The following is a 144179-nucleotide window of genomic DNA, read 5'->3' as shown; positions in this document are numbered from 1 at the left end:
CTTCTATCTCAAGGCCATCAGACTGTTAAACAGCCACCACTAACATTGAGTGGCTACTGCCAACACACTGTCATTGACACTGACTCTACTCCAGCCACTTTAATAATGGGAATTGATGGGAAATGATGTAAATATATCACTAGCCACTTTAAACAATGCTACCTTATATAATGTTACTTACCCTACATTATTCATCTCATATGCATACGTAGATACTGTACTCTATATCATCGACTGCATCCTTATGTAATACATGTATCACTAGCCACTTTAACTATGCCACTTGGTTTACATACTCATCTCATATGTATATACTGTACTCGATATCATCTACTGTATGTATCTTGCCTATGCTGCTCTGTACCATCACTCATTCATATATCCTTATGTACATATTCTTTATCCCCTTACACTGTGTATAAGACAGTAGTTTTTTGGAATTGTTAGTTAGATTACTTGTTGGTTATTACTGCATTGTCGGAACTAGAAGCACAAGCATTTCGCTACACTCGCATTAACATCTGCTAACCATGTGTATGTGACAAATACAATTTGATTTGGATAATGTCCCTCAGTACTTTGTCTATATACCCTGTAATTATATCATGTACTTTATATGGATATTTCATTCCAAACTGTTTAGAAGTTTACATTTCAAGATCATTCAGTTGTGTGAGGCTCCCCTTTAATCAGTCACGTTGTATAGCCTAGTATTGTCTTGTAGAGCATTACAGCCATGCTATTGAGGTCACGTTGTAGAGCCTAGTGTTGTATTGTCTTGTAGAGCATTACAGCCATGCTATTGAAGTCACGTTGTATAGCCTAGTGTTGTATTGTCTTGTAGAGCATTACAGCCATGCTATTGAAGCCACGTTGTATAGCCTAGTGTTGTATTGTCTTGTAGAGCAATACAGCCATGCTATTGAAGCCATGTTGTATAGCCTAGTGTTGTATTGTCTTGTAGAGCAATACAGCCATGTTATTGAGGTCACGTTGTAGAGCCTAGTGTTGTATTGTCTTGTAGAGCATTACAGCCATGCTATTGAGGTCACGTTGTATAGCCTAGTGTTGTATTGTCTTGTAGAGCATTACAGCCATGCTATTGAAGTCACGTTGTATAGCCTAGTGTTGTATTGTCTTGTAGAGCATTACAGCCATGCTATTGAAGTCACGTTGTATAGCCTAGTGTTGTATTGTCTTGTAGAGCATTACAGCCATGCTATTGAGGTCACGTTGTATAGCCTAGTGTTGTATTGTCTTGTAGAGCATTACAGCCATGCTATTGAAGTCACGTTGTATAGCCTAGTGTTGTATTGTCTTGTAGAGCATTACAGCCATGCTATTGAAGCCACGTTGTATAGCCTAGTGTTGTATTGTCTTGTAGAGCATTACAGCCATGCTATTGAGGTCACGTTGTAGAGCATTAAGCTACTACAGCCATGCTATTGAAGTCGAATAGCCCCCGCGATATTCAACTTTTCAGGGAAGTTAGGAACCAATATTAACAGGCAATTAGGAAAGCAAAGGCTAGCTTTTTCAAACAGAAATTTGCATCCTGTAGCACAAACTCTAAAAAGTTCTGGGACACTATAAAGTCCATGGAGAATAAGAGCACCTCCTCCCAGCTGCCCACTGCACTGAGGCTAGGAAACACTGTCACCACCGATAAGTCCACAATAATTGAGAATTTCAATAAGCATTTTTCTACGGCTGGTCATGCTTTCCACTTGGCTACCCCAACCCCGGTCAACAGACCTTCACCCCCCACAGCAACTTACCCAAACCTCCCCCATTTCTCCTTCGCCCAAATCCAGATCGCTGATGTTCTGAAAGAGCTGCAAAATCTGGACCCCTACAAATCAGCTGGGCTAGACAATCTGGACCCCTACAAATCAGCTGGGCTAGACAATCTGGACCCCTACATATCAGCTGGGCTAGACAATCTGGACCCTCTCTTTCTAAAATGATCTGCCGCAATTATTGCAACCCCTATTACTAGCCTGTTCAACCTCTTTCGTATCGTCTGAGATCCCCAAAGATTGGAAAGCTGCTGCTTTCAAACAAACAAGCAAACAATAAGCTGCACAAGAACTCACTACTGTAATGGTCCAGGTTACAAAGTGGCTTAGTGACTCGTGTTTGCATGTTCTTCACAAAGAGGGCAACAGATGCTACTGAGCCAGATGTCTGTGTCAGGGGAGAAGCTCCAGGTGGTTTCTGATTTTAAGTACCTTGGCATCATACTTGATTCCAACCTCTTTTAAAAAGCATGTGGAAAAGGTCATTCAAATAACCAAATTCAACCTAGATCATTTCCAATTTATATGAAATTGTTTGACTACAGAGGAAGCAAAACTGTACTTCACATCTATGATTCTTCCCCACTTAACATACTGCTTGACTAGTTGGGCCCAAGTTTGCTGTATTAAAACCTATTCAGTCTGTCTACAAACAGGCTCTCAAAGTGCTTGATAGGAAGCCCAATAGCCATCATCACTGTTACATCCTGAGTTGGGAAAATCTTGTGCAATACACCGACGCATGTCTTGTATTGAAGATCCTAAATGGCCTGGCTCCTCCCCCTCCACTCAGTATTTTTGTTTAACAGAAAACCCAGACATATGGCAGCAGATCCACAAGGTCTACAATGAGGTGACTGTATAGGTCCCTTAAGGAAAAGCACCTTTAGTAAATCCGTTTTGTCTGTGAGAGCTTCCCATGTCTGCAATACACTGCCTTCAGACACACAACTGCACCACATATCACACTTTCACAAAATGCATGAAGACATGGCTAAAGGTCAATCAGATTTGTGAACATGGTCCCTAGCTGTGTGTTGCCGCTTTCCATGTTGTCTGTAGCTTGTGATGTGTGGAAACACTTAGTTGCTTTTATGAATTTTGTCTTGCTGGTTTGTGTTCTATCTGTATGCTACGTCTTGCTTGTCCTATGTTGCTCTGTTTGTATGCTACGTCTTGCTTGCCCTATGTTGCTCTGTTTGTATGCTACGTCTTGCTTGCCCTATGTTGCTCTGTTTGTATGCTACGTCTTGCTTGCCCTATGTTGCTCTGTTTGTATGCTACGTCTTGCTTGTCCTATGTTGCTCTGTTTGTATGCTACGTCTTGCTTGTCCTATGTTGCTCTGTTTGTATGCTACGTCTTGCTTGTCCTATGTTGCTCTGTTTGTATGCTACGTCTTGCTTGTCCTATGTTGCTCTGTTTGTATGCTACGTCTTGCTTGCCCTATGTTGCTCTGTTTGTATGCTACGTCTTGCTTGCCCTATGTTGCTCTGTTTGTATGCTACGTCTTGCTTGTCCTATGTTGCTCTGTCTGTATGCTACGTCTTGCTTGCCCTATGTTGCTCTGTTTGTATGCTACGTCTTGCTTGCCCTATGTTGCTCTGTTTGTATGCTACGTCTTGCTTGCCCTATGTTGCTCTGTTTGTATGCTACGTCTTGCTTGTCCTATGTTGCTCTGTTTGTATGCTACGTCTTGCTTGTCCTATGTTGCTCTGTTTGTATGCTACGTCTTGCTTGTCCTATGTTGCTCTGTTTGTATGCTACGTCTTGCTTGTCCTATGTTGCTCTGTTTGTATGCTACGTCTTGCTTGCCCTATGTTGCTCTGTTTGTATGCTACGTCTTGCTTGCCCTATGTTGCTCTGTTTGTATGCTACGTCTTGCTTGTCCTATGTTGCTCTGTCTGTATGCTACGTCTTGCTTGCCCTATGTTGCTCTGTTTGTATGCTACATCTTGCTTGTCCTATGTTGCTCTGTTTGTATGCTACGTCTTGCTTGCCCTATGTTGCTCTGTTTGTATGCTACGTCTTGCTTGTCCTATGTTGCTCTGTTTGTATGCTACGTCTTGCTTGTCCTATGTTGCTCTGTTTGTATGCTACGTCTTGCTTGTCCTATGTTGCTCTGTTTGTATGCTACGTCTTGCTTGTCCTATGTTGCTCTGTTTGTATGCTACGTCTTGCTTGCCCTATGTTGCTCTGTTTGTATGCTACGTCTTGCTTGCCCTATGTTGCTCTGTTTGTATGCTACGTCTTGCTTGCCCTATGTTGCTCTGTTTGTATGCTACGTCTTGCTTGCCCTATGTTGCTCTGTTTGTATGCTACGTCTTGCTTGCCCTATGTTGCTCTGTTTGTATGCTACGTCTTGCTTGCCCTATGTTGCTCTGTTTGTATGCTACGTCTTGCTTGCCCTATGTTGCTCTGTTTGTATGCTACGTCTTGCTTGCCCTATGTTGCTCTGTTTGTATGCTACGTCTTGCTTGCCCTATGTTGCTCTGTTTGTATGCTACGTCTTGCTTGCCCTATGTTGCTCTGTTTGTATGCTACGTCTTGCTTGTCCTATGTTGCTCTGTTTGTATGCTACGTCTTGCTTGTCCTATGTTGCTCTGTTTGTATGCTACGTCTTGCTTGCCCTATGTTGCTCTGTTTGTATGCTACGTCTTGCTTGCCCTATGTTGCTCTGTTTGTATGCTACGTCTTGCTTGTCCTATGTTGCTCTGTTTGTATGCTACGTCTTGCTTGCCCTATGTTGCTCTGTTTGTATGCTACGTCTTGCTTGCCCTATGTTGCTCTGCGTGTGCTCAATGCTCAATGATTGTCTTTATTGTAATTGTTTTTAATAACCTGCCCAGGGACTGCGGTTGAAAATTAGCCAGCTGGCTAAAACTGTCACTTTTACTGAAACGTTGATTAATGTGCACGATCTCTGCAAAAAATAAAATTAACTCAAACATTAAGCATCTCCAATCCAAAATGAAATCTAGAATCGGCTTCCTATTTCGCAACAAAGCATCCTTCACTCATGCTGCTGAACATACCCTCGTAAAACTGACCATCCTACCGATCCTCGACCTCGGCGATGTCATTTATAAAATAGCCTCCAACGCTCTACTCAGCAAATTGGATGCAGTCTATCACAGTGCCATCCGTTTTGTCACCAAAGCCCCATATACTACCCACCACTGCTCTCGTTGGCTGGCCCTCGCTTCATATTTGTCGCCAAACCCACTGGCTCCAGTTCATCTATAAGTCTTTGCTAGGTTAAGCCCCGCCTTATCTCAACTCACTCATCACCATAGCAGCACCCACCTGTAGCAGACGCTCCAGCAGGTATATTTCACTGGTCACCCCCAAAGCCAATTCCTCCTTTGGCTGCCTTCCAGTTCTCTGCTGCCAATGACTGGAACGAATTGAAAAAAGTCACTGAAGCTGGAGACTCATATCTCCCTCAATAGCATTAAGCACCAGCTGTCAGAGCAGATCACCTGTACAGAGACCATCTGTAAATAGCCCACCCAACTACCTCATCCCCATATTGTTATTTTCTTTGCTCCTTTGCACCCCAGTATCTCTACTTGCACATCACTCCAGTGTTAATGCTAAATTGTTATGACTTCACCGCTATGGCCAATTTATTGCCTTCCCTCTCTAATCTTACCTCAGTTGCACACACTGTATGTATATAGATTCTTTTTCTATTGTGTTATTGACTGTACTTTTTGTTTACTCCATGTGTAACATTGTGTTGTTGTTTGTGTGGCACTGCTTTGCTTTATCTTGGCCAGGTCGCAGTTGTAAATGAGAAGTTGTTCTCAACTGGCCTACCTTGGCATGGGCCAACACAGGGCCTGAGGAAAGTATTCAGACCCCTTCACTTTTCCCACATTTTGTTACATGTATCTAATCCATTTTAGAATAATGTTTCCTCTCATTAATCGATACACAATAATTACAAAGCCAAAAGTTTTGTTAATTTTAGCAAATGTATTAAAAGTAAACAAATAACTTATTTACGTAAGTATTCAGACCCTTTGCTCTGAGACTCAAAATACTGTAGAGCTCAGGTGCATCCTGTTTTTATTGATCATCCTTGATGTTTCTACAACTTGATTGGAATCCACCTGTGGTAAATTCAGTTGATAGACAGGTGTGTGCCTTTCCGAATCATGTCCGATGTAAGGTTCCACAGTTGATAGGTAGAGCAAAACCCAAGAGGTTGAAGGAATCCTCCGTAGAGCTTCGAGACAGGATTGTGTCGAGGCACAGATCTGGGGAAAGGTACCAAAAAATATCTGCAGTATTGAAGGTCCCCAAGAACACCGTGGTCTCCATCATTCTTAAATTAAAGAAGTTTGGAACCCACCAAGACTCTTCCTAGAGCTGGCCACCCAGTCAGGGAGGTGACCAAGAACCCGATGGTCGCTCTGACAGAGCTCCAGAGTTCCTCTGTGGAGATGGGTTAACCTTCCAGAAGGACAACCATCTCTGCAGCACTTCACCAATCAGGCCTTTATGGTAGAGTGGACAGATGGAAGCCACTCCTTAGTAAAAGGCACATGACAGTCCGCTTGGAATTTGCCAAAAGGCACCTAAAGGATTCTCAGACCATGAGAAACAAGATTGAACTCTTTGGCCTGAATGCCAAGTGTCACGTCTGGAGAACCAGGTGCCGCTCATCACCTGGCCAATACACTCAGGACCTTAGACTGGGGCGAAGGTTCACCTTCTAACAGACCAACGAACCTAAGCACACAGCCAAAACAACCCAGGAGTGGCTTCGGGACAAGTCTCTGGATGTCGAGTGGCCCAGGCAGAGCCTGGGAATTTAACCCAATCGAACATCTCTGGAGAGACCTGAAAATAGCTGTGCAGCAATGCTCCCCATTCAACCTGACCGAGCTGGAGAGGATCTGCAGAGAAGAATGGGAGAAACTCCCCCAAATACAGGTGTGTCAAGCTTGTAGCATCATACCCAAGAAGACACTAGGCTGTAATCTGACAGAGGTGCTTCAACAAAAGTACTGAGTAAAGGGTCTGAATACTTATGTAAACATATTTTAAAAAATAAAAGTTTTTCCTTTGTCATTATGGGGTATTGTGATGTCATTATGGGGTATTGTGATGTCATTATGGGGTATTGTGATGTCATTATGGGGTATTGTGATGTCATTATGGGGTATTGTGTAGATTGATGAGGGGAAAAACAACTTCCTCAATTTTAGAATAAGGCTGTAACATAACAAAATGTCAAAGTCAAGAGGTCTGAATACTTTGAATGCACTGTATGAGCCCAAACCCGGAAAAAAATAAATGATTGTGCTGTTATACAATACATGACACAAAAAAAGATTTAAGGTGTATTTGGTACATAACTGGTATAGCCTAAATTAAACAAATTCAGAGTTAGCCTACAATTATAGTGAATTTTTTATTTGAATAGTTTAGTGTTTTATGGTCGAGATGGTTTAATGATGCTGAAGATTCACAATATGTGCCCATATTGGGCTGTGGCGGTCATGACAGCGTCTCATGGTAATTGACCGTTAATTAACAAACATGTTTAGCATCTCCAGGCCTCCACACATACAAGCTGCTGATTGGAACATCTACATTTAGAAAAGTTGACCATAATCCACTGATGTTCATGCCCATATTGTAAATCAGCGTCATTAAACCTCCTCGACCCTAAAACTGTCATCCGAGCCCTAACCAGCACACAGGAGAGAACACACCAAGTAAAACCTAGGCAATATACAGTGGTCCTCAGTTCCAATGCCAGACAGTGTGCTGTGTTGTTTCAGGGTGAAAGACATCAAGAGTGTGTATCTGGACTCCACCTTTTACGACCCTCGCTTCTACCAGATCCCCAGCAGGGTGAGTGTGGGATTCTGAGAGCGCTACAGAGAGAGAGAGAGAGAGAGAGAGAGAGCTACACACAGAGAGAGAGAGAGCTACACACAGAGAGAGAGAGCTACACACAGAGAGAGAGAGAGAGCTACACACAGAGAGAGAGAGAGCGCTACACACAGAGAGAGAGAGAGCTACACACAGAGAGTGAGAGAGAGAGAGAGAGAGAGCACTACACACAGAGAGGGAGCACTACACAGAGAGAGAGCTACACAGAGAGAGAGAGAGCACTATACACAGAGAGAGCTACACAGAGAGAGAGCTACAGGGAGAGATCTATAGAGCGAGGGAGAGAGCTACACAGAGAGCTAGAGAGAGAGAGAGCTGCAGAGTGTGTGTGTAGGAGACGTGTCTACATGCTATCCGGGGGCTGGTACAGGACTGTGTGTGTGTGTGTGTGTGTGTAGGAGACGTGTCTACATGCTATCCGGGGGCTGGTACAGGACTGTGTGTGTGTGTAGGAGACGTGTCTACATGCTATCCGGGGGCTGGTACAGGACTGTGTGTGTGTGTGTAGGAGACGTGACATGCTATCCGGGGGCTGGTACAGGTGTGTGTGTGTGTGTGTGTGTGTGTGTGTGTGTGTGTGTGTGTGTGTAGGAGACGTGACATGCTATCCGGGGGCTGGTACAGGTGTGTGTGTGTGTGTGTGTGTGTGTGTGTGTGTGTGTAGGAGACGTGTCTACATGCTATCCGGGGGCTGGTACAGGACTGTGTGTGTGTGTGTAGGAGACGTGTCTACATGCTATCCGGGGGCTGGTACAGGACTGTGTGTGTGTGTGTGTGTGTGTGTGTGTAGGAGACGTGTCTACATGCTATCCGGGGGCTGGTACAGGACTGGGTCAGTAGGAGTGCGTACCATACAGTGTGGCTGAATTGTAAAGCTGCATATGGATATGAATACCTCTTCACTAACCTGGGGGACGAGTTTCACACACAGGTAGGTGACCAACACTTAAAACCTCTTAAGGATCCGCCCCCTTTTTCAATTTCCACCTAAAATGACATACCCAAATCTAACTGCCTGTAGCTCAGGAAGCAAGGATATGCATATCCTGAAGCAAGGATATGCATATTCTTGGTACCATTTGAAAGGAAACACTTTGAAGTTTGTGGAAATGTGAAATGAATGTAGGAGAATAACAATACAAAGAAGAAGAAGAAAAATTGTGCCATTATCTTTAAAATGCAAGAGAAAGGCCATAATGTATTATTCCAGCCCAGGTGACATTTAGATTTTGGCCACTAGATGGCAGCAGTATGTGCACAGTTTTAGACTGATCCAATGAACCATTGCATGTCTTAAAAATGTTGTATCAAGACTGCCCAAATGTGCCTAATTTGTTTATTAATAACTAAGTTCTCAAACAATAGCATGATATTCTTTCACTGTAATAGCTACTGTACATTGGACAGTACAGTTAGATTAACAAGAATTTAAGCTTTCTGACAATATCAGATATGACTGTTCTTGTTACTTACAACCTCATACTAATCGCATTGGCCTACGATAGCTCAACTGTCCCATGGATGGGACACCGATACCTAATAATATTTATTTTAAACACACACTTTGTTAAGCATGACAAATAATGACACATGGTGTGTTGTAGATTCATGTCAAAAGCCTGGACATGTTTAAGAAGATGCCAGAGATTCTGAGTCATGTGACCACAGATCGAGCCACTCAGATCCATGCCTGCCGTCACCCCAAGGTAACGCTGTTACATGCCCCCTTTCTCTTAGAAACCCCTAACCAATGGAAACATGTTGTGGTGTGTAGGATGAGGAGTCCTAACCAATGGAAACATGTTGTGGTGTGTAGGATGAGGAGTCCTAACCAATAGAAACATGTTGTTGTGTAGGATGAGGAGTCCTAACCAATAGAAACATGTTGTGGTGTAGGATGAGGAGTCTTAACCAATAGAAACATGTTGTGGTGTGTAGGATGAGGAGTCCTAACCAATAGAAACATGTTGTTGTGTAGGATGAGGAGTCCTAACCAATAGAAACATGTTGTGGTGTAGGATGAGGAGTCTTAACCAATAGAAACATGTTGTGTGTAGGATGAGGAGTCCTAACCAATAGAAACATGTCGTTGTGCAGGATGAGGAGTTTGTTCCTGCCAGCAGGCTGCCGTGTGGCTCCTCGGCATCAGATGGAACTCCTCTAAACATCATCAGTATCAAACCCTCCACTATGTGGTTTGGAGAGAGAACACAGAGGACTAAGGTTATCGTCAGGTACACACACTCAGAGAAACACACACACACAGAAAAACACATACACATTATCTTACACAGATGTGTAATGTTTTCAGGACAGGTGCCAGTTCCTACCGAGCCTGCTTTTCCTTCCACTCATCCTACTCTGAGGTGAGACACCTGCCTGCCTGCCTATCTGTCTGTCTGTCTGCCTCGGTCTGTGCCTGTCTGCCTCTGTGTGATACTCTTCTCTTCTTCCTGTTTTCAGATAAAAGACTTCCTGTCTTATCTCCAGCCAATCAACATCTACCCCAGTGTCATTCCTATTGGCCGAACTCACGCTGATGTCACAGAGCTGTGAGCCAGTCATCCTCTATACACTGAATGTCTTCTCTACACCCCAACTCCCTAATACGCATTATGCCCCAAACCCCTAATATCCCAACCCCCTAATACCCATACCCCAACCCCGTAATACCCCAATTCCATTATTCCCCAACACCCTAATACCCATACCCCAACTCCCTAATAACCCAACCCCCCTAATACTCCAACCCCAAATACCCATACCCCCTAATACCCATACCCCAACCCCCCTAATACTCCAACCCCCCTAAAATACATTTTTGGGATAAAAAGCCAACTCTGCTCCTTCATTCATTGAAACAGATGGCTCATTCATCGCAACCTACTTGAATTACTTTTCATTGGCAAGATAAGCAAACGTAGGGATGACATGCCAGCAACATACACTGACACTACACATCCAAGTATATCTGACCATATTATGAAAGACAAGAATTGTACTTTTGAAGTCAGTGTCTAGGAGGTGATTATTGTTGTCTATCAACAACGACAAACCACCAGGGTCTGACAATCTCGATGGAAAGTTACTGAGGATGATAGCAGACGATATTGCCACTCTTATTTGCCACATCTTCAATCCAAGCCTACTAGAGTGTGTGTGCCCTCAGGCCTGGAGGGAAGCTAAAGTCATTCTGCCACCTAAGAATAGTAAAGCCCCCTTTACTGGCTCAAATAGCCGACCAATCAGCCTGTTACCACCAACCCTTAGTGAATAAATGGTGTTTGACCAGATACAATGCTATTTCACCCTAAACAAATTGACAACAGACTTTAAGCATGCTTATGGAGAAGGACATTCAACAAGCACAGCACTTACACAAATGCCTGAAGATTGGCTGAGAGAAATTGATGATAAAATGATTGTGGGGGCTGTCTTGTTAGACTTCAGTGCAGATTTTGACAAGATTGATCATAGTCTGCTGCTGGAAAGACATGTGTTATGGTTTTACACCCCCCGCCGCTATAATGTGGATCAAATCAAATCAAATCAAATTTATTTATATAGCCCTTCGTACATCAGCTGATATCTCAAAGTGCTGTACAGAAACCCAGCCTAAAACCCCAAACAGCAAGCAATGCAGGTGGAGAAGCACGGTGGCTAGGAAAAACTCCCTAGAAAGGTCAATACCTAGGAAGAAACCTAGAGAGGAACCAGGCTATGTGGATGAAGAGTTACCTGTCTAACTGAACACAGAGGGTATTCTTTATGGAAGCCTCTCCAACATAATCCAGGTAGAATCAGGCATTCTCCAGGGCAGCTGTTTAGGACCCTTGCTGTTTTCAATTTTTACTAACGACATGCCACTGACTGAGTAAAGCCTGAGTTTATGTATGCGGATGACTCATTATACACATCAGCTACTACAGCGACTGAAATGACTGCAACACTCAACAAAGAGCTGCAGTTAGTTTCAGAGTGGGTGGCAAGGAATAAGTTAGCCCTAAATATGTCTAAAACTAAAAGCATTGTATTTGGAACAAAACACTCACTAAACCCCAACTAAATCTTGTAATAAATCACGTGGAAATTGAGCAAGTTGAGATGGCTAAACTTCTTGGAGTAACACTAGATTGTAAACTGTCATGGTCAACACATGTTGATACAACAGTAGCTAAGATGGGTAGAAGTCTGTCCATAAGAAAGCTCTGCTCTACCTTCTTAACAACACTATCAACAAGGCAGGTCCTACAGGCCCTAGTTTCTACCTTCTTAACAACACTATCAACAAGGCAGGTCCTACAGGCCCTAGTTTCTACCTTCTTAACAACACTATCAACAAGGCAGGTTCTACAGGCCCTAGTTTCTACCTTCTTAACAACACTATCAACAAGGCAGGTCCTACAGGCCCTAGTTTCTACCTTCTTAACAACACTATCAACAAGGCAGGTTCTACAGGCCATGGTTTCTACCTTCTTAACAACACTATCAACAAGGCAGGTCCTACAGGCCCTAGTTTCTACCTTCTTAACAACACTATCAACAAGGCAGGTCCTACAGGCCCTAGTTTCTACCTTCTTAACAACACTATCAACAAGGCAGGTTCTACAGGCCCTAGTTTCTACCTTTTTAACAACACTATCAACAAGGCAGGTCCTACAGACCCTAGTTTCTACCTTCTTAACACTATCAAAAAGACCGGTCCTACAGGCCCTAGTTTCTACCTTAACAACACTATCAACAAGGCAGGTCCTACAGGCCCTAGTTTCTACCTTCTTAACAACACTATCAACAAGGCAGGTCCTACAGGCCCTAGTTTCTACCTTCTTAACACTATCAAAAAGACCGGTCCTACAGGCCCTAGTTTCTACCTTCTTAACAACACTATCAACAAGGCAGGTCCTACAGGCCCTAGTTTCTACCTTCTTAACAACACTATCAACAAGGCAGGTCCTACAGGCCCTAGTTTCTACCTTCTTAACAACACTATCAACAAGGCAGGTTCTACAGGCCCTAGTTTCTACCTTCTTAACAACACTATCAACAAGGCAGGTCCTACAGGCCCTAGTTTCTACCTTCGTAACAACACTATCAACAAGGCAGGTCCTACAGACCCTAGTTTCTACCTTCTTAACACTATCAACAAGGCAGGTCCTACAGGCCCTTGTTTTGTCGCACCTGGACTACTGTTCAGTCGTGTGGTCAGGTACCACAAAAAAGGACTTAGGAAAATTGCAATTGTCTCAGAACAGGGAAGCATGGCTGGCCCTTGGATGTTCATAGCTGTCTGTCTAAACTACTAGCACACAGCTAGGACACCCATGCATACCCCACAAGACCACCAGAGGTCTCTTCACAGTCCAAGTCCAGAACAGACTATGGGAGATGCACAGTACTACATAGAGCCATGACTACATGGAACTCTATTCCACAGTACTACATAGAGCCATGACTACATGGAACTCTATTCCGCAGTACTACATAGAGCCATGACTACATGGAACTCTATTCCACAGTACTACATAGAGCCATGACTACATGGAACTCTATTCCACAGTACTACATAGAGCCATGACTACATGGAACTCTATTCCACAGTACTACATAGAGCCATGACTACATGGAACTCTATTCCACAGTACTACATAGAGCCATGACTACATGGAACTCTATTCCACATCAGGTAACTGCACAGTAGTACATAGAGCCATGACTACATGGAACTCTATTCCACATCAGGTAACTGTACAGTACTACATAGAACCATGACTACATGGAACTCTATTCCACAGTACTATATAGAGCCATGACTACATGGAACTCTATTCCACAGTACTACATAGAGCCATGACTACATGGAACTCTATTCCACATCAGGTAACTGCACAGTAGTACATAGAGCCATGACTACATGGAACTCTATTCCACATCAGGTAACTGTACAGTACTACATAGAACCATGACTACATGGAACTCTATTCCACAGTACTATATAGAGCCATGACTACATGGAACTCTATTCCACAGTACTACATAGAGCCATGACTACATGGAACTCTATTCCACAGTACTACATAGAGCCATGACTACATGGAACTCTATTCCACAGTACTACATAGAGCCATGACTACATGGAACTCTATTCCGCAGTACTACATAGAGCCATGACTACATGGAACTCTATTCCACATCAGGTAACTGTACAGTACTACATGTAGCCATGACTACATGGAACTCTATTCCACAGTACTACATAGAGCCATGACTACATGGAACTCTATTCCACATCAGGTAACTGTACAGTACTACATAGAGCCATGACTACATGGAACTCTATTCCACATCAGGTAACTGTACAGTACTACATAGAGCCATGACTACATGGAACTCTATTCCACATCAGGTAACTGCACAGTACTACATAGAGCCATGACTCCATGGAACTCTATTCCACATCAGGTAACTGTACAGTACTACATAGAGCCATGACTACATGGAACTCTATTCCACATCAGGTAACTGATGCAAGCAGTAGATTTAGATTTTATTTAAACCTTATGGAACAGCGAGGACTGTGAAGCATTACAAACATGGGCACAGACACATGTATACACACTAACACACGCACTATACATACACATGAATGTAGTGGTGGTGGAGTAGGGGCATGAGGGCACACAGTAGGCTGTGAAAATGGTATAAACTGCCTTCAATTTGCTGGACCCCAGGAAGAGTAGCTGCTGCCTTGGCAGGAACTAATGGGGATCCATAATAAACCCCAGGAAGAGTAGCTGCTGCCTTGGCAGGAACTAATGGGGATCCATAATAAACCCCAGGAAGAGTAGCTGCTGTCTTGACAGGAACTAATGGGGATCCATAATAAACCCCAGGAAGAGTAGCTGCTGCTTTGGCAGAAACTAATGGGGATCCATAATAAACCCCAGGAAGAGTAGCTGCTGCCATAATAAATACAAATACTTTAGCCGGCCAACCCCCTTACACCCCAGCCCATACTCCCAACACCCTAAAGGCGTCAGCATGCTTCAGTTCGTTGGGTTCAACTAGCTGGGTGACCACGCTAGTTGAACACAGCTAGCTGTACCCGGCTAGCTGAATTCAACACGTGTGCTCCATAAATCCCTTAAAAGACCTTCGCTTGAAAAATGAGAAAAAACATCAATAGTACGGTTTGTCCATTGAGACGCCGTAGCCATTATACACTTCCTCAAAATAATCAGAATTAATTTTGGACAACTCAAGTTGTCAAAATTAGTCGCACAAATTCACATCTAACTAAGATATTTGGTGCAGAAAAAATGTATGAAAACGAGTTCTCTCGTTGAATGACAATGACTTTATTGAAGAATCCCTACTGTTGACGTAGGGGTCAGGACTACCTGACATGATGACTCCTTGCTGTCCCCAGTCCACCTGGCCGTGCTGCTGCTCCAGTTTCAACTGTTCTGCCTTATTATTATTGGACTATGCTGGTCATTTATGAACATTTGAACATCTTGGCCATGTTCTGTTATAATCTCCACCCGGCACAGCCAGAAGAGGACTGGCCACCCCACATAGCCTGGTTCCTCTAGGTTTTGGCCTTTTCTAGGGAGTTTTTCCTAGCCACCGTGCTTCTACTCCTGCATTGCTTGCTGTTTGGGGTTTTAGGCTGGGTTTCTGTACAGCACTTTGAGATATCAGCTGATGTACGAAGGGCTATATAAATACATTTGATTTGGTTGACGTAGGGGTGTAGACTTCGGCTCCGAACTTCAGCTTGCCTTCAGAGAAACATTGTGCCTGAGCAGTCAAAAAACTCTGATGTCCAAAACAAACAAAAACGCCCCAAAATGTTATCATACACTGAACAACAATATAAACACAACCATGTCAAAGGTCTGACTGAGTCACAGTTCATATGAGGAAACCAGTCAATGGAAATGCATTCATTAGACCCTAATCTATGGAGTTCACATGACTGGGAATACAGATATGCATATGTTGGTCATAGGTGCCTTCAAAAAAAAAAAGTAGGTGTGGGTCAGAGAACCAGTCAGTATCTGGCGTGGGTCAGAGAACCAGTCAGTATCTGGCGTGGGTCAGAGAACCAGGCAGTATCTGGCGTGGGTCAGAGAACCAGGCAGTATCTGGCGTGGGTCAAAGAACCAGGCAGTATCTGGCGTGGGTCAGAGAACCAGGCAGTATCTGGCGTGGGTCAGAGAACCAGGCAGTATCTGGCGTGGGTCAGAGAACCAGGCAGTATCTGGCGTGGGTCAGAGAACCAGGCAGTATCTGGCGTGGGTCAGATAACCAGGCAGTATCTGGCGTGGGTCAGAGAACCAGGCAGTGACCACCATTTGCCTAAAGCAGCGTGACACATCTCCTTCAGAGTTGATCAGGCTGTTGATTGTGGAATGTTGTCCCACTCCTCTTCAATGGCTGCGCTAAGTTGCTGGATATTGGGCAGGAACTGGAACACACTGTCGTACAGGTCGATCCCAGACATGCTCAATGGGTGACATGTCTGGTGAGGATGCAGGCCATGGAAGAACTGGGACATTTTCAGCTTCCAGTAATTGTGTACAGATCCTTGCAACATGGGACCGTGCATTATCATGCTGAAACATGAGGTGATGACGGTGGATGAATGGCACGACAATGGGCCTCAGGATCTGTGCACTCATTGTCATTGATAAAACGTAATTGTGTTCGTTGTCTGTAGTTTATGCCTGCCCATATCATAGCGCCCCATAGTGACAGTGGGGTTATGTTCACAACGTTAACATCAGCAAACCACTCGCCCACACAACACTATAAAAGCTATCTGCCAAGTACAGTTGAAATCACGATTCCTCCGTGAAAGCACATTTCTCCAGCGTGCCAAACTGCAGTCAGGTCAAGACCCTGCTGAGGACGACGAGCACGCAGATGAGCTTCCCCAAGGCGGTTTCTTATAGTTTGTGCAGAAATTCTACTGTTTCATCAGCTGCCCGGGTGGCTGGTCTCAGATGGTCCCGCAGGTGAAGAAGTCAGATGTGGAGGTCCTTGGCTGGTGTGGTTACACGTGGTCTGCGGTTGTGAGGCTGGTTGGACGTACTGCCAAGTTCTCTAAAATGACATTGGAGGCGGCTTATGGTAGAGAAATTAACAAATGATCTGGCAATAGCTCTGGTGGATATTCCTGCAGTCAGCATGCCAATTGCATGCTCCCTCAACATGAGAGCTGTGTTGTGTGACAAAACGGCACATTTTAGGCACATAATTCTGTTTAAATCAGCTTCTTGATATGCCACACCTGTCAGGTGGATGGATTATCTTGGCAAATGAGAAATACTCACTAACAGGAATGTAAAATCTATTCACAACATTTGAGAAATATGCTTTTTTTGATGCATTTGGAACTTTTCTGGGATCTTTTATTTCAGCTCCTGAAACATGGGACCAACACTTTACATGTTGTGTTAATATTTTTGTTCAGTGTATGAACTCTACCGTACTGTTTCAGCTGGGAAGCATGCGGATGTCTTAACCCTTAGACCCAATGCTGTTGAATCCATGACAGGACTGGAGAATTTGTGTGTGCACAGTACATTGGGAAAGTATTCAGACCCCTTCACCTTTTCCACAGCCTTATTCTAAAATTGATTAAATGTTTTTTTTCCTCATAACCTGTTTTTGCTTTGTTATTATGGGGGTAAGACATTTTTGCAAATGTATCAAATATTTAAAAAATATCACATTATATAAGTATTCAGACCCTTTACTCAATACTTTGAAGCACCTTTGGCAGAGATTATAGCCTCAAGTCTTCTTGGGTATGATGCTACAAGTTTGGCACACCTGTATTTGTGGAGTTTCTCCCATTCTTCTCTGCAGATCCTCTCAAGCTCTGTCGGGTTGGACGGGGAACGTCGCTGCGCAGCTATTTTCAGGTCTTTCCAGAGCTGTTCGATCAGGTTCAAGTCCGGGCTCTGGCTGGGCCACTCAAGGACATTCAGAGACTTGTCCCAAAGCCACTCCTGTGTTGGCTTGGCTGTGTGCTTAGGGCCGTTGGCTTGTTGGAAGGTGAACCTTCGCCCCCAGTCTGATGTCCCTGCCGCTGAAAAACATCACCATAGCATGACGCTGCCACCACCATGCTTCACCGTAGGGATGGTATTGTCCAGGTGATGAGCGGCGCCTGGTTTTCTCCAGACGTGACACTTGGCATTCAGGCCAAAGAGTTCAATCTTGTTTCTCATGGTCTGAGAATCCTTTAGCTGCCTTTTGGCAAACTTCAAGCGTGCTGTCGTGCCTTTAACAGAGGAGTGGCTTCCGTCTGGCCACTCTACCATAAAGGCCTGATTGGTGAAGTGCTGCAGAGATGGTTGTCCTTCTGGAAGGTTAACCCATCTCCACAGAGGAACTCTGGAGCTCTGTCAGAGGGACCATCGGGTTCTTGGTCACCTCCCTGACTGGGCGGCCAGCTCTAGGAAGTGTCTTGGTGGTTCCAAACTTCTTCCATTGAAGAATGATGGAGACCACTGTGTTCTTGGACCTTCAATACTGCAGATATATTTTGGTACCTTTCCCCAGATCTGTGCCTCGACACAATCCTGTCTCGGAGCTCTACGGAGGATTCCTTCAACCTCGTGGCTTGGGTTTTGCTCTACCTGTCAAGTGCGAGCCTTTCCAAATCATTTACCACAGGTGGACTCCAAGTTGTAGAAACATCGATGATGAATGGAAACAGGATGCACCTGAGCTCAATTGAGTCTCAGGGCAAAGGGTCTGAATACTAATCAGGTCTGACCCTGATGTGAATCATCTTTCTGTGTAGATGGATTGAATAATTGTTTTCCTCCATTGTAGAATAAGACTGTAACCTAACAATATGTGGAACAAGGAAGGGGTCTGAATACTTTCCAAATGCACTGCATTTGTTACCGTATGTGTGTGAATGTGTAACCGTATGTCTCCAGGTTGAAGTCTATGTGTAGGGACGTGTCCTCTTCAGCTGTGATCTACAGACCTCTGGGAACACTGAAACGCACCAGACCAGAGCAGCACACCCACGGTGAGACTCTCTCCTGACCACAGCCAGCTATCCCTTCCAACCATCCTTTCTACATTATTTCACTGCTTTGTGATTGGCTCTGTTGTTTATACCAGATGTGGATTGTGCCGATTGGCTGTTTGAGGGGGCGGACCTGGCCCCTGTCAGGAAGAGGGTGATGATGCAGGAGGCCACACCCACAACGCTCCCTAACCCCCCCGACGAACCTCTACCCCTAACACACATACCTCTCATCACAGGAGACTACATGGACTGTACCGAATCTAATGATGATGAGGAGGAAAGATACCTGGAGGAAGAAGAGAGAGGTGGGGAGAGAGACGAGGGGTCTGTGTCTAATTCTGGCACCCCTCCTCACTGGGAGGAGTTTTTCACCACGGAGATACTGACGGACAGCCAGACCAGCCAACCACACTCCTGCTCGCACACAAGCCCCTCTCACTCCACACTCACAGGCTCCCAGACCCCAGAGCTGTTTGTTGATGACTCCGTCAAACTCCCCTCGCCGTCAATTCCTCTCTCGGCTGGGCGAGGCCTGAGTCAGGCTGAAAGCATGCTCATCCAATCAGAAGACCGGTGTCAGGGAGATGCATTGACCAATCTGGATGCTGGGGGGGAGGAGAGTGGCAGCCACACTCACCAATCAGAGCCAACGGAGTCTCAGGTGTCATCGGACTTTGACATCCCGTCTACGCCGGATTCACACACACCTGGACCAGACGACCTCAGCGATCTGTACAGGAGACTGGCCGCTGGAGAGGAAGTGGTCACCAGGACAGGAAGTCAGTCCCTCTGACCCCATCTACCTCTGTATATAGACAGAGGGAAGAGGAAGCGAGACATTCCACCCACTAGTTTCTTCTGATTCATATACAGTCAATGAGCTGAACAGACCAAACCCAGCTGCTAATGCATTGGTGCCTATGGGAGAGCAATCACAGCAGACCGGAACTTTGTGGCCATGATATACAGTAGCTTAGTAATGTCCGAACCTTAACTCTGATCATTCCATCCAGGTGACCACTTTAAAATGGTGGAAGTCCTCAATGTCCAGGTTATATGTAAGTGGAGTCCATCTCTGTTATAGAGTTAATGGTTTTTCAATGGATGATTGTGGGTTCTTGACAATGTCTTCCTCACCCGAAAATAATTGACTTGAAGTTGAACAAAAACAGACAATTGATTAATGCATATATACGATTTCATGTGTGGGGCCATAGCATTATCTACACAGACCATACCCATGCCCTACTTTGTTATAGAGACACCATAGTCATGCCCTATATACACATGTGCCTGCTGCACACCTGGCCTATCAGGGCCAAGAGAAACCCCAGCTACTCCTCGACCACCCTGTGAAATGTTCAGTAGGGAACACAGTCTTTCTGTGGTCTCTCAACTGGAGTCTGCTCCTGCCAGGCTAACGCAGTTCTGAACTGTAGAGAAAAAAGTCTGTTGTAGCTGTTCTGAACTGTAGAGAATAAAAGGAACTGAGTTAAACCATAATGTCTTTATTTAAACTTTAAAAGGAACTTCAACAACAAGTATAGTGACATTAACTTGGAGCTCGTGGTGAAATCAGGATGCTGCTGATATACTGATGGCTTCAGTCTTCCCACTGTTCTGCTCCACACAGCTCACATGGAGAGACCCGTCCCTGAAACACACACACACACACACAACGGTCCAAATACAAGGTCCAGTCCACAGCTGAAACACACACACACACACACACAACGGTCCAAATACAAGTTCCAGTCCACAGCTGAAACACACACACACACAACGGTCCAAATACAAGGTCCAGTCCACAGCTGAAACACACACACACACAACGGTCCAAATACAAGGTCCAGTCAACAGCTGAAACACACACAACGGTCCAAATACAAGGTCCAGTCCACAGCTGAAACACACACACACACACACAACGGTCCAAATACAAGTTCCAGTCCACAGCTGAAACACACACACACACAACGGTCCAAATACAAGGTCCAGTCCACAGCTGAAACACACACACACAACGGTCCAAATACAAGGTCCAGTCAACAGCTGAAACACACACAACGGTCCAAATACAAGGTCCAGTCCACAGCTGCTGCTGGGTGTTACCTCTTCATGGTCACCACGGCATCAATGTCATGGTTGTCCTCTTTGGTCTCCAGGTCTCTCAGAACAATCTGCAGATAAGAGAGATCTGTTGGTTCTCTGGTGAAGGGGTTGTGTGTGTGTGTTTACGTACCTTGGCCAGTCTCGGTGGTTCTTTGGTGGAGGGGTTGTGTGTGTGTTTACGTACCTTGGCCAGTCTCTCTGGCTGCTCTGTGGTTTTCTGGTAAAGCTCCAGACAGAGGGATGCCAGGCGGCCAGGACCAGACAGGATGTGATGTCGCCGAGCAGGAAGGGGCGTGCCCGAGGGGAGGAGCACAGAGAACACCTCAGCCCCTGTTTCATCCACCTCCTGTCAATCACACAGATTAGCCAATCAGAAGCTACTCTATTAGTCACTGATCTGTGTGTGTGTGTGTGTGCCTGTGTACCTTGAGCAGAATGTCTGAGACACAGGCTTCCACGGTAACAGACTCTGGGGAGGAGCCAATCTCCCGCCCGACTAGAAGGCCCGCTTCCATCGCTGCGCCGACCGCTATGACCTCATCAGGAGGGGCGGAGCTGAGCAGCTCCACGTCAGCGAACAGATCTTTGATCATCTGCTGCAGCCGAGGAATCCTCGCAGAGCCCCCGCAGAGAACCACCTGGAACATACAATGTTAAACCCCCTGCAGAGAACCACCTGGAACACAGTGTTAAACCCCCCGCAGAGAACCATCTGGAACACAATGTTAAACCCCCTGCAGAGAACCATCTGGAACACAGTGTTAAACCCCCCGCAGAGAACCACCTGGAACACAATGTTAAACCCCTGCAGAGAACCACCTGGAATAGTGTTAAACCCCCGCAGAGAACCACCTGGAATAGTGTTAAACCCCCGCAGAGAACCACCTGGAACACAGTGTTAAACCCCCCGCAGAGAACCACCTGGAACACACAGTGTTAAACCCCTGCAGAGAACCACCTGGAACACAGTGTTAAACCCCCCGCACAGAACCACCTGGAACACACAGTTAAAATGGAGAGGGGGGAGTTCTATGCAGGGTGGGCCTGGGAGGGCATATGAGAATATGGTCATCCCTACTCCATGCCCTAGGCTGTGTTGGAGCGTTCCCCTAGCTATATATCTGTAAAGATGTCTGAGTGTTGGAGTGTGTCCCAGGCTATCTGTAATGATGTCTCAGTGTTGGAGTGTGTCCCAGTCTATCTATCTGTAATGATGTCTCAGTGTTGGAGCGTGCCCCTTGCTATCTATCTGTAATGATGTCTGAGTGTTGGAGCGTGTCCCTGGCTATCTGTAATGATGTCTGAGTGTTGGAGCGTTCCCCTAGCTATATATCTGTAAAGATGTCTGAGTGTTGGAGTGTGTCCCAGGCTATCTGTAATGATGTCTCAGTGTTGGAGTGTGTCCCAGTCTATCTATCTGTAATGATGTCTGAGTGTTGGAGCGTGCCCCTTGCTATCTATCTGTAATGATGTCTGAGTGTTGGAGCGTGTCCCCGGCTATCTGTAAAGATATGAGTGTTGGAGCGTGTCCCTGGCTATCTATCTGTAATGATGTCTGAGTGATGGAGCGCGTCCCTGGCTATCTATCTGTAATGATGTCTGAGTGATGGAGCGTGTCCCAGTCTATCTGTAATGATGTCTGAGTGATGGAGCGCGTCCCTGGCTATCTGTAATGATGTCTGAGTGATGGAGCGCGTCCCTGGCTATCTATCTGTAATGATGTCTGAGTGTTGGAGCGTTCCCCTGGCTATCTGTAATGATGTCTGAGTGTTGGAGCGTGTCCCTGGCTATCTATAATGATGTCTGAGTGTTGGAGCGTGTCCCTGGCTATCTGTAATGATGTCTGAGTGTTGGAGCGTGTCCCTGGCTATCTATAATGATGTCTGAGTGATGAGGTGTGTCCCTGGCTATCTGTAATGATGTCTGAGTGATGGAGCGTTCCCCTGGCTATCTGTAATGATGTCTGAGTGTTGGAGCGTGTCCCTGGCTATCTATAATGATGTCTGAGTGTTGGAGCGCGTCCCTGGCTATCTGTAATGATGTCTGAGTGTTGGAGTGTGTCCCAGTCTATCTATCTGTAATGATGTCTGAGTGTTGGAGCGTGTCCCTGGCTATCTATCTATAATGATGTCTGAGTGTTGGAGCGTGCCCCTGGCTATCTGTAATGATGTCTGAGTGTTGGAGCGTGTCCCTGGCTATCTGTAATGATGTCTGAGTGTTGGAGCGTGTCCCTGGCTATCTGTAATGATGTCTGAGTGTTGGAGCGTGTCCCTGGCTATCTGTAATGATGTCTGAGTGTTGGAGTGTGTCCCTGGCTATCTGTAATGATGTCTGAGTGTTGGAGCGTGTCCCTGGCTATCTATAATGATGTCTGAGTGTTGGAGCGTTCCCCTGGCTATCTGTAATGATGTCTGAGTGTTGGAGCGTTCCCCTGGCTATCTGTAATGATGTCTGAGTGTTGGAGCGTGCCCCTTGCTATCTATCTATAATGATGTCTGAGTGTTGGAGCGTGCCCCTGGCTATCTGTAATGATGTCTGAGTGTTGGAGCGTGTCCCTGGCTATCTATCTGTAATGATGTCTGAGTGTTGGAGCGTTCCCCTGGCTATCTGTAATGATGTCTGAGTGTTGGAGCGTGTCCCTGGCTATCTATCTGTAATGATGTCTGAGTGTTGGAGCGTGTCCCTGGCTATCTATAATGATGTCTGAGTGTTGGAGCGTGTCCCTGGCTATCTGTAATGATGTCTGAGTGTTGGAGCGTGCCCTGGCTATCTGTAATGATGTCTGAGTGTTGGAGCGTGTCCCTGGCTATCTATAATGATGTCTGAGTGTTGGAGCGTGTCCCTGGCTATCTGTAATGATGTCTGAGTGTTGGAGCGTGTCCCTGGCTATCTATAATGATGTCTGAGTGATGGAGCGTGTCCCTGGCTATCTGTAATGATGTCTGAGTGTTGGAGCGTGTCCCTGGCTATCTATAATGATGTCTGAGTGATGGAGCGTGTCCCTGGCTATCTGTAATGATGTCTGAGTGTTGGAGCGTGTCCCTGGCTATCTATCTGTAATGATGTCTGAGTGTTGGAGCGTTCCCCTGGCTATCTGTAATGATGTCTGAGTGTTGGAGCGTGTCCCTGGCTATCTATAATGATGTCTGAGTGTTGGAGCGTGTCCCTGGCTATCTGTAATGATGTCTGAGTGTTGGAGTGTGTCCCAGTCTATCTATCTGTAATGATGTCTGAGTGTTGGAGCGTGTCCCTGGCTATCTATAATGATGTCTGAGTGTTGGAGCGTGCCCCTGGCTATCTATCTGTAATGATGTCTGAGTGATGGAGCGTGTCCCTGGCTATCTGTAATGATGTCTGAGTGTTGGAGCGTGTCCCTGGCTATCTATCTGTAATGATGTCTGAGTGTTGGAGCGTGTCCCTGGCTATCTGTAATGATGTCTGAGTGTTGGAGCGTGTCCCTGGCTATCTATAATGATGTCTGAGTGTTGGAGCGTGTCCCTGGCTATCTGTAATGATGTCTGAGTGTTGGAGCGTGTCCCTGGCTATCTATAATGATGTCTGAGTGTTGGAGCGTGTCCCTGGCTATCTGTAATGATGTCTGAGTGTTGGAGCGTGTCCCTGGCTATCTATCTGTAATGATGTCTGAGTGTTGGAGCGTGTCCCTGGCTATCTATCTGTAATGATGTCTGAGTGTTGGAGCGTTCCCCTGGCTATCTATCTGTAATGATGTCTGAGTGTTGGAGCGTTCCCCAGTCTATCTATCTATAATGATGTCTGAGTGTTGGAGCGTGTCCCAGTCTATCTGTAATGATGTCTGAGTGTTGGAGCGTGTCCCTGGCTATCTGTAATGATGTCTGAGTGTTGGAGCGTGCCCCTGGCTATCTATAATGATGTCTGAGTGTTGGAGCGTGTCCCTGGCTATCTGTAATGATGTCTGAGTGATGGAGCGTGTCCCTGGCTATCTATAATGATGTCTGAGTGTTGGAGCGTGTCCCTGGCTATCTATCTGTAATGATGTCTGAGTGTTGGAGCGTGTCCCTGGCTATCTATCTGTAATGATGTCTGAGTGTTGGAGCGTTCCCCTGGCTATCTATAATGATGTCTGAGTGTTGGAGCGTGTCCCTGGCTATCTGTAATGATGTCTGAGTGATGGAGCGTGTCCCTGGCTATCTATAATGATGTCTGAGTGTTGGAGCGTGTCCCTGGCTATCTGTAATGATGTCTGAGTGTTGGAGCGTGCCCCTGGCTATCTATAATGATGTCTGAGTGTTGGAGCGTGTCCCTGGCTATCTGTAATGATGTCTGAGTGATGGAGCGTGTCCCTGGCTATCTATAATGATGTCTGAGTGTTGGAGCGTGTCCCTGGCTATCTATCTGTAATGATGTCTGAGTGTTGGAGCGTGTCCCTGGCTATCTATCTGTAATGATGTCTGAGTGTTGGAGCGTGTCCCTGGCTATCTATCTGTAATGATGTCTGAGTGTTGGAGCGTGTCCCTGGCTATCTATAATGATGTCTGAGTGATGGAGCGTGCCCCTGGCTATCTGTAATGATGTCTGAGTGTTGGAGCGTTCCCCTGGCTATCTGTAATGATGTCTGAGTGTTGGAGCGTGTCCCTGGCTATCTATAATGATGTCTGAGTGTTGGAGCGTTCCCCTGGCTATCTGTAATGATGTCTGAGTGTTGGAGCGTGTCCCTGGCTATCTGTAATGATGTCTGAGTGTTGGAGCGTGTCCCTGGCTATCTATAATGATGTCTGAGTGTTGGAGCGTTCCCCTGGCTATCTGTAATGATGTCTGAGTGTTGGAGCGTGCCCCTGGCTATCTGTAATGATGTCTGAGTGTTGGAGCGTGTCCCTGGCTATCTGTAATGATGTCTGAGTGTTGGAGCGTTCCCCTGGCTATCTGTAATGATGTCTGAGTGTTGGAGCGTGTCCCTGGCTATCTATAATGATGTCTGAGTGTTGGAGCGCGTCCCTGGCTATCTGTAATGATGTCTGAGTGTTGGAGTGTGTCCCAGTCTATCTATCTGTAATGATGTCTGAGTGTTGGAGCGTGTCCCTGGCTATCTATCTATAATGATGTCTGAGTGTTGGAGTGTGTCCCAGTCTATCTATCTATAATGATGTCTGAGTGTTGGAGCGTGTCCCTGGCTATCTGTAATGATGTCTGAGTGTTGGAGCGTGTCCCTGGCTATCTATCTGTAATGATGTCTGAGTGTTGGAGCGTGTCCCTGGCTATCTGTAATGATGTCTGAGTGTTGGAGCGTGTCCCTGGCTATCTATCTGTAATGATGTCTGAGTGTTGGAGCGTGTCCCTGGCTATCTATCTGTAATGATGTCTGAGTGTTGGAGCGTGTCCCTGGCTATCTATCTGTAATGATGTCTGAGTGTTGGAGCGTGCCCCTGGCTAGCCATCAATAAAAAAAATAAACATGCCGTCTCCTTAATATAAGGAATTTGAAATAATTTACACTTGATACTTTAGTATATTTAAAACCAAATACTTTGACTTTTACTCTGGTATTTTACTTGTCATTTTCTATTAAAAAGGTATCTTTACTTTTACTCAACTATGACAATTGGGTACTTTTTCTACCACTGAAATCAGTGGACTTATTTCCTTATATGAAATGTAACTCAGTCAAATTGTTGCATTTATATATAGTAATGTTCACTGTACTGCGTATTAGACCTGGACAGTGTCTGAAAAGACAGTCAAGGTAAAGATCTCATTAAAAAGGGGCGGTGTTTGAGACAGGCTTGAATGTGTAAATAAGCCAATAGGCAGAGGGGTAGCCTACATTCTCAAATTCTCTGTATGGTAATAACACAGTGCAAGTTACAGACCCGCGGTGTCCCAGACCAAGTAAAAAAATAATCATGTCAAGCCCTTCATGTTGTTAAAAACGTTAAGTCTCATTAAGTCTAAGTCTCATGCAATGTAGGCCTTCATTGAACACAACATATAGGCTACTGGAGGCCTTCATTGAACACAACATATAGGCTACTGGAGGCCTTCATTGAACACAACATATAGGCTACTGGAGGCCTTCATTGAACACAACATATAGGCTACTGGAGGCCTTCATTGAACACAACATATAGGCTACTGGAGGCCTTCATTGAACACAACATATAGGCTACTGGAGGCCTTCATTGAACACCACATATAGGCTACTGGAGGCCTTCATTGAACACGACATATAGGCTACTGGAGGCCTTCATTGAACACAACATATAGGCTACTGGAGGCCTTCATTGAACACCATATAGGCTACTGGAGGCCTTCATTGAACACCACATATAGGCTACTGGAGGCCTTCATTGAACACCACATATAGGCTACTGGAGGCCTTCATTGAACACCACATATAGGCTACTGGAGGCCTTCATTGAACACCACATATAGGCAGGCTACTGGAGGCCTTCATTGAACATGACATATAGGCAGGCTACTGGAGGCCTTCACTGAACACGACATATAGGCAGGCTACTGGAGGCCTTCATTGAACACGACATATAGGCTACTGGAGGCCTTCTTTGAACACGACATATAGGCTACTGGAGGCCTTCATTGAACACGACATATAGGCAGGCTACTGGGGGCCTTCATTGAACACGACATATAGGCTACTGGAGGCCCTCATTGAACACGACATATAGGCAGGCTACTGGAGGCCTTCATTGAACACGACATATAGGCAGGCTACTGGAGGCCTTCATTGAACACGACATATAGGCAGGCTACTGGAGGCCTTCATTGAACACATGATAAAACATGCCAGTGTTTCTTGACAGCATCTCATATGGTCCCATGATAAAACATGCCAGTGTTTGACAGCATCTCCCACTTTGATAGTTCAGAGTCTGTGGTGGTGAACATTCCAGAGTGTTCTTTACCTCTAGTGGGTATTTTTGGAGCAGTTCATCCGTTTTCCACAATGCCACATTAAGAGCTTCATCCACACATTGTGGAGAATAGCCTCTTCTTAGAAACCTATTGTCCATCTCCGCTGCTGTTTCTAGATAGTCCTCTGTGGAGTGGCATATACGACACAGTCTGAAAAACTGGCCTCTTGGAAGTCCTCTTTTTAATGGCTCAGGATGTCCCCCTGTAATATAGTATTTCTTTGTAAACAGGGTTCCATTTGATTTCTCAATCCACATGTCGGGGTTATTTATTTTATTTAACTAGTCAGTTAAGAACATGTTGTTATTTGTATTTATTTAACCAGGTAGGCCAGTTGATAACAAGTTCTGCGAGCTGGCCAAGATAAAACAAAGCAGTGCTACAACAACAACAACAACAGAGTAACACATGGAATAAACAAACATACAGTCAATAACAATAGAAACATCTAGATACAGTGTGTGCAAATGTAGTAAGGAGGAAAGGCAATAAATAGGCCCTCGAGGTGAAAATAATTACAATTTATCATTAATAGTGGAGTGATAGATGTGCAAGTAGAGATACCCCCTTGCTCTTTTGCACCCCAGTAAGTAATAATACGGGGATGAGGTAGTCGGATGTGCTATTTACAGATTCACTGTACACAGCCATCGGTAAGCTGCTAAGACAGCTGAAGCTTAAAGTTTGATGGGGAGAGACTCCAGCTTTAGTGATTTTTGCAATTCGATCCAGTCATTGGCAACAGAGAACTGGAAGGAAAGGCGGCCAAAGGAGGAATTGGCTTTGGGGGTGACCAGTGAAATATACCTGCTGGAGCGCGTGCTGCTATGGTGACCAGTGAGCTGAGATAAAGTATTTGCTAGGTAAAGCCCTGCCTTATTTACTTATCCGATGACCTGGAGCCAGTGGACGACAACAAATTCAAGGTATTGGAGTGGCCATCACAAAGCCCTGACCTCAATCCTATAGAAAATTTGTGGACAGAACTGAAAAAGTGTGTGCAAGCAAGGAGACCTGCAAACCTGACTCTGGCCAAAATTCACCCAACTTATTGTGGGAAGCTTGTGGAAGGCTACCAGAAACATTTGACTCAAATTAAACAATTTAAAGGCAATGCTACCAAATACTAATTGAGTGAATGTAAACTTTGACCCACTGGGAATATGATGGAAAAGAGAATTCTCTACAATTATTTTGACATTTCACATTCTTAAAATAAAGTGATCTTAACTCACTTAAGATAGGGAAGTTTTACTTGGTCAAGACTTGTGAAAAACTGAGTTTAAATGTATTTGGCTAATGTGTATGTAAACTTCCAACTTCAACTGTATGTAAATGTCATGAGTAATGTAAGATATGTAGACATTATTAAAGTGCCATTATTTAGAGTGGCAATGTTTAATGTGACCAGTGATCCATTTATTAAAGTGGCCAGTGATTGGGCATCAATGTAGGCAGCAGCCTCTCGGAGTTAGTGGTGGCTGTTTAGCAGTCTGATGGCCTTGAGATAGAAGCTGTTTTTCAGTCTCCCAGTTGATGCACCTGTGCTGACCTCGCCTTCTGGATGATAGCGGGGTGAACAGGCAGTGGCTCGGGTGGTTAATGTCCTTGATGATCTTTATGGACTTCCTGTGACATCAGGTGCTGTAGGTATCATGGAGGGCAGGTAGTTTGCCCACGGTGATGAGTTGTGCAGACCTCACAACCCTCTGGAGAGCTTTGCAGTTGAGGGTGGTGCAGTTGCTGTACCAGGCTGTGATACAACCCGACATGATGCTCTCAATTGTGCATCTGTAAAAGTGTGTCAGGGTTTTGGGTGACAAGCCACATTTCTTCAGCCTCCTGAGGTTGAAGAGGTGCTGCCTTCTTCACCAGACGGTCTGTGTGGGTTTGTTTATTTTATTAATTACACCTTTATTTAAATAGGCCATAGTGGTAAAGTAATTACAATTTAGCAATTAAACACTGGAGTGATAGATGTGCAGAAGATGAATGTGCAAGTAGAGATACTGGGGTGCAAGATAAATAAATAAATACAGTATGGGGATGAGGTAGTTGGATGGGCTGTTTACAGATGGGCTATGTACAGGTGCAGTGATCTGCTCTGAAAGCTGGTGCTGAAGGTTCGTGAGGGAGAAAGAAGTCTCCTGCTTTGCTTTATCTTGGCCAGGTCACAGTTGTAAATGAGAACTTGCTTTGTGCAGACTGCACTACCCTCTGGAGAGCCTTGCGGTTGAGGGTGGTGCATAGGACAGGGCTCTAACTCCCCTAGCGCCACAATGAGAGCCAGCCTGCCAGCTTAGTGGAGTCTGCCACTAGCACAGTCAGTGTAGTCAGCTCAGCTATCCCCATTGAGACAGTGCCTGTGCCTCGACCTAGGTTGGGCAAAACTAAACATGGCAGTGTTCGCCTCAGCAATCTCACTAGAATAAAGACCTCCTCCATTCCTGCCATTATTGAAAGAGATCGTGATACCTCACATCTCAAAATAGGGCTACTTAATGTTAGATCCCTCACTTCCAAGGCAGTTATAGTCAATGAACTAATCACTGATCATAATCTTGATGTGATTGGCCTGCCTGAAACATGGCTTAAGCCTGATGAATTTACTGTGTTAAATGATGCCTCACCTCCTGGTTACACTAGTGACCATATCCCCCGTGCATCCCGCAAAGGCGGAGGTGTTTCTAACATTTACGATAGCAAATTTCAATTTACCCAAAAAATATGTTTTCGTCTTTTGAGCTTCTAGTCATGAAATCTATGCAGCCTACTCAATCACTTTTTATAGCTACTGTTTACAGGCCTCCTGGGCCATATACAGCATTCCTCACTGAGTTCCCTGAATTCCTATCGGACCTTGTAGTCATAGCAGATAATATTCTAATTTTTGGTGATTTTAATATTCACATGGAAAAGTCCACAGACCCACTCCAAAAGGCTTTCGAGCCATCATCGACTCAGTGGGTTTTGTCCAACATGTCTCTGGACCTACTCACTGCCACAGTCATACTCTGGACCTAGTTTTGTCCCGTGGAATAAATGTTGTGGATCTTAATGTTTTTCCTCATAATCCTGGACTATCGGACCACCATTTTATTACGTTTGCAATCGCAACAAATAATCTGCTCAGACCCCAACCAAGGAGCATCAAAAGTCGTGCTATAAATTCTCAGACAACACAGATTCCTCAATGCCCTTACAGACTCCCTCTGCCTACCCAAGGACGTCAGAGGACAAAAATCAGTTAACCACCTAACTGAGGAACTCAATTTAACCTTGCGCAATACCCTAGATGCAGTCGCACCCCTAAAAACAAAAAACATTTGTCAGAGAAACTAGCTCCCTGGTACACGGAAAATACCCGAGCTCTGAAGCAAGCTTCCAGAAAATTGGAACGGAAATGGCGCCACACCAAACTGGAAGTCTTCCGACTAGCTTGGAAAGACAGTACCGTGCAGTACCGAAGAGCCCTTACTGCTGCTCCACCAAACTGGAAGTCTTCCGACTAGCTTGGAAGGACGGTACCGTGCAGTATCGAAGAGCCCTTACTGCTGCTCCACCAAACCGGAAGTCTTCCGACTAGCTTGGAAAGACAGTACCGTGCAGTACCGAAGAGCCCTTACTGCTGCTCCACCAAACTGGAAGTCTTCCGACTAGCTTGGAAGGACAGTACCGTGCAGTATCGAAGAGCCCTCACTGCTGCTCGATCATCCTATTTTTCCAACTTAATTGAGGAAAATAAGAACATTCCGAAATTTATTTTTGATATTGTCGCAAAGCTAACTAAAAAGCAGCATTCCCCAAGTGAGGATGGCTTTCACTTCAGCAGTGATAAATTCATCAACTTCTTTAAGGAAAAGATCATGATCATTAGAGAGCAAATTACAGACACCTCTTTAAATCTGCGTATTCCTCCAAAGCTCAGTTGTCCTGAGTCTGCCCAACTCTGCCAGGACCTAGGATCAAGAGAGACACTCACGTTTTTTAATAGTATATCTCTTGACACAATGATGAAAATAATCATGGCCTCTAAACCGTCAAGCTGCATACTGGACCCTATTCCAACTAAACTACTGAAAGAGCTGCTTCCTGTGCTTGGCCCTCCTATGTTGAACATAATAAATGTCTCTCTATCCACCGGATGTGTACCAAACTCACTAAAAGTGGCAGTAATAAGGCCAAACCTTGACCCAGAAAATATTTTTTTAAACTATTGGCCTGTATCGAATCTCCTATTCCTCTCAAAAACAAATTGAAAAAGCTGTTGCGAAGCAATTCACTGCCCTCCTGAAGACAATGTATACAAAACTCTTCAGTCTGGTTTCAGACCCCATAGCACTGAGACTGTACTTGTGAAGGTGGTAAATGACCTTTTAAATGGCGTCAGACTGAGACTCTGCATTTGTCCTCGTGCTCCTAGACCTTAGTGCTGCTTTTGATACCATCGATCACCACATTCTTGGAGAGATTGGAAACCCAAATTGGTTTACACGGACAAGTTCTGGCCTGGTTTAAATCTTATCTGTCTGACATATATACGTTTGTCTGTGGGTGGTTTGTCCTCTGACAAATCAACTGTACATTTCAGTGTTCCTCAAGGCTTTGTTTTAGGACCACTATTGTTTTCATTATATATTTTACCTCTTGGTGATGTCATTCAGAAACCTAATGTTAACTTTCACTGCTATGCGGATGACACACAGCTGAACATTTCAATGAAACATGGTGAAGCCCCAAAATTGCCCTCCCTGGAAGCCTGCGTTTCAGACATAAGGAAGTGGATGGCTGCAAATGTTCTACTTTTAAACTCGGACAAAACAGAGATGCTTGTTCTCGGTCCCAAGAACCAAAGAGATCTTCTGTTGGATCTGACAATTAATCTTGATGGTTGTTCAGTCGTCTCAAATAAAACTGAAGGACCTTGGCGTTACTCTGGACCCTGATCTCTCTTTTGACGAACACATCAAGACTGTTTTAAGGACAGCTTTTTTCCATCTACGTAACATTGCAAAAATCAAACTTTCTGTCCAAAAATGATGCAGAAAAATGTATCCATGCTTTTGTCACTTCTAGGTTAGACTACTGCAATGTTCTACTTTCAGGCTACCCAGATAAAGCCCTAAATAAACTTCAGTTAGTGCTAAATACGGCTGCAAGAATCCTGACTAGAACCCCCAAAATGTATCATATTACTCCAGTGCTAGCCTCTCTACACTGGCTTCCTGTTAAGGCAAGGGCTGATTTCAAGGTTTTACTGCTAACCTACAAAGCATTACATGGGCTTGCTCCTACCTATCTTTCTGATCTGGTCCTGCCGTACATACCTACACTACGGTCACAAGACGCAGGCCTCCTAATTGTCCCTAGAATTGCTTAGCAAACAGTTGGAGGCAGGGCTTTCTCCTTTTGAGCTCCATTTATATGGAATGGTCTGCCTTCTCTCTTTCCTTCTCTCTCTCAGGGGACCTGAGAGATCATGCCTCAGGACTACCTGGCATGATGACTCCTTGCTGTCCCCAGTCCACCTGGCCGTGCTGCCTCTCCAGTTGCAACTGTTCTGCCTGCGGCTATGGAACCCTGACCTGTTCACCAGACGTGCTACCTGTCCCAGACCTGCTGTTTTCAACTCTCTAGAGACAGCAGGAGTGGTAGAGATACTCTTAATGATCGGCTATGAAAAGCCAACTGACATTTACTCCTGAGGTGCTGACCTTTGCACCCTCTACAACCACTGTGATTATTATTATTCGACCATGCTGGTCATTTATGAACATTTGAACATCTTGGCCATGTTCTGTTATAATCTCCGCCCGGCACAGCCAGAAGAGGACTGGCCACCCCACATAGCCTGGTTCCTCTCTAGGTTTCTTCCTCGGTTCCGGCCTTTCCAGGGAGTTTTTCCTAGCCACCGTGCTTCTACTTCTGCTTTATAAATACATTTCATTGATTGATTTCTGGGTTCCTGTAAGGACTCTGGCAACGCTGTTCTGCACAAGCTGCAGCCTGTGGATGCTTTTTGAGGGGAGCCCACCAAGAAGAGCATTGCAGTAATCTAGTCGGAAGGTGACCTCTCAGGTTTAGAGAGAACAGGAGTCAAAAAATACATATTTTTTTATAAATAGTAAAAAGTATGTAACTATATGTCCAGTATTTACAGAGCACTGAGACATGGCAACTTCCAAACCCATGTTAGGTAGGTCAGGGTTACCTTGTTGATGTCGCTAGTAGAGAGCCCAGTCGTCTCCAGCAGGCTTCTGATTGGTTGGACACTCTTGTTGAACAGGGAAGAACACAGCAGCTCAAAACGGGCCCTGAGAAAAAAAAAAAAAACACACAGCGTGACTTTCCTGTGGCATTGTATGAAGAGGGGGATTGTGAGGGATTGCGCAGCGGTCTAAGGCCCTGCATCATTACAGACCCGGGTTCCATTCAGGGCTGTCTCACAACCGGCCGTGATCGGAAGTCCCATAAGGCGGCGCATAATTGGCCCAGAGTTACTCGGGTTAGGCAGTCATTGGAAATAAGAATTTGTTCTTAACCGACTTGGCTAGTTAAATAAATAAATATACACATTGTGGTGGGTAAGAGAGCAGGGGTTTGTGGGTAATGTAGTCACCTGGAGATGTTGCAGTCGAAGTCCATGCCGTCGTGTAGCGAGTCAACGAAGCAATTAGCAGAACCCAGCGTGGAGAGAGAATGTTTGGCCATGTCTGCTCCGTTCATCAGCTTCAACATGGCCCGCGCGTTACTACTAACATCCTGTTTAAACGACCTACAGACAGGCAGACAGACAGAGACACCTTTAAAACCAGGGGATCAGATGTAGGGGAATACGTTCTCCCATGTCACCCCGCTGGCTTCCAGTTGAAGCTCGCATCCACTACAAGACTGTGGCGTAGGGGGGGAGCCGACAGGCCGGGCGTAGGGGGGGAGCCGACAGGCCGGGCGGAGGGGGGGAGCCGATAGGCCGGGCGGAGGGGGGGAGAGCCGACAGGCTGGGCGGAGGGGAGAGCCGACAGGCCGGGCGGAGGGGGGAGCCGACAGGCCGGGCGTCAGCATGCTTCAGTTCAGCTGGCCAAATAGCGAACCAAACGAGTGTGCTAGCATACTGAACTTCACTTGAAAAATGAAGGAGACGCCAATATAGGCTTCCTTAATTAACTTGACATTTTTGCAGAGGAGATCTTAGTCGCGCAATTTGACATCTAACTAATAGTTTTGTGTAGTTTTTAATCAATGAAAACAAGTCATCTGTTGTTGAATGACAACAAAGACTTTAATGAAGAATCCCTACTGTTGACCAATCACCGACAAAGGACTCTGTGGCTCACCTCTAGAAAACCCTCACCGAAGTCCAAAACGTCACCAAATGTGGTCATAATATAATAACCCTATTGAAGTGTTTCAGCTGGGAGGCACGCGGACCTCATCCCTACCTTCTATGAAAGTGTGAAAATGGGAGGCACGCGGACCTCATCCCTACCTTCTATGGAAGTGTTTCAGCTGGAAGGCACGCAGACCTCAGCCCTACCTTCTATGGAAGTGTGAAAATGGGAGTGCCCCCATCCAAGTGGTCACTGGTCAGAATATGTACAAAATAAAAACTCATTCATCCTGGGGTCTCTATGAACAGATTGTTATACCATTTCATGTTGATAAAATGCTGTCAGTTCCACTTGAACTCTGCACCAGGTGTGTGTGTGTTACCGTTTGAACTCTGCAGCCAGGTGCTGTGCCAGGGCGCTTGTGAAGCTCTCTCCTCCGATGCTGTGGTCTGTGTGGGTGTTCAGAACCCGGAACATTCCACCATTCACCTGCAGCACCGTCACACTCAGAGACGTCCCACCTAGTTTATACACCAGGACATGGCTACACACAAACACACACCAGTTTATACACCCGTACACGGCTACACACACACACACACACACGGCTACACACACACGGCTACACACACACGGCTACACACACACGGCTACACACACGGCTACACACACGGCTACACACACACACACACACACGGCTACACACACGGCTACACACACGGCTACACACACGGCTACACACACGGCTACACACACGGCTACACACACGGCTACACACACACACACACACGGCTACACACACGGCTACACACACACACACACACGGCTACACACACACACACACACACACACCACTAGAGGTTGACGGATTAATATCATTAAACTTTTGATATAAAAATCCATCTTAACATGACCGCTAGTTATCTACACATGGTTGATGACATTACAAGGTTAAACAGCTTGTCCTGCGTTGCATATAATCAATACCTTTTCATTGATCATCGAATCACAGCCTACTTCAACTTCACCAAACGGGTGATGATTTAACAAAAGTGCATTGCCGAAAAAAAGCTCTTTGCACAAATGTACCGAACCATAAACATCAATTCCTTCCTTAAAATCAATACATTTTTTAAACCTGCATATTTAGTTAAGAAATTCATGTTAGCAGGCAATATTAACTAGGGACGGTTCCGTATTTCACTGAAAGAATAAACGTTTTGTTTTCGAAATTATAGTTTCCAGATTTTACCATATTAATGACCAAAGGCTCATTTCTGCAGCAGCAGGCTCATATTTCTGTGTGTTTATTATGATTGTCTATGATTTGATAGAGCAGTCTGACTGAGCGGTGGTAGGCAGCAGCAGGCTCATATTTCTGTGTGTTTATTATGATTGTCTATGATTTGATAGAGCAGTCTGACTGAGCGGTGGTAGGCAGCAGCAGGCTCATATTTCTGTGTGTTTATTATGATTGTCTATGATTTGATAGAGCAGTCTGACTGAGCGATGGTAGGCAGCAGCAGGCTCATATTTCTGTGTGTTTATTATGATTGTCTATGATTTGATAGAGCAGTCTGACTGAGCGATGGTAGGCAGCAGCAGGCTCATATTTCTGTGTGTTTATTATGATTGTCTATGATTTGATAGAGCAGTCTGACTGAGCGATGGTAGGCAGCAGCAGGCTCATATTTCTGTGTGTTTATTATGATTGTCTATGATTTGATAGAGCAGTCTGACTGAGCGATGGTAGGCAGCAGCAGGCTCATAAGCATTCATTCAGACAGCAATTTCCTGTGTTTGCCAGCAGCTCTTAGCATGCTTGAAGCACAGCGCTGTTAATGACTTAAAGCCTATCAACTCCCGAGATTAGGCTGGCAAAACTATAGTGCCTATAAGAACATCCAATAGTCAAAAGGTATACGAAATACAAACGGTAGAGAGAGAAATAGTCGACGCGTCATAATTCCTATAATAACTACAACTTCTTATCTGGGAATATTGAACCACCAGCTTTCATATGTTCTCATGTTCTGGGCAAGGAACTTAAACATTAACTTTTTTACATGGCACATATTGCACTTTCTCCCCAAACACTGCATTTGTACATTATTTAAACCAAATTGAACATATAGTTATGAGACTTAAATAGATGTATTAAGTTAAAATAAGTGTTCATTCAGTAGTGTTGTAATTGGCATTACAAACAAGCATATAAAAAGCTTCCGATTAATTCAGTCGGTTCAGTTCGGCCTTTTTTGGTTGTCCAATAAATGGGTGGACCTGTAGTTCATACACGAGGAGTAGTGTGTACCTCTTCCCAGAGGGGCAGTCCTGTCCGATTCCGTAGGCCAGTAGAGCAGCAGCTGGCTCGTGGATCAGCCTCAACACACGGAACCCTGCCGCCTCCGCAGCCGCCCTCAACGCCGCCTTCTGAGCATGTGCGAACTCAAAGGGGACAGTGATGACAGCCTCTGTGACATCAGCGCCCAAGGCCGATTGAGCCGTCTCTATGGAAACAACAATAGATGGGAGGGTGGCCCAGTTCCAAGTGGACCTGTAGTACTACACCCCCACCCCGCTGCAGAGCTGACATGTTTTCACATGTGGAAGTAGTTTGACAATAGTTTTAAGTTGCTCCCTGATAGGCTACCATATTGCCTAGGCCCATTCAATCATCTGGGATCTCCACTAGTGCATAGCGTCAGGGGGGGAAAATCGGGACAGTGTGTTCTAACCTTTCATCTTGTGTAGGATCAGCTTGGCAACATCTTGGGGAGCCACATGTCTGGTCATCTCTCCAGTCATCTCATACACTGGCTTCTCTCCCTTGTTGACAACCTGAAACACATCATCATCAGCTTCTCTATTACACAATATCACTCATAACGTAGTGTTAGGTAGTCTAATAGAGACGGGTATCCCGGGTTAATCACCGAGAGTCTAATAGAGACGGGTATCCCGGGTTAATCACCGAGAGTCTAATAGAGACGGGTATCCCGGGTTAATCAAAGAGAGTCTAATAGAGACGGGGATACCGGGTTAATCAAAGAGAGTCTAATAGAGACGGGTATACCGGGTTAATCACCGAGAGTCTAATAGAGACGGGTATACCGGGTTAATCAAAGAGAGTCTAATAGAGACGGGTATACCGGGTTAATCACCGAGAGTCTAATAGAGACGGGTATACCGGGTTAATCACCGAGAGTCTAATAGAGACGGGTATACCGGGTTAATCACTGAGAGTCTAATAGAGACGGGTATACCGGGTTAATCACTGAGAGTCTATTAGAGACGGGTATACCGGGTTAATCACCGAGAGTCTAATAGGGGGTAGAGGGTTGAAAACTCACAGGACATTTACTCTCAGCTTTATGCGTCTGCACCTCAGGATCCTCAAAACTGCCGACAGGAGGAGAGGAAAAAGGGGAAGAAGCAACAAGGTGAGTTCATTCTCCCTAACCCAACAAGGTGAGTTGAGTTCATTCTCCCTAACCCAACAGCGTGAGGTGAGTTCATTCTCTAGAACATTGGGAACATACAGTTGAAGTCAGAAGCTAACATACACTTTAGCCAAATACATTTAAACTCAGTTTCACTATTCCTGACATTAAATCCAAATAAAAACTCCCTGTCTTAGGTCAGTTAGGATCACCACTTTATTTTAAGAATGTGAAATGTCAGAATAATAGTAGAGAGAATGATTTATTTCAGCTTTAATTTCAGCACATTCCCAGTGGGTCAGAAGTTTACATACACTCAATTAGTATTTGGCAGCATTGCCCTTTCAAATTGTTTAACTTGGGTCAAACGTTCAGGTAGACTTCCATAAGCTTCCCACAATAAGTTGGGTGAATTTTGGCCCATTCCTCCTGACAGAGCTGGTGTAACTAAGTCAGGTTTGTAGGCCTCCTTGCTCACACACGCTTTTTCCAGTTCTGCCCACAAATTTTCCTTAGGATTGAGGTCAGGGCTTTGTGATGGCCACTCTAATACCGTGACTTTGTTGCCCTTAAGCCATTTGCCACAACTTTGGAAGTGTGCTTGGAGTCATTGTCCATTTGCGACCAAGTTTTAACTTCCTGACTGACGTCTTGAGATGTTGCTTCAATATCCACATAATTTTACTACCTCATGATACCTATTTTGTGAAGTGCACCAGTCCCATCTACAGCAAAGCACCCCCACAAGATGATGCTGCCACCCCCGTGCTTCACGTTCGGGATGGTGTTCTTCGGCTTGCAAGCCTCCCCCTTTCTCCTCCAAACATAACGATGGTCATTATGGCCAAACGGTTTTATTTTTGTTTCATCAGACCAGAGGACATTTCTCCAAAAAGTATGATCTTTGTCTCCATGTGCCGTTGCAAACCGTAGTCTGGCTTTTATATGCCGGTATTGGAGCAGTGGCTTCTTCCTTGCTGAGAGGCCTTTCAGGTTATGTCAATATAGGACTTGTTTTACTGTGGATATAGATACTTTTGTACCTCCAGCATCTTCACAAGGTCCTTTCCTGTTGTTCTGGGATTGATTTACACGTTTCGCAGTAAAGTACGTTCATCTCTAGGAGACAGAACGAGTCTCCCTCCTGAGCGGTATGACAGCTGTGTGGTCCCATGGTGTTTATACTTGCATACTATTGTTTGTACAGATGAACGTGGTACCTTCAGGCGTTTGGAAATTGCTCCCAAGGATGAACCAGACTTGTGGAGGTCCACATTTTTTTTTCTGAGGTCTTGGCTGATTTATTTTGATTTTCCCATGATGTCAAGCAAAGAGGCACAGAGTATGAAGGTCAGCCTTGAAATACATCCACAGGTACACCTCCAATTGACTCAAATGATGTCAATTAGCCTATCAGAAGCGTCTATAAAGCCATGACATAATTTTCTGGAATTTTCCAAGCTGTATAAAGGCACAGTCAACTTAGTGAATGTAAACTTCTGACCCACTGGAATTGTGATACAGTGAATTACAAGTGAAATAATCTGTCTGTAAAATGTGTTGGAAAAATGAGTAGATGTAAGTAGATGTCCTAACCGATTTGCCAAAACTATAGTTTGTTAACAAGAAAATTGTGGAGTGGTTGAAAAACTAGTTTTAATGACTCCAACCTAAGTGTTTGTAAACTTCGACTTCAACTGTAATACAGACACTCACCTCCTCCCCAGCACCTGTTTGACTTTAACCACAGTGTTGGCTGCGTTTCGGACACGACCCTGCTTAGCCGCAATCCCTACTATCTGCAGAGAGAGCGAGCGATGAGAGGGAGGCAGATGGAGGATAGGACAGACGGATTGAACAGGGAGGGTTACAGTGTGAGATGACAGAGGGAGGACATCATGACAGATGATCCTACATGCTCTGTACACCACAGTAATAACAGGTTTCTCTATTGTTTGAGGTAAATAATATTAATTATACTTAAAAATATAAAATGTAACATGCAACAATTTTACCGAGATATGGTTCATACAAGGAAATTAGTCAACCACTGGGGAGCCAGGCCCAGCCAATCAGAACGAGTTTTCCCCCACAAAGAGGTTTTATTACAGACTGAAAAAAGCTCACTAACAGGGATGTAAACATCATTTGTGCACAACATTTGAGATAATGTGTGAATGGAACATTTCTGGCATCTTAGTTCAGCTCATGAAACAGGCACAAGTGGTTTTTCCATCCCTCGCAGTCTGAGAGTTGAGAACTGGTCGCGGTTTGCTGATGTCAACATTGTGAACAGTGCCCCACAGTGGCGTTAGGGTATGGGTAGGCATAAGCTACGGACAAACAATTGCCGACCAAGGCGAGACTCAAAAACGTACTCCCAGCAAAACTAGAATAAGCCCAGTAAGCAGAATTACATTGAAAAGATGTGTAAAATAAGTATTTTCCAGACGTTGAAGTTAGATTCAATTAAGGCTCCGAATTAAAAGGTGAAAAGACATTTTCCGTACCTTTAAAATGCATTTTCTAGGTCGTTGAAAAATGTTTCTACATCGGGGGGGAAAAACAGCTCATTTTTGGTTTTGAATGAAAGTTGAAAACATGTCATTTATAGACATCTATGTTTTGGCCAAATCAATGCTGGTCCATACTGGACAAAATCTGAACCAAACAAAGACATCAGTGATTGGTTCAAATTTGGTCCAGACCAAAAATCAACATCCGTGGAGGTTGAAATCAAGACCGGACCACACCGCACCAAATCTCAACCAAACAGACATTATGATTGGTTCAGATTTTGTCCAGACTGGACCAAAAACCAATGTCTGTGGAACTTAAGGCAGGTCCAGACTACACAAAAAAAAAGACATCAATACCTGTCCATGCTTACTGAGGTGTAGCCAATAGTGTTACCACAGATGTGCATTCATAAAATCGCATTTTTGGCAAGCCTACCACCTGTAAAACATCACCAAAAGAGGTGTTTGGAAAGGACTCCCCAAAAAAAGACCTTGTGCTTCCTGGGGTGTAGATCCACCCCCATTACCTTTTTAAAAACAAGGTAACTTAACAGATGCATATCTGTATTCCCAGTTATGTGAAATACATAGATTGGGGCCTAATGAATTGATTTCCTTATATGAACTGTAACTCAGTAAAATCTTTGAAATTGTTGCATTTATATTTTTGAAAAGCTAGTCTGGTAAAGAGCTACTTTTGTCTTAAAAGGGGCATTGTCCTATTTCTAAAACAGGCTTGAAGACGTAAGGTAGAATACATGTTTGTATGGTAATAATAAAATTCATTTGTAAAGTGGTTTCTTGCATTATATAATGCAATTTCAGTTACCTATTTGGCCAATTATGTTAGATAATGTCATGTTAGATAAGTGATTTGAGCTTCCGGACAAGTAAAACACCAGTCTTAAAATGGTGAACGTCAAGCCATGCATGAACCATTTTAATTTAAAACAATCACAGTAAGGTACTTAATTGTTACCCAGAAATGATTTGATATTAGAGCTGAAAACGGCTGCATTGGCCCTTTAAAGCGGGAACAGCGTTCAGTGACTATCGTCTTCGCTAGGAACACCTGAAACCTGCACCCTGGCGAAAGACTGAGGGATTTCACAGGTGTTCTGCGCATGCTCGATAGTTAATTAGCACAGGTCTGTAGTCTTCCATCTGTTTTCTGGAAACACGCACTAACATGGAGATATGTCCGTGTGGGAGCACTAACCTTATCAAGGTGTGTATTAACTTAATCTGGATTATTTATCGCTGATATGAAAGACAAGGTCCTTGTACTTACAAAACCATTACAACATGTTAATGTTCAGACCAGAGCAACAACAACCTACAGAAGACTGATTCCTTCGATGACTCTGACAAAACCGCCTCCGCGAATGTTTTTGTTATCCCGACCAAATTGTATTGGTCCCATACAAATATTTAGCAGATGTAATAGTTGAGGTAACTAAAACGGTATGTTAGAACTAGTTGTGTGATACCTGTTCTGTGTCTCGGTAAGCCACCACGGCAGGAGTGACTCGGTCTCCGGCGTCATTAGCGACCACCTCCGCTCGGCCATCCTGAACAAAACACAATACTGTCAAAATCCTCCCACCCTGGCTTGACTGATAACAACAATCATTTCTAAAGCCAAGCAAGTTATTTTAGCGTTAGTTTACTAGATGGCTAACACCGGTAGCCAACTCATTCACTCCATGCTAACATTGTCTAGCGTTACCGGTAACTAACTCATTGTCAAACATGTTTAACCGGATCTTTCCGGACCTCCTAAATATATCGCTTCATAACTGAAAACAGAGACTAGTCCCACCACCAAAAACGTTACTACAGGCAGCAACAATACCTTAAAAATAGCTACACAGGCACATGTGTAGCCGAAATGTACTCCTATAGCCGCCATGCTTGTTGAAAAATCACTGCGAAGCTGAACCACGAAGGTTAAAGTTCATTTGACTTTAAACCAATCAGAGTAAAACGTTGCAGGAACTGACTCAATATTCAGCCAATCGGAGATGTTTACTGAAACCAATCAGAAGAGGTCTGACGTCAGCTGTAGTAGTTTGCTGCAGGAACCGGAGAGTTGCTGCTGTTTTTTATTTTATTTAACTCGGCAAGTCAGTTAAGAACGTATTCTTCTTTACAATGGCGGCCTCCTGGAGGGATTGGGGCTGGGATTCAAAATAAACATATAGGAGTCTTGTGTAGTAGAGCTCCTCTATAGTTAGTTATAGTTAGACATTCAGTTGGTTCTGTTGTGTAGTAGAGCTCCTCTAGTTAGACATTCAGTTGGTTCTGTTGTGTAGTAGAGCTCCTCTAGTTAGACATTCAGTTGGTTCTGTTGTGTAGTAGAGCTCCTCTAGTTAGACATTCAGTTGGTTCTGTTGTGTAGTAGAGCTCCTCTAGTTAGACATTCAGTTGGTTCTGTTGTGTAGTAGAGCTCCTCTAGTTAGACATTCAGTTGGTTCTGTTGTGTAGTAGAGCTCCTCTAGTTAGACATTCAGTTGGTTCTGTTGTGTAGTAGAGATCCTCTATATTATATACAGGGGGCTCCTAATGAGGTTATATACAAGGGGCACCTAATGAGGTTATATACAGGGGGCTCCTAATGAGGTTATATACAAGGGGCTATTAATGAGGTTATATACAGGGGGCTACTAATGACGTTAAATACAGGGGGCTCCTAATGAGGCTATATACGTGGGGGGGGGGGACCTAATGAGGTTATATACAGGGGGCACCTGATGAGGTTATACACAGGGGGCTCCTAATGAGGTTATATACAGGGGGCACCTGATGAGGTTATATACAGGGGGGGCACCTGATGAGGTTATATACAGGGGGCACCTGATGAGGTTATATACAGGGGGCACCTGATGAGGTTATATACAGGGGACACCTGATGAGGTTATATACAGGGGGCACCTGATGAGGTTATATACAGGGGGCACCTAATGAGGTTATATACAGGGGGGGCACCTAATGAGGTTATATACAGGGGGGGCACCTAATGAGGTTATATACAGGGGGGGCACCTAATGAGGTTATATACAGGGGGGGCACCTAATGAGGTTATATACAGGGGGGGCACCTAATGAGGTTATATACAGGGGGCTCCTAATGAGGTTATATACAGGGTGCTACTAATGAGGTTATATACAGGGGGCACCTGATGAGGTTATATACAGGGGGCACCTGATGAGGTTATATACAGGGGACACCAATGAGGTTATATACAGGGGGCAGCTAATGAGGTTATATACAGGGGGCACCTAATGAGGTTATATACAGGGAGCAATGGTACCGATTCAGTGTGGAGGCTATATACAGGGGGCACCGGTACTGAGTCAGTGTGTGGGGATACAGGTTAGTGGAGGTAATTTGTACATGTAGGTGGGTGTGAAGAGACTATTTATAGATAATAAACAGCGAGTAGCAGCAATGTACGGGGCGGGGGGAGGTCAATGTAAATTGTCCGGTGGCGATTTTATTAATTGTTCAAGAGTCTTATGGCTTGGGGGTAGAAGCTGTTGAGGAGCCTTTTTGTCCTAGACTTGGCACTTCGGTACCACTTGCCGTGCGGAAGCAGAGAAAACAGTCTATAACTTGGAGTCTGGAGTCTCTAACAATTGTATGGGCTTTCCTCTGACACCGCCTATTATATAGGTCCTGGATGGCAGAAAGCTTGGCCACAGCGAATGGCCCAGTACATCACACTACCCTCTGTAGCGCCTTACTGTCAGATGCCGAGCAATTGCCATACCAGGTGGTGATGCAACCGGTCAGGATGCTCTCAATGGTGCTGCTGTAGGACCTTTTGAGGATCTGGGGACCCATGCCAAATCTTTCAGTCTCCTGAGGTGGAAAAGGTTTTGTCGTGTCATCTTCACGACTGTCTTGGTGTGTTTGGACCATGATAGTTTGTTGGTGATGTGGACACCAAGGAACTTGAAACTCTCAACCCGCTTCACTACAGCCTTGTCGATGTTAATGGGGGCCTGTTCAGCCCACCTTTTCCTGTAGTCCACGATCAGCTCCTTAGTCTTGCTCACATTAAGGGAGAGGTTGTTGTTTGATTCCTTGGCTTAGTGATGAGCTTCGTGGGCCCTATGGGGTTGAACTCAGAGCTGTAGTCAATGAACAGCATTCTCACATTGGTGTTCCTTTTTGCCAGGTGGGAAAGGGCAGTGTGGAGTGCAATAGAGATTGCATCATATGTGGATCTGTTGGAGCGGTATGCGAATTGGAGTGGGTCTAGGGTGTCTGGGAGGATGCTGTTGATGTGAGCCATGACCAGCCTTTCAAAGCACTTCATGGCTACCGTCGTGAGTGCAACGGGGCGGAAATCATTTAGGCAGGTTGCATTCGCTTCCTTGAGCACAGGGACTATGGTGGTCTGCTTGAAACATGTAGGTTTTACAGACTCTGTCAGGGAGAGGTTGAAAATGTCAGTGAAGACACTTGCCAGTTGGTCCGTGCATGCTTTGAGTAAACGTCCTGGTAATCCATCTGGCCCAGCGGCTTTGTGAATGCTGACCTGTTTAAAGGTTTTGTTCACATCAGCTACCGATAGCATCATCACACAGTCATCCAGAACAGCTGGTGCTCTCGTGCATGCTTCAGTGTTGCTTGCCTCGAAGCGAGCATAAAAGGCATTTAGCTCATCTGGTAGGCTTCTGTCATTGGGCAGATCACATCTGGGTTTCCCTTTGTAGTCCATAATAGTTTTCAAGCCCTGCTACATCCGACGAGCGTCAGAGCCGGTGTAGTAGGATTCATTCTTAATCCTGTATTGACTCTTTGCCTGTTTGATGGTTCGTCTGATGGCATAGTGGGATTTCTTATAAGCGTCTGGATTAGTCTCTCGCTCCTTGAAAGCGGCAGCTCTAGCCTTTAGCTCGATGCGGATGTTGCCATGGCTTCTGGTTGGGATATGTACGTACGGTCACTGTGGGTGCGACGTCGTTGATGCACTTATTGATGAAGCCGATGACTGAGGTGGTATACTCTTCAATGCCATTGGATGAATCCCGGAACGTATTCCAGTCAAATTTATTTATATAGCCCTTCGTACATCAGCTGATATCTCAAAGTGCTGTACAGAAACCCAGCCTAAAACCCCAAACAGCAAGCAATGCAGCTGTAGAAGCACGGTGGCTAGGAAAAACTCCTTAGAAAGGCCAAAACCTAGGAAGAAACCTAGAGAGGAACCAGGCTATGTGGGGTGGCCAGTCCTCTTCTGGCTGTGCCGGGTGGAGATTATAACAGAACATGGCCAAGATGTTCAAATGTTCATAAATGACCAGCATGGTCGAATAATAATAATAAGGCAGAACAGTTGAAACTGTTAGCAAAGTCTGTGCTAGCAAAACAGTCTTGTAGCTTAGCATCTGCATCATCTGACCACTTCTTATTGACTGAGTCACTGGTGCTTCCTGCTTTAATATTTCAGGAGGGCATCAGTAGAGCATCAGTTTCTCTTCCACTCCCTTGAGAGACTTGGCTTTGGGGATTTTTTCTGTAAGGCTATTAAGACTCTCTATGAAAATGGTAACAGCTCTATCAAATTGAAATATGGCACCTCACCTAGATTTGAGTAAAAAGAGGAATTCGGCAAGGTTGTCCTATCTCTCCGTACCTGTTTTTATTAATCACCCAACTTCTTGCAAATTCTTTAAATAATAGTCCTGTACACAGTATTTCCATAGCTGGTAAAGAAATTATTATAAGCCAGCTGGCTGATGATACTACACTTTTTCTGAAAGACGCTAACCAAATTCCCATATTGATCAATGTGATACAATGCTTTTCCAAAGCGTCTGGTCTATATCTATATACATTAATAAATGTGAACTCATGGCTGTCAAAGATTGTGTGACACCTTCATATTATGGTATTCCAGTAAAAGAAGAACTTACATATTTAGGCATAACCATTACAAAGGATCAGAAGTCTAGAGGCTTACTAAATTTTAACCCTCGTATTAAACCCCCCCAGAAATAGCTAAATCAATGGCTACAGAGGGACTTATCTTTAAAAGGTAGAGTCCTAATAACCAAGGCTGAAGGTTTCTCTAGACTAACATATGGTGCTCTATCTTTATATCGTGACAGTAAAATAAGCAAGGAGATAGACCAGATGCTTTTCAACTTTCTTTGGAGAACCGTACCCATTACATTAGGAAAACTGTTGTAATGAACACTTATGAGAATGGTGGACTGAATTGTCTGGACTTTACTACTTTAAATAATACTTTTAAGATCAGTTGGATAAAACAATTCCTAAGAAGACCCACTTCTATCTGGAATTTTATGCCTCATCATGTCTTCTCTACTTTTGGTGGCCTTAATTTCATGTTGTTTTGCAATGAAGTATTTACAAAGTTCCAGTGAAACGTTCTGCTTTTCATCGGCAGTGTCACGCCCTGGTCTTAGTATTTAACAGGCAGGCTTTCTTGTCATGGTCCTTAATTTATAAACACAATTTTTCTCCACACAGATATTATATATGGAATAATCGGGATATACTGTATTAAAATACTTCTTTGTTTTTAGAATATTGGTTCTGAAATAATATCCTATTGGTACCAACTGGTAAATGCAGAGGGTCTTTTACTCAGTTATAAAGAATTCTTATCACTTTACAAGGTCCCTGTAACACCTAAAGATTTTGCAATTTTTTTAGATGCCATTCCCTCGGGTGTTGCTATGTTATTCAGGAACGTGTCAAGACCTGACCCTCAGAGCCTACCTTCTATTGACTCTGTTGAATCAGTAGGAAAGATTTGTTTCTCTTTTGGTCCATTCAACAACAGAGCAAAATGAGCCTTGTTTGAGCAGGATGTTGTACCTTATGTCATGCCTTATTGGAATGGATTTATTGATAATATCTGTTGGAAAAATGTTTGGATGTTGCCACACACATACCTACTTGTTAACAAAATTAAGGAAGTTTCCTTTAAAATTATTCATAAATATTATCCTGCCAATCACTATATGAAGAAGTTTAAGGAAAACATCAACTCAAATTGCTCCTTTTGTAATGACCACCCAGAAACAGTGTTGCATCTTTTGGGGCATTGTATTCATCTAAGAAAACTGTGGCAAGACATGAGTAGGTTTATATTTGAACACATGTATGCAGATTTTACACTATTGTGGAGAGATGTACTGTTTGGATTCTTTACATACGATATAAATAAGCTGAAACATTTCTATGTCATTAATTTCATTATTCTTTTGGCCAAATTTCATATACACAAATGTAAATGTACAAACAGAAAAACACATTTTCATAACCTACAAAAATAAATTGAACTGTATTTTAAGACGGTTAAATGCTCTACTAACAAAAAAGATCTTAGAACTGTACGTATATGTATGTTCCTTAAGGTCCTTGTGTAATTGTAATGTGATATTGTACCCCCTAGCCCCGCCCCCAGCCCCGCCCCTAGCTCGATTGTCCATTGTTTGTAATCTATGTATGCTTGTGTTCCCTCATGTGCTTTATGTATTGATTTGTTGTTAATAAAAATTTAAAATTAAATTAATCAATTACAACACAAATATCCGTTCAGTACACGTTCAAAAGAATAAGAAAGATTTCTGAAACAAGACCACTATTGAAACACAGTAAATACCTCCGTTCTCTTTGCAGCTAGCTGCTACGGTTGATGTTGTTGATTGGATGCTTAAACAACCGTAAAACAAAAAAGTTATTTTTCTTTTTCCTCTCGCTCCCGTTTCCCATATGCCCTTGGCTGTTAAAAACAGGGGAGGCAAAAAATACACTAAATAAATAAAAGTCACACTAAACTGTCAAATATACAGTGAGGATGGAAAGCTTGTCAAATAAAAGTCCAAATATAGAGCACAGTGTGATTCAAGGGGTTGGTTTACAAGTAGTGCAGAGTAAGGTAGGAGAATGTAGGTGTATGTTTGTATTTCTTCTATATCAATGTCAAGTTAATGTAAACCGTGATCGGCCACACACTCCAGCACAGTAGGGGGCGACGTGCACCTCAAAGCGACAATCAGCAGTAGAAACAATAACACAGTGTCCTCCCCATGATGTGAGGCTGGAGTAATGTAATCACTATCAAATTCATAGGCATAGCGGGTATTAATATTGTCTTGTGTATTTCACCTACATCCTTTCATTAGTTTTAGTTATTTTTTCCATATCCATAGTGTGAGTATCGACTGCTCTGTCATGTATTGCTCTAGCCTGGCTGCAGTACCTTCAAGTCAGCAGCGGGAGTTTCCAGGTATGTGTTCCCCGGTGGGGGAAATGTACATATGGTATAAACGTTTAGAACACGTACAACTTCATGTACTTTTGATAGTGTATTCAAACATCGTGTTGCTAGCGAGCCTTTTTTTGATGGAAATATTATTCAGCTGAAAGTATCTACCGAGTCGTGCAATGTTAGGCTATCTAGCTACAGTACATACTAGCAGGCTGTCTGTAACGTAGCTGCCCTCCTGCAGGCACTTTGCTCATCACTTCCCTTCACGTTAGGTGTGTGTTTTGTGCCACATCGAGAAGTTCACCATTCATTTTATTCACCGCGGCATTTTCTGAGCTTAACTGACCAAGACGCACCTCCAAATGCCCCAAACCAGTGGCAGTTTCTTTCAACCAGTGGCATAGTGGCTTTTTAGGTGAGCGTTGATACCGCTTTGTGATAAGTAATGTCCACTCCCAGCGCTCCTCTCCAGAGTATTGTTGGAGACGTAACGCAGCCGCGCTCCTCTCCAGAGTATTGTTGGAGATATAACGCAGCCGCGCTCCTCCAGAGTATTGTTGGAGATATAACGCAGCCGCGCTCCTCTCCAGAGTATTGTTGGAGACGTAACGCATCCGCGCTCCTCTCCAGAGTATTGTTGGAGAAGTAACGCTAAATAGGCTCAAGATAGCTCCTGATAAAGTTGGGTAGCTGACATTCCGAGCATAAATAGACACGTTGATTAGTCCCTGTTTTACAAATGGTGGCCTACCACATGGATTGGCATTCATAAAATGGCATTGAGGCCGACATGGTAGGCTACACCCCAGGAAGCACGAGGTCTTTTTTTGGTCCTGTCCAGACCTCTATTTTTGTTGCTGGTGTTTTACAGGCGGTAGGCTTACAACAGATATGCATTTATAAAATTACATGTCAGGCAACACTGTAGGCTACACCTCAGTAAGCATGGACATACTCTAATGTCTTTTGGATGTCTTTTTTTGGTATAGTCTGGACCTGCCTTAAGTTCCACATCCACAGACATTGGTTTTTGCTCCAGTCTGGACAAAAATTTGAATGTCTGTTTGGTTCAGATTTGACGCGGTCTGGATAATCCCTGATTTGGCACAAACAAATGTTGAAAAGATGTAATTTATAGACTTACATTCAGAACTGAAAATGAACCTGATTTCAACATCCGGAAAAGACTCCTTTTCAATGTCCTGTAAATGATGTCTTCACCTTTTATTCAGAGCCTAAACTTCAACATCTGGAAAAGACTCCTTTTCAATGTCCTGTAAATGATGTCTTCACCTTTTATTCAGAGCCTAAACTTCAACATCTGGAAAAGACTCCTTTTCAATGTCCTGTAAATGATGTCTTCACCTTTTATTCAGAGCCTAAACTTCAACATCTGGAAAATATGTATTTTCTGTCATGTCAATGTCATTTGGTTCCTGGGACTATTCTAGTTTTGCAGTGAGCACATTTTGTTGCCAGTTTAGTCCCTCCTAGGTCGCCAGAACGGCATAGACCGGCCCTGATTGAATTGCGTGTATTTCACCCACTACAGGTTATGGACACTGAACAACAATATACAGTGGGGCAAAAAAGTATTTAGTCAGCCACCAATTGTGCAAGTTCTACCACTTAAAAAGATGAGAGGCCTGTCATTTTCATCATATATACAAGGGGTACCGGTACAGAGTCAATATGGAGGCTATATACAGGGGGTACCGGTACAGAGTCAATATGGAGGCTATATACAGGGGGTACCGGCACAGAGTCAATGTGGAGGCTATATACAGGGGGTACCAGCACAGAGTCAATATGGAGGCTATATACAGGGGGTACAGGTACACAGTCAATATGGAGGCTATATACAGGGGGTACCGGCACAGAGTCAATATGGAGGCTATATACAGGGGGTACAGGTACAGAGTCAATATGGAGGCTATATACAGGGGGTACCGGCACAGAGTCAATATGGAGGCTATATACAGGGGGTACAGGTACAGAGTCAATATGGAGGCTATATACAGGGGGTACCGGTACAGAGTCAATATGGAGGCTATATACAGGGGGTACCGGCACAGAGTCAATGTGGAGGCTATATACAGGGGGTACCGGCACAGAGTCAATATGGAGGCTATATACAGGGGGTACAGGTACAGAGTCAATATGGAGGCTATATACAGGGGGTACAGGTACAGAGTCAATATGGAGGCTATATACAGGGGGTACCGGCGCAGAGTCAATGTGGAGGCTATATACAGGGTGTTACTGTACAGAGTCAATCCTAGAGTATGAGCTGTGGACTGGAGGAAACAAGTCAACCCTAGAGTATGAGCGGTGAACTGGAGGAAACAAGTCAACCCTAGAGTATGAGCTGTGGACTGGAGGAAACAAGTCAACCCTAGAGTATGAGCTGTGGACTGGAGGAAACAAGTCAACCCTAGAGTATGAGCGGTGAACTGCAGGAAACAAGTCAACCCTAGAGTATGAGCGGTGAACTGCAGGAAACAAGTCAACCCTAGAGTATGAGCTGTGGACTGGAGGAAACAAGTCAACCCTAGAGTATGAGCTGTGGACTGGAGGAAACAAGTCAACCCTAGAGTATGAGCGGTGAACTGCAGGAAACAAGTCAACCCTAGAGTATGAGCTGTGGACTGGAGGAAACAAGTCAACCCTAGAGTATGAGCTGTGGACTGGAGGAAACAAGTCAACCCTAGAGTATGAGCTGTGGACTGGAGGAAACAAGTCAACCCTAGAGTATGAGCTGTGGACTGGAGGAAACAAGTCAACCCTAGAGTATGAGCGGTGAACTGCAGGAAACAAGTCAACCCTAGAGTATGAGCGGTGAACTGCAGGAAACAAGTCAACCCTAGAGTATGAGCTGTGGACTGGAGGAAACAAGTCAACCCTAGAGTTTGAGCTGTGGACTGGAGGAAACAAGTCAACCCTAGAGTATGAGCGGTGAACTGCAGGAAACAAGTCAACCCTAGAGTATGAGCTGTGGACTGGAGGAAACAAGTCTACCCTAGAGTATGAGCTGTGGACTGGAGGAAACAAGTCAACCCTAGAGTATGAGCTGTGGACTGGAGGAAACAAGTCAACCCTAGAGTATGAGCTGTGGACTGGAGGAAACAAGTCAACCCTAGAGTATGAGCTGTGGACTGGAGGAAACAAGTCAACCCTAGAGTATGAGCGGTGAACTGCAGGAAACAAGTCAACCCTAGAGTATGAGCTGTGGACTGGAGGAAACAAGTCAACCCTAGAGTATGAGCTGTGGACTGGAGGAAACAAGTCAACCCTAGAGTATGAGCTGTGGACTGGAGGAAACAAGTCAACCCTAGAGTATGAGCTGTGGACTGGAGGAAACAAGTCAACCCTAGAGTATGAGCTGTGGACTGGAGGAAACAAGTCAACCCTAGAGTATGAGCGGTGAACTGGAGGAAACAAGTCAACCCTAGAGTATGAGCGGTGAACTGGAGGAAACAAGTCAACCCTAGAGTATGAGCTGTGGACTGGAGGAAACAAGTCAACCCTAGAGTATCGACCAGCACAAAAACATCCTGTGGCGGACTGCAATAGCATCGAATAGTCCCCGTGATATGCAACTGTTCAGGGAAGTCCGGAACCAATACACGCAGTCAGTCAGGAAAGCTAAGGCCAGCTTCTTCAGGCAGAAGTTTGCATCCTGTAGCTCCAACTCCAAAAAGTTCTGGGACACCGTGAAGTCCATGGAGAACAAGAGCACCTCCTCCCAGCTGCCCACTGCACTGAGGCTAGGTAACACGGTCACCACTGATAAATCCATGATTATCGAAAACTTCAATAAGCATTTCTCAACGGCTGGCCATTCCTTCCGCCTGGCTACTTCAACCTCGGCCAACAGCTCCGCCCCCCCCCGCAGCTCCTCGCCCAAGCCTCTCCAGGTTCTCCTTTAACCAAATCCAGATAGCAGATGTTCTGAAAGAGCTGCAAAACCTGGACCCGTACAAATCAGCTGGGCTTGACAATCTGGACCCTCTATTTCTGAAACTATCTGCCACCATTGTCGCAACCCCTATTACCAGCCTGTTCAACCTCTCTTTCATATCGTCTGAGATCCCCAAGGATTGGAAAGCTGCCGCAGTCATCCCCCTCTTCAAAGGGGGAGACACCCTGGACCCAAACTGTTACAGACCTATATCCATCCTGCCCTGCCTATCTAAGGTCTTCGAAAGCCAAGTCAACAAACAGGTCACTGACCATCTCGAATCCCACCGCACCTTCTCCGCTGTGCAATCTGGTTTCCGAGCCGGTCATGGGTGCACCTCAGCCACACTCAAGGTACTCAACGATATCATAACCGCCATCGATAAAAGACAGTACTGTGCAGCCGTCTTCATCGACCTTGCCAAGGCTTTCGACTCTGTCAATCACCATATTCTTATCGGCAGACTCAGGAGCCTCGGTTTTTCGGATGACTGCCTTGCCTGGTTCACCAATTACTTTGCAGACAGAGTTCAGTGCGTCAAATCGGAGGGCATGCTGTCTGGTCCTCTGGCAGTCTCTATGGGGGTGCCACAGGGTTCAATTCTCGGGCCGACTCTTTTCTCTGTGTATATCAATGATGTTGCTCTTGCTGCGGGCGATTCCCTGATCCACCTCTACGCAGGCGACACCATTCTATATACCTTCGGCCCGTCTTTGGACACTGTGCTATCTAACCTCCAAACAAGCTTCAATGCCATACAACACTCCTTCCGTGGCCTCCAACTGCTCTTAAACGCTAGTAAAACCAAATGCATGCTTTTCAACCGGTCGCTGCCTGCACCCGCATGCCCGACTAGCATCACCACCCTGGATGGTTCCGACCTAGAATATGTGGACGTCTATAAGTACCTAGGTGTCTGGCTAGACTGCAAACTCTCCTTCCAGACTCATATCAAACATCTCCAATCGAAAATCAAATCAAGAGTCGGCTTTCTATTCCGCAACAAAGCCTCCTTCACTCACGCCGCCAAGCTTACCCTAGTAAAACTGACTATCCTACCGATCCTCGACTTTGGCGATGTCATCTACAAAATGGCTTCCAACACTCTACTCAGCAAACTGGATGCAGTCTATCACAGTGCCATCCGTTTCGTCACTAAAGCACCTTATACCACCCACCACTGCGACTTGTATGCTCTAGTCGGCTGGCCCTCGCTACATATTCGTCGCCAGACCCACTGGCTCCAGGTCATCTACAAGTCCATGCTAGGTAAAGCTCCGCCTTATCTCAGCTCACTGGTCACGATGGCAACACCCATCCGTAGCACGCGCTCCAGCAGGTGTATCTCACTGATCATCCCTAAAGCCAACACCTCATTTGGCCGCCTTTCGTTCCAGTACTCTGCTGCCTGTGACTGGAACGAATTGCAAAAATCGCTGAAGTTGGAGACTTTTATCTCCCTCACCAACTTCAAACATCAGCTATCTGAGCGGCTAACCGATCGCTGCAGCTGTACATAGTCTATTGGTAAATAGCCCACCCTTTCTCACCTACCTCATCCCCATACTGTTTTTATTTATTTACTTTTCTGCTCTTTTGCACACCAATATCTCTACCTGTACATGACCATCTGATCATTCATCACTCCAGTGTTAATCTGCAAAATTGTAATTATTTGCCTACCTCCTCATGCCTTTTGCACACATTGTATATAGACTCCCCCTTTGGTTTCTACTGTGTTATTGACTTGTTAATTGTTTACTCCATGTGTAACTCTTTGTTGTCTGCTCACACTGCTATGCTTTATCTTGGCCAGGTCGCAGTTGCAAATGAGAACTTGTTCTCAACTAGCCTACCTGGTTAAATAAAGGTGAAATAAATAAAATAAAAAATAAAATAGAGGTAGGTTCACCTGGCTGGGACACTAGACACTACATCGATCTAGAGGTAGGTTCACCTGGCTGGGACACTACATGGAGCTAGAGGTAGGTTCACCTGGCTGGGACACTAGACACTACATCGATCTAGAGGTAGGTTCACCTGGCTGGGACACTACATAGATCTAGAGGTAGGTTCACCTGGCTGGGACACTAGACACTACATCGATCTAGAGGTAGGTTCACCTGGCTGGGACACTAGACACTACATCGATCTAGAGGTAGGTTCACCTGGCTGGGACACTACATAGGACTAGAGGTAGGTTCACCTGGCTGGGACACTAGACACTACATCGATCTAGAGGTAGGTTCACCTGGCTGGGACACTACATGGAGCTAGAGGTAGGTTCACCTGGCTGGGACACTAGACACTACATAGATCTAGAGGTAGGTTCACCTGGCTGGGACACTACATAGATCTAGAGGTAGGTTCACCTGGCTGGGACACTAGACACTACATCGATCTAGAGGTAGGTTCACCTGGCTGGGACACTAGACACGACATAGATCTAGAGGTAGGTTCACCTGGCTGGGACACTAGACACAACATAGATCTAGAGGTAGGTTCACCTGGCTGGGACACTAGACACTACATAGGACTAGAGGTAGGTTCACCTGGCTGGGACACTAGACACTACATAGATCTAGAGGTAGGTTCACCTGGCTGGGACACTAGACACTACATCGATCTAGAGGTAGGTTCACCTGGCTGGGACACTAGACACTACATCGATCTAGAGGTAGGTTCACCTGGCTGGGACACTAGACACAACATAGATCTAGAGGTAGGTTCACCTGGCTGGGACACTAGACACTACATAGATCTAGAGGTAGGTTCACCTGGCTGGGACACTAGACACAACATAGATCTAGAGGTAGGTTCACCTGGCTGGGACACTAGACACAACATAGATCTAGAGGTAGGTTCACCTGGCTGGGACACTAGACACAACATAGATCTAGAGGTAGGTTCACCTGGCTGGGACACTAGACACAACATAGATCTAGAGGTAGGTTCACCTGGCTGGGACACTAGACACAACATAGATCTAGAGGTAGGTTCACCTGGCTGGGACACTAGACACAACATAGATCTAGAGGTAGGTTCACCTGGCTGGGACACTAGACACAACATAGATCTAGAGGTAGGTTCACCTGGCTGGGACACTAGACACAACATAGATCTAGAGGTAGGTTCACCTGGCTGGGACACTAGACACTACATCGATCTAGAGGTAGGTTCACCTGGCTGGGACACTAGACACTACATCGATCTAGAGGTAGGTTCACCTGGCTGGGACACTAGACACTACATCGATCTAGAGGTAGGTTCACCTGGCTGGGACACTAGACACTACATCGATCTAGAGGTAGGTTCACCTGGCTGGGACACTAGACACTACATAGATCTAGAGGTAGGTTCACCTGGCTGGGACACTAGACACTACATAGATCTAGAGGTAGGTTCACCTGGCTGGGACACTAGACACTACATCGATCTAGAGGTAGGTTCACCTGGCTGGGACACTAGACACTACATCGATCTAGAGGTAGGTTCACCTGGCTGGGACACTAGACACTACATCGATCTAGAGGTAGGTTCACCTGGCTGGGACACTAGACACAACATAGATCTAGAGGTAGGTTCACCTGGCTGGGACACTAGACACTACATAGATCTAGAGGTAGGTTCACCTGGCTGGGACACTAGACACTACATCGATCTAGAGGTAGGTTCACCTGGCTGGGACACTAGACACTACATCGATCTAGAGGTAGGTTCACCTGGCTGGGACACTAGACACTACATAGATCTAGAGGTAGGTTCACCTGGCTGGGACACTAGACACTACATCGATCTAGAGGTAGGTTCACCTGGCTGGGACACTAGACACTACATAGATCTAGAGGTAGGTTCACCTGGCTGGGACACTAGACACTACATCGATCTAGAGGTAGGTTCACCTGGCTGGGACACTAGACACTACATCGATCTAGAGGTAGGTTCACCTGGCTGGGACACTACATGGCGTAGCAGTAGGTCGTCCTGTCCTGTCGTGTCCCTTTATATATCGTTTATTTTTCGTTTTTTTACATATTTTCTCCACATATCTCTTTGAAAACATTTTGCTAAACCCTAAGCTTCCAAATACTCTCCTGCAACCCGACTCACCCAATGTAGCTATTTTTCCTAAAGTATTTATATTTACTTCGGGACCCCTCAACTGAAGCTAGCCAGCTAACCAGCGGGTATGCTAGCGGTCTCCAGCTAACCGGTCATCAGCTAACCTGTAGTTCGGAAAGCTCTCGCCTGTTCGTACAACGCGACTTTAACCAGAGCACAACGGACCTATTTATTTTTCATCCCCGGATTCCCACCGCAAACGGAACATCTTTCAGCTGGATTTTTCAGCAACTAGCTATCTAGCTAAACCGCAACCTCGGATTACTCCTGGCTAGCGTTTCCACCCACTTAGCTTGAAGCTAGCCCGGCCGTAGCACCTGTGCTACTCCTGAGCTACAATACCCGGGCCCACGACCGGTCTACCGATGTCATCGCATGAAGAGGAATAAACAGACTCACCCCATCGCGACGTCCCCCAAAGGCTAACTCTCTAGCCCTCGCTATCTCCCTGCTTGCTAATTCGGCCTGCTAACTGCTAGCTTGTCCAGCTCCGGCCCGCTAACTGCTACCTTGTCTAGCCCGGGCCTACAAACTGTTAGCTTGTTAGCACAGGCCTGCTAACCGCCTGAATCGCCGCGTCTCAAACGCTCACCGGACCCATATTTACTTTCTATCTCTTTTGACTTTTAATTTGTTTATACCTTCCGGAAACCTGCCTCACCCAATGTGATACGGAATCGCTATTATTTTTTATTTATTTTTAGAACACACTCAAGAACCTCCAGAAGCTAACCAGCTAACTAGCTACAAGCTATTTAGTCATTGTTAGTCTTTTTTTAACCTGGATAACACTCGCCAGGACAGCTTCCCTGCCCCATCCACCGCTGCCCCCTGGACACTGATCTCTTGGCTACATAGCTGATGCACGCTGGACTGTCCATTAATCACGGTACTCCATTCTGCTTGTTTGTTCTATCTGTTGGCCCCGTTGCCTAGTCTACGCCATTTTACCTGCTGTTGTTGTGCTAGCTGATTAGCTGTTGTCTCACCTACTGTTTTAGCTAGCTTTCCCAATTCAACACCTGTGATTACTGTATGCCTCGCTGTATGTCTCTCTCAAATGTCAATATGCCTTGTATACTGTTGTTCAGGTTAGTTATCATTGTTTTAGTTCACAATGGAGCCCCTAGTTCCACTCTTCACGCCCCTGATAACTCCTTTGTCCCACCTCCCACACATGCGGTGACCTCACCCATTACTACCAGCATGTCCAGAGATACAACCTCCCTCATCATCACCCAATGCCTGGGCTTACCTCCGCTGTACCCGCACCCCACCATACCCCTGTCTGCGCATTATGCCCTGAATATATTCTACCATGCCCAGAAACCTGCTCCTCTTATTCTCTGTCCCCAACGCTCTAGGCGACCAGTTTTGATAGCCTTTAGCCGCACCCTCATACTACTCCTTCTCTGTTCCGCGGGTGATGTGGAGGTAAACCCAGGCCCTGCAGGTCCCCAGGCACCCTCATTTGTTGACTTCTGTGATCGAAAAAGCCTTGGTTTCATGCATGTCAACATCAGAAGCCTCCTCCCTAAGTTTGTTTTACTCACTGCTTTAGCACACTCTGCTAACCCTGATGTCCTTGCTGTGTCTGAATCCTGGCTCAGGAAGGCCACCAAAAATTCAGAGATTTCCATACCCAACTATAACATCTTCCGTCAAGATAGAACTGCCAAAGGGGGCGGAGTTGCAGTTTACTGCAGAGATAGCCTGCAAAGTAATGTCATACTTTCCAGGTCCATACCCAAACAGTTCGAACTACTAATTTTGAAAATTACTCTCTCCAGAAATAAGTCTCTCACGGTTGCCGCCTGCTACCGACCCCCCTCAGCTCCCAGCTGTGCCCTGGACACCATTTGTGAATTGATCGCCCCCCATCTAGCTTCAGAGTTTGTTCTGTTAGGTGACCTAAACTGGGATATGCTTAACACCTCGCCAGTCCTACAATCTCTGCTAGATGCCCTCAATCTCACACAAATCATCAAGGAACCCACCAGGTACAACCCTAACTCTGTAAACAAGGGCACCCTCATAGACGTCATCCTGACCAACTGGCCCTCCAAATACACCTCCGCTGTCTTCAACCAGGATCTCAGCGATCACTGCCTCATTGCCTGTATCCGCTACGGAGCCGCAGTCAAACGACCACCCCTCATCACTGTCAAACGCTCCCTAAAACACTTCTGTGAGCAGGCCTTTCTAATAGACCTGGCCCGGGTATCCTGGAAGGACATCGACCTCATCCCGTCAGTTGAGGATGCCTGGTCATTCTTTAAAAGTAACTTCCTCACCATTTTATATAAGCATGCTCCGTTCAAAAAATGCAGAACTAAGAACAGATACAGCCCTTGGTTCACCCCAGACCTGACGGCCCTCGACCAGCACAAAAACATCCTGTGGCGGACTGCAATAGCATCGAATAGTCCCCGTGATATGCAACTGTTCAGGGAAGTCCGGAACCAATACACGCAGTCAGTCAGGAAAGCTAAGGCCAGCTTCTTCAGGCAGAAGTTTGCATCCTGTAGCTCCAACTCCAAAAAGTTCTGGGACACCGTGAAGTCCATGGAGAACAAGAGCACCTCCTCCCAGCTGCCCACTGCACTGAGGCTAGGTAACACGGTCACCACTGATAAATCCATGATTATCGAAAACTTCAATAAGCATTTCTCAACGGCTGGCCATTCCTTCCGCCTGGCTACTTCAACCTCGGCCAACAGCTCCGCCCCCCCCCGCAGCTCCTCGCCCAAGCCTCTCCAGGTTCTCCTTTAACCAAATCCAGATAGCAGATGTTCTGAAAGAGCTGCAAAACCTGGACCCGTACAAATCAGCTGGGCTTGACAATCTGGACCCTCTATTTCTGAAACTATCTGCCACCATTGTCGCAACCCCTATTACCAGCCTGTTCAACCTCTCTTTCATATCGTCTGAGATCCCCAAGGATTGGAAAGCTGCCGCAGTCATCCCCCTCTTCAAAGGGGGAGACACCCTGGACCCAAACTGTTACAGACCTATATCCATCCTGCCCTGCCTATCTAAGGTCTTCGAAAGCCAAGTCAACAAACAGGTCACTGACCATCTCGAATCCCACCGCACCTTCTCCGCTGTGCAATCTGGTTTCCGAGCCGGTCATGGGTGCACCTCAGCCACACTCAAGGTACTCAACGATATCATAACCGCCATCGATAAAAGACAGTACTGTGCAGCCGTCTTCATCGACCTTGCCAAGGCTTTCGACTCTGTCAATCACCATATTCTTATCGGCAGACTCAGGAGCCTCGGTTTTTCGGATGACTGCCTTGCCTGGTTCACCAATTACTTTGCAGACAGAGTTCAGTGCGTCAAATCGGAGGGCATGCTGTCTGGTCCTCTGGCAGTCTCTATGGGGGTGCCACAGGGTTCAATTCTCGGGCCGACTCTTTTCTCTGTGTATATCAATGATGTTGCTCTTGCTGCGGGCGATTCCCTGATCCACCTCTACGCAGGCGACACCATTCTATATACCTTCGGCCCGTCTTTGGACACTGTGCTATCTAACCTCCAAACAAGCTTCAATGCCATACAACACTCCTTCCGTGGCCTCCAACTGCTCTTAAACGCTAGTAAAACCAAATGCATGCTTTTCAACCGGTCGCTGCCTGCACCCGCATGCCCGACTAGCATCACCACCCTGGATGGTTCCGACCTAGAATATGTGGACGTCTATAAGTACCTAGGTGTCTGGCTAGACTGCAAACTCTCCTTCCAGACTCATATCAAACATCTCCAATCGAAAATCAAATCAAGAGTCGGCTTTCTATTCCGCAACAAAGCCTCCTTCACTCACGCCGCCAAGCTTACCCTAGTAAAACTGACTATCCTACCGATCCTCGACTTTGGCGATGTCATCTACAAAATGGCTTCCAACACTCTACTCAGCAAACTGGATGCAGTCTATCACAGTGCCATCCGTTTCGTCACTAAAGCACCTTATACCACCCACCACTGCGACTTGTATGCTCTAGTCGGCTGGCCCTCGCTACATATTCGTCGCCAGACCCACTGGCTCCAGGTCATCTACAAGTCCATGCTAGGTAAAGCTCCGCCTTATCTCAGCTCACTGGTCACGATGGCAACACCCATCCGTAGCACGCGCTCCAGCAGGTGTATCTCACTGATCATCCCTAAAGCCAACACCTCATTTGGCCGCCTTTCGTTCCAGTACTCTGCTGCCTGTGACTGGAACGAATTGCAAAAATCGCTGAAGTTGGAGACTTTTATCTCCCTCACCAACTTCAAACATCAGCTATCTGAGCGGCTAACCGATCGCTGCAGCTGTACATAGTCTATTGGTAAATAGCCCACCCTTTCTCACCTACCTCATCCCCATACTGTTTTTATTTATTTACTTTTCTGCTCTTTTGCACACCAATATCTCTACCTGTACATGACCATCTGATCATTCATCACTCCAGTGTTAATCTGCAAAATTGTAATTATTTGCCTACCTCCTCATGCCTTTTGCACACATTGTATATAGACTCCCCCTTTGGTTTCTACTGTGTTATTGACTTGTTAATTGTTTACTCCATGTGTAACTCTTTGTTGTCTGCTCACACTGCTATGCTTTATCTTGGCCAGGTCGCAGTTGCAAATGAGAACTTGTTCTCAACTAGCCTACCTGGTTAAATAAAGGTGAAATAAATAAAATAAAAAATAAAATAGAGGTAGGTTCACCTGGCTGGGACACTAGACACTACATCGATCTAGAGGTAGGTTCACCTGGCTGGGACACTACATGGAGCTAGAGGTAGGTTCACCTGGCTGGGACACTAGACACTACATCGATCTAGAGGTAGGTTCACCTGGCTGGGACACTACATAGATCTAGAGGTAGGTTCACCTGGCTGGGACACTAGACACTACATCGATCTAGAGGTAGGTTCACCTGGCTGGGACACTAGACACTACATCGATCTAGAGGTAGGTTCACCTGGCTGGGACACTACATAGGACTAGAGGTAGGTTCACCTGGCTGGGACACTAGACACTACATCGATCTAGAGGTAGGTTCACCTGGCTGGGACACTACATGGAGCTAGAGGTAGGTTCACCTGGCTGGGACACTAGACACTACATAGATCTAGAGGTAGGTTCACCTGGCTGGGACACTACATAGATCTAGAGGTAGGTTCACCTGGCTGGGACACTAGACACTACATCGATCTAGAGGTAGGTTCACCTGGCTGGGACACTAGACACGACATAGATCTAGAGGTAGGTTCACCTGGCTGGGACACTAGACACAACATAGATCTAGAGGTAGGTTCACCTGGCTGGGACACTAGACACTACATAGGACTAGAGGTAGGTTCACCTGGCTGGGACACTAGACACTACATAGATCTAGAGGTAGGTTCACCTGGCTGGGACACTAGACACTACATAGGACTAGAGGTAGGTTCACCTGGCTGGGACACTAGACACTACATAGATCTAGAGGTAGGTTCACCTGGCTGGGACACTAGACACTACATAGATCTAGAGGTAGGTTCACCTGGCTGGGACACTACATGGAGCTAGAGGTAGGTTCACCTGGCTGGGACACTAGACACTACATAGATCTAGAGGTAGGTTCACCTGGCTGGGACACTACATAGATCTAGAGGTAGGTTCACCTGGCTGGGACACTAGACACTACATCGATCTAGAGGTAGGTTCACCTGGCTGGGACACTACATAGATCTAGAGGTAGGTTCACCTGGCTGGGACACTAGACACAACATAGGACTAGAGGTAGGTTCACCTGGCTGGGACACTAGACACTACATAGATCTAGAGGTAGATTCACCTGGCTGGGACACTACATAGATCTAGAGGTAGGTTCACCTGGCTGGGACACTAGACACTACATAGATCTAGAGGTAGGTTCACCTGGCTGGGACACTAGACACTACATAGGACTAGAGGTAGATTCACCTGGCTGGGACACTACATCGATCTAGAGGTAGGTTCACCTGGCTGGGACACTAGACACTACATAGATCTAGAGGTAGGTTCACCTGGCTGGGACACTAGACACTACATAGGACTAGTGGTAGGTTCACCTGGCTGGGACACTAGACACTACATAGATCTAGAGGTAGGTTCACCTGGCTGGGACACTACATAGATCTAGAGGTAGGTTCACCTGGCTGGGACACTAGACACGACATAGATCTAGAGGTAGGTTCACCTGGCTGGGACACTAGACACTACATAGGACTAGAGGTAGGTTCACATGGCTGGGACACTAGACACTACATAGATCTAGAGGTAGATTCACCTGGCTGGGACACTACATAGATCTAGAGGTAGGTTCACCTGGCTGGGACACTAGACACTACATAGATCTAGAGGTAGGTTCACCTGGCTGGGACACTAGACACTACATAGGACTAGAGGTAGGTTCACCTGGCTGGGACACTAGACACTACATAGGACTAGAGGTAGATTCACCTGGCTGGGACACTACATAGATCTAGAGGTAGGTTCACCTGGCTGGGACACTAGACACTACATAGGACTAGAGGTAGATTCACCTGGCTGGGACACTACATCGATCTAGAGGTAGGTTCACCTGGCAGGGACACTACATATATCTAGCGGTAGGTTCACCTGGCTGGGACACTAGACACTACTTAGATCTTGAGGTTGGGGTGTGTCTGTGTTTCTAAAAAGCTGTTTTTATGAAACTGTGTGTGTGTGTGTGTGTGTGTGTGTGTGTGTGTGTGTGTGTAGGTGGTGTTGAGGGAGGACCAGAGGCCTGAGGAGGGGGAGGCGATTGCTCGCAGCCTGATGAAGGAGCTCGGTGTCGGGGATGACAGCCTGGTGACTGGGGCCTACGTGGACCTCTTGCTGGAAGACCAGGGATAGCAACACACAGTATATGAACCCTCCAATGCAGGACTAAAACATTCCCATCATGTGAAAGCAACTGGAAAACGCTTTTGGTAATAAAAAATTAAATAGCAAATGTTTGTGTGATGTTTAATATGGTCTAAGGGCCTGGGCCTGAGTTTTTGCTAAGATAATATAGGGAGCTGGGTTTACTAAGATAACGTAGGGAGCTGGGTTTATGAAGATAACGTAGGGAGCTGGGTTTACGAAGATAACGTAGGGAGGTGGGTTTACTAAGATAACATAGGGAGCTGGGTTTCTACTAAGATAACATAGGGAGCTGGGTTTCTACTAAGATAACATAGGGAGCTGGGTTTCTACTAAGATAACATAGGGAGCTGGGTTTCTTAGATAACATAGGGACCTGGGTTTCTACTAAGATAACGTAGGGAGCTGGGTTTGTACTAAGATAACGTACGGAGCTGGGTTTCTACTAAGATAACGTAGGGAGCTGGGTTTCTACTAAGATAACGTAGGGAGCTGGGTTTACTAAGATAACGTAGGGAGCTGGGTTTGTACTAAGATAACGTACGGAGCTGGGTTTCTACTAAGATAACATAGGGAGCTGGGTTTACTAAGATAACGTAGGGAGCTGGGTTTCTACTAAGATAACGTAGGGAGCTGGGTTTACTAAGATAACGTAGGGAGCTGGGTTTACTAAGATAACGTGGGGAGCTGGGTTTCTACTAAGATAACGTAGGGAGCTGGGTTTCTACTAAGATAACGTAGGGAGCTGGGTTTACTAAGATAACGTAGGGAGCTGGGTTTACTAAGATAACGTAGGGAGCTGGGTTTCTGCTAAGATAACGTAGGGAGCTGGGTTTCTGCTAAGATAACGTAGGGAGCTGGGTTTACTAAGATAACGTAGGAAGCTGGGTTTACTAAGATAACGTAGGGAGCTGGGTTTACTAAGATAACGTAGGGAACTGGGTTTCTGCTAAGATAACTTAGGGAGCTGGATTTCTGCTAGATAACGTAGGGAGCTGGGTTTCTTAGATAATGTAGGAAGCTGGGTTTCTGCTAAGATAACTTAGGGAGCTGGATTTCTGCTAGATAACATAGGGAGCTGGGTTTCTGCTAGATAACTTAGGGAAATGGGTTTCTTCTAAGATTACATAGGGAGCTGGGTTTCTGCTAGATAACTTAGGGAATTGTTTTAACCAAGGGTCATTTAGCTGTTTGATTAGAAATTATTGTACCTTTGTAGGTTTAAAAATTAATTTGATGAAACACTGAATTTGGCCTTACTGCTATTAACCATAGAAAACCATTGAATCACAGATTCATGGGAAAACATGAATACAGGAAGTATCTTTGAAGTTTCTGAGAGATACAATAACTTTACTACAACACTACTCCCTCTACCACCTCTCCTTCCTCTCTCTGCCTCCTCTCCTTCATCTCTGCCTCCTCTCCTTCCTCTCTCTGCCTCCTCTCCTTCCTCTCTCTGCCTCCTCTCCTTCCTCCCTCTGCCTCCTCTCCTTCATCTCGGCCTCCTCTCCTTCCTCTCTGCCTCCTCTCCTTCCTCTCTCTGCCTCCTCTCCTTCCTCTCTGCCTCCTCTCCTTCCTCTCTCTGCCTCCTCTCCTTCATCTCTGCCTCCTCTCCTTCCTCTCTCTGCCTCCTCTCCTTCATCTCTGCCTCCTCTCCTTCCTCTCTCTGCCTCCTCTCCTTCCTCTCTCTGCCTCCTCTCCTTCATCTCTGCCTCCTCTCCTTCCTCTCTCTGCCTCCTCTCCTTTGTCTCTCTGCCTTCTCTCCTTCCTCCCTCTGCCTCCTCTCCTTCCTCTCTCTGCCTCCTCTCCTTCCTCTCTCTGCCTCCTCTCCTTCCTCCCTCTGCCTCCTCTCCTTCATCTCTGCCTCCTCTCCTTCCTCTCTCTGCCTCCTCTCCTTTGTCTCTCTGCCTTCTCTCCTTCCTCCCTCTGCCTCCTCTCCTTCCTCTCTCTGCCTCCTCTCCTTCCTTCCTCTGCCTCCTCTCCTTCCTCCCTCTGCCTCCTCTCCTTCCTCTCTCTAGCCAGCGAAGATCTCAATCCCATTATGCTAATTCGATTTCCGTAGGGGCACGGACATCAACTATAGAATCTCTAGTCTAGAGAACGTTAACATATTTCTCTAAGGTTGACCACCAAATGGTGCTAGTTCCACTCTACATTGTGTGTGTGGTGGGGGGGCTTGTTTACCCAGCATGCAGCAGATGACTTGCTGTCTTTGAAGGGTCACCATAGCAACAGGAAACTCTCCCTCCAATGCCCACGCTTGCCTGTAAGCACCTTTTTTCTCTGCCTCACCCCTTCCCTCTCGCTCTTCTCTCTCTCCATCGCTCTCTTCCTTCCCCTATCCCTCTCTTCCCTCTCACTCTTCTCTCTCTCCATTGCTCTCTTCCTTCCCCTATCCCCCTTCCCTCTCTGCTTCTCCCTCTTGCTCTCACTACCTCTCCATCTCTCTGCCTCTCCTACCCCCTCTCTCTTTCTCTGTGACTCTCCACTCTCTCTCTCTCTCTCTCTCTGCCTCCATCCCTCTCTCTTTCTCTCTTTACCTCTACCTGCCCCTCTCACTACATCTTCTCCCCCCTCTCTTTCTCTTTTTACCTCTCCTTGCCCCTCTCTCTCTGCCTCTCCTCTCTCTCTCTTTGAGTCTCCGCTCTCTCTCTGCCTCTCCGTCCCCCCTCTCTCTCTGCCTCTCCCTTGTCTCTCTCTGCTTCTCCTTCCCCCTCTTTTTTCTGCCTCTCTCTGCCTCTCCTCTGCTTCTCCCACTGTCTGCCTCCTCTCTCTGCCTCTCTACCATCTCCCACTGTCTCTGCCTCCTCTCTCCTTCCTCTCTCTCTGCCTCTCTACTCTCTGCAATTGTCTCTGCCTCCTCTCTCCTTCCTCTCTCTTTGACTCTCTACCCTCCCCAACTTTTTCTGCCTCCTCTCTTTCTCTGCCACTACCCTCTCCCACTGTCTCTGCCTCCTCTCTCATTCCTTCTTCTCTCTGCCTCTCTACCCTCTCCCACTGTCTCTGCCGCCTCTTTCCTTCCTCTCTCCTTCCCTCTACCCTCTTCCACTGTTTTCCTTCACCTCTCTCCTTCCCTCTCTCTCTGCCTCTCTACCGTCTCCCACTCTCTGCCTCCTCTCTATGCCTCTCTACCCTCTCCCACTGTCTGTTCCTCCTCTCTTCCTCCTCTCTCTCCCCTCTCCCATTGTCTCTGCCTCCTCTCCCCTCCCTCTCTCTCCCCTCTCCCATTGTCTCCGCCTCCCCTCTCCTCCCTTTCTCTCTCCGCCTCTCTACCCTCTCCCATTGTTTCTGCCTCCTCTCTCCTTCCTTACTCTCTCTGTCTCTCTACCTTCTCCCACTGTCTCTGCCTCCTCTCTCCTTCCCTCTGCCTCTCTACACTCTCCCACTGTCTCTGCCTCCTCTCTCCTTCCTCTCTCTCTCTCTCTGCCTCTCTACCCTCTCCCACTGTCTGCCTCCTCTCTGCCTCCCTACCCTCTCCCACTGTCTCTGCCTCTCTACCCTCTCCCACTCTCTCTGCCTCTCTACCCTCTCCCACTGTCTCTGCCTCTCTACCCTCTCCCTCTGTCTCTGCCTCTCTACCCTCTCCCACTGTCTCTGCCTCTCTACCCTCTCCCACTGTCTCTGCCTCTCTACCCTCTCCCACTGTCTCTACCTCCTCTCTGCCTCTCTACCCTCTCCCACTGTCTCTGCCTCTTCTCTGCCTCTCTACCCTCTCCCACTGTCTGCCTCCTCTCTGCCTCTCTACCCTCTCCCACTGTCTCTGCGTCTCTACCCTCTCCCACTGTCTCTACCTCCTCTCTGCCTCTCTACCCTCTCCCACTGTCTCTGCCTCTTCTCTGCCTCTCTACCCTCTCCCACTGTCTCTGCCTCTTCTCTGCCTCTCTACCCTCTCCCACTGTCTCTGCCTCTCTACCCTCTCCCACTGTCTCTGCGTCTCTACCCTCTCCCACTGTCTCTGCCTCCTCTCTGCCTCTCTACCCTCTCCCACTGTCTCTGCCTCTCTACCCTCTCCCACTGTCTCTACCTCCTCTCTGCCTCTCTACCCTCTCCCACTGTCTCTGCCTCTTCTCTGCCTCTCTACCCTCTCCCACTGTCTCTGCCTCTTCTCTGCCTCTCTACCCTCTCCCACTGTCTCTGCGTCTCTACCCTCTCCCACTCTCTCTGCCTCTCTACCCTCTCCCACTGTCTCTGCCTCCCAACCCTCTCCCTCTGTCTCTGCCTCCTCTCTGCCTCTCTACCCTCTCCCACTCTCTCTGCCTCTCTACCCTCTCCCTCTGTCTCTGCCTCTTCTCTCCTTCCTCTCTCTCTGATTCCTTCACATTTATCACTCTGCCATACATTTTCTTCCTTTCTTTCTCAATTTTCTAGTTTCCTCTCCTCCTTTCTCCTCCTCTTCTGTTATCTGAGAGTGATGTGTTAGTGTCAGAGAGAGGGAGGGAGGGAGGGAGGGAGGGAGGGAGGGAGGGAGGAAAGGGGATAGATTGGTGTAGGTCTGGCCCACGCATCAGTGGGAGACTGAGCCTTTCTATCCACACACACACACACAGTCAGTGTGTCATGCTTGCACTGTGTGGGCTGAACTGAGCATTCTTGCCATACAGTAACGGTACATAGACTGCCTCCTCTTTCCTCTCTCTCTCTCTCCTCTCTTTCCCCTCTCTCTCTCATCCATTTCTCGTTCCCCTCGCTTTCCTTGTTTTCTCTTCTTCTCTCTTTCCTCTCTTTCCTCTCTCTCCATCTCTTTCTTTCTCCCCATCTCTCTGGCTTTCTCACACTCTATATCTCTCTCTTTCTCTCTCACACTCTCCATCTCTCTCTCCACCTCTCTCTCAGTGTGCAGGCAGAGAAGCCTGGTGATGGAGGATCTGTGTCTCTGATGCTGTGGGTGAGTCTCTTCTCTCTCCTGCATGCTTTCTGTTGAGGGTTGCAAGGTGTGTGTGTGTGTGTGTGTGTGTGTGTGTGTGTGTGTGTGTGTGTGTGTGTGTGTGTGTGTGTGTGTGTGTGTGTGTGTGTGTGTGTGTGTGTGTGAGAGAGTGAGAGAGTGAGTGAGTGAATGAGTGAGTGAAGCAGCTAATGACACAGCTTGCCTCTCACCTGCTGTACCTCTACCTGTCTCTACCTGATTACAGTCGTGACTGAAGCTTCTTCACCCACACGTCACTTTCCCTCCTCCCCTCTCTCTCCCTTTTCCCCTTCTCCCTCTCTGTCCTGCCCTCTCGTTTTCTCCCTCTCCATTCCCAAACCAATAAATACTTTTGGTACCTTCAAGATATAAAGCATATCATGAGTAATCCACATGACAAGGTTTCAGTATGATGATGAGACTGGTTGAGTGTCAAGATGTTTCAGTATGATGATGAAGACTGGTTGAGTGTTCCAGTATGATGATGAAGACTTGTTGAGTGTTTCAGTATGATGATGAGACTGATTGAGTGTTTCAGTATAATGATGAGACTGGTTGAGTGTTTCATTATGATGATGAGACTGGTTGAGTGTTTCAGTATGATGATGAGACTGGTTGAGTGTCAAGATGTTTCAGTATGATGATGAAGACTGGTTGAGTGTTTCAGTATGATGTTGAGACTGGTTGAGTGTTTCAGTATGATGATGAGACTGGTTGAGAGTTTCAGTATGATGTTGAGACTGGTTGAGTGTTTCAGTATGATGATGAGACTGGTTGAGTGTTTCAGTATGATGATGAGACTGGTTGAGTGTCAAGATGTTTCAGTATGATGATGAAGACTGGTTGAGTGTTTCATTATGATGAAGAAGACTGGTTGAGTGTTTCAGTATGATGATGAAGACTGGTTGAGTGTTTCAGTATGATGATGAGACTGGTTGAGAGTTTCAGTATGATGATGAGACTGGTTGAGGGTTTCAGTATGATGATGAGACTGGTTGAGTGTTTCAGTATGATGATGAGACTGGTTGAGTGTCAAGATGTTTCAGTGTGATGATGAAGACTGGTTGAGTGTTTCAGTATGATGATGAAGACTGGTTGAGTGTTTCAGTATGATGATGAGACTGATTGAATGTTTCAGTATAATGATGAGACTGGTTGAGTGTTTCATTATGATGATGAGATTGGTTGAGTGTTTCAGTATGATGTTGAGACTGGTTGAGTGTTTTAGTATGATGATGAGACTGGTTGAGAGTTTCAGTATGATGATGAGACTGGTTGAGTGTTTCAGTATGATGATGAGACTGGTTGAGAGTTTCAGTATGATGATGAGACTGGTTGAGGGTTTCAGTATGATGATGAGACTGGTTGAGTGTTTCAGTATGATGAAACTGGTTGAGTGTCAAGATGTTTCAGTATGATGATGAAGACTGGTTGAGTGTTTCATTATGATGATGAAGACTGGTTGAGTGTTTCATTATGATGATGAAGACTGGTTGAGTGTTTCAGTATGATGATGAAGACTGGTTGAGTGTTTCAGTATGATGATGACACTGGTTGAGTGTTTCAGTATGATGATGAGACTGGTTGAGTGTCTCAATGTCTCAGTATGATGATGAAGACTGGCTGAGTGTTTCATTATGAAGATAAAGACAGGTTGAGTGTTTCATTATGATGATAAAGACTGGTTGAGTGTTTTAGTATGATGATGAGACTGGTTGAGTGTTTCAGTATGATGATGAGGACTGGTTGAGTGTTTCATTATGGTGATGAAGACTGGTTGAGTGTTTCACTATGATGATGAAGACTAGTTGAGTGTTTCAGTATGATGATGAAGACTGGTTGAGGGTTTCAGTATGATGATAAAGACTGGTTGAGTGTTTTAGTATGATGATGAGACTGGTTGAGTGTTTCAGTATGATGATGAGGACTGGTTGAGTGTTTCATTATGGTGATGAAGACTGGTTGAGTGTTTCACTATGATGATGAAGACTAGTTGAGTGTTTCAGTATGATGATGAAGACTGGTTGAGGGTTTCAGTATGATGATGAAGACTGGTTGAGTGTTTCAGTATGATGATGAGACTGGTTGAGTGTTTCATTATGGTGATGAGACTGGTTGAGTGTCTCAATGTTTCAGTATGATGATGAAGACTGGTTGAGGGTTTCATTATGGTGATGAAGGCTGGTTGAGTGTTTCAGTATGATGATGAGACTGGTTGAGTGTGAAATACTAGTGTCTAAATGTTTGTTTGTATTTCTGATGTATGTTTGAGGGTTATGTAATGATTATCTCTCTCTCACCTCTTTCTCTCTCAATTAAATTAAATTTAAGGGCTTTATTGTCATGGAAACATATGTTTACATTGCCAAAGTAAGTGACATAGATAATAAACAAAAGGGAAATAAATGAACAGTAAACATCACACTCACAAAAGCACAACATGTTTTAAATAATATAGATATTTAAATGTTATTACTGGCTATGTACAATGTTGTAGGAATGTGGAAATAGTTGAAGTACAAAAGGGAAGATGAATAAACAGAGGAATATGGGTTGTATTTACAATGGTGTTTGTTCTTCACTGGTTGCCATTGTGGCAACAGGTCACAAATCTCGCTGCACACAGGTATTTCACGTATGGAATTTTATCAATGTTGGATTTGTTTTGTAATTCTTTGTGGGTCTCTGTGTAATCTGAGGGAAATATGTCTCTCTAATATGGTCATACATTTGACAGGAGGTTAGGAAGTTCAGTTCGGTTTCCACCTCATTTTGTGGGCAGTGTGCACAGCCTGTCTTCTCTTGAGAGCCAAGTCCGCCGATGGCGGCCTCTCTCAATAGCAAAGCCATGCTCACTGCGTCTGTACATAGTCAAAGCTTTCCATCATTTTGGGTCAGTCACAGTGGTCAGGTATTCTGTTTAGCAAATAACATTCCAGTTTGCTTTTCCAATGTGTCAAGTAATTATTTTTTTGTTTTCTCATGATTTGGTTGGGTCAAATTGTGTTGCTGTCCTGGGGCTTTGAGGGGTCTGGTTGTGAACACAGCTCGCTGAGGGGACTCTTCTCCAGGTTCATCTCTCTGTAGGTGAGGGCTTTGTAATGGAAGGTTTGTAGAATTTAACAGCTAGAATATAATTGTTCTTTTGGGGATTCTGGGTTAAGTCCTAATTCTGCTCTGCATGCATTAGTTGGTGTTCTACATTTTACACGGAATATGCTTTTGCAGTTCTACATGCAGAGTCTCAATTTGGTGTTTGTCCCATTTTGTGAATTCTTGGTTGGTGAGCGGACCCCAGACCTCACAACCATATAGGGCAATGGGTTCTATCGCTGATTCAGAAATGTGTCAAATTTTATGCTCCTTTTGTGTGCATAAAAGCTTTATGGAAGTTACCTGTGGTGCTGATGTTTAGGTTGAGGTAGGTATAGTTGTTGGTGTGCTCTAGGGAAACAGTGTCTAGATGGAATTTGTATTTGTGGTCCTTTGGAACACCATTATTTTTGTTTTACTGAGATTTTCTATCAGGGCCCAGGTCTGGCAGAATCTGTGCATAAGATTTAGGTGCTGCTGTAGGCCCTCCAATGGTTGGGGACAGAAGCACCAGATCATCAGCAAGCAGTATACATTTGACCTCAGATTCTAGCAGGGTGAGGCCGGGTGCTGCAGACTGTTCTAGAGCCCTTGCCAATTGGTTGATATATATGTTGAAGAGGGTGGGGCTCAAGCTGCGTACATGGATTTTATAATGTCGTATGTTTTCCCACAACACCGCTTTCCATCAATGTATATACCAGATCCTCATGCCGAATTGAGTCTAAAGCTTTTTTTGAAATCAGCAAAGCATGAGAAGACTTTGCTTTTGTTTTGTTTGTTTGTCAATTAGGATGTGCAGGGTGAATATGTGGCCTGTCGTACGGTCATTTGGTAAAAAGCCAAATTGAAATATGATCAGTACATTGTTTTCCCTGAGGAAATGTAGAAGTCTGCTGTTAATGATAATGCAGAGGATTTTCCCAAGGTGGCTGTTGACGCATATCCCACGGTAGTTATTGGGGTCACATTTCTCTTCACTTCTGTGGATTGGGGTGATCAGTCCTTGGTTCCATGTATTGGGGAAGATGCCAGAGCTGATTTAATTTTAAAAAAAGATTTTAAGAATAGCCAATTGGAACTTGTGGTCTGTATATTTGATCATTTCATTGAGGATCCCATCAACACCACAGGCCTTCTTGGGTTGGAGGGTTGGCATTTTGTCCTCTAGTTCATTCATTGTAATTGGAGAATCCAGTGGGTTCTGGTCGTCTTTAATAGTTGACTGTTTTATTGATCATGTGTATGTTTTTGCTGGTTGTCCTTTGTTATAGAGCCAATCAGATTGGAGAAGTGATTTATCCATAGATATATACTGTAGTTATAGAGCCAATCAGATTGGAGAAGTGATTTATCCATAGATATATACTGTAGTTATAGAGCCAATCAGATTGGAGAAGTGATTTATCCATAGATTGGTGTTGTGGTTTATCCATAGATAGATACTGTAGTTATAGAGCCAATCAGATTGGAGAAGTGATTTATCCATAGATAGATACTGTAGTTAAAGAGCCAATTAGATTGGAGAAGTGATTTATCCATAGAAAAATACTGTAGTTATAGAGCCAATCAGATTGGAGAAGTGATTTATCCATAGATAGATACTGTAGTTATAGAGCCAATCAGATTGGTGTTGTGGTTTATCCATAGATAGATACTGTAGTTATAGAGCCAATCAGATTGGAGAAGGGGTTTATCCATAGATATATACTGTAGTTATAGAGCCAGTCAGATTGGAGAAGGGGTTTATCTCTCTCTCTCTCTCTCTCTCTCTCTCTCTCCCTCTCTCTCTCTCTCTCTCTCAATACAATTCAAGGGGCTTTATTGGCATGGGAAACATGTGTTAACATTGCCAAAGCAAGTGAGGTAGATAATATACAAAAGTGAAATAAACAATAAAAATGAACAGTAAACATTACACATACAGAAATGTCAAAACAATAAAGACATTACTAATGTCATATTATCTATATATATATAGTGTTGTAACGATGTACAAATGGTTAAAGAACACAAGGGAAAATAAATAAGCATAAATATGGGTTGTATTTACACTGGTTGCCCTTTTCTTGTGGCAACAGGTCACAAATCTTGCTGCTGTGATGGCACACTGTGGAATTTCCCCCAGTAGATATGGGAGTTTATCAAAATTGGATTTGTTTTCGAATTCTTTGTGGATCTGTGTAATCTGAGGGAAATATGTATCTATAATATGGTCATACGTTGAACAGGAGGTTAGGAAGTGCAGCTCAGTTTCCACCTCATTTTGTGGGCAGTGTGCACATAGCCTGTGTTCTCTTGAGAGCCAGGTCTGTCTATGGCGGCCCTTCTCAATAGCAAGGCTATGCTCACTGAGTCTGTACATAGTCAAAGCTTTCCATTCGTTTGGGTCAGTCACAGTGGACAGGTATTCTGCCACTGTGTACTCTCTGTTTAGGGCCAAATAGCATTCTAGTTTGCTCTGTTTTTTTAAAAATTCTTTCCAATATGTCAAGTAATTAACTGAGTTTTCTCATGATTTGGTTGGGTCTAATTGTGCTGCTGTCCTGGGGCTCTGTGGGGTCTGTTTGTGTTTGTGAACAGAGCCCCAGGACCAGCTTGCTTAGGGGACTCTTCTCTAGGTTCATCTCTCTGTAGGTGATGGCTTTGTTATGGAAGGTTTGGGAATCGCTTCCTTCCTCTCTCTCTGTCTCTCTCTGTGTGTGTCTATCTGTGTGTCTCTCTCTCTCTTTCTCTGTGTGGGTGTGTCTCTCTCTCTCTCTCTCTCTCTCTCTCTCTCTCTCTCTCTCTCTCTCTCTCTCTCTCTCTCTCAGTGTTCAGTTTGAGGGAAGTTTATAGCTGAACCTGTTCTTTGGTTGTCATGGTAACGGCAGGGAGGTGCAGTGAGGTACTGGAATATAGCAAAATGGAGCGTAGGAGCTCTCTATCATCTCTCTGTTTCTCTATCTTTGTTTCACTCCCTTTATCAGTGTTGGGAAGACTTGGCCTTTCTGAGGGTAGTGAAGGTTCCTCTAGTCCTGTATGGTAGGGAAGGTTCCTCTAGTCCTGTATGGTAGTGAAGGTTCCTCTAGTCCTGTATGGTAGGGAAGGTTCCTCTAGTCCTGTATGTATGATAGGGAAGATTCCTCTAGTCCTGTATGGTAGGGAAGGTTCCTCTAGTCCTGTATGGTAGGGAAGGTTCCTCTAGTCCTGTATGGTAGGGAAGGTTCCTCTAGTCCTGTATGGTAGTGAAGGTTCCTCTAGTCCTGTATGTATGGTAGGGAAGGTTCCTCTAGTCCTGTATGATAGGGAAGGTTCCTCTAGTCCTGTATGGTAGTGAAGGTTCCTCTAGTCCTGTATGTATGGTAGAGAAGGTTCCTCTAGTCCTGTATGGTAGTGAAGGTTCCTCTAGTCCTGTATGGTAGGGAAGGTTCCTCTAGTCCTGTATGGTAGGGAAGGTTCCTCTAGTCCTGTATGGTAGGGAAGGTTCCTCTAGTCCTGTATGGTAGGGAAGGTTCCTCTAGTCCTGTATGGTAGGGAAGGTTCCTCTAGTCCTGTATGGTAGTGAAGGTTCCTCTAGTCCTGTATGTATGGTAGGGAAGGTTCCTCTAGTCCTGTATGATAGGGAAGGTTCCTCTAGTCCTGTATGTATGGTAGTAAAGGTTCCTCTGGTCCTGTATGATAGGGAAGGTTCCTCTAGTCCTGTATGTATGGTAGTAAAGGTTCCTCTAGTCCTGTATGGTAGTGAAGGTTCCTCTAGTCCTGTATGTATGGTAGAGAAGGTTCCTCTAGTCCTGTATGGTAGGGAAGGTTCCTCTAGTCCTGTATGGTAGTGAAGGTTCCTCTAGTCCTGTATGGTAGGAAGGTTCCTCTAATCCTGTATGGTAGGAAGGTTCCTCTAGTCCTGTATGTATGGTAGAGAAGGTTCCTCTAGTCCTGTATGGTAGGGAAGGTTCCTCTAGTCCTGTATGGTAGTGAAGGTTCCTCTAGTCCTGTATGGTAGGAAGGTTCCTCTAGTCCTGTATGGTAGGGAAGGTTCCTCTAGTCCTGTATGGTAGTGAAGGTTCCTCTAGTCCTGTATGGTAGGGAAGGTTCCTCTAGTCCTGTATGGTAGGGTAGGTTCCTCTAGTCCTGTATGTATGGTAGTAAAGGTTCCTCTAGTCCTGTATGGTAGGAAAGGTTCCTCTAGTCCTGTATGGTAGGGAAGGTTCCTCTAGTCCTGTATGTATGGTAGTAAAGGTTCCTCTAGTCCTATATGTATGATAGGGAAGGTTCCTCTAGTCCTGTATGGTAGGGAAGGTTCCTCTAGTCCTGTATGTATGGTAGTAAAGGTTCCTCTAGTCCTGTATGTATGGTAGGGAAGGTTCCTCTAGTCCTGTATGGTAGGGAAGGTTCCTCTAGTCCTGTACGGTAGGGAAGGTTCCTCTAGTCCTGTATGGTAGGGAAGGTTCCTCTAGTCCTGTATGGTAGTAAAGGTTCCTCTAGTCCTGTATGGTAGGGAAGGATCTTCTAGTCCTGTATGTATGGTAGGGAAGGTTCCCCTAGTCTTGTATGGTAGGGAAGGTTCCTCTAGTCCTGTATGGTAGGGAAGGTTCCTCTAGTCTTGTATGGTAGTGAAGGTTCCTCTAGTCCTGTACGGTAGGGAAGGTTCCTCTAGTCCTGTATGGTAGGGAAGGTTCCTGTAGTCCTGTATGGTAGTAAAGGTTCCTCTAGTCCTGTATGGTAGGGAAGGATCTTCTAGTCTTGTATGTATGGTAGGGAAGGTTCCCCTAGTCTTGTATGGTAGGGAAGGTTCCTCTAGTCCTGTATGATAGGGAAGGTTCCTCTAGTCCTGTATGGTAGGGAAGGTTCTTCTAGTCCTGTATGGTAGGGAAGGTTCCTCTAGTCCTGTATGGTAGGGAAGGTTCCTCTAGTCCTGTATGGTAGGGAAGGTTCTTCTAGTCCTGTATGGTAGGGAAGGTTCCTCTTGTCCTGTATGGTAGGGAAGGTTCCCCTAGTCTTGTATGGTAGGGAAGGTTCCTCTAGTCCTGTATGATAGGTAAGGTTCCTCTAGTCCTGTATGGTAGGGAAGGTTCTTCTAGTCCTGTATGGTAGGGAAGGTTCCTCTAGTCCTGTATGGTAGGGAAGGTTCCTCTAGTCCTGTATGGTAGGGAAGGTTCCTCTAGTCCTGTATGGTAGGGAAGGTTCCTCTAGTTCTGTTTGGTAGGAAGGTTCCTCTAGTCCTGTATGGTAGTGAAGGTTCCTCTAGTCCTGTATGGTAGTGAAGGTTCCTCTAGTCCTGTATGTATGGTAGGGAAGGTTCCTCTAGTCCAGTATGGTAGGGAAGGTTCCTCTAGTCCTGTATGGTAGTGAAGGTTCCTCTAGTCCTGTATGTATGGTAGGGAAGGTTCCTCTAGTCCTGTATGTATGGTAGGGAAGGTTCCTCTAGTCCTGTATGTATGGTAGGGAAGGTTCCTCTAGTCCTGTATGTATGGTAGGGAAGGTTCCTCTAGTCCTGTATGGTAGTGAAGGTTCCTCTAGTCCTGTATGTATGGTAGGGAAGGTTCCTCTAGTCCAGTATGGTAGGGAAGGTTCCTCTAGTCCTGTATGGTAGTGAAGGTTCCTCTAGTCCTGTATGTATGGTAGGGAAGGTTCCTATAGTACTGTATGTATGGTAGAGAAGGATCTGTATATCTAAATGGCCAGACAACTCAGTCAGAGAAATACCTTGAAGCTCTGATGTTAGGCGTTAAGAATAGGTACGTTAGTTCATGTGGGTGGGTTAGTTCAGGGGTTAGGGCTAGGTAGGTGGGTGGGTTAGTTCAGCGGTTAGGGCTAGGTAGGTAGATTAGTTCAGGGGTTAGGGCTAGGTAGGTATGTTAGTTAAGGGGTTAGGGCTAGGTAGGTGGGTTAGTTCAGGGGTTAGGGCTAGGTCGGTTAGTTCAGGGGTTATGGCTAGGTAGGTGGGTTAGTTCAGGGGTTAAGAATAGGTAGGTTAGTTCAGGGGTTAGGGCTAGGTAGGTGGGTTAGTTCAGGGGTTAGGGCTAGGTGTGTGGTTTAGTTCAGGGGTTAGGGCTAGGTGGGTTAGTTCAGGGGTCAGGGCTAGTTAGGTGGGTTAGTTTAGGGCTAGGTAGGTGGGTTAGTTCAGGGGTTAGGGCTAGGTAAGTTAGTTCAGGGGTTAGGGCTAGGTAGGTGGGTTAGTTGAGGGGTTAGTGCTAGGTGGGTTAGTTCAGGGGCTAGGTAGGCGGGTTAGTTCAGGGGTTAAGAATAGGTAGGTTAGTTCAGGGGTTAGCGCTAGGTAGGTGGGTTAGTTCAGGGGTTAGGGCTAGGTCGGTGGGTTAGTTCAGGGGCTAGGTAGGTGGGTTAGTTCAGGGGTTAAGAATAGGTAGGTTAGTTCAGGGGTTAGCGCTAGGTAGGTGGGTTAGTTCAGGGGTTAGGGCTAGGTCAGTGGGTTAGTTCAGGGGTTAGGGCTAGGTAGGTGGGTGGGTTAGTTCAGGGGTTAGGGCTAGGTAGGTTAGTTCAGGGGTTAGGGCGAGGTGGGTTAGTTCAGGGGTTAGGGCTAGGTCGGTGGGTTAGTTCTGGGGTTAGGGCTAGGTAGGTGGGTTAGTTCAGGGGTTAGGGCTAGGTAGGTGGGTTAGTTCAGGGGTTAGGGCTAGGTAGGTGGGTTAGTTCAGGGGTCAGGGCTAGGTAGGTGGGTTAGTTTAGGGGTTAGGGCTAGGTGGGTTAGTTCAGGGGTTAGGGCTAGGTAGGTGGGTTAGTTTAGGGGTTAGGGCTAGGTAGGTAGGTTAGTTCAGGGGTCAGGGCTAGGTAGGTGGGTTAGTTCAGGGGTTAGGGCTAGGTAGGTGGGTTAGTTCAGGGGTTAGGTCTAGGTGGGTGGGTTAGTTCAGGGGTTAGGGCTAGGTAGGTGGGTTAGTTCAGGGGTTAGGGCTAGGTAGGTGGGTTAGTTCAGGGGTTAGGGCTAGGTGGGTTAGTTCGGGGGTTAGGGCTAGGTAGGTGGGTTAGTTCAGGGGTTAGGTCTAGGTGGGTGGGTTAGTTCAGGGGTTAGGGCTAGGTAGGTGGGTTAGTTCAGGGGTTAGGGCTAGGTAGGTGGGTTAGTTCAGGGGTTAGGACTAGGTAGGTTAGTTCAGTGGTCAGGGCTAGGTAGTAGGTGGGTTAGTTCAGGGGTTAGGGCTAGGTAGGTGGGTTAGTTCAGGGGTTAGGGCTAGGTAGGTGGGTTAGTTCAGGGGTCAGGGCTAGGTAGGTGGGTTAGTTTAGGGGTTAGGGCTAGGTGGGTTAGTTCAGGGGTTAGGGCTAGGTAGGTGGGTTAGTTTAGGGGTTAGGGCTAGGTGGGTTAGTTCAGGGGTTAGGGCTAGGTAGGTGGGTTAGTTTAGGGGTTAGGGCTAGGTAGGTAGGTTAGTTCAGGGGTCAGGGCTAGGTAGGTGGGTTAGTTCAGGGGTTAGGGCTAGGTGGGTTAGTTCAGGGGTTAGGGCTAGGTATGTGGGTTAGTTTAGGGGTTAGGGCTAGGTAGGTAGGTTAGTTCAGGGGTCAGGGCTAGGTAGGTGGGTTAGTTCAGGGGTTAGGGCTAGGTAGGTGGGTTAGTTCAGGGGTTAGGTCTAGGTGGGTGGGTTAGTTCAGGGGTTAGGGCTAGGTCGGTGGGTTAGTTCAGGGGTTAGGGCTAGGTAGGTGGGTTAGTTCAGGGGTTAGGGCTAGGTAGGTGGGTTAGTTCAGGGGTTAGGACTAGGTAGGTTAGTTCAGTGGTCAGGGCTAGGTAGTAGGTGGGTTAGTTCAGGGGTTAGGGCTAGGTAGGTGGGTTAGTTCAGGGGTTAGGGCTAGGTAGGTGGGTTAGTTCAGGGGTCAGGGCTAGGTAGGTGGGTTAGTTTAGGGGTTAGGGCTAGGTGGGTTAGTTCAGGGGTTAGGGCTGGGTAGGTGGGTTAGTTTAGGGGTTAGGGCTAGGTAGGCAGGTTAGTTCAGGGGTCAGGGCTAGGTAGGTGGGTTAGTTCAGGGGTTAGGGCTAGGTAGGTGGGTTAGTTCAGGGGCTAGGTTGGTGGGTTAGTTCAGGGGTTAGGTCTAGGTGGGTGGGTTAGTTCAGGGGTTAGGGCGAGGTGGGTTAGTTCAGGGGTTAGGGCTAGGTCGGTGGGTTAGTTCTGGGGTTAGGGCTAGGTAGGTGGGTTAGTTCAGGGGTTAGGGCTAGGTAGGTGGGTTAGTTCAGGGGTTAGGGCTAGGTAGGTGGGTTAGTTCAGGGGTCAGGGCTAGGTAGGTGGGTTAGTTTAGGGGTTAGGGCTAGGTGGGTTAGTTCAGGGGTTAGGGCTAGGTAGGTGGGTTAGTTTAGGGGTTAGGGCTAGGTAGGTAGGTTAGTTCAGGGGTCAGGGCTAGGTAGGTGGGTTAGTTCAGGGGTTAGGGCTAGGTAGGTGGGTTAGTTCAGGGGCTAGGTAGGTGGGTTAGTTCAGGGGTTAGGTCTAGTTGGGTGGGTTAGTTCAGGGGTTAGGGCTAGGTCGGTGGGTTAGTTCAGGGGTTAGGGCTAGGTAGGTGGGTTAGTTCAGGGGTTAGGGCTAGGTAGGTGGGTTAGTTCAGGGGTTAGGACTAGGTAGGTTAGTTCAGTGGTCAGGGCTAGGTAGTAGGTGGGTTAGTTCAGGGGTTAGGGCTAGGTAGGTGGGTTAGTTCAGGGGTTAGGGCTAGGTAGGTGGGTTAGTTCAGGGGTTAGGGCTAGGTAGGTGGGTTAGTTCAGGGGTTAGGGCTAGGTAGGTGGGTTAGTTCAGGGGTCAGGGCTAGGTAGGTGGGTTAGTTCAGGGGTTAGGGCTAGGTGGGTTAGTTCAGGGGTTAGGGCTAGGTAGGTGGGTTAGTTTAGGGGTTAGAGGTAGGTAGGTTAGTTCAGGGGTCAGGGCTAGGTAGGTGGGTTAGTTCAGGGGTTAGGGCTAGGTAGGTGGGTTAGTTCAGGGGTTAGGTCTAGGTGGGTGGGTTAGTTCAGGGGTTAGGGCTAGGTCGGTGGGTTAGTTCAGGGGTTAGGGCTAGGTGGGTTAGTTCGGGGGTTAGGGCTAGGTAGGTAGGTTAGTTCAGGGGTTATGGCTAGGTAGGTGGGTTAGTTCAGGGGTTAGGGCTAGGTAGGTGGGTTAGTTCAGGGGTTAGGGCTAGGTAGGTGGGCTAGTTCAGGGGCTAGGTAGGTGGGTTAGTTCAGAGGTTAGGGTTAGGTGGTTGGGTTAGTTCAGGGGCTAGGTAGGTTTGTTAGTTCAGGGATTAAGGCTAGGTAGGTGGGTTAGGGCTAGGTGGGTAGGTTAGTTCAGGGGTTAGGTAGGTGGGTAAGTTCAGGGGTTAGGGCTAGGTAGGTAGGTTAGTTCAGGGGTTAGGTAGGTGGGTTAGTTCAGGGGTTATGTGGGTAATGTAGTGTGTTTGTGAATCTGGTTGTTCAGCCAGGAACCTAGGAAAGAGATGGAATGTGTCTGTGTTTTTGTGTTTTTGTGTTTTTGTGTAACGTAGTGTGTTTGTGTGTAATGTAGTGTGTTTGTGTGTAACGTAGTGTGTTTGTGTGTAATGTAGTGTGTTTGTGTGTAATGTAGTGTGTTTGTGTGTAATGTAGTGTGTTTGTGTGTAATGTAGTGTGTTTGTGTGTGTTTGTGTGTAATGTAGTGTGTTTTGTGTGTAATGTAGTGTGTTTGTGTGTAATGTAGTGTGTTTGTGTGTAATGTAGTGTGTTTGTGTGTAATGTAGTGTGTTTGTGTGTAATGTAGTGTGTTTGTGTGTGTTTGTGTGTAACGTAGTGTGTTTGTGTGTAATGTAGTGTGTTTGTGTGTAATGTAGTGTGTTTGTGTGTAATGTAGTGTGTTTTGTGTGTAATGTAGTGTGTTTGTGTGTAATGTAGTGTGTTTGTGTGTAATGTAGTGTGTTTGTGTGTGTTTGTGTGTAACAGTGTGTTTGTGTGTAATGTAGTGTGTTTGTGTGTAACAGTGTGTTTGTGTGTGTTTGTGTGTAACAGTGTGTTTGTGTGTAATGTAGTGTGTTTGTGTGTGTTTGTGTGTAACAGTGTGTTTGTGTGTAACGTAGTGTGTTTGTGTGTAACAGTGTGTGTGTGTAACAGTGTGTTTGTGTGTAATGTAGTGTGTTTGTGTGTAACAGTGTGTTTGTGTGTAACAGTGTGTTTGTGTGTAACAGTGTGTTTGTGTGTAACAGTGTGTTTGTGTGTAACGGTGTGTTTGTGTGTAATGTAGTGTGTTTGTGTGTAACAGTGTGTGTGTGTAACAGTGTGTTTGTGTGTAACAGTGTGTTTGTGTGTAACAGTGTGTGTGTGTAACAGTGTGTTTGTGTGTAATGTAGTGTGTTTGTGTGTAATGTAGTGTGTTTGTGTGTAACAGTGTGTTTGTGTGTAACAGTGTGTTTGTGTGTAACAGTGTGTTTGTGTGTAACAGTGTGTGTGTGTAACAGTGTGTTTGTGTGTAACAGTGTGTGTGTGTAACAGTGTGTTTGTGTGTAATGTAGTGTGTTTGTGTGTGTTTGTGTGTAACAGTGTGTTTGTGTGTAACAGTGTGTTTGTGTGTAATGTAGTGTGTTTGTGTGTAACAGTGTGTTTGTGTGTAATGTAGTGTGTTTGTGTGTAACAGTGTGTTTGTGTGTAATGTAGTGTGTTTGTGTGTAACAGTGTGTTTGTGTGTAACAGTGTGTTTGTGTGTAACAGTGTGTTTGTGTGTAACAGTGTGTTTGTGTGTAACAGTGTGTGTGTGTAACAGTGTGTTTTTGTGTAACAGTGTGTTTGTGTGTAATGTAGTGTGTTTGTGTGTAACAGTGTGTTTGTGTGTAATGTAGGGTGTTTGTGTGATGTACTTTGTGTGTGGTTGTCTGGGTTATCTGGGCCTTGCAGCTCCTCCAGTTTTTCCTGCCAAACATCCGTCTCCACGGGAACACAGACAGGAAAGAGGAAGTGTGAGCTAATAGGAAACTTTTAGAACAGGAGGAGAGGGAGGAGGGGAAGACAGTAGGGTACGGTAGGTAGGAGAGGAAAGATTAAAAAGATGTCAAAGGATGTGTTTAGGGGTTAGGGTTGTGGTTAGGGTTTAGGGTTGTGGTTATGGTTTAGGGTCGTGGTTAGGTGTTAGGGTTGAGGTTAGGGTTGTGTTCAGGGTTTAGGGTTGTGGTCAGGGTTTAGGGTTGTGGTTAGGGGTGAGGGTTGTGGTTAGGGGTTAGGGTTGTGGCAGGGTTTAGGGTTGAGGTCAGGGTTTAGGGTTGTGGTTAGGGGTTAGGGTTGTGGTTTAGGGTTGTGGTCAGGGTTTAGGGTTGTGGTCAGGGGTTAGGGTTGTGGTTAGGGGTTAGGGTTGTGGTTAGGGTTCATGGTGGTGGTTAGGGTTGTGGTCAGGGTTTAGTGTTGTGGTTAGGGGTTAGGGTTGTGGTTAGGGTTGTGGTCAGGGTTTAGGGTTGTGGTTAGGGGTTAGGGTTGTGGTCAGGGTTTAGGGTTGTTGTCAGGTTTTAGGGTTGTGGTCAGGGTTTAGGGTTATGGTTAGGGTTTAGGGTTGTGGTTAGGGTTTATGGTGGTGGTTAGGGTTGTGGTCAGGGTTTAGGGTTGTTGTCAGGGTTTAGGGTTGTGGTCAGGGTTTAGGGTTGTGGTCAGGGTTTAGGGTTCTGGTTAGGGTTAGGGTTTATGGTTATGGTTAGGGTTTAGGATTGTGGTCAGGGTTAGGGTTTAGGGTTGGGGTTAGGGTTGTGGTTAGGGTTTAGGGTTGTGGTTAGGGTTAGGGTTGTGGTCAGGGTTTAGGGTTGTGGTTAGGGGTTAGGGTTGTGGTTAGGGGTTAGGGTTGTTGTTGGGTTGTGGTTAGGGTTAGGGTCAGGGTTTAGGGTGGTGGTTAGGGTTTAGGGTTGTGGTTGTGGTTTAGGGTTGTGGTCAGGGCTTATGGTTGTGGTTAGGGTTGTCGTTGGGTTGTGGGTAGGTATGTGGTTAAGGTTGTGGTTAGGGTTCAGGGTTGTATTTAGGGTTTAGGGTTGTGGTTAGGGTTGTGATCAGGGTTTAGGGTTGTGGTTAGGGTTTAGGGTTGTGGTCAGGGTTTAGGGTTGTGGTTAGATTTTAGGGTTGTTTTTAGGGTTTGGGGTTGTGGTTAGGGTTTAGGGTTGTGGTTAGGGGTTAGGGTTATGGGTTGTGGTTAGGGTTATGGGTTGTGGGTTGTGGTCAGGTTTTAGGGTTGTAGTTAGGGTTGTAGTTAGGGTTTAGGGTTGTGGTTAGGGTTTAGGGTTGTGGTTCGGGTTTGGGTTTAGGGTTAGGGTTGTGGTCAGGGTTTAGGGTTGTAGTTAGTGGTTGTGGTCAGGGGTTATGGGTTGCCGTTAGGCGTTGTAGTTATGGGTTGTATTAAGGGTTATGGTCAGGGTTTAGGGTTGTAGAGCTGCCATTAACCAATCAGTGAGCTCTAAAAGGAGTACAGGATGTCACCATGTCACTTGATTTTGTTGTGGTCACTGAGTACCAACCTATCACTGAGGACCAATATTGCTAGCCTTTCTATTAGTCAGATGTGAGGAGCTGGAGCCGTCCTACTGGTGGTTAAGGAGGAAATGAGGGGGAAGTGTGTTCCTTCCCAATCCTCCCTCCTCTGGTTTCCCTTCAGAAAGACAAGAGAGTTATCAAGACACTGTAGAGCCCTAGACACAGAGAAGTACAGACTACAGGACTACTACAGACCAGTACCTTACTACTACAGACCAGTACAGGACTACTACAGACCAGCACAGGAGTACTACAGACTACTACAGACCAGCACAGGAGTACTACAGACAAACACAGGACTACGACAGACCACCACAGGAGTACTACAGACTACTACAGACCAGCACAGGAGTACTACAGACAAGCACAGGACTAGTACAGACCAGCACAGGAGTACTACAGACCAGCACAGGAGTACTACAGACCAGCACAGGAGTACTACAGACCAGCACAGGACTACTACAGACCAACACAGGACTACTACAGACCAGCACAGGAGTACTACAGACCAGCACAGGACTACTACAGACCAACACAGGACTACTACAGACCAGCACAGGACTAGTACAGACCAGAACAGGAGTACTACAGACTACTACAGACCAGCACAGGACTACTACAGACCAGCACAGGACTACTACAGACCAGCACAGGACTACTACAGACAGGCACAGGAGTACTACAGACCAGCACAGGAGTACTACAGACTACTACAGACCAGCACAGGAGTACTACATACCAGCACAGGAGTACTACATACCAGCACAGGACTACTACAGACCAGACTTCTACACCTGCATTGCTTGCTGTTTGGGGTTTTAGGCTGGGTTTCTGTACAGCACTTTGAGATATCAGCTGATGTACGAAGGGCTATATAAATACATTTGATTTGAACACAGGACTACTACATACCAGCACAGGAGTACTACATACCAGCACAGGAGTAATACACACTACTACAGACCAGCACAGGAGTACTACAGACCAGCACAGGAGTACTACATGCCAGCACAGGAGTACTACATGCCAGCACAGTAGAGTACTACACACTACTACATACCAGCACAGAAGTACTACAGACCAGCACATTACTACCACAGACCAGTTTGGTGACAGTGGAACCAGCAGGATCATTTTGATGGGAATCCCAGACCAGAGGTGACTATGATGTCCTGATGGTGTATATTCTCTAACCCTGGTCCACATACTACCTACCCCTACCTAACCCTGGTCCACATACTACCTACCCCTACCTAACCCTGGTCCACATACTACCTACCCCTACCTAACCCTGGTCCACATACTACCTACCCCTACCTAACCCTGGTCCACATACTACCTACCCCTACCTAACCCTGGTCCACATTTTACCTACCCCTACCTAAACCTGGTCCACATACTTACTACCCCTACCTAACCCTGGTCCACATACTACCTACCCCTACCCCTACCTAAACCTGGTCCACATTTTACCTACCCCTACCTAACCCTGGTCCACATACTACCTACCCCTACCTAAGCCTGGTCCACATACTACCTAACCCTACACCTACCTAAACCTGGTCCACATTTTACCTACCCCTACCTAACCCTGGTCCACATACTACCTACCCCTACCTAACCCTGGTCCACATACTACCTAACCCTACTTAACCCTGGTCCACATACTACCTAACCCTACACCTACCTAACCCTGGTCCACAAACTACCTACCCCTACCTAACCCTGGTCCACATACTACCTACCCCTACCTAACCCTGGTCCACATACTACCTAACCCTACCTAACCCTGGTCCACATACTACCTAACCCTACCTAAACCTGGTCCACATTTTACCTACCCCTACCTAACACTGGTCCACATACTACCTACCCCTACCTAACCCTGGTCCACATACTACCTACCCCTACCTAACCCTGGTCCACATACTACCTACCCCTACCTAACCCTGGTCCACATACTACCTACCCCTACCCCTACCTAACCCTGGTCCACATACTACCTACCCCTACCTAACCTAACCCTGGTCCACATACTACCTGTCTGAGTGTTGGAGCGTTCCCCTGGCTATCTATCTGTAATGATGTCTGAGTGTTGGAGCGTGCCCCTTGCTATCTATCTGTAATGATGTCTGAGTGTTGGAGCGTGCCCCTGGCTATCTGTAATGATGTCTGAGTGTTGGAGTGCCCCTGGCTATCTGTAATGATGTCTGAGTGTTGGAGCGTGCCCCTGGCTATCTATCTGTAATGATGTCTGAGTGTTGGAGCGTGTCCCTGGCTATCTATAATGATGTCTGAGTGTTGGAGCGTTCCCCTGGCTATCTATCTGTAATGATGTCTGAGTGTTGGAGCGTGTCCCTGGCTATCTATCTGTAATGATGTCTGAGTGTTGGAGCGTGCCCCTGGCTATCTGTAATGATGTCTGAGTGTTGGAGCGTGCCCCTGGCTATCTGTAATGATGTCTGAGTGTTGGAGCGTGTCCCTGGCTATCTGTAATGATGTCTGAGTGTTGGAGCGTGCCCCTGGCTATCTGTAATGATGTCTGAGTGTTGGAGCGTGCCCCTGGCTATCTGTAATGATGTCTGAGTGTTGGAGCGTGTCCCTGGCTATCTGTAATGATGTCTGAGTGTTGGAGCGTGTCCCTGGCTATCTATAATGATGTCTGAGTGTTGGAGCGTGTCCCTGGCTATCTGTAATGATGTCTGAGTGTTGGAGTGCCCCTGGCTATCTGTAATGATGTCTGAGTGTTGGAGCGTGTCCCTGGCTATCTATAATGATGTCTGAGTGTTGGAGCGTGTCCCTGGCTATCTATCTATAATGATGTCTGAGTGTTGGAGCGTGTCCCTGGCTATCTGTAATGATGTCTGAGTGTTGGAGTGTGTCCCAGTCTATCTATCTGTAATGATGTCTGAGTGTTGGAGCGTGCCCCTGGCTATCTGTAATGATGTCTGAGTGTTGGAGCGTGTCCCTGGCTATCTGTAATGATGTCTGAGTGTTGGAGCGTGTCCCTGGCTATCTATAATGATGTCTGAGTGTTGGAGCGTGTCCCTGGCTATCTATAATGATGTCTGAGTGTTGGAGCGTGTCCCTGGCTATCTGTAATGATGTCTGAGTGTTGGAGCGTGCCCCTGGCTATCTGTAATGATGTCTGAGTGTTGGAGCGTGTCCCTGGCTATCTATCTATAATGATGTCTGAGTGTTGGAGCGTGCCCCTGGCTATCTATAATGATGTCTGAGTGTTGGAGCGTGCCCCTGGCTATCTGTAATGATGTCTGAGTGTTGGAGCGTGTCCCTGGCTATCTGTAATGATGTCTGAGTGTTGGAGCGTGTCCCTGGCTATCTGTAATGATGTCTGAGTGTTGGAGCGTGTCCCTGGCTATCTATAATGATGTCTGAGTGTTGGAGCGTGTCCCTGGCTATCTATCTGTAATGATGTCTGAGTGTTGGAGTGTGTCCCTGGCTATCTATCTATAATGATGTCTGAGTGTTGGAGCGTGTCCCTGGCTATCTATCTGTAATGATGTCTGAGTGTTGGAGTGTGTCCCTGGCTATCTATCTATAATGATGTCTGAGTGTTGGAGTGTGCCCCTGGCTATCTGTAATGATGTCTGAGTGTTGGAGCGTGTCCCTGGCTATCTATCTATAATGATGTCTGAGTGTTGGAGTGTGTCCCTGGCTATCTGTAATGATGTCTGAGTGTTGGAGCGTGTCCCTGGCTATCTATAATGATGTCTGAGTGTTGGAGCGTGTCCCTGGCTATCTATAATGATGTCTGAGTGTTGGAGCGTGTCCCTGGCTATCTGTAATGATGTCTGAGTGTTGGAGCGTGCCCCTGGCTATCTGTAATGATGTCTGAGTGTTGGAGCGTTCCCCTGGCTATCTATAATGATGTCTGAGTGTTGGAGCGTGTCCCTGGCTATCTGTAATGATGTCTGAGTGTTGGAGCGTGTCCCTGGCTATCTATAATGATGTCTGAGTGTTGGAGCGTGTCCCTGGCTATCTGTAATGATGTCTGAGTGTTGGAGCGTGTCCCAGTCTATCTGTAATGATGTCTGAGTGTTGGAGCGTGCCCCTGGCTATCTGTAATGATGTCTGAGTGTTGGAGCGTGTCCCTGGCTATCTATAATGATGTCTGAGTGTTGGAGCGTGCCCCTGGCTATCTGTAATGATGTCTGAGTGTTGGAGCGTGCCCCTGGCTATCTGTAATGATGTCTGAGTGTTGGAGCGTGCCCCTGGCTAGCTACAATGATGTCTGAGTGTTGGAGTGTGTCCCTGGCTAGCTACAATGATGTCTGAGTGTTGGAGCGTTCCCCTGGCTATCTATAATGATGTCTGAGTGTTGGAGCGTGCCCCTGGCTATCTGTAATGATGTCTGAGTGTTGGAGCGTGCCCCTGGCTATCTGTAATGATGTCTGAGTGTTGGAGCGTTCCCCTGGCTATCTATAATGATGTCTGAGTGTTGGAGCGTTCCCCTGGCTATCTGTAATGATGTCTGAGTGTTGGAGCGTGTCCCAGTCTATCTGTAATGATGTCTGAGTGTTGTAGCGTGTCCCTGGCTATCTGTAATGATGTCTGAGTGTTGGAGCGTTCCCCTGGCTATCTGTAATGATGTCTGAGTGTTGGAGCGTGTCCCTGGCTATCTATAATGATGTCTGAGTGTTGGAGTGTGCCCCTGGCTATCTGTAATGATGTCTGAGTGTTGGAGCGTGTCCCTGGCTATCTGTAATGATGTCTGAGTGTTGGAGCGTGTCCCTGGCTATCTGTAATGATGTCTGAGTGTTGGAGCGTGTCCCTGGCTATCTGTTCTGTACGAAAATGGTGCTGTCTGGTTTGCTTAATATAAGGAATTTGAAATTATTTATACTTTTATTTTTAATTCTTAAGTATATTTTAACAATTACATTTAGTTTAGATACTTAACTTTATTTAAAACGAAGTACTTTCGACTTTTACTCAGGTAGTATTTTACTGTATGACTTTCACTTTTACTTGAGTCATTTTCTATTCATGGATCTTTATTCTTACTCCAGTATAACAGGAACTTTCCTCACCGCTGCTGTTCTGGCAGGATCCTTCTCAAATTCAGCACTTTTCTACAGGTTTTGTCATTGTTCTTTTTAATCATGTTCTCAGAACATTAAGAAAAATGTTCCCCAAAAACACACCAGGAAACATTCGTAATATTTTACATTTTTTATTTAAAAACATATATTCCATTCTCAGAATCAACAAAACTGTCTCTTATCCTCTATCTTGTTAAGTGTGTTCTGGTGTGTTGGCTTCGCCACTAATTGGCCACGCCTGAGTGCTTGTTTCCTTTGAAATGGGGTCTGTTTGAATAGACTAAAATGAACAGCTTTGCCAGAACAGGGAACATTTTCACTTCCATTCTCAGAACGTTTAAAACACTTTCCATTTCACCGGTCAGGTTACTTATGGCTTTGTTTCTAGAACCAATGGGAAACCAAACAAGTACGTTCCCACAACTTCCAAGGAACCAAATGTGCTAGCTGGGTGTATCTCTCTCTTGCTCTCTCTCTCTCTATCTCCCTGTATCTTTCTCACTCTGTATTTCTCTCTCTTGCTCTCTCTCTCTCTCTCTCCCTGTATCTTTCTCACTCTGTATTTCTCTCTCTCTCCCTGTATCTCTCTCTTGCTCTCTCTCTCTCTCTCTCTCTCTCTCCCTGTATCTTTCTCACTCTGTATCTCTCTCTCTCTCTGTATCTCTCTCTCTCTCCCTGTATCTCTCTCCCTGTATCTTTCTCGCTCTGTATCTCTCTCTCTCTCCCTGTATCTTTCTCGCTCTGTATCTCTCTCTCTCCCTGTATCTCTCTCTCTGTATCTCTCTCTCTCCCTGTATCTTTCTCGCTCTGTATCTCTCTCTCTCCCTGTATCTCTCTCTCTGTATCTCTCTCTCTCCCCGTATCTTTCTCGCTCTGTATCTCTCTCTCTCTCCCTGTATCTTTCTCACTCTGTATCTCTCTCTCTCCCTGTATCTCTCTCACTCTGTATCTCTCTCTCTCTCTCTCCCTGTATCTCTCTCTTGCTCTCTCTCTCTCGCTCTGTATCTCTCTCTCTCTCCCTGTATCTCTCTCTTGCTCTCTCTCTCTCTCTCCCTGTATCTTTCTCGCTCTGTATCTCTCTCTCTCTCTGTCTCTCTCTCTCTCCCTGTATCTCTCTCCCTGTATCTCTCTCTCTCTCTCTCTGTATCTCTCTCTCTCTCCCTGTATCTCTCTCTTGCTCTCTCTCTCTCTCTCCCTGTATCTTTCTCACTCTGTATTTCTCTCTCTCTCTCTCTCTCTGTATCTTTCTCGCTCTTGCTCTCTCTCTCTCCCTGTATCTTTCTCGCTCTGTATCTCTCTCTCTCTCCCTGTATCTTTCTCACTCTGTCTCTCTCTCTCTCCCTGTATCTCTCTCGCTCTCCTTGTATCTCTCTCGCTCTGTATCTCTCTCTCTCTCTCCCTGTATCTCTCTCCCTGTATCTTTCTCGCTCTGTATCTCTCTCTCTCTCCCTGTATCTTTCTCGCTCTGTATCTCTCTCTCTCCCTGTATCTCTCTCTCTGTATGTCTCTCTCTCCCTGTATCTTTCTCGCTCTGTATCTCTCTCTCTCCCTGTATCTCTCTCTCTGTATCTCTCTCTCTCCCTGTATCTTTCTCACTCTGTATCTCTCTCTCTCTCTCCCTGTATCTCTCTCTCTCTCTCTGTATCTCTCTCTCTCCCTGTATCTCTCTCTTGCTCTCTCTCTCTCTCTCCCTGTATCTTTCTCACTCTGTATTTCTCTCTCTCTCTCTGTATCTCTCTCTCTCTCCCTGTATCTTTCTCACTCTTGCTCTCTCTCTCTCCCTGTATCTCTCTCTCTATATCTCTCTCTCTCTCCCTGTATCTCTCTCCCTGTATCTCTCTCTCTGTATCTCTCTCTCTCCCTGTATCTCTCTCTCTGTATCTCTCTCTCTCTCCCTGTATCTCTCTCTCTGTATCTCTCTCTCTCCCTGTATCTCTCTCTCTGTATCTCTCTCTCTCTCCCTGTATCTTTCTCGCTCTGTCTCTCTCTCTCTCCCTGTATCTCTCTCTCTGTATCTCTCTCTCTCCCTGTATCTTTATCACTCTGTATCTCTCTCTCTCTCTGTATCTTTCTTTGCTCTGTATCTCTCTCTCTCTCCCTGTATCTCTCTCTCTGTATCTCTCTCTCTCCCTGTATCTCTCTCTCTGTATCTCTCTCTCTCTCCCTGTATCTTTCTCGCTCTGTCTCTCTCTCTCTCCCTGTATCTCTCTCTCTGTATCTCTCTCTCTCCCTGTATCTTTATCACTCTGTATCTCTCTCTCTCCCTGTATCTCTCTCTCTGTATCTCTCTCTCCCTGTATCTCTCTCTCTGTATCTCTCTCTCTCCCTGTATCTTTATCACTCTGTATCTCTCTCTCTCTCTGTATCTTTCTTTGCTCTGTATCTCTCTCTCTCTCCCTGTATCTCTCTCTCTGTATCTCTCTCTCTCCCTGTATCTCTCTCTCTGTATCTCTCTCTCTCTCCCTGTATCTTTCTCGCTCTGTCTCTCTCTCTCTGTCTGTGTCTCTCTCTGTATCTCTCTCTCTCTCCCTGTATCTTTCTCACTCTGTATCTCTCTCTCTCCCTGTATCTTTCTCACTCTGTATTTCTCTCTCTCTCTCTCCCTGTATCTTTCTCGCTCTGTCTCTCTCTCTCTGTCTCTCTCGCTCTGTCTCTCTCTCTCTGTCTCTCTCTCTCTGTCTCTCTCTCTCTGTCTCTCTCTCTCTGTCTCTCTCTCTCTGTCTGTGTCTCTCTCTGTCTCTCTCTCTGTATCTCTCTCACTTCACTTTAGTACATTCTGTGTCATTGTTGATCCTTATTATTTTACTATTATGATGAGTACTAATACTATACTGTGTAGCAGTGTTGGTAACAGGTAATAAAATCAAATGTTATCAGTCACATACGCCTAATACAACAGCTGTAGACTCCTGTTGATTCCTTTGTGTGTGTGTGTGTGTGTGTGTGTGTAGGGCTGTGACTGGACAGTGAGTGACCCCATGCCTCTGAGTCCGGCTGCCAACGCTAAGCATGACCCCCCTGATCATCCCCGGCAACCAGCCACTACCAATGGCAACCAGCCAGGTTCCGCCCTTGCCAGGGACGACGGGAGGACTTCCTCCCCAGATCCTCCTGACGACGGCTCTGGAAACAGCATCGTCATCCGTATTGGCATCCCTGACCTGCAGCAGACGGTACACGCAAACACACAAACACACTCACACACACATATGAAAACTCTTACCTAAGAAATTGATTCATAAATTCACAGGTGTGTGAAGAATGTCGCCGGAGGAGATGGCTGCCGTTTTACGGGCTCTTAACCAATTGTGCTGTTGTGTGTGTTTTTTTCGCGTTATTTGTAGCCTACTTTGTTTCTGCCACCGTCTCTTATGACGAAAAGAGCTTCTGGATATCAGGACAGCGATTACTCACCTCGTACTGGACAACAATTTTTTTTTAATGAGTTGGACTTGAAGGCTTTATTTCAGACACCCGACAAGGCCTCATCCTCGTCATTCGCAGGAGAAAGAGACAGAGATATCAGGGACGTAGGTTGGGGTGCCTTGTAAGGATTTGATGGCGAGTGGGTAATCTGCCTCTACCTATTAGCCTGGAAGGACAGATGCTAGGAGACAAGAAGCAAGTACAGGGAGTGAACATTTAATAAATAACGGACATGAAACAAAACACGGACAGCATCTGGACGGGAAACAAAACGACATTGATGCTGACTCGGGAAAGAAACTAAGAGATATAGGGGAGGTAATTAATAACATGATGGAGTCCAGGTGAGTCTGATGACGCGCTGATGCGTGTAACGATGGTGACAGATATATGTAATGATAAGCAACCTGGTGACCTTGAGCTCCAGAGAGGGGGAACAGGAGCAGATGTGACAGTACCTCCCCTCTAAGGGCGCCACTCGGCGTCCCACCTGGGCGAGCCCAATGGGCCGGCCGAGGCATGGAAGCCCGACGAGCCAGCTGAGGCATGGAAGCCCGACGAGCCAGCTGAGGCATGGAAGCCCGACGAGCCAGCTGAGGCATGGAAGCCCGACGAGCCAGCTGAGGCATGGAAGCCCGACGAGCCAGCTGAGGCATGGAAGCCCGACGAGCCAGCTGAGGCATGGGCATGAGCCCGACGAGCCAGCTGAGGCATGGAAGCCCGACGAGACAGCTGAGGCATGGAAGCCCGACGAGCCAGCTGAGGCATGGAAGCCCGACGAGCCAGCTGAGGCATGGAAGCCCGACGAGCCAGCTGAGGCATGGAAGCCCGACGAGCCAGCTGAGGCATGGAAGCCCGACGAGCCAGCTGAGGCATCCATTGTTTCTTCGGCAGCCGTACCCGGACCCGACGTCACCCACTTAAACAAAAAACTTCCTGATGCTTCCACATTGGTGTCAAAACGACATTAATGCTCTACATACTACCTACCCCTACCCCTACCTAACCATGCTCCACAAACTACCTACCCCTACCTAACCCTGGTCCACATACTACCTACCCCTACCTAACCCTGGTCCACATACTACCTACCCCTACCTAACCCTGGTCCACATACTACCTACCCCTACCTAACCCTGGTCCACATACTACCTACCCCTACCTAACCCTGGTCCACATACTACCTACCCCTACCTAACCCTGGTCCACATACTACCTACCCCTACCTAACCCTGGTCCACATACTACCTACCCCTACCTAACCCTGGTCCACATACTACCTACCCCACCTAACCCTGGCCCACATACTACCTACCCCTACCTAACCCTGGTCCACATACTACCTACCCCACCTAACCCTGATCCACATACTACCTACCCTACCTAACCCTGGTCCACATACTACCTACCCCTACCTAACCCTGGTCCACATACTACCTACACCTACCTAACCCTGGTCCACATACTACCTACCCCTACCCCTACCCCTACCTAACCCTGGTCCACATACTACCTACCCCTACCTAACCCTGGTCCACATACTACCTACCCCTACCTAACCTAACCCTGGTCCACATACTACCTACCCCTACCCCTACCTAACCCTGGTCCACATACTACCTACCCTACCTAACCCTGGTCCACATACTACCTACCCCTACCTAACCTAACCCTGGTCCACATACTACCTACCCCTACCTAACCCTGGTCCACATACTACCTACCCCTACCTAACCCTGGTCCACATACTACCTACCCCTACCCCTACCCCTACCTAACCCTGGTCCACATACTACCTACCCCTACCTAACCCTGGTCCACATACTACCTACCCCTACCTAACCTAACCCTGGTCCACATACTACCTACCCCTACACCTACCTAACCCTGGTCTACATACTACCTACCCCTACCCCTACCTAACCCTGGTCCACATACTACCTACCCCTACCTACCCCTGGTCCACATACTACCTACCCCTACCTAACCCTAATTCGGGAAAGAAACTGAGGAAGTGACAGTCAGCCCCCAATTGTGCAAGTTCTCCCACTTAAAAAGATGAGAGAGGCCTGTAATTTTCATCATAGGTAAACTATGACAGACAAAATGAGAAGAAAAAAATCCAGAAAATCACATTGTACAATTTGTTATGAATTTATTTGCAAATTATGGTGAAAAATAAGTTTTTGGTCAATAACAAAAGTTTTTCTCAATACTTTGTTATATACCCTTTGTTGGCAATGACAGAGGTCACTCAAAATAGGTAGGTTTTCACTCAAAATCTCACGATACATGGCCCCATTCATTCTTTCCTTTACACGGATCAGTCGTCCTGGTCCCTTTGCAGAAAAACAGCCCCAAAGCATGATGTTTCCACCCCCATGCTTCACAGAAGGTATGGTGTTCTTTGGATATAACTCAGCATTATTTGTCCTCCAAACACGACGAGTTTAGTTTTTACCAAAAAGTTATATTTTGGTTTCATCTGACCATATGACATTCTCCCAATCTTCTTCTGGATCATCCAAATGCTCTCTAGAAAACTTCAGACGGGCCTGGACATGTACTGGCTTAAGCAGGGGGACACGTCTGGCACTGCAGGATTTGAGTCCCTGGCGGTGTAGTGTGTTACTGATGGTAGGATTTGTTACTTTGGTCCCAGCTCTCTGCAGGTCATTCAATAGGTCCCTCCGTGTGGTTCTGGGATTTTTGCTCATCGTTCTTGTGATCATTTTGACCCCACGGGGTGAGATCTTGCGTTGGAGCCTCAGATCGAGGGAGATTATCAGTGGTCTTGTATGTCTTCCATTTCCTAATAATTGCTCCCACAGTTGATTTCTTCAAACCAAGCTGCTTACCTATTGCAGATTCAGTCTTCCCAGCCTGGTGCAGGTCTACAATTTTGTTTCTGGTGTCTTTGACAGCTCTTTGGTCTTGGCCATAGTGGAGTTTGGAGTGTGACTGTTTGAGGTTGTGGACATGTGTCTTTTATACTGATAACAAGTTCAAACAGGTGCCATTAATACAGGTAACGAGTGGAGGACAGAGGAGCCTCTTAAAGAAGAAGTTACAGGCCTGTGAGAGCCAGAAATCTTGCTTGTTTGTACGTGACCAAATACTTATTTTCCACCATAATTTGCAAATAAATTCATAAAAAATCCTACAATGTGATTTTCTGGATTTTTTTTCTCATTTTGTCTGTCATAGTTGAAGTGTACCTATCTCTATAGGCCTCTCTCATCTTTTTAAGTGGGAGAACTTGCACAATTGGTGGCTTACTAAATACTTTTTGCCCCACTGTATAGGGGGGTTACTTAATAACGTGATGGAGTCCAGTTGAGTCAGATGATGCGTGTAACGATGGTGGCAGGTGTGAGTAATGATAAGTAGCCTGGCGACCTTGAGCGCCAGAGAGGGGTCAGCAGATGTGACATAGCCAACGTACAATCATTGGATAACAAAATAGATGAGCTACGATCACAAGTATCCTACCAACTGGACATTAACTGTAATATCTTATGTTTCACCGAGTCATGGCTGACATGAATAACATACAGCTGGCTGGGTTTTCGGTGCATCGGCAAGAATAAACAGCTGCCTCCGTTAAGCCTAGACGAGGTAAGATCACGAATATCCTACCAACGGGACATAAAAAACTGTAATATCCTATGCTTCATGGAATCATGGCTGAATAACGACATGGATATTAAGCTAGCGGGATACACGCTGCACCAGCAGGATAGAACAGCCCACACCGGTAAGACGAGGGGGGGCGGACTGTGCATATTTGTAAACAACAGCTGGTGCACCAAATCTAAGGAAGTCTCTAGATTTTGCTCACCTGAAGTAGAATATATTGTGATAAACTGCAGGCCACACTACTTGCCTAGAGAGTTCTCAGCTATATTTTTCGTGGCTGTTTATTTACCACCACAGAGAGATGCTGGCACTAAGACCGCACTCAGTCAGCTGTATAAGGGAATAAGCAAACAGGAAACCACTCACCTACAGGTGGCGCTCATAATGGCCGGAGACTTTAATGCAGGGAAACTTAAATTAGTTCTACCAAATCTCTATCAACATGTTAAATGTGCAACCAGAGGGAAAATAATTCTAGATCACCTGTACTCCACACACAGAGACGCGTACAAAGCTCTCCCTCCAAAGCTCTCTACCAGGACGTGTGTTCCGAGCATGCGCTGACCAACTGGCAAGTGTCTTCACTGACATTTTCAACCTCTCCTTGAACGAGTCTGTAACACCAACATGTTTCAAGCTGACCACCATAGTCCCTGTGCCCATGAACACTAAGATAACCTGCCTAAATGACTACTCACGTCTGTAGCCATGAAGTGCTTTGAAAGGCTGGTCATGGCTCACATCAACAGCATCCTCGGAGACACCCTAGACCCACTCCAATTTGTGTAACGCCCAAACAGATCCACAGATGATGCAATCTCTATTGCTCTCCACACTGCCCTTTCACACCTGAACAAAAGGAACACCTATGTGAGAATGCTATACATTGACTACAGCTCAGCATTCAACACCATAGTGCCCTCAAAGCTCATCGTTAAAACAAGAACCCGGGGACTAAACACCTCCCTCTGCAACTGGATCCTGGACTTCCTGACGGGCTAACCCCAGGTGGTAAGGGTAGGTAATAACACATCCGCCACGCTAATGCTCAAAACGGGGGCCCCTCAGGGGTGCGTGTTCAGTCCCCTCCTTTACACTCATGACTGCATGGCCAGGTATGACTCCAACACCATCATTAAGTTTGCCGACGATACAATGGGTAGGGATGATCACCGACAACGACGAGACTGCCTATAGGGAGGAGGTCAGAGATCTGGCCATGTTGTGCCAGGACAACAACCTCTCTCTCAACGTGATCAAGACAAAGGAGATGATTGTGGACAACAGAAAAAGGAGGACTGAGCACGCCCCCATTCTCATCAACGGGGCTGTAGTGGATTAGGTTGAGAGCTTCAAGTTCCTTGATGTCCACATCACCAACAAACGATCATGGTCCAAACACACCAAGACAGTCGTGAAGAGTGCACAACAAAGCCTGTTCCCCCACAGGAGACTGAAAAGGTTTGGCATTGGTCATCAGATCCTCAAAAGGTTCTACAGCTGCACCATCGAGAGCATCCTGACAGTTTTTTATTTTATTTTTACTTATCTATTTTCTACTTAACGCTTAATTTTCTTAAATCTGCATTGTTGGTTAAGGGCTTGTAAGTAAGCATTTCACTGTAAGGTCTACACCTGTTGTATTGGGCGCATGTGGCAAATAACATTTTATTTGTGTGCGTAGAAGTGTCTGCGGTTGGATCCCGAGGCAGCAGTGTGGAGCAGTAAGCAGCGTGTGTTAGTGACTCTAACACAGAGTCTGACTGATGTTCTGAACTACGGTCTGTTTCAACCGGCCTTCAACGGACGAGCTGGGAAGTTCCTAGACGAGGAACGACTGCTGAAAGACTACCCTCTACCCCCCATCACCCCTATTCCCTACCTAGAGGTACCCTCTACCCCCCATCACCCTTATTCCCTATCTAGAGGTACCCTCTACCCCCCATCACCCCTATTCCCTATCTAGAGGTACCCTCTACCCCCCATCACCCCTATTCCCTATCTAGAGGTACCCTCTACCCCATCACTCCTATTCCCTATCTAGAGGTACCCTCTACCCCATCACCCCAATTCCCTATCTAGAGGTACCCTCTACCCCATCACCCCTATTCCCTATCTAGAGGTACCCTCTACCCCATCACCCCTATTCCCTGCCTAGAGGTACCCTCTACCCCATCACCCCTATTCCCTATCTAGAGCTACCCTCTACACACTACGCCCTATACCATACCTACACCCTAAAACCTAGACACCACTACCTACACCACTACCTATACCTACACCCTAGACACCACTACCTACACCACTACCTATACCATACATTCAACCTAAATGCTGAAACTAAAACTGTTTTAACTCATAGGGCTGTGTGTGTGTGTGTGTGTGTGTGATTGTAGTTTCGCTATAAGAGGCGTGTTTACACTCAGAGCTATGTGGACGACAAGCAGCTAGCAAAGCTCCATACCAAGGTAAGACCACACACACACACACACAGATACACACACACACACACACACACACACACACACACACACACACACACACACACACACACACACACACACACACAGACACACACACACAGACACACACACACACACACAGATACAGACATGCATACCCGCACACGCACACACACACACACACACACTAACGTGCCAGCCCTACTCTCGCTGTCCCTTTCTCTGTCTCTCAGGCCAACCTTAAGAAGTTCATGGAGTATGTTTATCAGCTCAGCGTTGACAAAGTCTCCAGGTTCTTGGAGAAAGGCCTTGATCCTAATTTTCATGATGCAGACACAGGAGGTGAGGAAACACACACACACACACACACACACACACACACACACACACACACACTCAGTGTCTGAAAGTGAGTGATATCTATCCCTCACGACTAAGCCTCAGTATTTTTCAATCTGAATGTGTGTGTTTATAGAATGCCCCCTGACCCTGGCGGTTCAGCTAGAGGGCAGTTCAGAGCTGATTAAAGTTCTGAGGAGTGGAGGAGCTCACCTGGACTTCAGGACTAGAGACGGAATCACAGCGCTGCACAGAGCTGTTCTCTCTAGGAACCACACAGCACTCACAGTGAGTACGCACACACACACAAACATGCATACACACCCCTGTGTGTTTCTGTTTTAAGCATAATGTGTGTGTGTTGCAGACTGTGTTGGACCTGGGTGCGTCTCCAGACTATAGGGACAGTCGTGGGTTAACTCCGTTGTACCACTGTGCCATGGTGGGGGGAGACCCGTACTGCTGTGAACTGCTGCTGCATGAACACGCTGTCATAGGCAGCACCGACGAGAATGGCTGGCAGGAGATCCACCAGGTAAAACACACACAGACACACCAAGGTTATTATAGTTGTGTGTTTTTAGATGTCTTTTTTGTTCTAGAAATTCAGATTTTAATTTGAAATTAATTTGGTTTGTTTGTTTTCAGATCCACTTGACCAGTTTGTAATTAGTTTGTTTTTCTGAAAACTTAGTTAACTAAGTAAACATTTTCTATTTACTTTTTCTATTATTTTGTTGAATTAGGAATATTTACCTTTCTCTGGTCATAGGAGTAACAACATGAATTATGAATACTGTCCTTTCTCTGGTCATAGGAGTAACAACATGAATTAGGAATATTTACCTTTCTCTGGTCATAGGAGTAACAACATGAATTAGGAATATTTACCTTTCTCTGGTCATAGGATTAACAACATGAATTAGGAATATTGTCCTTTCTCTGGTCATAGGATTAACAACATCTTACGTGTTTTAAGTCATGTCTCTGCCATTATGACTGCAAGCCGAGACAAGTGTTCTTGAATCAGAAAAGTCTGTTGACCACTGCTCTACACTATACAGTACGTTGCTTTTTTGTCACAGAAACAGAAATGAGGTAAGATGGCGCCGACAGAGAGGGCTGCCTCGCTTCTAGTCCTTAGGAAACTTAGCAGTATTTTGTGTTTTTAATGTATTGGATATCAGAGCGACGTCAAATTACTAGAACTACGACCAGGAATACGACCAGAAATATGACTTTCCCGAAGCGGATCCTTTGTCCGAACCATCCAGGGCATTTGAACTGATTCCGAAGGCCAACCCAAAACAACGCTGCCAGAGAAGAGGTAGACGAAGCGGTCTTCTGAGGCGCGTACACCACCCACCGCTTCAGAGTATATTACTCGCTAATGTCCAGTCTCTAGATAACAAGGTAGACGAAATTAGGGCAAAGGTTGTTTTCCAGAGAGACATCAGGGATTGTAACATACTCTGTTTCACGGACACATGGCTCTCTGGGTATATGCTGTTGGAGTCTTTCCAGGAAGAAGAAGGGCAGGGGTGTATGTTTCATGATTAACAACTCATGGTGTAATTGTAACAACATACAGGAACTCCTTTTGTTCACCTGACCTAGAATTCCTCACATTCAAATGCTGACCGTATTATCTCCCAAGGGAATTCTCCTCGGACGGCATCCCCAGCCGCGTCCTCAGAGCATGCACAGACCAGCTGGTTTCTGTAGCAAATATTAAGTTCTGCTTTTCTGATGTATCAAATACTTATGTCATGCAATAAAATGCAAATTAATGACTTAAAAATCATACAATGTGATTTTCTGGATTATTGTTTTAGATTCCGTCTCTCACAGTTGAAGTGTACCTATGATACAAATTACAGACCTCTACATGCTTTGTAAGTAGGAAAAGCTGCAAAATCGGCAGTGTATCAAATACTTGTTCTCCCCACTGTATATCCCCCTCAAGCCGATACCACGATGGCCCTCAAGGAACTTCACTGGACTTTATGCAAACTGGCAACCATATATCCTGAGCTGCATTTATTGTAGCTGGGGATTTTAAGGCTACCTAAATTCTACCAGCATATTGACTGTAGCACTCAAGCTGGAAAATACACAGATCACTGCTACTCTAACTTCCCAGATGCATACAAGCCCCCCCCCCCCACTCTCCGTTCGGCAAATCTGACCACAACTCCATTTTGCTCCTCCCTTCCTATAGGCAGAAACTCAAACAGGATGTACCCGTGCTAAGGACTATTCAACACTGGTCTGACCAATCAGAAAACCACTCTTCAAGATTGTTTTTATCACACGGACTGGGACATGTTCCGGGTAGCCTCAGAGAATAATATTGCAATCACCATCACACTGCACACTGCCCTATCCCACCTGGACAAGAGGAATACCTATGTAAGAATGCTGTTCATTGACTATAGCTCAGCATTCAACACCATAGTACCCTCCAAGCTCATCATTAAGTTTGAGGCCCTAGGTCTCTGGTTCGCCGCTGTGTGCAATTCGGTCCTGGACTTCCTGACGGGCCGCCCCCAGGTGGTGAAGGTAGGAAACAACATCTCAACTCTGGGGCCCCACAAGGGTGTGTTCTCAGCCCTCTCCTGTACTCCCTGTTCACCCATGACTGCGTGGCCATGCACACCTCCTACTCGATCATCAAGTTTACAGACGACACAACAGTAGTGGGCTTGATTACCAACAGCGACGACACAGCCTACAGGGAGGAGGTGAGGGCACTCCGAATGTGGTGTCAGGAAAACAACCTCTCAGTCAACGTCAACAAAACAAAGGAGATGATCGTGGACTTCAGGAAACAGCAGAAGGAGCACCCCCCTATCCACAGTGCCTTTTCAACCTCAGAAGGCTGAAGATATTTGGCTTGTCACCTAAAATACTCACAAACTTTTACAGATGCACATATGAGAGCATCCTGTCGGGCTGTACATACAGACTTGACATCACTGGCCACTTTAACAAATGGATCATGTTTACATATTTTGCATTACTCATCTCAAATCTAAAAACGGTATTTTATACCATCTATTGGATCTTGCCGCCCTGTCGTTATTTATATACATTTATATGTATATATTCCATTCCTTTACTTAGATTTGTGTGTATTAGGTTGTAGTTGTGGAATTGTTAGATTAGATGTTGCTGCCGGAACTAGAAGCACAAGCATTTCTCTACATTCACATTAACATCTGTTAACCATGTGACCATTAACATCTGTTATCCATGTGACCATTAACATCTGTTATCCATGTGACCATTAACATCTGTTAACCATGTGGTGTATGTGACCATTAACATCTGTTAACCATGTGACCATTAACATCTGTTATCCATGTGACCATTAACATCTGTTATCCATGCGGTGTATGTGACCATTAACATCTGTTATCCATGTGACCATTAACATCTGTTATCCATGTGACCATTAACATCTGTTAACCATGTGGTGTATGTGACCATTAACATCTGTTATCCATGCGGTGTATGTGACCATTAACATCTGTTAACCATGTGACCATTAACATCTGTTATCCATGTGACCATTAACATCTGTTAACCATGTGGTGTATGTGACCATTAACATCTGTTATCCATGCGGTGTATGTGACCATTAACATCTGTTAACCATGTGACCATTAACATCTGTTATCCATGTGACCATTAACATCTGTTATCCATGTGACCATTAACATCTGTTAACCATGTGGTGTATGTGACCATTAACATCTGTTAACCATGTGACCATTAACATCTGTTATCCATGTGACCATTAACATCTGTTATCCATGCGGTGTATGTGACCATTAACATCTGTTATCCATGTGACCATTAACATCTAATTTGTTTTGGAACTATTAGACTTTTATCATTCAGGAAATGTGGAAGTGATTTCTTGGTGACTCCACCTTCTCCTCTCCTGAGCCAGTTAGGGTTAGGGTTAGCCTAAGGGTTAGCCTAAGGGTTAGGGTTAGCCTAAGGGTTAGGGTTAGAGTTAGCCTAAGGGTTAGGGTTAGCCTAAGGGTTAGGGTTAGCCTAAGGGTTAGGGTTAGCCTAAGGGTTAGGGTTAGAGTTAGGGTTAGCCTAACCCTTGGTGACTCGACCTTCTCCTCTCCCGAGCCAGTTGTGGAGTTGCAGCGATGAGACAAGATTGTAATTACCAGAAATTGGGGAGAAACAGTGACAAAATAAATAAATGAATTAAAATTGGCATATAGACTTCTTTGGTCGACCATGGTGAGGCCTGTTCTGAGTGGAACCTGTCCAGTTAAACCGCTGTATGGTCTTGGCCACCGTGCTGCAGCTCAGTTTCAGGGTCTTGGCAATCTTCTTATATCCCAGGCCATCTTTATGTAGAGCAACAATTCTTTTTTTCAGATCCTCAGAGAGTTCTTTGCCATGGGGTGCCATGTTGAACTTCCAGTGAACAGTCAGTATGAGGGAGTGTGAGAGCGATGACACCAAATTTAACACACCTGCGCCCCATTCACACCTGAGACCTTGTAACACTAACGAGTCACATGACACCGGTGAGGGAAAATGGCTAATTGGGCCCAATTTGGACATTTTCACTGTGTACTCACTTTTGTTGCCAGCGGTTTAGACATTAATGGCTGTGTGTTGAGTTATTTTGAGGGGACAGCAAATTTACACTGTTATACAAGCTGTACACTCCCTACTTTACATTGTAGCAAAGTGTCATTTCTTCAGTGTTGTCACATGAAAAGATATACTCAAATATTTACAAAAATGTGAGGGGTGTACTCACTTTTGTGATATACTGTATATGTGATTCTGCACACTGCTACAACGTGGTATCTGTATGTGTATCTACACGGTGCCCTTCACACTGCTACAACATGGTATCTGTATGTGTATCTACACGGTGCCCTTCACACTGCTACAACGTGGTATCTGTATGTGTATCTACACGGTGCCCTTCACACTGCTACAACGTGGTATCTGTATGTGTATCTACACGGTGCCCTTCACACTGCTACAACGTGGTATCTGTATGTGTATCTACACGGTGCCCTTCACACTGCTACAACGTATCTGTATGTGTATCTACACGGTGCCCTTCACACTGCCACAACGTGGTATCTATATGTGAATCTTCACACTGCTACAACGTGGTATCTATATGTGATTCTTCACACTGCTACAACGTGGTATCTATATGTGATTCTTCACACTGCCACAACGTGGTATCTATATGTGATTCTTCACACTGCTACAACGTGGTATCTATATGTGTATCTGCACGGTGCCCTTCACACTGCTACAACGTGGTATCTATATGTGTATCTGCACGATGCCCTTCACACTGCTACAACGTGGTTTCTATATGTGTATCTACACGGTGCCCTTCACACTGCCACAATGTGGTATCTATATGTGTATCTACACGGTGCCCTTCACACTGCCACAACGTGGTGTCTATATGTGTATCTACACGGTGCCCTTCACCCTGCCACAACGTGGTATCTATATGTGATTCTTCACACTGCTACAACGTGGTATCTATATGTGATTCTTCACACTGCCACAACATGGTATCTATATGTGATTCTTCACACTGCCACAACGTGGTATCTATATGTGATTCTTCACACTGCCACAACGTGGTATCTATATGTGATTCTTTACACTGCCACAACGTGGTATCTATATGTGTATCTACACGGTGCCCTTCACACTGCCACAATGTGGTAGCTATGGGACAAGACAGGGGAAAAGTTAAGCCTCATGCTTCAACGCTCCTGGTAATTGCAGAAATTAACCTACTGTTTACTACATGGATCTACGTCAGCGGTCACCTACCTTTTCTGAATAAAGTTCCTGCTCGGAGTCAAAATGCAAGCCGCCATCTACTGATTAAACAGCGTAAGCCTATGCAACATTAACCAATTAAAAACAGTTCTGGAGCAATGAGGTCTGTGCAGTAGACTATAGGCACAGTAAATTATCCCTGCATATTGGCTATGCTCAGTAGGCTATAGGTCCAGTACATTATCCCTGAATATTGGCTATGCTCAGTAGGATATAGGCCCAGTACATTAACCCTGCATATTGGCTATGCTCAGTAGGCTATAGACCCAGTACATTATCCATGCATATTGGCTATGCTCAGTAGGCTATAGACCCAGTACATTATCCCTGCATATTGGCTATGCTCAGTAGGCTATAGACCCAGTACATTATCCATGCATATTGGCTATGCTCAGTAGGCTATAGACCCAATACATTATCCCTGCATATTGGCTATGCTCAGTAGGCTATAGGCTGCCTCTCACCCGACTCAGCGTCCCTCTGCCATCCTTCCCTCCACTGAGAAAAGGGGACACAGTCTTCCAGCTGATGGCGAAACTCATGCCTCATGCCCTCATGCCTCATGCCTCATGCGCTAATTAATGTTGTTACTCCTATGACCAGAGAAAGTTTAATATTCCTTTCTTTATAACAGACAAAAGCCAGGGCCAGCGGTCTAAGGTCTAAGGTCTAAGGTCTAAGGTCTGAGGTCTGAGGTCTAAGGTCTAAGGTCTGAGGTCTAAGTTCTGAGGTCTAAGGCCTGAGGTCTAAGGCCTGAGGCCTGAGGTCTAAGGTCTAAGGTTTGAGGTCTGAGGTCTAAGGTCTGAGGCCTAAGGTCTAAGGTCTAAGGCCTAAGGTCTAAGGTCTAAGGTCTGAGGTCTGAGGTCTGAGGTCTAAGGTCTGAGGTCTAAGGTCTAAGCCCTGAGGTCTGAGGTCTAAGGTCTAAGGCCTAAGGCACTGCATTGCAGTGTTGCGGCGTCACTACAGCCTGGGGTTTGATCCCAGGCAGTGTCTCAACTGGCCGGGACCGGGAGTCCCATAGGGCGGCGCACAATTGGCCCAGCATCGTCCGGGTTAGGGGAGGGTTTGGCAGGGAGGGCTTTACTTGGATCATCGTGCTCTAGCGACTCCTTGTGGCGGGTCGGGCGCCTGCAGGCTGACTTCGGTCGTCATTCGGATGGTGACACATTGGTGCAGCTGGCTCCCGGGTTAAGAGGAGAGCGGCTTGGCGGGTCATGTTTCAGAGGAGGACTCGACCTTCTACTCTCCCGAGCCCGTTGGGGAGTTGCAGCAATGAGACAAGATCGTAATATCTCAAAATTGGAGAGACCACTTTGATATACTCATTCATTACAGCTGCAGTGCTGATTTTAGGATGTGGAAGTTGGCAAAATGTGCATTTTATGGCTTATAAAGGTGTTGAATAAAGTGTTGACAGGCTGAATAACAACTTAAACATGAAAACATTAGCTCGGTGCTGTATTTGTTGAGTCTTTCTAGTCAAGGTTTTAGTTTTTAAATCTCACAGTATCAACTTTGCTGTGAGTTCAAGGCTTCTTTTTACAGTCAATGGCTTGAGGAAACTGTGCAGACAAGGTGTTCTGAGCTATCTGATTGGCCAATTGATTTCTATCTTCTGACTCATTAAATGGTTAAAAATGGAAACACTTTGCCTTACCGGCGCTAGGGCTGCTGAATCAAGTGCACCCACAGCCAACAGCACTGTAGGTGCACTGCTGAATCAAGTGCACCTACCTTCAACAGCACTAGGACTGCTGAATCAAGTGCACCCACAGCTAACAGCACTAGGGCTGCTGAATCAAGTGGACCCACAGGCAACGTCACTAGGGCTGCTGAATCAAGTGCACCCACAGACAACATCACTAGGGATGCTGAATCAAGTGCACCCACAATCAACATCACTAGGGCTGTTGAATCAAGTGCACCCATAGCCAACATCACTAGGGATGCTGAATCAAGTGCACCCACAATCAACATCACTAGGGCTGCTGAATCAAGTGCACCCACAGCCAACATCACTAGGGATGCTGAATCAAGTGCACCCATAGCCAACAGCACTGTAGGTGCACTGCTGAATCAAGTGCACCTACCGCCAACAGCACTAGGACTGCTGAATCAAGTGCACCCACAGCTAACGGCACTAGGGCTGCTGAATCAAGTGCACCCACAGTCAACATCACTAGGACTGCTGAATCAAGTGCACCCACAGTCAACATCACTAGGACTGCTGAATCAAGTGCACCCACAATCAACATCACTAGGGCTGCTGAATCAAGTACACCCACAGCCAACATCACTAGGGCTGCTAAATCAAGTGCACCCACAGCCAACATCACTAGGGATGCTGAATCAAGTGCACCCACAGTCAACATCACTAGGGCTGCTGAATCAAGTGCACCCACAGCCAACAGCACTAGGGCTGCTGAATCAAGTGCACCCACAGCCAACAGCACTAGGACTGCTGAATCAAGTGCACCTACCGCCAACAGCACTAGGACTGCTGAATGAAGTGCACCCACAGCTAATGGCACTAGGGGTGCTGAATCAAGTGCACCCACAGTCAACATCACTAGGGCTGCTGAATCAAGTGCACCCACAGCCAACATCACTAGGGATGCTGAATCAAGTGCACCCACAGTCAACATCACTAGGGCTGCTGAATCAAGTGCACCCACAGCCAACAGTACTAGGGCTGCTGAATCAAGTGCACCCATAGCCAACATCACTTGGGCTGCTGAATCAAGTGCACCCACAGCCAACATCACTAGTGCTGCTGAATCAAGTGCACCCATAGCCAACATCACTAGGGATGTAGAATCAAGTGCACCCACAGCCAACAGTGCCAAACAAATAAAACCAATTTGAATGCAAGGCTTTACAGTTGGGATTTTTACAAAAATGTTTGGTGATCGACTAGGAATGCCTTGGAGAACGGTTGGAGACCACTGGTGTAGAGAATCATTGTACTAAATTAATCTCTAAACTTCTGTGAAATATCTCTTCAATAACCAAAAATATTGTACTTTCACTTGTTTGAAGCTGGTGTACAACCCGAAAGTACAAGACGCAAAAATGAAACTTAAGAATGGGAAGCATAGAAGAAGTGCACATAGAATAGATCTACCGCTTCGTAGATTTGCTTTCAATGAGTCACATATCTATAACTTCTATTTCTATGTGAATTTGGGGTCACCCAGAGACATACAAATGGTATCCGCAAGTTCATCTGACTCTGGGGAATTAGGTAAAGGAAACTCCTGAAGAATCTATTTCATCAAAAGGCATCCCTGTTGTCTACAAAAACATGGGAAGATTAGATCATCTATGTGACAGGTTGTTTCTCTCCAGGCGTTTCGTCATGGTAACGTGCATGTGGTTTCTCTCCAGGCATGTCGTCATGGGAACGTGCAGCACCTGGAACATCTGCTGTTTTACGGAGCCGATATGAGCTCTCAGAATGCCTCAGGAAACACTGCCCTGCACCTGTGTGGTCTATACAACCAGGTAACACTACACCTGTGTGGTCTACACAACCAGGTAACACTACACCTGTGTGGTCTATACAACCAGGTAACACTACACCTGTGTGGTCTACACAACCAGGTAACACTACACCTGTGGTCTATACAACCAGGTAACACTACACCTGTGGTCTATACAACCAGGTAAGCAGGGCTGTTATGTGTGACTGACTGTGATGTTTCCTTTCTCAGGACGGCTGTGCCAGAGTTCTGCTGTTCAGAGGAACAAATAAAGACATTAAGAACTACAACAACCAAACAGCTTTTCAGGTAATGAACTACAACACAGAATGCAGTGTGATTTGGTATAGTTTTAATGCTTGTTTCTGACAATGGTTCACTGTGGATCCAAATAGAAAGATATATGTGTGTGTGTAGGTGGCCATCATTGCTGGGAATTTTGACCTGGCAGAGATCATTAAGATCCATAAGGCCTCAGACGTAGGTGAGTCCATCCTGGACCCTGTGTGTTAATGTCTGTGTTTAACCATGGGGAACCCTAACCCTTCTCTGTGTGTTAATGTCTGTGTTTAACCATGGGGAACCCTAACCCTTCTCTGTGTGTTAATGTCTGTGTTTAACCATGTGGATGTTGGGAACCCTAACTCTTCTGTGTGTGTTAATGTCTGTGTTTAACCATGTGGATGTTGGGAACCCTAACCCTTCTGTGTGTTAATGTCTGTGTTTAACCATGTGGAACCCTAACCCTTCTCTGTGTGTTAATGTCTGTGTTTAACCATGTGGATGTTGGGAACCCTAACCCTTCTCTGTGTGTTAATGTCTGTGTTTAACCATGTGGAACCCTAACCCTTCTCTGTTTCTCAGTGCCTTTCAGAGAGAGCCCTTCCTATTCCTCAAAGCGCCGACGTCTGGGTGGGGCCAATAATGTTGGTGTGTGTGGCTCATCATCTCCCCGTTCTCTGATTCGCTCAGCCAGCGACAACGCTCTGGAAAGCCCCGCCTCTTCTTCCCCCAGCCCCTCCCTCCACAGCCTGGAGAACACAAACACTTCCAACCGGCAGGCAGACACACACAGCCTTCGCAGACAGACACGGCGCCTCAGGTACACACGCAGCTGTCGCAGACAGACACGGCACCTCAGATAGACAGACACGGTGCCTCAGGTGCACAGACAGCCTTCGCAGACAGACTTGGCGCCTCAGGTGCACAGACAGCCTTCGCAGACGTGCACAGACAGCCTTCGCAGACAGACACGGCGCCTCAGGTGCACAGACAGCCTTCGCAGACAGACACGGCAACTCAGGTACACAGACAGCATTCGCAGACAGACACGGCGCCTCAGGTACACACACAGCGGTCGCAGACAGACACGGCGCCTCAGATACACACACAGACTTCGCAGACAGACATGGCGCCTCAGGTACACACACAGCCTTCGTAGGCAGACACGACGCCTCAGGTACACACACAGCCTTCGCAGGCAGACTCGGCGCCTCAGATACACACACAGACACACACAGACCGACCGACAGAGACACACAGACAGACAGGCAGACAGGCAGACAGGCAGACAGGCAGACAGGCACACAAATCAAATCAAATTTATTTATATAGCCCTTCCTACATCAGCTGATATCTCAAAGTGCTGTACAGAAACCCAGCCTAAAACCCCAAACAGCAAGCAATGCAGGTGTAGAAGCACGGTGGCTAGGAAAAACTCCCTAGAAAGGCCAATACCTAGGAAGAAACCTAGAGAGGAACCAGGCTATGTGGGGTGGCCAGTCCTCTTCTGGCTGTGCCGGGTGGAGATTATAACAGAACATGGCCAAGATGTTCAAATGTTCATAAATGACCAGCATGGTCGAATAATAATAAGGCAGAACAGTTGAAACTAGAGCAGCAGCACAGTCAGGTGGAAGTTGAAACTGGAGCAGCAGCATGGCCAGGTGGACTGGGGACAGCAAGGAGTCATCATGTCAGGTAGTCCTGGGGCATGGTCCTAGGGCTCAGGTCAGTTGAAACTGGAACAGCAGCATGGCCAGGTGGACTGGGGACAGCAAGGAGTCATCATGTCAGGTAGTCCTGGGGCATGGTCCTAGGGCTCAGGTCCTCCGAGAGAGAGAAAGAAAGAGAGAAGGAGAGAATTAGAGAACGCACACTTAGATTCACACAGGACACCGAATAGGACAGGAGAAGTACTCCAGATATAACAAACTGACCCCAGCCCCCCGACACATAAACTACTGCAGCATAAATACTGGAGGCTGAGACAGGAGGGGTCAGGAGACACTGTGGCCCCATCCGAGGATGACGTATACACAGACGTATACACACACACACAGGCAGACAGACAGAGATACACACCTGCCTGCGTGCTTGTGTGTGTATGTCTGTGTGTCCGTGCTTGTGTGTGTATGTCTGTGTGTCCGTGCTTGTGTGTGTATGTCTGTGTGTCCATGCTTATGTGTGTGTATGTCTGTGTGTGCGCGTGTGTGTATGTCTGTGTTTTCATGTGTGTTTGTATAGCCCGAGTGGCAGGCTACAGAGGGACCCCAGCCCGCCCCCATCTCCCCCCAGCCCAGTGCAGCATGGGAAACGTAGGCTGTACAGCGCCGTGCCGGGGAGGACGTTCATCGCTACCCGCTCTCACACACCGCAGGGCCCCGGAGAGATCAGCCTGCATCGTGGGGAGAGGGTCAAAGGTCAGACACTCCTCTCTCTCCAATCGGCTGTCTTTCCACACTGTCCAATTTGCTGTCTCCTCCTCACTGTCCAATCAGTTGTTAGAGGAACCAGCAGACAGGGACAGGGTTAGAGGAACTAACAGACAGGGAACTAACAGAAAGGGTTAGAGGAACTAACAGACAGGGAACTAACAGACAGGGTTAGAGGAACCAACAGACAGGGTTAGAGGAACTAACAGACAGGGAACTAACAGACAGGGTTAGATGAACTAACAGACAGGGTTAGAGGAACTAACAGACAGGGTTAGAGGAACTAACAGACAGGGTTAGAGGAACTAACAGACAGGGTTAGAGGAACTAACAGACAGGGTTAGAGGAACTAACAGACAGGGTTAGAGGAACTAACAGACAGGGTTAGAGGAACTAACAGACAGGGAACTAACAGACAGGGTTAGAGGAACTAACAGACAGGGTTAGAGGAACTTGCAGACAGGGAACTAACAGACAGGGAACTAACAGACAGGGTTAGAGGTGCTAACAGACAGGGAACTAACAGGCAGGGTTAGAGGTGCTAACAGACAGGAAACTAACAGACAGGGTTAGAGGAACCAACATACAGGGTTAGAGGAACTAACAGACGGGGTTAGAGGTGCTAACAGACAGGGAACTAACAGACAGGGTTAGAGGTGCTAACAGACAGGGAACCAACAGACAGGGTTAGAGGTGCTAACAGACAGGGAACTAACAGACAGGGTTAGAGGAACCAACAGACAGGGTTAGAGGAACCAACAGACATGGTTAGAGGAACTAACAGACAGGGTTAGAGGAACTAACATACAGGGAACTAACAGACGGGGTTAGAGGAACTAACAGACAGGGTTAGAGGAACTAACAGACAGGGAACTAACAGACAGGGTTAGAGGAACTAACAGACAGGGAACTAACAGACAGGGTTAGAGGAACTAACAGACAGGGAACTAACAGACAGGGTTAGAGGAACTAACAGACAGGGTTAGAGGAACCAACAGACAGGGAACTAACAGACAGGGTTAGAGGAACTAACAGACAGGGAACTAACAGACAGGGTTAGAGGAACTAACAGACAGGGTTAGAGGAACTAACAGACAGGGAAGTAACAGACAGGGTTAGAGGAACCAACAGACAGGGTTAGAGGAACCAACAGACAGGGTTAGAGGAACTAACAGACAGGGTTAGAGGAACTAACAGACAGGGTTAGAGGTGCTAACAGACAGGGAACTAACAGACAGGGTTAGAGGTGCTAACAGACAGGGAACCAACAGACAGGGTTAGAGGTGCTAACAGACAGGGAACTAACAGACAGGGTTACAGGAACTAACAGACAGGGTTAGAGGAACTAACAGACAGGGAACTAACAGACGGGGTTAGAGGAACTAACAGACAGGGTTAGAGGAACTAACAGACAGGGTTAGAGGAACTAACAGACAGGGTTAGAGGAACTAACAGACAGGGTTAGAGGAACTAACAGACAGGGTTAGAGGAACTAACAGACAGGGTTAGAGGAACTAACAGACAGGGTTAGAGGAACTAACAGACAGGGTTAGAGGAACTAACAGACAGGGTTAGAGGAACTAACAGACACGGTTAGAGGAACTAACAGACAGGGAACTAACAGACAGGGTTAGAGGAACCAACAGTCAGGGTTAGAGGAACCTACAGACAGGGAAATAACAGACAGGGTTAGAGGAACCAACAGTCAGAGTTAGAGGTACTAACAGACAGGGTTAGAGGTACTAACAGACAGGGAACTAACAGACAGGGTTAGAGGTACTAACAGACAGGGAACTAACAGACAGGGTTACAGGGACCAACATTCCTATATTAATATGTAAAATTGTTCCAGTGCTGAGTATAGGAGAAGGGGGGAATGCAATAGTTTATACAGTATAGTATTATGCATATATTCCTATGTTAATATATTCTACTGTTCCAGTGCTGAGTATAGGAGAAGGAGGGTTCTGGGAGGGTTCAGTTAAAGGACGGACCGGATGGTTTCCTGCTGACTGTGTTGAAGAGGTCCAGATGAGACAGTACGACCCACGCCTAGGTAACACACAAACGTTTTGTTCTCTCCTCGTGGGGACCTAAAAGTGATTTACTTCCAAAATCCTAACCCCAAACCCTAACCCTAAATATAACTCTAACTCTAACCCTGGTCCTAATTGTACCCCTATCCCTAAACCTAACCCCAAAGCAATTTTCCTCACGGGGACTTGGGAAATGTCCCCACGAGGGAGAGTTTTCCTTGTTTTACTATCCTTGTGTGGGAATTTTGGGGATTTAAAGTCCCCACAAGGACAGGAGAACCAACCCTCATACACATCATACTGTGTGTTCTGCTTAGCCTATTGCAGGTCCTCTAACCCACATTCTCCCTCTAATGGAAGAGGAGGACATGTTTCAGAGAATGAGGACATGTCTCTTGACTGAAGTGTGTGTGATTTGTGTGCGTGTGTGCTTGCGTGCATGTGCGTTGGCTGGTGTATGTAGAAACACGAGAGGATCGCACCAAGAGGCTTTTCAGACATTACACCGTGGGTTCCTATGACAACTACACTTCCTACAGGTAGCTAATGTGCACACACACACACACACACACACACACACACACACATTATAAGTCCACTTCTATTGTATAACTGATCCTTGCCCTCTGACCCCAGTGATTATGTCATCGAGGAGAAGAGTTCTGTGCTACAGAAGAGAGACAGTGAAGGATTTGGCTTCGTCCTCCGTGGAGCTAAAGGTAAAGAGGGTTGGAATGTACCTAGGGTTAGGAAAATGTATCTAGGGTTAGGAAAATGTACCTAGGGTTAGGAAAATGTATCTAGGGTTAGGAGAATGTATCTAGGGTTAGGAGAATGTTTCTAGGGGTAGGAGAATGTATCTCGGGTTAGGGGTAGGAGAATGTATCTCGGGTTAGGAGTAGGAGAATGTATCTCGGGTTAGGAGAATGTATCTCGGGTTAGGGGTAGGAGAATGTATCTCGGGTTAGGGGTAGGAGAATGTATCTATGGTTAGGGGTAGGAGAATGTATCTATGGTTAGGAGAATGTATCTATGGTTAGGAGAATGTATCTATGGTTAGGAGAATGTATCTATGGTTAGGAGAATGTATCTATGGTTAGGAGAATGTATCTATGGTTAGGAGAATGTATCTATGGTTAGGAGAATGTATCTATGGTTAGGAGAATGTATCTATGGTTAGGAGAATGTATCTATGGTTAGGAGAATGTATCTATGGTTAGGAGAATGTATCTATGGTTAGGAGAATGTATCTATGGTTAGGAGAATGTATCTATGGTTAGGAGAATGTATCTATGGTTAGGAGAATGTATCTATGGTTAGGAGAATGTATCTATGGTTAGGAGAATGTATCTAGGGTTAGGAGAATGTACCTAGGGTTAGGAGAATGTACCTAGGGTTAGGAGAATGTACCTAGGGTTAGGAGAATGTACCTAGGGTTAGGAGAATGTACCTAGGGTTAGGAGAATGTACCTAGGGTTAGGAGAATGTACCTAGGGTTAGGAGAATGTACCTAGGGTTAGGAGAATGTACCTAGGGTTAGGAGAATGTACCTAGGGTTAGGAGAATGTATCTAGGGTTAGGAGAATGTATCTAGGGTTAGGAGAATGTATCTAGGGTTAGGGTTAGGAGAATGTTTCTAGGGTTAGGAGAATGTATCTAGGGTTAGGAGAATGTACCTAGGGTTAGGGTTAGGAGAATGTACCTAGGGTTAGGAGAATGTACCTAGGGTTAGGAGAATGTACCTAGGGTTAGGAGAATGTACCTAGGGTTAGGAGAATGTATCTAGGGTTAGGAGAATGTATCTAGGGTTAGGGTTAGGAGAATGTTTCTAGGGTTAGGAGAATGTTTCTAGGGTTAGGAGAATGTTTCTAGGGTTAGGAGAATGTTTCTAGGGTTAGGAGAATGTTTCTAGGGTTAGGAGAATGTTTCTAGGGTTAGGAGAATGTTTCTAGGGTTAGGAGAATGTATCTCGGGTTAGGGGTAGGAGAATGTATCTAGGTTAGGAGAATGTATCTATGGTTAGGAGAATGTATCTAGGGTTAGGGGAATGTATCTAGGGTTAGGGTTAGGAGAATGTACCTAGGGTTAGGAGAATGTACCTAGGGTTAGGAGAATGTATCTAAGGTTAGGGTTAGGAGAATGTATCTAAGGTTAGGGTTAGGAGAATGTATCTAAGGTTAGGGTTAGGAGAATGTATCTAAGGTTAGGGTTAGGAGAATGTATCTAGGGTTAGGAGAATGTACCTAGGGTTAGGAGAATGTACCTAGGGTTAGGAGAATGTACCTAGGGTTAGGAGAATGTACCTAGGGTTAGGAGAATGTACCTAGGGTTAGGAGAATGTATCTAAGGTTAGGGTTAGGAGAATGTATCTAAGGTTAGGGTTAGGAGAATGTATCTAAGGTTAGGGTTAGGAGAATGTATCTAAGGTTAGGGTTAGGAGAATGTATCTAAGGTTAGGGTTAGGAGAATGTACCTAGGGTTAGGGTTAGGAGAATGTACCTAGGGTTAGGAGAATGTACCTAGGGTTAGGAGAATGTATCTAAGGTTAGGGTTAGGAGAATGTATCTAAGGTTAGGGTTAGGAGAATGTATCTAAGGTTAGGGTTAGGAGAATGTATCTAAGGTTAGGGTTAGGAGAATGTATCTAGGGTTAGGAGAATGTACCTAGGGTTAGGAGAATGTACCTAGGGTTAGGAGAATGTACCTAGGGTTAGGAGAATGTACCTAGGGTTAGGAGAATGTACCTAGGGTTAGGAGAATGTACCTAGGGTTAGGAGAATGTACCTAGGGTTAGGAGAATGTACCTAGGGTTAGGAGAATGTATCTAGGGTTAGGAGAATGTATCTAGGGTTAGGAAAATGTATCTAGGGTTTGGAGAATGTATCTAGGGCTAGGAGAATGTCTCTAGGATTAGGAGAATGTATCTAGGGTTAGGAGAATATACCTAGGGTTAGGAGAATGTATCTAGGGTTAGGAAAATGTATCTAGGGTTAGGAGAATGTATCTACGGTTAGGAGGATGTATCTAGGGTTAGGAGAATGTATCTAGGGTTAGGAGAATGTACCTAGGGTTAGGGTTAGGAGAATGTACCTAGGGTTAGGAGAATGTACCTAGGGTTAGGAGAATGTACCTAGGGTTAGGAGAATGTACCTAGGGTTAGGAGAATGTATCTAAGGTTAGGGTTAGGAGAATGTATCTAGGGTTAGGAGAATGTATCTAGGGTTAGGAGAATGTATCTAGGGTTAGGAGAATGTATCTAGGGTTAGGAGAATGTATCTAGGGTTAGGAGAATGTATCTAGGGTTAGGAGAATGTCTCTAGGGTTAGGAGAATGTCTCTAGGGTTAGGAGAATGTCTCTAGGGTTAGGAGAATGTCTCTAGGGTTAGGAGAATGTCTCTAGGGTTAGGAGAATGTCTCTAGGGTTAGGAGAATGTCTCTAGGGTTAGGAGAATATACCTAGGGTTAGGAGAATGTATCTAGGGTTAGGAGAATGTATCTAGGGTTAGGAAAATGTATCTAGGGTTAGGAGAATGTATCTAGGGTTAGGAGGATGTATCTAGGGTTAGGAGGATGTATCTAGGGTTAGGAGAATGTCTCTAGGGTTAGGAGAATGTCTCTAGGGTTAGGAGAATGTATCTAGGGTTAGGGTTCGGAGAATGTACCTAGGGTTAGGATAATGTATCTAGGGTTAGGAGAATGTATCTAGGGTTAGGAGAATGTATCTAGGGTTAGGAGAATGTATCTAGGGTTAGGAGAATGTTCCTAGGGTTAGGAGAATGTCTCTAGGGTTAGGAGAATGTATCTAGGGTTAGGAGAATGTATCTACGGTTTGGAGAATGTATCTAGGGTTAGGAGAATGTATCTAGGGTTAGGAGAATGTATCTAGGGTTAGGAGAATGTACCTAGGGTTATGAGAATGTACCTAGGGTTAGGAGAATGTACCTAGGGTTAGGAGAATGTACCTAGGGTTAGGAGAATGTACCTAGGGTTATGAGAATGTACCTAGGGTTATGAGAATGTACCTAGGGTTATGAGAATGTACCTAGGGTTAAGAGAATGTACCTAGGGTTATGAGAATGTACCTAGGGTTATGAGAATGTACCTAGGGTTATGAGAATGTACCTAGGGTTATGAGAATGTACCTAGGGTTATGAGAATGTATCTAGGGTTAGGAGAATGTATCTAGGGTTAGGAGAATGTATCTACGGTTTGGAGAATGTATCTAGGGTTAGGGTTAGGAGAATGTATCTAGGTTAGGAGAATGTATCTACGGTTTGGAGAATGTATCTAGGGTTAGGGTTAGGGTTAGGAGAATGTATCTAGGTTAGGAGAATGTGGGGCGGCAAGGTAGCCCAGTGGTTAGAACGTTGGACTAGTAACCGAAAGGTTGCAAGTTCGAATCCCCGAGCTGACAAGGTACAAATCTGTCGTTCTGCCCCTGAACAGGCAGTTAACCCACTGTTCCTAGGCCGTCATTGAAAATAAGAATTTGTTCTTAACTGACTTGTCAGTGTCTAGGGTTAGGAGAATGTATCAGGGTTAGAAGAATGTATCTAGGTTAGGAGAATGTCTAGACAATGATATTAAATCAGTAACATAACTCAAATTTAAGACACATAGATTGTGTCTGTGTGTGTCTGTGTGTCTGTGTGTGTCTGTGTCTGTGTGTGTGTGTCTGTGTGTGTGTGTGTGTGTGTAGCGGAGACCCCAATAGAGGAGTTTGCTCCTACGCCAGCGTTCCCGGCGCTGCAGTACCTGGAGTCTGTGGACTTGGAGGGCGTGGCCTGGAGGGCAGGGCTTCGCACTGGGGACTTCCTCATTGAGGTAAACACACACCATAGAGATGTATAGAGATCACAACGTATCTATTCCATTATACACACCATAGAGATGTATAGATATCACAATGTTGTATCTGTTCATTATACTCACCATAGAGATGTATAGATATCACAGCATATCTATTCCATTATACTCACCATAGAGATGTATAGGTATCACAGCATATCTATTCCATTATACTCACCATAGAGATGTATAGGTATCACAGGGTATCTATTCCATTATACTCACCATAGAGATGTATAGGTATCACAGGGTATCTATTCCATTATACTCACCATAGAGATGTATAGGTATCACAGGGTATCTATTCCATTATACTCACCATAGAGATGTATAGGTATCACAGGGTATCTATTCCATTATACTCACCATAGAGATGTATAGGTATCACAGGGTATCTATTCCATTATACTCACCATAGAGATGTATCGGTATCACAGGGTATCTATTCCATTATACTCACCATAGAGATGTATAGGTATCACAGCATATCTATTCCATTATACTCACCATAGAGATGTATAGGTATCACAGGGTATCTATTCCATTATACTCACCATAGAGATGTATAGGTATCACAGGGTATCTATTCCATTATACTCACCATAGAGATGTATAGATATCACAGCATATCTATTCCATTATACTCACCATAGAGATGTATAGATATCACAGCATATCTATTCCATTATACTCACCATAGAGATGTATAGGTATCACAGTGTATCTATTCCATTATACTCACCATAGAGATGTATAGATATCACAGCATATCTATTCCATTATACTCACCATAGAGATGTATAGGTATCACAGGGTATCTATTCCATTATACTCACCATAGAGATGTATAGGTATCACAGGGTATCTATTCCATTATACTCACCATAGAGATGTATAGATATCACAGTGTTTCTGTTCCCTCATACTCCTCACCATAGAGATGTATAGGTATCACAGTGTTTCTGTTCCCTCATACTCCTCACCATAGAGATGTATAGAGATCACAACATTGCACCTGTCTCATTATGACAGCAGTGGCAGTTCTAACTTGTATGGCTCGAACCCCCCCCCCCCCCCCCCTAACCCCCCCCCCAAAATAAATCACCATTCTTCACGAACTGTAATTGTTATTCAGACATTTGGAACAACACAAATAAATAATCGTAACATTGAAACGTATATAAATACAAAAACAAGACTCATAAACATCAAAAGGAAATAACGAAGACAAATAGAAACAACTTGTAGTATATAAATACAAAAATAAGACTCATAAACATCAAAAGGAAATAACGAAGACAAATAGAAACAACTTGTAGTTTATAAATACAAAAACAAGACTCATAAACATCAAAAGGAAATAACGAAGACAAATAGAAACAACTTGTAGTTTATAAATACAAATAAAAAGGTAATCTAATTATTGCACTAATACAAAAACACACAAATAAAACTACAATTGCACAAATACAACATCACACAAATACAAACTTATAAAGAAGAGAACCTGATTATTACACTATTGGTCTTCAAACAAGAAACAAACTAAATTGCACAAATGCCATCTAAACCCTGACCTTTCTTGCCTTCCTTGATGCAAAGTCATCAATTTCATCATCATAAGAAGTCTTCTCAGCAATTATATGGTTAATACTGATGACAGCAAGGCCACTAAGGCGTTCCTATGACATGGTGAACCTCAGGTAGGACTTGATGAGCTTCAGCTTTGAAAAGGTCCTCTCTGCTTCAGCTACGGTCACTGGAAGAGTGAGACAAATTCTGAGAGCAGTCCACAAATTTGGATACATTTCTGAGAGCTCCATTTCGTGTAGAAATATCAGCAGCTCAAGCAGGGTCATGATCTTCGATGGCAAGTTCTTCCGTTCCTGTGCAAGCTCTCTGCCATCCAAGTCTGAGTGTTCTTTTAGTGCAGTGTCATACTCAGGGCCTCACAATGTTCTGTCAGCTCCTCATTTGAGAGACTTTGGAAGGTTGACAGCACTCCAAACTTCTCTCCCACATTTCCCACATTGTGGAAAAAAAGGGCTGAGGTTGCAGCGTCAACAACGACATTGAAAAAATGTCACCACAAGCGTCTTCAGGGCATCACTCAAAGACTCATCAAATGATTTGAATGAAAAGTGCTGCTTTGTGGACCTCAGCCTTTTTTGTTGTAGAACGGCCTCTACATTCATACCCTCGCAAATATCCTTGGTTGAAGTTTGTGCAGTCATAAAGTCCGTTGCCCTGTAGCTGCTGAGACCTCTCTCTGTCTTTCTGAGAAGACTTACTGCAACATCCTAATGCATACTGGGAGACGGCATCAGCTTGCTCACATGTTGGATCTGGCTCAAGATGTCATGCCACACCACTGTACAGATGCTGAAGCGGTATGATCCCACCTCCTCTGACAAGGACTGGGCCTCAATCTTTATCACAGGGTCTTTGGTTTGATCCCTCACCTCAATCAGTGGCTCTCTCACTGTGGCTGCCTGATACCTCAGTGGCTCTCTCACCGTGGCTGCCTGATACCTCAGTGCCTCTCTCACCGTGGCTGCCTGATACCTCAGTGCCTCTCTCACCGTGGCTGCCTAATACCTCAGTGACTCTCTCACCTCTGCTGCCTGATACCTCAGTGGCTCTCTCACCGCTGCTGCCTGATACCTCAGTGGCTCTCTCACCGCTGCTGCCTGATACCTCAGTGGCTCTCTCATCGTGGCTGCCTGATACCTCAGTGGCTCTCTCACCGTGGCTGCCTGATACCTCAGTGGCTCTCTCACCGCTGCTGCCTGATACCTCAGTGGCTCTCTCATCGTGGCTGCCTGATACCTCAGTGGCTCTCTCACCGTGGCTGCCTGATACCTCAGTGGCTCTCTCACTGCTGCTGCCTGATACCTCAGTGGCTCTCTCATCGTGGCTGCCTGATACCTCAGTGGCTCTCTCACCGCTGCTGCCTGATACCTCAGTGGCTCTCTCACCGTGGCTGCCTGATACCTTTCATTTCACAGAAACCAGAAAAAAAATGCAACAATATGTCTCTGAAACGATATATTCACAGTATTATGAATGAATTGTGGTTTATTTGGTAGCATTTCACAATGTGTCTGATTTTATTAATTGCATTAGTACTGTACAAAGATAGAGGTTCACTATTTGATAGATTCCCCCGCTCCCCCTACCTCGGGCTTCCAGTGGGGAGACCTGAGGTTAACCTACCCCCGCCCCCCCCTACCTCGGGCTTCCAGTGGGGAGACCTGAGGTTAACCTACCCCCGCCCCCCCCCTACCTCGGGCTTCCCGTGGGGAGACCTGAGGTCAACCTACCCCCTCCCCATCTGGCACTTCTGAGTGGGAGACCTTCCCAGGCAGTAGCCTGCCTAGTTCACAAACTAGAATCAGGTCACCCACTCCAACAAGGTTAATTGACCCACATTCCCACACGGTGACATGATTTAATTGATGTGATGTGCAAATGAGCGATTGAAAACCGATCGAGCAAATGTCACCATTCCAAATTTTTTGGTGCGGGTGCCCGACAAGATGCCGCCCATGTCTCCCCGGGAGGCCGCCCATGTCTCCCCGGGAGGCCGCCCATGTCTCCCCGGGAGGCCGCCCATGTCTCCCCGGGAGGCCGCCCATGTCTCCCATACCTAAATCCGCCGCTGCCACAGTGCCATTGAGACCAAGTAGCCGATGTTCTTGTTCTACTACTTCTACGAGTTGGTTAACAAACTGAAAGGGTGCTTACTGCCCCCTGGAAGGTGTAGTCTGAACAGGTTTAAAGACAAGGTTGATGATTTACTGCCCCCTGGAGGGTGTAGTCTGAACAGGTTTAAAGACAAGGTTGGTGATTTACTGCCCCCTGGAGGGTGTAGTCTGAACAGGTTTAAAGACAAGGTTGATGATTTACTGCCCCCTGGAGGGTGTAGTCTGAACAGGTTTAAAGACAAGGTTGGTGATTTACTGCCCCCTGGAGGTTGTAGTCTGAACAGGTTTAAAGACAAGGTTGGTGATTTACTGCCCCCTGGAGGGTGTAGTCTGAACAGGTTTAAAGACAAGGTTGATGATTTACTGCCCCCTGGAGGGTGTAGTCTGAACAGGTTTAAAGACAAGGTTGATGATTTACTGCCCCCTGGAGGGTGTAGTCTGAACAGGTTTAAAGACAAGGTTGGTGATTTACTGCCACCTTCTGTATGGAATGTTTTCTCACCAGTCTAATTAATTGGCTGATCCCTCCTAATGACCTGGATGGAAACATATGATTAGGCAGGGGCGTATGCTTTATGGTTAACGAGACGTGGTGTGGTCACAACCACATACAGGAACTCAAGTCCTTCTGTTCACCTGATTTAGAATTCCTCACAAATGTCAACCACATTATCTACCAAGGGAATTCTCTTCGATTATAATCACAGCCGTATATATTCCCCCCCAAGCAGACACATCGATGGCTCTGAACGAACTTTATTTGACTCTTTGCAAACTGGAATCCACATATCCTGAGGCTGCATTAATTGTAGCTCGGGATTTTAATCTGAAAACAAGACTCCCTAAATTGTATCAGCATATCGATTGCGCAACCAGGGCTGGTAAAACCTTGAATCATTGCTATTCTAACTTCCGCGACGCATATAAGGCCCTCCCCCGCCCTCCTTTCGGAAAAGCTGACCACGACTCCATTTTGTTGCTCCCTGCTTACAGACAGAAGCTAAAACAAGAAGCTCCCGCGCTGAGGTCTGTTCAACCCTGGTCCGACCAATCTGATTCCACGCTCCAAGACTGCTTCCATCACGTGGACTGGGATATGTTTCGTATTGCGTCAAACAACAACATTGACGAATACGCTGATTCGGTGAGCGAGATCATTAGAACGGGCATTGAAGATGTCGTTCCCATAGCAACAATTAAAACATTCCCAAACCAGAAACCGTGGATTGATGGCAGCATTCGCGTGAAACTGAAAGCACGAACCACTGCTTTTAATCAGGGCAAGGTGACCGGAAACATGACCGAATACAAACAGTGTAGCTATTCCCTCCGCAAGGCAATCAAACAAGCTAAGCGTCAGTATAGAGACAAAGTAGAATCGCAATTCAACGGCTCAGACACAAGAGGTATGTGGCAGGGTCTACAGTCAATCACGGATTACAAAAAGAAAACCAGCCCAGTCACGGACCAGGATGTCTTGCTTCCAGGCAGACTAAATAACTTTTTTGCCCGCTTTGAGGACAATACAGTGCCACTGACACGGCCCGCAACCAAAACATGCGGACTCTCCTTCACTGCAGCCGAGGTGAGTAAAACATTTAAACGTGTTAACCTTCGCAAGGCTGCAGGCCCAGACGGCATCCCTAGCCGCACCCTCAGAGCATGCACAGACCAGCTGGCTGGTGTGTTTACGGACATATTCAATCAATCCTTACCCCAGTCTGCTGTTCCCACACGCTTCAAGAGGGCCATCATTGATCCTGTTCCCAAGAAAGCTAAGATAACTGAGCTAAAAGACTACCGCCCCGTAGAACTCACTTCCGTCATCATGAAGTGCTTTGAGACACTAGTCAAGGACCATATCACCTCCACCCTACCTGACACCCTAGACCCACTCCAGTTTGCTTACCGCCCAAATAGGTCCACAGACGATGCAATCTCAACCACACTGCACACTGCCCTAACCCATCTGGACAAGAGGAATACCTATGTGAGAATGCTGTTCATCGACTACAGCTCAGCATTTAACACCATAATACCCTCCAAACTCATCATCAAGCTCGAGACCCTAGGTCTCGACCCCGCCCTGTGCAACTGGGTACTGGACTTCCTGAAGGGCCGACCCCAGGTGGTGAGGGTAGGTAACAACATCTCCACCCCGCTGATCCTCAACACTGGGGCCCCACAAGGGTGCGTTCTGAGCCCTCTCCTGTACTCCCTGTTCACCCACGACGTGGCCATGCACGCCTCCAACTCAATCATCAAGTTTGCGGTAGGCTTGATTACCAACAACGACGAGACGGCCTACAGGGAGGAGGTGAGGGCCCTCGGAGTGTGGTGTCAGGAAAATAACCTCACACTCAACATCAACAAAACTAAGGAGATGATTGTGGACTTCAGGAAACAGCAGAGGGAACACCCCCCTATCCACATCGATGGGACAGTAGTGGAGAGGGTAGTAAGTTTTAAGTTCCTCGGAGTACACATCACAGACAAACTGAATTGGTCCACCCACACAGACAGCATCGTGAAGAAGGCGCAGCAGCGCCTCTTCAACCTCAGGAGGCTGAAGAAATTCGGCTTGTCACCAAAAGCACTCACAAACTTCTACAGATGCACAATCGAGAGCATCCTGTCGGGCTGTATCACCGCCTGGTACGGCAACTGCTCTGCCCACAACCGTAAGGCTCTCCAGAGGGTAGTGAGGTCTGCACAATGCATCACCGGGGGCAAACTATCTGCCCTCCAGGAAACCTACACCACCCAATGTCACAGGAAGGCCATGAAGATCATCAAGGACAACAACCACCCGAGCCACTGCCTGTTCACCCCGCTATCATCCAGAAGGCGAGGTCAGTACAGGTGCTACAGCTGGGACCGAGAGACTGAAAAACAGCTTCTACCTCAAGGCCATCAGACTGTTAAACAGCCACCACTAACATTGAGTGGCTGCTGCCAACACACTGACTCAACTCCAGCCACTTTAATAATGGGAATTGATGGGAATTGATGTAAAATATATCACTAGCCACTTTAAACAATGCTACTTAATGTAATGTTTACATACCCTACATTATTCATCTCATATGTATACATATATACTGTACTCTATATCATCTACTGCATCTTTATGTAATACATGTATCACTAGCCACTTTAAACTATGCCACTTTGTTTACATACTCATCTCATATCGGGGCGGCAGCGTAGCCTAGTGGTTAGAGCGTTGGACTAGTAACCGGAAGGTTGCGAGTTCAAACCCCCGAGCTGACAAGGTACAAATCTGTCGTTCTGCCCTGAACAGGCAGTTAACCCACTGTTCCCAGGCCGTCATTGTAAATAAGAATTAGTTCTTAACTGACTTGCCTAGTTAAATAAAGGTTAAAAAAAACCTGCCTGGTGTCCTTGTTCTTCATGATGCTCTCTGCGCTTTTAACGGACCTCTGAGACTATCACAGTGCAGGTGCATTTATACGGAGACTTGATTACACACAGGTGGATTGTATTTATCATCATTAGTCATTTAGGTCAACATTGGATCATTCAGAGATCCTCACTGAACTTCTGGAGAGAGTTTGCTGCACTGAAAGTAAAGGGGCTGAATAATTTGTTAAAGTTTGAAATATCCAATAAATGTCATTCCACTTCATGATTGTGTCCCACTTGTTGTTGATTCTTCACAAAAAAATACAGTTTTATATCTTTATGTTTGAAGCCTGAAATTTGGCAAAAGGTCGCAAAGTACAAGGGGGCCGAATACTTTCGCAAGGCACTGTATATACTGTACTCGATACCATCTACTGCATCTTGCCTATGCCGCTCTGTACCATCACTCATTCATATATCCTTATGTACATATTCTTTATCCCCTTACACTGTGTATAAGACAGTAGTTTTGGAATTGTTAGTTAGATTACTTGTTGGTTATTACTGCATTGTCGGAACTAGAAGCACAAGCATTTCGCTACACTCGCATTAACATCTGCTAACCATGTGTATGTGACCATTAACATCTGCTAACCATGTGTATGTGACCATTAACATCTGCTAACCATGTGTATGTGACCATTAACATCTGCTAACCATGTGTATGTGACAAATACATTTTATTTTATTTTATTTGATGATGATCCTTCTTTAACCCACAGGAAGTCCCACCCAGACTACTTCAAAATGGTGAAAGTCGTAGTCGTAATTGGAATGCCCGGGCTAAAATATGCTTTTGGGCACCAGAGTCCTCTATACATGTTTATGGCACACAACTAAATACAGACGCAGAAGTACATTCTATTAATACAATGGCCAGTGGTGGAATGGTGTGTGTGTGTGTGTGTGTGTGTGTGTGTGTGTGTGTGTGTGTGTGTGTGTGTGTGTGTGTGTGTGTGTGTGTGTGTGTGTGTGTGTCAGGTAAAGGGTAGTGATGTGGTGAAGGTGGGTCATAGACAGGTTGTACTCTGCAGTGCTATGTAACCCTAACCCTATGTTGAATGTGTGTGTGTGTGTGTGTCAGGTAAATGGTAGTGATGTGGTGAAGGTGGGTCATAGACAGGTGGTGTCGCTGATCCGTCAGGGAGGAAGTCAGCTGCTGATGAAGGTTGTTTCAGTCACACGCAAACCTGAGTCCGACTTAGTCCGTAAGAAAGGTACGGGATAGTGTGTGTGTGTTTCTGTGTGATTTCTGTGATAAAGGTGAATGGATGGGTTTTGGTCATGCTGGGACTCATTTGATTGGCTGACATCCCCCAACAGCACCTCCTCCGCCTAAGAGAGCGCCCAGCACGTCGCTCACACTGCGCTCCAAATCTATGACTGCTGAACTGGAAGAGATAGGTAGGAGAGAGAGAAAGAGAGAGACACACACACACACACACACACACACACAGTGAGTGACCTGATCTGTACTTTCTCCTGTAAGCCTCTGCCAGGAGGAGACGAGGGGGTGAGTGTGTGTTGTGTTGGAATTGTATTGTGTTGTAGTGCTATGTAATGTTGTGTAGTAGTGCTATGTAATTCTGTGTTGTAGTGCTATGTAATACTGTGTTTTACTGTGTAGTGCTATGCAGTACTTTGTAGTGCAATGTAATGCTGTGTTGTAGTGCTATGTAATACTGTGTTTTACTGTGTAGTGCTATGTAGTACTGTGTTTTACTGTGTAGTGCTATGTAGTACTTTGTAGTGCTATGTAGTACTGTGTTTTACTGCGTAGTGCTATGTAGTACTATGTTGTAGTACTGTGTTGTAGTTATGTCAGGTACTGTGTTGTACTGTGTTATAGTGCTATGTGGTACTGTCTTGTAGTACTGTGTTGTATTGTTTTGTAGTTATGTGTGGCACTGTCTTGTAGTACTGTTGTAGTTATCTGTAGTGATATGCGGTACTGTGTTGTAGTGCTGTGTTGTAGTACTGTGTTGTAGAGCTATGTAGTACTGTGTAGTGCTAATTGGTCTTGTGTTGTAGTGCTGTGTGGTGGTGTACTGTGTTGTAGTACTGTGTTGTAGTGCTATGTAGTACTGTGTTGTAGTGCTATGTGGTACTGTGTTGTAGTACTATGTGGTACTGTGTTGTAGTACTGTGTTGTAGTACTGTGTTGTAGTGCTATGTAGTACTGTGTTGTAGTGCTATGTAGTACTGTGTTGTAGTACTGTGTTGTAGTACTGTGTTGTAGTGCTATGTGGCACTGTCTTGTAGTACTGTTGTAGTTATCTGTAGTGAAATGCGGTACTGTGTTGTAGTGCTATGTAGTACTGTGTAGTAGTTTTGTCTTGTACTGTGTTGCTGTGCTATGTAGTACTCTGTTATATTGTATTGTAGTGCTATGTGGTACTGTGTTGTTGTTGTTGTGTTGTAGTGCTATGTGGTACTGTGTTGTAGTACTGTGTTGTAGTGCTATGTGGTACTGTGTTGTAGTACTGTGTTGTAGTACTATGTGGTACTGTGTTGTAGTACTATGTGGTACTGTGTTGTAGTACTGTGTTGTACTGTGTTGTAGTGCTGTATTGTAGTACTGTGTTGTACTGTGTTGTAGTTATGTGTTGTAGTGCTATGTAGTACTGTGTTGTAGTTATGTGTGGTACTGTGTTGTAGTACTATGTGGTACTGTGTTGTAGTACTGTGTTGTAGTGCTATGTAGTACTGTGTTGTATTGCTATGTAGTACTGTGTTGTAGTACTGTGTTGTAGTCCTATGTGGTACTGTGTTGTAGTACTGTGTTGTAGTACTGTGTTGTAGAGCTATGTAGTACTGTGTAGTGCTAATTGGTCTTGTGTTGTAGTGCTGTGTGGTGTTGTACTGTGTTGTAGTACTGTGTTGTAGTGCTATGTAGTACTGTGTTGTAGTGCTATGTGGTACTGTGTTGTAGTACTATGTGGTACTGTGTTGTAGTACTGTGTTGTAGTACTGTGTTGTAGTGCTATGTAGTACTGTGTTGTAGTGCTATGTAGTACTGTGTTGTAGTACTGTGTTGTAGTACTGTGTTGTAGTGCTATGTGGTACTGTGTTGTAGTACTGTGTTGTAGTACTGTGTTGTAGAGCTATGTAGTACTGTGTAGTGCTAATTGGTACTGTGTTGTAGTACTGTGTTATAGTACTGTGTTGTAGTACTGTGTAGGTCTATGTAGTACTGTGTAGTGCTATGTACTTTGTTGTATTTCAGAAAAGCTGGACGAGATGTTGACTGGGTCCCAGGAGGCTATGATGAGAAAATGCCCCTTGGAGGCGGACTACAGAGCGGCCACCGTGAAGCAGCGGCCAACCAGCAGACGAATTACTCAACAAGAGATCAACGTAAGTCGGATGAGTCACTATTGATTCACTCAGTCACGATTTACTGCTGATTCACTCAGTCACGATTTACTGCTGATTCACTCAGTCACGATTTACTGCTGATTCACTCAGTCACGATTTACTGCTGATTCACTCAGTCACGATTTACTGCTGATTCACTCAGTCACGGTTTACTGCTGATTCTGCTGATTCACTCAGTCACGATTTACTGCTGATTCACTCAGTCACAATTTACTGCTGATTCACTTAGTAACGATTCACTGCTGATTCACTCAGTCACGATTTACTGCTGATTCACTCAGTCACGATTTACTGCTGATTCACTCAGTCACGATTTACTGCTGATTCACTCAGTCACGATTTACTGCTGATTCACTCAGTCACGATTTACTGCTGATTCACTCAGTCACGATTTACTGCTGATTCACTCAGTCATGATTCACTGCTGATTCACTCAGTAACGATTCACTGCTGATTCACTCAGTCACGATTTACTGCTGATTCACTCAGTCACGATTCACTACTGGTCCAGACAAATGCTGTTTCTTTAAAACGCATGTGATCCCAGGTATTCTCTCACTGTGTGTGTGGTGTGGGTGTGTGTGTGTGTGTGGTGTCTGTGTGTGTGTGTGTGTGGTGTGGTGTGGTGAGGTGTGGTGTGTGGTGTGTGGTAGTCTTTGTTTGAGCGGCAGGGCCTGCCTGTTCCTCCAGGGGTTTCCTTGGGTCTGGAGAAAGCCACCATGCAGCTGCCTCGTGGAATGTCTCGGACCAAGTCCTTCGGTGAGACAATTACATTACTCTAACTATTACCAGAATCCAGTGGTGAACCATGGCTATTGGACCTAGGCGCTCATGAAACAGGCCTGAGGCTGAGCCATGCTACGGGCCACTACTCACACATAGACAGCACCCGCTCAGATAATGTTACCAGCAACAACAACCAAACTGCTTACACAACCTATGGTAGAGAGGAAGAGGCGAAGCAAGAGGGTCCACTCCCGTCAAAATGTGTCCACGTGGGAATACAGAGATTCTGTTTAATAAGCAGACTGATAACCCCCCCACCCAAGGCTTATACCTTTAGAGGTTAAGGTTATATTCAGGTTATAATATCCCAGTCTCTCCCCTGCAGGTGCACCAGAGGATGACAGGATCTCTGCACTGATTGGAGAGCATCGGTTTCCAAGGAGCTCTTCGATGACTGATGGCTTCATACCTCCTCCTCCCCAGACTGCCCCCCCTCCTCCCCCCTCTCACTACTTCCTGGACTCTGGCCCGCCACCGGCCTTCTGCCCTCCACCTCCCCCGCAGCGAGCAGCCGATCAATCACACTCCAGCTTCAAGCCGGGGGCGGAACCTAGGCTGCACGAGGTCTGTGATTCGCCAACGTCTCGGAGCCATGCAGAGCGGCAGAGGAAAGCTCGCTCCATGATCATCCTGCAGGACTCACCTGTACCAGGCTATCTACCTGCAGAGTTTGCCCCCCTAGGCCGACCTTCTGGGGCTACAGTAGGGCTGGGCCTGTCCCGACCCAGCCCTGCTGCTTCTCCCAGCCCCCTCTCCAGAACCAGCCCTGCTGCCTCCCCCAGCCCCCTCTCCAGAACCAGCCCTGCCCCCAGCCCCCTCTCCAGAACCAGCCCTGCCCCCAGTCCCAGCATCCTCTCCAGAACCAGCCCTGCCCCCAGCCCTAACCCTCCAGGGGAGCGCAGCAGCAACAGGAGGCGTGGCCGACCAGTAGAGAACCCGTATGCCAACGTGGGTCAGCTGCCTGCCCCCCCCAGCAAGCCTCAGCGCCGCAAGTCTCCGCTCCTCAAACAGCTGCAGGTGGAGGAGGGGCCCAGCAGGGCAGAGCTATACCAGCAGCAGGTGCTCACTGAGCGTGCTCAGATACGGGTCACGCCCCCTCAGGGCCGTAGGTCCTCCTTCTTCCTGTCTGTGGAGGGAGGGGGTTCAGAGCCCCCTCCCATCCTACTGACCCAGTCCCACTCTGTAGATGACCTGGGGGAGCTGCCCCCCCCCATCCCCGTCCTCTCCCCCTCCTCCTCCCCCCACTCCACCTTTCTCCACCCACTGACAGGCAAGCCTCTGGACCCCTCCTCCCCCCTCGCCCTGGCCCTCGCTGCCCGCGAACGAGCTCTCACTGCACGCACACCCAGCCCTGAACCCAGAACCAAACACGCACACTCACCTAGCCCCGAGCCCAGGCCGAAACACGCACACTCACCCAGCCCCGAGCCCAGGCCCAAACGAACCCCTCCTCCCCTGACCAGCCCTGAGCTCCATCATAAACGTATCAACCCACCCATTTTCCTTGATGGACAGCTGGAGCGGCCAGTCGTAGAGCGGCCAGAGACAGAGGGCGGAGTCACATCTCCTGCTGTGCCCTCCCCCGAGCGTTGGCAGGCTATGCCCCTCCCTCCCATCAGTCAGGTGACCATCAATATAACCAATGAAAGCCAGCCGGCAGGACGGGGTCTGGGGGAAGAGCTGATTGAGGCGCTGCATGGACAATTACAGAGGAGGAGAAGTCTGACCGTTGGCAGCTCAGAGGAGGAGGGCGGGCCTTATACGGTAACCCAGGGCCAATCAGAGAGGAGGAAGAGTCTGGAGGGCGGGCCTTACACGGTGACCCTGCCCCCTGCACTGCTGTCATCCAGTGATGAGGAGACGAGGGAGGAGCTTCGTAAGATTGGTCTGGTGTCTCCTCCCCTGGTGTTTGCCACGCCCCCCTCCCCCACCCAGCCCCCCTCCTCCCTCAGCCTGTCACCACGGAGACCCCAGGCAGGTGAGGGAAGGGGAGGAGGGGAGTCAGCTCCAGACTCAGGGGTGGAGGAGGGAGACCCTCACATAGAGAACATCTTATCCCCCAGCAGCACCCCGGCCCCCAGCCTGCCCCCCACCCTGCCCTCCCCAGAACCCCCACAGCCTTTCACTGCCACCCCGAAAACCCTGCCCTCCACCACCTCAGACTCCCAGAGCCTGAAGCCCAGGCTGCGTTCTCCCCTGGGCCGTGGTCGCTCTGCTCTCAGGGATCCTCTACTGAAACAGTCTTCAGACAGCGATCTGCTTCCATCTGGCTGTGGACCTGGACGCCCACCACCCTACCTCTTCCAGGTAACCCTGACCCTGACCCACCCTACCTCTTCAGGTAACCCTAACCCACCCTACCTCTTTAGGTAACCCTGACCCTAACCCAACCTACCTCTTCCAGGTAACCCTGACTCTAACCCACCCTACCTCTTCCAGGTAACCCCGACCCTAACCCACCCTACCTCTTCCAGGTAACCCTGACCCTAACCCACCCTACCTCTTCCAGGTAACTGACCCCGACATTTCATTTTACATTTGAGTTATTTAGTAGACAGTCCAGAGTGACTTACAGTTAGTGCATTCATCTGAAGATATCTAGGTGGGACAACCACATACCACAGGCATAGAAAGAACATGTTTACTCAATACATTGGCTATCAGCAAAGTTAGCGAGAAGGAGTCAAGTGCAAGTATAAGGGGGGGGGGATTCGAGGTGAGTGGGATTATATAAAATACTCTTTGAAGAGGTAGGATTTCAGGGGCTTTCGGGAGATGGGCAGGGACTCTGCTGTCCTAGCTTCAGGGGGAAGCTGCTTCCACCATTGGGGTGCCAGGACAGAGAAGAGCTTGGACTGGGCTGAGCGGGAGATGCCCTCCTGTAAGGGTCGGATGGCCAAGAGACCTGAGGTGGCAGAAAGGAATGTTCGAGTTGGGGTGTAGGATTTTCACGTAGCCTGAACGTAGGGAGGGTCAGTTCCTCTTGCTGCTCTGTAGGCAAGCACCATGGTCTTGTAGTGGATGCGAGCTTTGACTGGAAGCCAGTGGAGGGTGCAGAGAACTTGGGAAGGTTGAAAACCAGGTGGGCTGCAGCGTTCTGGATAAGTTGCTGGGGTTTGATGGCACAAGCAGGGAGCCCAGACGAGAGAGAGAGTTGCAGTAGTCCAGACGAGAGATGACAAGTGCCTGGATTAGGAACTGCACAGCTTCCTGTGTGAGGTAGGGTCATACTCTACGGATGTTGTAAAGCATGAATCTGCAGGAGTGAGTCACTGCTTTGATCTTTGCAGATAACGACAGTGTGTTGTCCAGGGTCACGCCAAAGTTCTTTGCACTCTGGGAGGGTGACACTGTAGAGTTGTCACCCATGATGGCGAGGTCTTTGAGCGGGAAGGCAGCTCTGTTTTGTTGAGCTTGAGATGGAGGGCCGACATCCAAGCTGAGATATCTGCCAGGCACGCAGAGATGCGTGTTGCCACCTGGGTGTCAGAAGGGGGAAGGAGAAAAATAGTTAAGTGTCATCCTCATAGCAGTGATAGGACAGACCAATGAGAGGATATGACAGAGCTGAGTGACTTGCTTTATAGAGAGAAGAGGAGAGGGCCTAGAACCGAGCCCTGGGGGACACCAGTAGTGAGAGTACATTGTGCAAACACAGATCCTCTCCACAGCGACTAGGGCCCTTTTGAAGTCAGAGGGGGGAAGGTGGTCATGGAAGAGGGAAGTGAGGAATGGGAGAAGGTCTCCAGAGATGGTCTGGAGAAGGGAGGAGGGGATGGGGTTGAACAGGCAGGTTGTCAGGTGGCCAGACCTCACTAATCGCAGTATTTCATCTAGAGAAAGAGGAGAGAAAGGGGTCAAGGTGTAGAGTAGTTCTGTGTGAGTGGGACCAGAGAACTCTATAGGCTGAGTGAATGAGGAAGTGATGTCGTCAACCTTCTTTTCAAAGTGGTTGACAAAGTTGTCCGCATAGAGGGAGGAGGTAGAGGATTAAGGAGGGAGGATATGGAAAATAGTTTCCCAGGGTTAAAGGCAGACCTGGAGGGGTGTTGCAGTGAGATTAGTAGGCGAACAGAGACCTGGAGGGGTGTTGCAGTGAGATTAGTAGGCGAACAGAGACCTGGAGGGGTGTTGCAGTGAGATTAGTAGGCGATCAGAGACCTGGAGGGGCGTTGCAGTGAGATTAGTAGGCGATCAGAGACCTGGAGGGGCGTTGCAGTGAGATTATTAGGAGAACAGAGACCTGGAGGGGTGTTGCAGTGAGATTAGTAGGCGATCAGAGACCTGGAGGGGCGTTGCAGTGAGATTATTAGGAGAACAGTTACCTGGAGGGGTGTTGCAGTGAGATTAGTAGGCGAACAGAGACCTGGAGGGGTGTTGCAGTGATATTAGTAGGCGAACAGAGACCTGGAGGGGTGTTGCAGTGAGATTAGTAGGCGAACAGAGACCTGGAGGGGTGTTGCAGTGAGATTAGTAGGCGAACAGAGACCTGGAGGGGTGTTGCAGTGAGATTAGTAGGCGAACAGAGACCTGGAGGGGTGTTGCAGTGAGATTAGTAGGCGAACAGAGACCTGGAGGGGTGTTGCAGTGAGATTAGTAGGCGAACAGAGACCTGGAGGGGTGTTGCAGTGAGATTAGTAGGCGGACAGAGACCTGGAGGGGTGTTGCAGTGAGATTAGTAGGCGAACAGAGACCTGGAGGGGTGTTGCAGTGAGATTAGTAGGCGAACAGAGACCTGGAGGGGTGTTGCAGTGAGATTAGTAGGCGAACAGAGACCTGGAGGGGTGTTGCAGTGAGATTAGTAGGCGAACAGAGACCTGGAGGGGTGTTGCAGTGAGATTAGTAGGCGAACAGAGACCTGGAGGGGTGTTGCAGTGAGATTAGTAGGCGAACAGAGACCTGGAGGGGTGTTGCAGTGAGATTAGTAGGTGAACAGAGACCTGGAGGGGTGTTGCAGTGAGATTAGTAGGCGAACAGAGACCTGGAGGGGTGTTGCAGTGAGATTAGTAGGCGGACAGAGACCTGGAGGGGTGTTGCAGTGAGATTAGTAGGCGAACAGAGACCTGGAGGGGTGTTGCAGTGAGATTAGTAGGCGAACAGAGACCTGGAGGGGTGTTGCAGTGAGATTAGTAGGCGAACAGAGACCTGGAGGGGTGTTGCAGTGAGATTAGTAGGCGAACAGAGACCTGGAGGGGTGTTGCAATGAGATTAGTAGGCGGACAGAGACCTGGAGGGGTGTTGCAGTGAGATTAGTAGGCGAACAGAGACCTGGAGGGGTGTTGCAGTGAGATTAGTAGGCGAACAGAGACCTGGAGGGGTGTTGCAGTGAGATTAGTAGGCGAACAGAGACCTGGAGGGGTGTTGCAGTGAGATTAGTAGGAGAACAGCCTCTAGTAAAGATGAGGTCAAGTGTATTGCCTGCCTTGTGGGAGTGGGAGGGGACTGTGAAAGTGGGAGGTGACTGGGAAAGTGGGAGGGGACTGGGAAAGTGGGAGGGGACTGGGAAACGGTGAGGTCAAAAGAGGCAAGGAGGGGAAAGAAAGAGTTGGATAGAAATTCATCGAAGGCAGTCAGAGAGAGGTTGATGTTTCCAAAACGAAGAGCAGTGAGCCATCGTCAGGAAATGAGCTTATCAATGTTCCAGGCTCATTGAGGAACTTTCCAAGGGCACCTGGTGGATGATAGATGACAATAATGTTAAGCTTGAGTGGACAGGAGACAGTGACAACATGGAATTTAAATGAGGAGATGGACAGGTGAGAGACGGAGAAAAGAGAATCTTCAGGTATGAGAAATGAGTAGCCCTGTTCCACCATGGCGACGACCAGACCCTGACACCTCTCTTCCAGGTAACCCTGACCCACATCGATACCTCTTCCAGGTAACCCTGACCCACATTGATACCTCTTCCAGGTAACCCTGACCCACATCGATACCTCTTCCAGGTAACCCTGACCCACATCGATACCTCTTCCAGGTAACCCTGACCCACATCGATACCTCTTCCAGGTAACCCTGACCCAAACCCACATCGATACCTCTTCCAGGTAACCCTGACCCAAACCCACATCGATACCACGTCCAGGTAACCCTGACCCAAACCCACATCGATACCTCTTCCAGGTAACCCTGACCCAAACCCACATCGATACCACTTCCAGGTAACCCTGACCCATTCCCACATCGATACCTCTTCCAGGTAACCCTGACCCAAACCCACATCGATACCTCTTCCAGGTAACCCTGACCCAAACCCACATCGATACCTCTTCCAGGTAACCCTGACCCATTCCCACATAGATACCTCTTCCAGGTAACCCTGACCCAATCCCACATCGATACCTCTTCCAGGTAACCCTGACCCAAACCCACATCGATACCTCTTCCAGGTAACTGTAGTAACTTGACAAGGAATGCCCACACGCAATTCAATATTACTTTCCTTTACTTTGAACCTAATAAATTAAAGGTGTACAGCCATGTAGAAACGGTACAAACACAGGAAACCGATACAGCCCACTCATCCTGTGGTAGAGTCACATTGAACAGGTACAACTCTGGGTGATGACATCATCAAAGGGGAAAGGTCAAGGCCAATAATAACCATGAACACATGAATAGTAATCATACTATACTGCAGTACAATAACATACTATACTAACATACTACTAACATACTATACTAAGTACAATAACATATTGAATGGCATTATTGATATAGTGTCCACACTATGACAGTAACCCTACTAAACCATATAGATGGATTCAGGGCTCTTGTGCCAGAAAGCCTGTTTTAATATGTGCAGCGTCATTGAGGGCTTCACCATGTTTAAGTATTTTGTACTTATTAGGTTCAAAGTCAAGGAAAGTAATATTGAATTGCGTGTGGGCATTCCTTGTCAAGTTACTACATCTTTTTGGTGAAGGATAACACTTGATCAGCATGTACAGGGCGATGTGCTAGCTAGCTAAGAAACAGTGGAGGTAGTCAGTTGAGCTAACGTAGGCTAATGTGATTAGCATGAGGTTGTAAGTAACAAGAACATTTCCCAGGACATAGACATATCTGATATTGGCAGAAAGCTTAAATTCTTGTTAATCTAGGGTGTCCAATGTACAGTAGCTATTACAGAGAAAGAATACCATGCTATTGTTTGAGGAGAGTGCACAGTTTGGAGCATGAAAAGTTATTAATAAACAAATTAGGCACATTTGGGCAGTCTTGATACAAAACTTTGAACAGAAATGCAATGGTTCATTGGATCAGGTGAACTTTGCACATACACATGCTGCTATCTAGTGGCCAATATCTAAATTGCATCTGGGCTGTAATAATACATTATGGCCTTTCTCTGGCATTTCAAAGATGTTGGTACAAAAAATATATAAAAAAGGGTTGGTTTTTTCTTTGTATTATCTTTTGTGTTATATTCTCCTACATTCCTTTCACATTTCCACAATCTTCAAAGTGTTTCCTTTCAAATGGTACCAAGAAAATTCATATCCTTGCTTCGGGGCCTGAGCTACAGGCATTTAGATTTTGGTATGTCATTTTCGGCCAAACAGTTTTTTAAAGGGGCCGATCCTTATAAATGAGCGACGGAGAGCAGGCACCGCTGGAGAGAAACGCTGACGGTGACAATCAGCAGCATGTGGAAATTGCTAACGAGGATCAAGGACAAGTTGGCTTAATAATGGCAATGTTTGGGACTATCACTGAGGTTGTGGAAGAGAATGAGGACTGGATGGAATTTGTGGAATGGTTGGGACACTTTTTCTTGGCAAATGGAATTACAGATGAGGCTAAACAGCGCTTTATTCTCTTGTGTGTGTGTGGGACTAAAACCTACAAGCTAATGAGGAATTTGGCTACACCACGGACACCGGGAGTTGCTCTTGTTCAGACTCACCACAATCCAATGCCTTCAGTGATTCAAATTCAACTGCCATTTTCAGAAAACAGGTCAATCTGTTGCTGAATTACGTGAGCTCTGTGAACACTGAGTTTGGGGCTATGTTAGAGGACATGCTCCGTGATAGATTAGCCTGTGGCATTAATGAGGACAGCATACGGCGCCGTTTGCTGGGTGAAGCCACACCGACTTTCAATCTCAAGGGATGGAGATGGCCACCAGTAATGTCAAAAATATTCAAAAGGCCAACAGTGTAAGTTGTGCAGGTGACAAAAGAGGCAGCAGGAAAAAGGGGAAAAGCAGTGGAATGTTTTAAACAACTGTAAGTTCAATGAGTCTGTCTGCCACAATTGCAACAAAAAGAGACATTTAGCTAAAACATGCAGGCGTCCTAGGAGCAAGCCAGAGGGTGGACAGACTGGGCAGGACAAGTTCACAGCAATGAAGCCAGAGTCAGCAGCACGCCACCTAGATTCCACACTTCAAGATTGCTTCGATCACGTGGACCGGGATATGTTACGGATAGCATCGGACATTAACATTGATGTATACGGTGATTCGGTGAGCGAGTTTATTAACAAGTGCATCGCAAGGCAACCGGAAACATGACCGAATACAAACACTGTAGCTATTCCCTCCGCAAGGCAATCAAACAAGCTAAGCATCAGTATAGAGACAAAATAGAGCCGCAGTTCAATGGCTCAGACACGAGACGTATGTGGCAGGGTCTACAGTCAATCACGGACTACAAAAAGAAAACCAGCCCCATCGCGAACCACAATGTCCTGCTCCCAGGCAAACTAAACACCTTCTTTGCTCGCTTTGAGGACAATACAGTGCCACTGACACGGCCCGCTTCCAAAACTTCCGTGCTCTCCTTCACTGCAGCCAATGTGAGTAAAACGTTTAAACGTGTCAACCCTCGCAAGGCTGCCGGCCCAGATGGCATCCCTTGCCGCGTCCTCAGAGCATGTGTTTACGGACATATTCAATCAATCCCTATCCCAGTCTGCTGTTCCCACATGCTTCAAGAGGGCCACCATTGTTCCTGTTCCCAAGAAAGCTAAGGTAACTGAGCTATACGACTATCGCCCCCGTATCACTCACTTCCGTCATCATGAAGTGCTTTGAGAGACTAGTCAAGGATCATATCACCTCCACCCTACATGACACCCGAGACCCACTCCAATTTGCTTACCGCCCCAATAGGTCCACAGACAATGCAATCGCAACCACACTGTATGGGAATACCCATTGATTACAGCTCAGCATTTAATACCATAGAACCCTCCAAACGTGTCATTAAGCTCGAGACCCTGGGTCTCGACTCTGCCCTGTACAACTGGGTCCTGGACTTTCTGACGGGTCGCCCCCAGGTGGTGAGGGTAGGAAACAACATATCCACCCTGCTGACAGGGAGGAGGTGAGGGTCCTCGGAGTGTGGTGTCAGGAAAATAACCTCACACTCAACGTCAACAAAACAAAGGAGATGATCGTGGACTTCAGGATACAGCAGAGGGATCACCCCCCGATCCACATCGACGGGACAGTAGTGGAATGTTTTAAGTTCCTCAGCTGCTCCAAAACGACTGTAAATGGAAATGCTCAAGAGAAAGCTTTCAAAGAAGTGAAAGCACTACTACAATCACCAAACTGCTTGTTCATTTTGATCAAGACAAAGAGATCATTCTGTCATGTGACGCCTCGCCCTATGGCGTCGGGGCAGTACTCTGTCATCAGATGGAGGAGAAACCCATTGGATTCGCATCACACACGCTGACGAGTTCTGAGAAGAGTTATTCACAGTTAGACAAGGAAGGTCTGGCCATAGTTTTGGCTGTGAAACGCTTTCATCAGTACCTCTACTGTCGTCATTTCACCATATGCACTGACCAGCAACCACTGATGAGCCTGTTCAGTGAATCAAGATGCATTTCTCCAATGGCTTCAGCAAGGATACAGCACTGGGCCCTCACACAGTCAGCTTACCTGTACATTATAGTGTACACAGAAGGGAAGGACAATGCAAACGCAGACACACTCAGCCGTCTCCCGCTACCAGAGATGCCTGCCACAACTGTGGTGCCTCTCGAGACAATTTTCCTAATGGAAAGATTGTTAAACTCACATGTGAATGCCAAATAGATCAAACAGTGGACAGACCGGGATCCTATCCTGGCCCAAGTGAAAAGATTCCTTATGCAGGGTTGGCCTCCCGTCATAGAGGATGAGGGACTGAGACCTTACGCAAAGTGCAAAACTGAGCTGAGTGTGCAGGATGGCTGCATACTCTGGTGGTCCAGAGTGATTGTTCCGGCCACTGTTCTGGACTTAGGCACTGTGAAGAGACCTCTGGTGGCATCAGATTCCTGACATGGAATATAGGTCCATGTTGTCATGTCTCTATGTAGGACTATGCCCCTCCCATAGTCTGTTCTGGACTTAGGGACTGTGAAGAGACCTCTGGTGGCATCAGATACCTGACATGGAATATAGGTCCAATTTGTCATGTCTCTATGTAGGACTATGCCCCTCCCATAGTCTGTTCTGGACTTAGGGACTGTGAAGAGACCTCTGCTGGCATCAGATACCTGACATGGAATATAGGTCCATGTAGTCATGGCTCTATTTAGGACTATGACCCTCCCATAGTCTGTTCTGGTCTTAGGGACTGTGAAGAGACCTCTGCTGGCATCAGATACCTGATGTGGAATATAGTTCCATGTAGTCATGGCTCTATGTAGGACTATGCCCCTCCCATAGTCTGTTCTGGACTTAGGGACTGTGAAGAGACCTCTGGTGGCATGTCTTGTAGGGTATGAATGGGTGTCCGAGCTGTGCGCTAGTAGTTTAAACAGACAGCTCAGTGCATTCAGAATGTCAATACTTCTTACAAAACAAATATTGATGAAGTCAATCTGTCCCCTACTTTGAGCCAGGAGAGATTGACATGCTAGGATGTTAGCTCTCTGTGTTCATTTAAGAGCCAGCCGTGCTGCCCTGTTCTGAGCCAATAGTAATTTCCGAGGTTTCTCGGATCTCGAACACCTGAACGCATGACTGAACAGTAGTCCAGGTGCAAGAAAACAAGATTTAGTTGTGGTTAAGGGTTTAGTGAATAATTTATCTCAAATACAATACTTTTAGTTTTTGAAATATTTAGAGCTAACTTATTTCTTGCCAACTTTTCTGAAACACCCTGTAGCTCTTTAAGTGTTGCAGTACTGTAAGCCAGTGAGTGGCATGTCATTAGTAAGATTGGCATAGCGGTCTAAGGCACTGCAGCTCAGTGCAAAAGGCGTCATTTCAGACACCCTGGTTCGAATCCAGGCTGTATCACAACCGGCCGTGATTGGGAGTCCCGTAGGGCGGCGCACAATTGGCCCAGCATTGTCCGCATTTGGCTGGTGTAGGCCATCATTATAAATAAGAATTTGTTCTCAACTGACTTGCCTAGTTAAATAAAGGTTAAAAAATTAAATAGAAAAAAGTAAGGGCCTAGACAGCTGCCCTGGGGAATTCCTGATTCTACCTGGATAATGTTGGAGAGGCTTCCATTAAAGAACACCCTCTGTGTTCTGTTTTACAGGTAACTATTTATCTATCTATTTATAGCACATACGTTTTTCCAGCAGCAGACTATAATTGGGGCGGCAGCGTTGGACTAGTAACTAAAAGGTTGCAAGTTCAAATCCCCAAGCACAACATACATATCTGTCGTTCTGAACCCTGAACAAATCATACATGATTACTGCATACAATAGCTGTAGGATCAGCAGAGACATTCAGGGCAGTAAGAGGGACATATAAGGGTATAATGTACATTTGCTGCAGCATTACGACAACTCAGCGACACAATGGTAGGGATTAAATGAACTGGGCTTGGGTCATTGATATGCCCTAACCCCATTTCCTACTGTATTATCCAGTAATATACTCCTTTAATGTGGTGCATTGCTACTACTTTTTGGTGTTCATGGATTTCAGTCGCATGACTTTGCTCTTTCTTTCCAGTTGTTGTTGATATTGGTTTGTTGATTGTTGTGTGTTACAGAGGAGATCTAAACTTTGGGGGGAGGTGTCCGAGTCTCGACCCAGGCAGAGTAGCCCTGAGGAGGGCAGGCCAACTGCCGTGGGGGGTGGTGGGCTGGAGCTGGCCTCACGTCTCCAGTTACTCAGTAAAGACTCCCACTCACTCGGAGAGGAGCCTGCAGGACTGCTGGACCCTGGACACAGGTCCCCTGTGGGCGGAGCAAGGTAACCTCACTGCATTAATATATTCCACGAGGTAACAGCACAGTGAGCGTGTATTTCTCTGTGTTCTAGGTAACAGCACAGTGAGCATGTGGTTTCTCTGTGTCATAGGTCATTTCACAGCTAGCATGTGGTTTCTCTGTGTTCTCGGTAACAGCACAGTGAGCATGTATTTCTCTGTGTTCTAGGTAACAGGACAGTGAGCATGTATTTCTGTGTTCTAGGTAACAACAGAGTTAGCATGTATTTCTGTGTTCTAGGTAACAATAGAGTTAGCATGTATTTCTGTGTTCTAGGTAACAACAGAGTTAGCATGTATTTCTGTGTTCTAGATAACAACATAGTTAGCATGTATTTCTCTGTGTTCTAGGTAACAACAGAGTTAGCATGTATTTCTGTGTTCTAGGTAACAATCGAGTTAGCATGTATTTCTGTGTTCTAGGTAACAACAGAGTTAGCATGTATTTCTCTGTGTTCTTGCAGATGTCGCCAAGACAATGGAGAGAGTAAAGCGTAGGTTTTAGATTGCTGGGTAAACACCGCCTCTTGCTATCTACATAATAAACTAACATGAACTAACTCTCTATTCGCTACACCAGTAGCCTAATGAAAACTCTTTCCTCTCTAAAGTAGTGTTCTAAAGACAACTGTCTCTTTTACTGGTGCCATAATGATAACTGTCTCTTTAACTAGTGCCCTAATGATAACTGTCTCTTTATCTAGTGCCCTAATGATAACTGTCTCTTTAACTAGTGCCCTAATGATAACTGTCTCTTTAACTAGTGCCCTAATGATAACTGTCTCTTTATCTAGTGCCCTAATGATAACTGTCTCTTTAACTAGTGCCCTAATGATAACTGTCTCTTTAACTAGTGCCCTAATGATAACCGTCTCTTTAACTAGTGCCCTAATGATAACTGTCTCTTTAACTAGTGCCCTAATGATAACTGTCTCTTTATCTAGTGCCCTAATGATAACCGTCTCTTTAACTAGTGCCCTAATGATAACTGTCTCTTTAACTAGTGCCCTAATGATAACTGTCTCTTTAACTAGTGCCCTAATGATAACTGTCTCTTTATCTAGTGCCCTAATGATAACTGTCTCTTTAACTAGTGCCCTAATGATAACTGTCTCTTTAACTAGTGCCCTAATGATAACTGTCTCTTTAACTAGTGCCCTAATGATAACTGTCTCTTTAACTAGTGCCCTAATGATAACTGTCTCTTTAACTAGTGCCCTAATGATAACTGTCTCTTAACTAGTGCCCTAATGATATCTGTCTCTTTAACTAGTGCCCTAATGATATCTGTCTCTTTAACTAGTGCCCTAATGATATCTGTCTCTTTAACTAGTGCCCTAATGACAACTGTCTCTTTAACTAGTGCCCTAATGATAACTGTCTCTTTAACTAGTGCCCTAATGATATCTGTCTCTTTAACTAGTGCCCTAATGATATCTGTCTCTTTAACTAGTGCCCTAATGATAACTGTCTCTCTAGACTAGTGCCCTAATGATAATCTATCTCTAACTAGTGCCCTAATGATAACTGTCTCTCTAGACTAGTGCCCTAATGATAATCTATCTCTAACTAGTGCCCTAATGATAGCTGTCTCTCTAGACTAGTGCCCTAATGATAACCTCTCTCTAGACTAGTGCCCTAATGATAACCTTTCTAGACTAGTGATCTAATGATAACTGTCTCTCTAGACTAGTGCCCTAATGATAACTGTCTCTCTAGACTAGTGCTCTAATGATAACTGTCTCTCTAGACTAGTGCTCTAATGATAACTGTCTCTCTAGACTAGTGCCCTAATGAAAACCTCTCTAGACTAGTGCCCTAATGATAACCTTTCTAGACTAGTGATCTAATGATAACTGTCCTCTCTAGACTAGTGCCCTAATGATAACTGTCTCTCTAGACTAGTGCTCTAATGATAACTGTCTCTCTAGACTAGTGCCCTAATGAAAACCTCTCTAGACTAGTGCCCTAATGATAACCTCTCTAGACTAGTGATCTAATGATAACTGTCTCTCTAGACTAGTGCCCTAATGATAATCTATCTCTAACTAGTGCCCTAATGATAACTGTCTCTCTAGACTAGTGCCCCAATGATAATCTATCTCTAACTA

General features: G+C 46.1%; 3 protein-coding genes and 1 long non-coding RNA gene across 8 annotated transcripts in view; 3 read left to right on the top strand and 1 right to left on the bottom strand.

Annotated features, from left to right (window-relative positions):
• Window positions 1-20266, top strand: part of LOC109885293 (protein artemis-like) — a 28520-nt gene extending 8254 nt beyond the window's left edge. For 3 of the 5 annotated variants that reach the window (XM_031816236.1, XM_031816232.1, XM_031816237.1), the window contains exons 7-14: window positions 7596-7668; window positions 8501-8641; window positions 9315-9416; window positions 9808-9944; window positions 10022-10076; window positions 10174-10262; window positions 18672-18766; window positions 18862-20266. In XM_031816236.1, coding sequence (XP_031672096.1) covers window positions 7596-7668; window positions 8501-8641; window positions 9315-9416; window positions 9808-9944; window positions 10022-10076; window positions 10174-10262; window positions 18672-18766; window positions 18862-19562 — 1393 coding nt within the window. In that variant the 3' untranslated portion in view covers window positions 19563-20266. The remainder of the gene's footprint in view (window positions 1-7595; window positions 7669-8500; window positions 8642-9314; window positions 9417-9807; window positions 9945-10021; window positions 10077-10173; window positions 10263-18671; window positions 18767-18861) is intronic. The other 2 variants (XM_031816233.1, XM_031816234.1) reach the window with 2 other exon arrangements.
• LOC109885292 (heat shock 70 kDa protein 14) lies at window positions 20262-43065 on the bottom strand. The gene is made up of 13 exons (XM_031816238.1): window positions 42936-43065; window positions 42571-42651; window positions 40278-40360; window positions 38472-38520; window positions 37857-37959; window positions 37433-37628; window positions 35501-35662; window positions 34410-34565; window positions 34002-34104; window positions 21307-21519; window positions 21066-21227; window positions 20882-20949; window positions 20262-20423 (listed from the first exon to the last, which is right to left on the bottom strand). Exons 1-13 carry the CDS (start codon window positions 42990-42992, stop codon window positions 20345-20347), a joined length of 1512 nt encoding a protein of 503 aa, XP_031672098.1. The 5' UTR covers window positions 42993-43065; the 3' UTR covers window positions 20262-20344.
• Window positions 43066-62177: 19112 nt separating this feature from the next.
• Window positions 62178-64414, top strand: LOC116361897 (uncharacterized). Its single transcript, XR_004207675.1, has 2 exons — window positions 62178-62209; window positions 64180-64414. It is a non-coding gene; the product is annotated as an uncharacterized LOC116361897 (long non-coding RNA).
• Window positions 64415-69074: 4660 nt separating this feature from the next.
• Window positions 69075-142812, top strand: LOC109884624 (SH3 and multiple ankyrin repeat domains protein 3). The gene is made up of 24 exons (XM_031816239.1): window positions 69075-69214; window positions 92731-92952; window positions 98529-98732; window positions 99241-99312; window positions 99540-99648; window positions 99782-99933; window positions 100013-100180; window positions 108895-109011; window positions 109221-109298; window positions 109407-109473; window positions 109854-110091; window positions 111516-111691; window positions 113646-113759; window positions 114203-114278; window positions 114376-114458; window positions 118438-118562; window positions 126804-126936; window positions 127043-127123; window positions 127209-127232; window positions 128946-129076; window positions 129751-129856; window positions 130209-132190; window positions 141850-142052; window positions 142533-142812. The coding sequence occupies exons 1-24, from the start codon at window positions 69206-69208 to the stop codon at window positions 142564-142566; spliced, it is 4704 nt and encodes a 1567-aa protein (XP_031672099.1). The 5' UTR covers window positions 69075-69205; the 3' UTR covers window positions 142567-142812.
• The last annotated feature ends 1367 nt before the right edge of the window (window positions 142813-144179 follow it).

Source organism: Oncorhynchus kisutch, unplaced genomic scaffold, assembly GCF_002021735.2.
Source record: "Oncorhynchus kisutch isolate 150728-3 unplaced genomic scaffold, Okis_V2 scaffold767, whole genome shotgun sequence".
Taxonomy (NCBI): domain Eukaryota; kingdom Metazoa; phylum Chordata; class Actinopteri; order Salmoniformes; family Salmonidae; genus Oncorhynchus; species Oncorhynchus kisutch.
This window is presented reverse-complemented; position numbering and strand designations above follow the sequence as displayed.

Bases quoted from the DNA above. Each gene is read 5' to 3' on its own strand.
- LOC109884624 (XM_031816239.1), top strand. The intron at 92,953-98,528 runs GTACACGCAAAC...TTGTGTGCGTAG, and splicing joins TCCCTGACCTGCAGCAGACG to AAGTGTCTGCGGTTGGATCC. The intron at 110,092-111,515 runs GTACACACGCAG...GTGTTTGTATAG, and splicing joins AGACAGACACGGCGCCTCAG to CCCGAGTGGCAGGCTACAGA.
- LOC109885292 (XM_031816238.1), bottom strand. From the start codon at position 42,992: ATGGCGGCTATAGGAGTACATTTCGGCTACACATGTGCCTGTGTAGCT. The intron at 21,520-34,001 runs GTAACCCTGACC...TGTATGTTCCAG, and splicing joins CTACTAGCGACATCAACAAG to GTGGTTCTCTGCGGGGGCTC. The intron at 20,424-20,881 runs GTAACACCCAGC...TGTGTGTTTCAG, and splicing joins GCCGTGGTGACCATGAAGAG to GGACGGGTCTCTCCATGTGA.